Source organism: Globicephala melas, chromosome 2 (genome assembly GCF_963455315.2).
Source record: "Globicephala melas chromosome 2, mGloMel1.2, whole genome shotgun sequence".
NCBI classification, from domain to species: domain Eukaryota; kingdom Metazoa; phylum Chordata; class Mammalia; order Artiodactyla; family Delphinidae; genus Globicephala; species Globicephala melas.
The window spans coordinates 122,255,913-122,400,091 of record NC_083315.2 but is presented as its reverse complement, the minus strand read 5'-3'; the positions used below and the strand labels follow the sequence as shown (position 1 = coordinate 122,400,091).

The window sequence follows — 144,179 nt, the reverse complement described above, 5'->3', positions numbered from 1 at the left end:
TGGACTCTGCAGCCGCTCACCTAATGTATAATGTTGTACAAATTGCATTTTCCCTAGAAATTATGCTTGCAAAGTGGGGGGTATGCTCAGCATGTGGTGGCATTAATCACAGAAAATGGACTGATGAAAATGAGTCTTATGGAGGGCATTAATTAGAGAAACAGCGTTAGAAAGACATTCTGGAAAGAGGAAATAACATAAGTGAAGCAATAGACATGGGAATGAATTTTTTTTTCTTTTTTTAAAGGCTGGGAAATGATAGGGAGGTAATTCTACTGGAGTTGGCCTCCATGCATTGTGAGATGAGAGGGTAAGTAACTATATGACTCATTTTCTAGAAATGATTTGATTTGTAGCTTTTGTTACTTACCTGTCCTTTTGACATTATTGCATTTTAAGAAAAATTGGAAATAATCATTTCTATTCTTTTCAATTTAGGCCAATCCAGCGGGGGCCTATGCAGTTATGTGGCCTTTCTTTTCCTGCGAATCACTAACACTGAACAGAATACTTGTGCACAGCAAAATTTGTACATTAATACCTTTTTATGGATTGCCACATAAATACCAGCTATATTTCATCTGAATGGTTTTTGATTCTAGGGTTTCCTAACTGGTTTCTTCATTTCCATCTTGGCCCCTCTGTAGTAAAGGCTTTTCCCACAGTCATGCTGATCCTTGGAAAATCTAAGTCCAATTATGTTACTGCTCAAAATTTCTAATGACTTTTCTATTTTCTCACAATAAAATCCAATGTTCTTACTCTCACCTATACAGTCCTGTAGATCTTGTCCCGCGCTGGCAACCTCTCTGATGTATCTGCTGTGTTTCTTTCTCTATCCACATTGCCTTGTCCATCATTTCCTTCAACTCTCTGCTCAAATGCCATCTAATCATTGGGGTCTTTCCTGACCACTTTCTCCAAAATTGTCCTGTTCTTTTCACCTCTCCCCACATCTGCCCCAGCAACCTTTATTCTTCTTTACCTTAATTTTTTTCATATCACTCATCACCACCTGACATATTACATATTTATATGTTTATTGTCTGTCTCTTCCCACTTGATATAAGCCCCATGAGAATGGGAACTTTGTTTTGTTCTTTGTTCTTGGTATAATAGCAAGAGCATTGGCATGTAGTAAGTTCTAAACAAATACTTATTGAAGAAATGGAAATGAGTGAATAAAACTATTTTTACTAATGCTAATATATTTAACATTTTAAATTTTTTTTTTCTTTTTTTTTTTTTTTGCAGTACGTGGGCCTCTCACTGTTGTGGCCTCTCCCGTTGCAGAGCACAGGCTCCGGACACGCAGGCTCAGCGGCCATGGCTCACGGGCCCAGCCGCTCCGCAGCATGTGGGATCTTCCCGGACCGGGGCACGAACCCGTGTCCCTTGCATCGGCAGGTGGACTCTCAACCACTGCGCCACCAGGGAAGCCCAACATTTTAAATTTATATTGTAATATAAATAGTATAGAATAGTACCTCTAATATGGGAGCTATGCTGTGCTAAAGTATTTCACAAAATAATTGACCAAAACTTGTCATGCAGTGCCAGAACCCATGCTTATTTTCCTTATCCAAATAAGGGCTATTTTCATTATCCAAATACTATTCAGCACAGTGAAAGCATTTCCTAAAACAGACATGAATACCTTTTTTAAAAATTGAAAGTCATTAATGTACAGTGGATGGGGTTAACAATCCAGGGATTTGATTTGTTGTGAACAAATCAACAACAACAACAAAATTTGCATTTTTCTTTTGGTGAAGTGGTGACATTGTTGTGGAAAATCTGGGAGGGGTTATGAATGACAAATCTAACATGAAAATGAATTGTACTTCAAGCCCCTGCTTGAGAGAGTGTAAGAAAGGCTAGAGTGGTTTATCTATTTTTGAGATACAGTAGGAGACAGAGAGAGTTATTAATTCCTCCTCAACCATCAACACACTTCATGAGCTTGGATAGGTTCCCACACAAGCAATCAAACTCTGCCATTCCCCTTTGGGAATGAGCCAGACTGTCTGTCCTTTTTCAGTAAGGAGTCAGGAATTGCTCTTTTGTCATCATAGTGATCTCTCAGGGTAGAACAGGATGACTATAGAACCACCTGAGGCCAAATCAACATCCAAGTTTGTGTCTATCTGGGTGTCCTCAATCTAATCAGTTCAACCTGTTTGTCCATCTGCTAAGGTCGAATGAAAACTGGCAAACAAGAGAGTATTGTACTATTCAACCTCAAGTTTGTATCATTTGATGTCTTCATGTTCTACTTCTTTGATTTACAGATGCCTAGTAGCCTGGTCAAGGCTGAGAAAAATACAATAGTGTGCTAACTGTAAATTATCAAAGACAACCAGACCAGCTAGCCCTCTAGAGGTTTGTGTTGAAGAGATTGGCAAAGTGGCAAATCAGTAAACAGTACAGGCTTGTGGGTTATCGTTGGCTTTTATGTGTGCCCCCAGATTTCTTGTTCTGACATGACAGTCTTTAATAACGATTATATTACTAGTGAAGCTTTCAAATGACGATCAAGTAGATTATAGTAGAAATTATATCTGCATATGTTTGGTTGTCTACTAGACAAAAACACTGTTAGAAGTTCTTTCCTGACACCCAGGTTCTCATAAAAACATGCAAACAGTGTGCTGCCTCAAGAGACTACAATTACAGTAGTGATATACCTTTTTATATTTATGTTCTGAGAGATATCTCCCTGATGGTGGAATATATAACAAATTCTAGCAAACATCCAGTTTGAGAATGGGAGAGGAATTTCTGGCCCAGCACTATTGGTCAACACATAGAATTCACTATGTTAAATGGTGTCAGACATATTGCCTCCAATGCTTGCCAACTTTTTTTCACTTAATAATGCCAACATTTCCACTTCATCATGCAAACAAACAATCCAAGCCTGAAATACTCTTCTGCAGATGCTAATGACAGCAATCTCAGAGGAAGCCTAGTTCTTGTTTTGGTACTGTTGTACCTCAGACCATCATGTAGCATTCTGCCAATAACAGGTTTTAAATTAAAAGTATTCAGCTGTCTCAATGACTACAATAGAAGTATTGGTGGCTGGCCTCTCTGTGTCACCCCTAGGGTATCCAAAGTCACCAGAACACTGTATACTTGGAGAGGAACCCTGCCTGTTTCCATCTATTTCCTCATCCCATGTCATCCTCTTTTTTCTGTGGAGCTCAAAAGACTTTCTTCCCAATAAGGCGAAACTATTATCTTGGTTAGTCATTCACTCACAGGTATTTACATTTTCTGGGGCTCCCTTTGTCTGTGGCACAGTTCCTGCATCTTTGGCATCATTGGCCATTATAACTCAGCCAGGAGACTTGCTACTGCTATCAGAGGAAATGTCTGCCGCCCCTTGAGTGACTCAGTTAAACTTGTTCTCTGCCTTTAGAAGCTTTTACTCTGGGACAAGCAACATGGGCATGTCACATGGATGTGGGTGTGTAGTGGTAGGTATATCATTGTTTTAATTTGCAGTTATCTGATGATTAATGATGATAGCATCTTTTCATGTGCTTATTTTCTATCTGTATATCTTCTTTGGTGAGATACCTATTCAGATCTTTTGCTCATTTAAAAAAATTGGGATGTTCGGTTTTTTTATGCTTGAGTTTTAACTGCTTTTTGTATATTTTGGAGAGCAGTGCTTTATCAGAATATGCATTTTGAGAAATTTTCTCTAAATTTGTGGCTTGTCTTTTGATACTATTAACAATGTATTTTGGAAAGCAGAGGTTATTAATTTTAATAGAGTATAACATCAATTTTTCTTTAAAGTTCATGGATGATGCTTTTGAAGTTGTATCCATAATCTCATTACTAAACTCAGGCTTCTCTAGAGTTTCTTCTTTTTCCTTCTAGACATTTTGTAGTATTGAATTTTTTTTTAACATCTTTATTGGAGTATAATTGCTTTACAATGGTGTGTTAGTTTCTGCTTTATAACAAAGTGAATCAGCTATACATATACATATGTCCCCATATCTCCTTCCTCTTGCGTCTCCCTCCCACTCTCCCTATCCCACTCCTCTAGGTGGTCGCAAAGCACCGAGGTAATCTCCCTGTGCTAGTGGCTGCTTCTCACTAGCTATCTATTTTACATTTGGTAGTGTATATATGTCCATGCCACTCTCTCACTTTGTCCCAGGTTAACCTTCCCCCTCCCTGTGTCCTCAAGACCATTCTCTAACTCTGCATCTTTATTCCTGTCCTACCCCTAGGTTCTTCAGAACCATTTTTTTTATTAGATTCCATATATATGTGTTAGCATACGGTATTTATTTTTCTCTTTCTGACTTACTTCATTCTGTATGACATTCTCTAGGTACATCCACCTCACTACAAGTAACTCAATTTCGTTTCTTTTTATGGCTGACTAATACTCCATTGTATATATGTGCCACATCTTCTTTATCCATTCATCTGTCGATGGACACTTCGGTTGCTTCCATGTCCTGGTTATTGTAAATAGAGCTGCAATGAAAATTGTGGTACATGACTCTTTTTGAATTATGGTTTTCTCAGGGTATATGCCCAGTAGTGGGATTGCTGGGTCATATGGTAGTTCTATTTGTAGTTTTTTAAGGAACCTCCATACTGTTCTCCATAGTGGCTGTATCAATTTACATTCCCACCAACAGTGCAAGAGGGTTCCCTTTTCTCCACACCCTCTCCAGCATTTATTGTTTGTAGATTTTGCGATGATGGCCATTCTGACTGGTGTGAGGTGATACCTCATTGTAGTTTTGATTTGAAATTCTCTAATGATTAGTGATGTTGAGCATCCTTTCATTGTTTGTTGGCAATCTGTATATCTTCTTTGGAGAAATGTCTATTTAGGTCTTCTGCCCATTTTTGGATTGGGTTGTTTGTTATTTTGATATTGAGCTTCATGAGCTGCTTGTAAATTTTGGAGATTAATCCTTTCTCAGTTGCTTCATTTGCAAATATTTTCTCCCATTCTAAGGGTTGTCTTTTCATCTTGTTTATGATTTCCTTTGCTGTGCAAAAGCTTTTAAGTTTCATTAGGTCCCATTTGTTTATTTTTGTTTTTATTTCCATTTCTCTAGGAGGTGGGTCAAAAAGGATCTTGCTGTGATTTATGGCATAGAGTGTTCTGCCTGTATTTTCCTCTAAGAGTTTTATAGATGTCTGGCCTTACATTTAGGTCTTTAATACATTTTGAGTTTATTTTTGTTATGGTGTTGGGGAGTGTTCTAATTTCATTCTTTTACATGTAGCTGTCCAGTTTTCCCAGCACCACCTATTGAAGAGGCTGTCTTTTCTCCATTGTATATTCTTGCCTCCTTTGTCCAAAATAAGGTGACCATATGTGCGTGGGTTTAACTCTGGGCTTTGTATCCTGTTCCACTGATGTATATTTCTGTTTTTGTGCCAGTACCATACTGTCTTGATTACTGTAGCTTTGTATTATAGTCTGAAGTCTGGGAGCCTGATTCTTCCAGCTCCGTTTTCCTTTCTGAGGATTGCTTTGGCTATTCAGGGTATTTTGTGTTTCTATACAAACTGTGAAATTTTTTGTTCTAGTTCTGTGAAAAATGCCATTGGTAGCTTGATAGAGATTGCATTGAAGCTGTGGATTGTTGTGGGTAGTATAGTCATTTTCACAGTGTTGATTCTTCCAATCCAAGAACATGGTATATCTCTCTATCTGTTTGTATCATCTTTAATTTCTTTCATCAGTGTCTTATACTTTTCTGCTTACAGGTCTTTTGTCTCCTTAGGTAGGTTTATTCCTAGGTATTTTATTATTTTTGTTGCAATGGTAAATGGGTATGTTTCCTTAATTTTTCTTTCAGATATTTCATCATTAGTGTATACGAATGCAGGAGATTTCTGTTCATTAATTTTGTATCCTGTTACTTTACCAAATTCATTGATTAGCTCTAGTAGTTTTCTGGTAGCATCTTTAGGATTCTCTATGTATAGTATCATTTCATCTACAAACAGTGACAGCTTTACTTCTTCTTTTCCAATTTGGATTCCTTTTATTTCTTCTTCTTCTCTGATTGCTGTGGCTAAAATTTCCAAAACTATGTTGACTAATAGTGGTGAGAGTGGACAACCTTGTCTTGTTTCTGGTTTTAGAGAAGATGGTTTTAGTTTTTCACCACTGAGAACGATGTTGACTGTGGGATATATGGCCTTTATTATGTTGAGATAAGTTCCCTGTATGCCTACTTTCTGGAGGGTTTTTATCATAAGTTAGTGTTGAATCTTTTCAAAAGCTTTTTCTGCATCTATTGAAATGATCATATGGTTTTCCTCTTTCAGTTTGTTAATATGGTGTATCACATTGATTGATTTGTGTGTATTGAAGAATCCTTTCATTCCTGTGATAAACCCCACTTGATCTGGGTGTATGATCCTTTTAATGTGCTGTTGGATTCTTTTTGCTAGTATTTTGTTGAGGATTTTTGCATCTATGTTCATCAGTGATATTGGCCTGTAGTTTTCTTTTTTTGTGACATTTTTGTCTGGTTTTGGTATCAGGGTGATGGTGGCCTCATGGAATGAGTTTGGGAGTGTTCCTCCCTCTGCTGTATTTTGGAAGAATTTGAGAAGGATAGGTGTTAGCTCTTCTCTAAATGTTTGATAGAATTCGCCTTTGAACCCATCTGGTCCTGGGATTTTGTTTGTTGGAAGAGTTTTTTTTTTTTTTTTTTTTTGCGGTACGTGGGCCTCTCACTGTTGTGGCCTCTCTTGTTGCGGAGCACAGGCTCCGGACGTGCAGGCTCAGTGGCCATGGCTCACGGGCCTAGCTGCTCTGTGGCATGTGGGATCCTCCCGGACCGGGGCACGACCCTGCGTCCCCTGCATCAGCAGGCAGACTCTCAACCACTGTGCCCCCAGGGAAGCCCTGTTGGAAGATTTTTAGTCACAGTTTCCATTTCAGTGCTTGTGATTGGTCTGTTTATATTTTCTATTTCTTCCTGCTTTCATCTTGGGAAGTTGTGCTTTTATAAGAATTTGTCCATTTCTTCCAGGTTGTTCATTTTATTGGCATGTAGTTGCTTGTAGTAATCTCTCATGATCCTTTGTATTTCTGCAGTGTCAGTTATTACTTCTCCTTTTTCATTTCTAATTCTATTGATTTGAGTCTTCTCCTTTTTTTTCTTGATGAGTCTGGCTAATGCTTTGTCAATTTTGTTTATCTTCTCAAATAACCAGCTTTTAGTTTTATTGATTATTCTATTGTTTCCTTCATTTCTTTGTCATTTATTTCTCATCTGATCTTTATAATTTCTTTCCTTCTGCTAACTTTGGGGATGTTTTGTTCTTCTTTCTCTAACTGCTTTAGGTGTAAAGTTAGGTTGTTTATTTGAGATGTTTCTTGTGTCTTGATGTAGGATTGTATTGCTATAATCTTCCCTCTTAGAACTGCTTTTGCTGCATACCATAGGTTTTGTGTCATTGTGTTTTCATTGTCATTTGTTTCTAGGTATTTTTTGATTTCCTCTTTGATTTCCTCATTGATCTCTTGGTTAGTAAGTATTGTATTGTTTAGCTTCCATGTGTTTGTATTTTTTTACAGGTTTCTTTCCTGTTATTGATATCTAGTCTCATACCATTGTGGTCAGAAAAGATACTTGATACAATTTCAATTTTCTTAAATTTACCAAGGCTTGATTGGTGACCCAGGATATGATCTATCCTGGAGAATGTTCCATGAGCACTTGAGAAGAAAGTGTATTCTATTGTTTTTGGATGGAAAGTCCTATAAATATCTATTAAGTCCATCTTGTTTAATGTGTCATTTAAAGCTTGTGTTTCTTTATTTATTTTCATTTTGGATGATATGTCCTTTTGTGAAAATGGGGTGTTAAAGTCCCCTGCTATGATTGTGTTACTGTTGATTTCCCCTTTATGGCTGTTGGCATTTGTCTTATGTATTGAGGTGCTCCTATGTTGGGTGCATAAATATTTACAATTGTTATATCTTCTTCTTGGATTGATTCTTTGATCATTATTTAGTGTCCTTCTTTGTCCCTTGTAACAGTCTTTATTTTAAGGTCTATTTTGTCTGATATGAGAATTACTACTCCAGCTTTCTTTTGATTTCCATTTGCATGGAATATCTTTTTCCATCCCCTCACTTTCAGTCTGTATGTTTCCCTAGGTCTGACCTGGTTCTCTTGTAGGCAGCATATATATGGGTCTTGTTTTTGTATCCATTCAGCCAGTCTATATCTTTTGGTGGGAACATTTAATCCATTTACGTTTAAGGTAATTATCGATATGTATGTTCCTATTACCATTATCTTAATTGTTTTGGGTTTGTTGTTGTAGGTGTTTTCCTTCTCTTATATTTGTAGTATTGGATTTAATATTTAAATCTATGACCCATTTGGAGTTAATTTTTGTGAAAATGATAACTTGTATATCTATGTTTAGACATTTATTGCATATGGATATCCAATTTTTCCAGCACCGTTTGTTGAAAAGACCATCCTTTCTATATTGTATTGTCTTTGGTCCTTTGTTAAAGATCAGTTGACTATATTTGCATGTGTCTGTTTCTGGCTTTCTATTTTGTTTCACTGATCTATTTGTGTTTTCTTTTGCCAATGTCATGCTGTCTTGATATAGTGAGTCTTGAAGTTAGGTACTATATGTCTTCCAGTTTTAGTCTTCTTAGTATTGTGCTAACTACTTCACCTTTCCATATAAAAACCTTAAGATTAGATTGCTGATAGCCACAAAATAACTTGCTGGGAATTTGTGTGAGGATAGTGTTGAATCTATAGATCAAGTTGGGAATAAATGCATCTGAACACTGTTGAGTCTTCCTGTATGAACGTCAAATATCTCTTCATTTATTTAGCTCTTGTTTGATTTCTTTTATCAGAGTTTTGTAGTTTTCCTAAGGTAGAACTTATAATATTTTGTTAGATTTTTACGTGATTTTCCTGATGCTAATATAAATGGTATTATGTTTTTAATTTAAAATTTCAATTGTTTATTGCTGCTATGTAGGAATCAATTGGCTTTTTCTAAACTTTGTATCCTGAAACCTTGCTATTGTCACTTATATGTTCCAGGAGATTTTGATATAGATAGTCATACCATCTGTGAGCTAAATCCATTTTTTTCCTTCCATTTCAATGTGTATACCCTTTCTTATTGCACTAGATAAGACTTTCAGTTGCTGTCTCTTGTTTCCTATTTTAGGGAGAAAACATTCAGTTTCTTTCCATTAAGTATAATGTTAGCTGTACATTTTTGTGAATGTTCTTATCAAGTTGAGGAAGGTCCCCTCTATTCCTAATTTGCTGAGCATTTTTTATCATGAATGGATTTTATTAAATATGTTTTCTTCTTTAGCCTGTTAATGTGGTGGATTATATTAGTTGATTTTCAAATGTTGAACCAGCTGTGAATACCTGTAATAAATCCTTTTTGATCATGGTGCATAGGTCTTTTTATACATTATTGGACTCAGTTTATTAATATTTTATTGAGGATTTTTGTCAGTAGGCAAATATCTTTGATTCCCTTTCCTATGTGAATGATGTCTTGGCTGAATATTTGATTTTTGAGTGGTAGTCTTTGCCCCTTTGGAGAGTAGGGGTAAGAGATGGCAGGTTGTCAGGCCCCTTTGAAACCACTCAGTTCCCAGTTCTCCTTAGCTGCAAAGTCTAGAGTTCTTCTAAACTTTGAGGTAGGAAGGGTGGGAAAGAAACAGTCCATTTTTACAGGGGTAAATTTCTCCAGCCAAGCTTTCACCATTAGTGCAGAGCTTTGATATTTTTCTTAAGAGCCTCTACTTTTGGTCCTCAGGCTGTGGTCAAAAACAATGCACAAGAGAGCTGAGTAAGGACTTCTCTCTCTCTCATTCTCTCTCCCTCTCTTAGGAGAGCCTAAAGCCTGAATCCTTATTCATACCCTCTAGTCTCCCTCTGCCTGCTAAATCTAACAGCTGCAAAACACAAAACTAAGGAAAATTAATTGGCAGTTAGCTTCCAGTGAAAGGGAAAGAGAGCAAGACTCATGGTTAGAGCAATAACTTCCCAGAATCCCTGTGTCACATTGAAATCTATGTAGCTCGTGTTTTTCCACTTCCCAGCATATAATACATTTCATTTCATGCCTTTTAAATGAAATGGTAAAATGCATCAGACGAGCCGTCATTTTTGGTGTCAGCTATACACAAACTTTACACTTACAAAAGTATTTTACATATGGTAGGGGATTCAATTTAAGCCTGAACTTTACTGACATGGACACTACAGACAGAACTGAAGCAATTTCACGCAGCTTAGTTAGCAGCAGAGGCCTTGGCAGAAGTGCGTGGAAGTGAGCTGTCATTGAAGTGGACAAGTGGAAAAGGAGGAAAATGACAGAGTCATTGTGATGACAGACAGGACGAGTTCAGTATCACAGGTGAGACCACTCTCAATATCTCCAAAATAATTCAAGGATTTTTACACGGAACTGGAGATCTTATGGGGATGGTGATTCAATAGCAAAGCCAGGGAAATCCAGTCATTACTCTTAATATGACCCCTTTTAAACACCCAAGTGTGGCTTAGGCAACTCAAGTCACACAGTAGAAGAATGTAGAGAGGAATTCACTTAACAATTGTATTTAACCAGAAAGTAGGTCTGCTGTATCTTTTGACATAGGTCTTTTGTCTTTGTTCTAGTATCTTTTCTGTGTGTGATTTAAAGAGGAAAATTAATTAACACATTTTAATAAACATCTCATTATTTTCTTGAAGAATATGACTTTATAAATTTTGCAGGATCACGGGAAAAGAATCTTTAGATGGTCAACAACTGCCCATGTTCATTTATAAGGAGGGACAAGCCTTTTCTCTGTTACTGCTACTGTCTTCCTGACATATCCAGCAGACCTTGACAAGTACAGCACATAAGGCTTATCTCTGTAGTGATAGGAGTCGTGCTCTGCTCCTGACTAAGAAACCTTTATAAGCAAGGCTTCAGTTCCACAAAAAAGAGCTGAGACAATCTTACAGCTTGTTCAAAACGTAACTCAGTGTCCTTGCTTCATTTCACTTGGTTTCTGGAAGCAGCCCTGAACCACTTGTTGCTCCAAGTCATCTCTTCAATTCGTCCATCAGTATGGGGTACCATTCTTTTATGGAACACCAGATTGCTTAGGGACCAAGATAGAAGAATTTGAAATCTGGGTCTTTCGTGCTTGGAAAGGAGTTTTTGTGCTTTTCCTACCCATAAACTCTCAACTTATATTCATTTGGAGTGTTTTAGTTTCTTATATACAAAAAATGGATTTTCCACAGTTGATGAGGAAAGTGAAGAGGAGTGTGAATTTTTGCTGAGCTTAGAGCTAACCTGCTTGAGTGACTAGGAGCATCTTAGAAACACACACTGTCAGTTTAAGAATGTGATGTAATCTTCAGGGGAATAGAGTATTATTTGGTCCAGGAAAGATGGGATTTGTTTCATTTGATTTGGTAGATGGTATTATATCTGACAGACAGTAGAGTTGGGAAAAATATAGTTTCTTCTCTTCTCTTTTGACTTGCATAAAGAAAGGATTAAAATAACAATAAAATAAGAAATTTTAAATAATATCCTTTTCTTCAGTTATGTAGAAATAGAACTGAGAATGTGTGTCATTTGTGTGTCATTTGACATTTGACAACTGAGTTGGAAAATCATTATAACTTTACTAAGATTGATGCAAAGCAGTGTTTCTCAATGTGTTCCGATCGGCATCACCTGGGAAATTGTTAGAAATGCAAATTCTCAGGCTTCACCCCAGATCTACTCAATCAGAAACTCTGGGGTAGATGCCCAACATTCTGTGTTTTAATAAGTCCTCCAGATGATTATGGTGCATCGCTTACTCCCTCAGCCCCTTGAAGTCTTTGTTCAAATGTCATTTCTCAGTGAGGCTTCCACGTCCACTTTATTATATATTGGAACAGCCCAGCCCCTGCCCTTGGCATTCCCTATTTTTCTTACCTTGTTCTGCCCTTGTTTAAATCCATGCATCTAATCACCTTCTAATATAATATCTAATTTATCTATTATGTTTATTGTTTGTGATCTGTCTTCCCTCATCAGAAGGCAAGCCCCTCGAAAGCAGGGGTTTTGTCTGTTTCATTCACTGTTTCTTCCCAAACACTTAGAATAGTGCATGGCATGTAAATAGGTGCTCGATAAACATTTATTGAATGGGTTATTTTGTGAAGTCAGAATTCATAACAAATCCATGTCTCTCCCAAAGCTCTGAAATATTTCACACCAGGAGAGCTGGGATTCCATAGTGACAAGCTCCCCAAGAGTTTCCTCCTGCGCTCTTCTCCTCCCATCTCCCCATATGCCCCCTGACACATCCCCACAGCGTCCTACACCTGAGTCATGCTCAGTTGGGTATGCATGTGTCCCCACGCACACACACACACACACACACATACACACACACACTCCTCCACCATATGCTATAGCACCAGCACCCCAACCTCTAAATGGTCACTAGAGACCATAACCCTTTCAGGAAAAAAGGTAGATGGTTCACCCCATCCCACAACCCCCTTTAAATTAGTTCTAGTCTCCATTTCTGGTTCTTAATGCCTTTGCTGCTGATTTATTGCTAGGAGCCTGGAAGAAGGTGTTATCGTTCTATTTCACACATGATATGCTAATGAAATGTGTATTTTAAGGATCAGTTTTAGAGATAACGCTGTATCTAATTAATTACTGTTTTAAAGGTAGACCCTAAGTGCTAAAATACTCTGCTTTTCTGGAAGGGTAGATTGGAGTCAAATCTTTCGTGTTGAAAGGGGAAATGCATTCATTTTGTTAATGGAGAACATACATAGTGAATCAAGGTGTAATATTGTAACAGTGGAGATGAGGTTAAACATAGGAGATGTTTTATGCCAGTGTCACATTCTCAGTGAAACCTAATCCGACCACTGTAGGTGAGGTAGCAAGTGCTTTCTTCCCTGTTCTGTCCATTCTTCCTCCCCCTTATCATCTCTGCTTTTTTTCTCTTCCAGAACAAGTAATATAACATTACTTCTATTATATTATACTTTTCTCATTTATTATTTTTGATATTTATTGTCTCTTCTCCCTCCCCACCAAAGAATGTAAGCTTCTCAAGGGATGGTATATTTTTTACTCTCTTGATCAATGCATTGATATTAGTGATAATGAGATAAGGATAACTAAAACTGTGCCTGACTCATAGTAGGTACCCAATAAATACTTGTGAATGAATAGAATATACAGTGTTCATATTCTTGCCACTATAAGAGTGAAGAGTTGTGGGAATATAACCAAATGGAGAAGATAATTCACTTAAGGTTGATGTAGAGAAGCACTTATGCTGTTTGCCCAAGTTATGGGGTTTCCTTATCATACTAATGATTTTTTTTTGGCTGCACCTCGCGGCAAGCTCAATCTTAGTTCCCCGACCAGGGATCGAACCCGTGCCCCCTGCAGTGGAAGCGCAGAGTCTTAACCACTGGACCACCAGGGAAGTCCCACTAATGATGTTATAATGAACCACATTACAGGCAAGTAATGTAATTGTAATTAAGAGTGTAGAAACAAGTGTTCCAGCGGGCTCATACACTGGAGGATAGTTAAAGGGGGAGGTTTGGGAGGATCTTTTTTTTTTTTTTTTTTTGCGGTACGCGGGCCTCTCACTGTTGTGGCCTCTCCCATTGCGGAGCACAGGCTCCGGACGCGCAGGCTCAGCGGCCGTGTCTCACGGACCCAGCCGCTCCACGGCATGTAGGATCTTCCCGGACTGGGGCACGAACCCGTGTCCCCTGCATTGACAGGCGGACTCTCAACCACTACACCACCAGGGAAGCCCCGTTTTCTTCTTCTTAAATTCCCATCACCTCTACGTGTACCTGAAAGTTACACTCCTGTCCCATCAGTAACCCTGATAAGGAACATATTTTTTTCCCAAGTTATCATTTCTTTTGCTAAAGAGAGTGCTAATTGTTGAAAGGACACGTTTAACTTCAGTCATCACATTTGCAGCCTGAGACTAGCTTATGTTCAGGAGAAGTTGCTTCAGTAACTAAAGATAACACTGTTAAAGATAGACAGTGTTTAACACTTAAAATTCACCGTGGTAGATTCTGAAAAAATTAAATGAACAGCGAGCCACCATTTTTTTGAAACTGTTTTATGTTTTATCCCTGGGCTTTTCCTGATCATAGCCCAGAAACAAGAAACATAACCATTTTCCCTAAGCTGTGGCTGTTCATCTCAGCTGTCATTGTCCCCCACTCTGGTAAACAAGAATGCACATGAAAGGAGCCATGTTGGCTTCTGTTCTTTGTGAGACTCTAGACACAACTTAGCATCTGGCAGATGGAAAAAAAAATAGTGGGTGTGTGCTTTACTAATTATAGATTTCTAAAACAATAGCTATATCAGGAAAACACGTGTTAAAAAAAAAGAACAGCAAAGCATAGCTATCCACAAGTTCCTTCAGAGAATCATTCTCAGGTTTTAGCTGTTATACTTGAGTGCTTGCTAAAAAAAATCATTTTTAGCAGAAGAAAAGAAAACTGCATCCATAAACATGTCTGTGTGTGTGCCCATGTGAATGAGTGAGGTGAGAGGGGAAGAGGGAGGAGACAGGGAGAAGGAGGCAGGCAGAGAAGTAGAGGAGAGAGACTTTGATGGATGTCCTTTCCAGGAAGTTTGGTTTAAACTTGTTTTCTGGAAAGCAGAAGCCCACCTAGGGGCAGCAAAGGTTTAGGACTCACAGATCTTGAGTGACAATTTCAAAGTCAGAAGGGGACACTCCAGTTTTCTTTGCTGAAAGAGTAGAAGTGGGAAGCTTGCGCATGGGTTCAACTGTTCGCTTTGGATATCTATTTGCTTTGGATATCTATGTCTCCTAGAACTTAGGAAATGGCTGGATGAGGAATATACACGGAGATGAAAGAGATGTCCAGAATTTTATAGCACTTTTGTAAAATATAAGGGGTTTTCTGTTTCCATATAACATTGAACTTGATCCATATCAATAAGTTGTCTGAATCTTCAAGGAAGATACTTGAGGATATAAACAGGAAAATCCATTTCACAGTTGCATATTTTTCTGGTCGAAGCTAACTCAGTGTTAAGTAAAGCAAATTAACAGTGTAAAATATAGCTATTTTCCAGAAATTTATATTTTAAAATGTGATGTCATTAATGTTATTTATTCTTTTAATTCTTCTGTGGTATAATTTTAGGGCTTGATACGTTTCATTAAAATATAACAGCGACCATCAGTGGGCAGTAGACATTGTATCTAGTTAATGGCTCTGGCAAATTTAACCTTTGGGGGTAAGGGAAAGGAGGTCATTAACAAAATTTGTAACAATTACTGTTATAGACAAAGGCCTCTGAGCACAGGGTGTGGGAGTGGTCTGCTCTAGGGGGCAAACAACAGTGATGTGACTTATCTGTAGAATTTAAAAACAATTATCAAATTAAGTGAAAGTCAGTCTCCTGTTTATTATCACCAAAACACTTGGACAACTCTAAATGTCAGTTAATTTAACAGGTCAATTTTCCTAAATAATAGAATCAGTCAAGTGGTGCATGAGGACTGCACTCATAATCAATATACCCAATTGCTTTCCTAAAACACTTTGAATGTTAAACTGCATCAACCTCCCCTTTGCCCCACCATACTTTTTTTCTACTAAGCCAGGTAGAAGAAAATCTGATCAGTTCATAAATTAATTTCTTTCAGATAACTCTGTTCTAGAATTTTTTCTATCCTCTGTAAAGCCTTGTAGCAGCACTTGTGAACGGAAATCAAGGTTCAGATTTTCACTCTCAGAAAGAAAAGTCACTCATACATCTTTGATTTTATTAGATCCTTGTCAGATGTGGTCTTGAATCAAAAGCAGGCATTATAAAGAAAATACAATATGCTGCAATTCTTCTCCAGAATTAGGTTGGGTAGTTAGAGATTGTACTGGTCAACCACCAATGAGAAAAAGGAAGTATGTGTATCTTGCACATAAGGGTAAGTATGACCTTATCAAATGTTAAGGACATTTGGGGATATTTAGCATCCTTAGAATTATGATGGTCAGAGATTTTTCCAGTAGACATTTTTCACAGCCCTGACTGTAAGAATAGTGATAGATATCTAGGAGATATCTAAGTGGAGAGTTTTGAGGACACGCAAGTGTGTGTGTATGTGTGTGAACGCACGCATGTCAATAGAGATACACAATTGATTAAGCATGAAATAATGAGAATATATGAGAAGCAAGTTCCATGGAGTATAATAAACTCTGAGTTAGCTTCAGGTCTGTGCTAATAACCTGGGAGCCCAGGCCCAAGGAATAGGATGTGAAAGAAGGGCCCCAGTATTCAGAACAGGGAATGTAGGGTGAAATCCATCCAGAACGCCAGGACCTGGTGGAGTTCTACCTTGACAAAAGGAAGACAGGATTCCTGCTAGTGTGGAAGGGGGCCAGGACTCAGACCACTGTCACAATGGTCTCTTCCAGCATAAAAAAAACAGTCCAGAGATCAAATACATATGGACATTTTTTTACCGTTTTGTTAACTAAATATCTTTTCGATTTCCCATAAATTTCTTTTCCATGCTTTTGAAACATTATGTCTTATTGCCTTTCCCCTCAGAATAGAAATGTAATTCCTAATTTCTAATGATCATAAAGGCCGCAGGTGGGAACTCCAACTTTCTACCAATAAACACAGATTTGGCTCAGTCTGCACTCATTTTTAGAAATTTGTTTCTTCCTGTTAGAATAAAATATATCTAGGAATCTCCTAAAATAATCTTCCCAGTTTTGCTCTAGATCTCATCTCCTCCCTCCTCAGGGAGATTAATGTACTGATCATTTCCTCTTTCCTGTGTCTTCAATTTCTCCCTACCTCCTTCTTTCCAAAAGAATTTAAACAGCCTGAAGTCTCTTACATCATAGAAACACAACATAGCTAACTCTGCTTTCCTTACCGCCAAATACTCTTAGCCTGCTGTAATATAGCTTTTGTGTCCACTAAGTTACTAAAATTGTTTTCACCAAGATCACCAAATACATCTTCATTGTTATTTCTAGTGGATACTTTTCAACTCTTTCTAAACCGAACCACTGTCGTTCACTCTCTCCTTTAAATACTCCTTGTTCCGTCTTCTAGATTATACATTGTCCTGGTTTTTCACAGATTTTTCTCATAGCCACTAAACATCTGCTTTGCAGGGTCTTCTATCAGGAATTCCAGCCCCTCCTCCTTTCTTTGCCTTCTTACCTGCACTCCTCCCTTTATCCTCAACACACCTACTCTTCTGAAAATCAGTTTTGTTCTTACATACTCCAAGAAGTTTTTCCTGAATTTTGAAATATGCATTCTGTCCAAGTTTATATGTTTTCATAGCACATTTTCCTGAAGTAGTGCTCACCACTGTAGTGTTGTAATCACCTATATACACACCTGTGTTCCTCATGTTCTTGCTTATCAAATTATGGCTCACAAACCCTCAGCATCAGCATCGCCTGAGAACTCCTTAGAAATGCAGAATCTTAGGTCCCACCGCAGACCTACTAAATCAGAATCCGCGGTTTAATGACATCCCAGGGTGATTCGTATCCACATTAAAATTGGGAATCTTGGTGTGGTCATATTAGGCACTTGATAAATATTTGTTCAATGAAATGGAAAAATCCCTGTCTACCCAAGAAATCTGTACAGAAGAAAGCAAATGGGGGGACTTCCCTGGCCATCCAGTGGTTAAGACTTCGCCTTCCAATGCAGGGAGTGCAGGTTTGATCCCTGGTCGCGCAGCTAAGATCCCGCATGCCTCAGGGCCATAAAACCAAAACATAAAACAGAAACAATATTGTAACAAATTCAATAAAGACTTTAAAAATGCTCCACATCAAAAAAAAAATCTTTAAAAAAAAAGAGAAAGTAAATGGGATGGATTGCCTTAAGGCTAGAATGATGTATTTAAGATGCAGCTTAAAGGTACTGCTGAATTGAGAAGGCTCTTTTGCTCAGGTGTAGAAGACAATTGCACACAGCTGCTCTGTTTCTATTTAATGAAAAGATGCGGGGGTGGGGGTGTGTGAGTGAGTGTGTGCCGGAGAGAGAGACAGAAAGAGACAAAAAGAAACAGAAAGAAGAGAGAAAGTAAATACAGTTTAGCTAGAGAGCTTTGGAAATCTCCATCGGTTAAACTTCCATTGATCGCAGAGCCCCATGGTGCAGCTCATAAGTGATTGGGTAACTCCTGTCTCAAGTGAAGCTCATGGAAGAAGCAGAATTCAGAAGCTCCTCCTAAGGCAACACCAGGTCTGCTGATTTTTTTTATTCCATTTAAAAATCATAAGAACAGAGGTTTTGTATTTGGTAAACGTTTGCTGCTACCTACTCTTTTAACTTGCAACATGTTCCACAGCCTAATGATAATTCAAAGGGGTCAAACTAGGCCCCGAGGAGAAAATTCAGCCTGTAACCCATTATTGAATAGCCAAAAAGCTAAGAATGGTTTTCACATTTTAAAAGGTTTTTAAGAAAACAAAGAATGTGTAACAGAGACCATAAGTGGCTCTCAAATCCTAAAATATTTACTCTCTCCGTCTTTACAGAAAATATGTACTTGTCCTAACTCAAAAATTTACACCAACGTCCATAACAGCGTCAGAAGAACCATTTTAGGGCAAAATCGTGCAATGTGGAAACTGTTCAGTAACAGGAAAAGATTTTAAGTCACCACATGCCATCGCTCTGGTGTGAACGTGTACACACACACACACACACACACTCTCTCTCTCTTTCTCTCTCTCTCTCTCTCTCTAATTTATTATCTACCAGAAACTCCTGGATGTGCTTTTTGGCATGATCATTATCACAGAAAATAAGGAAAATAGAACTTTCCTTAACAATTCCTTGCTTCTGTTTAATGGGTAGTAAAATCTATTTGGTTTGAAAAATAGATTTCACTTAAAGTTTTAGAAAGAGATCATTGTTATGCCAGAATAAAATAACTTTTCAATAAATAAGTGCAGTCATTTCACAATCTTGCCATTTTTTTGGTGTAGGTTAGTTTAAAACAATGGGTTCTGGCTTCACTTCATCTGGAACAAAGTGGTAGCTGTGCTTAGGAAAATACTTTATTCCTACCAAGAGAGTAGATTCCTATTACGATCTGATAATCTGATGTAAACATAGTGGCAGTTTGAGCAAAAGATCCCAAGATTTGACTTTGAGTACATTCAAATTATAGGGTGGAAAGGCCTCTTTATAGCCCTGTTTGGGGTATGTAAAGAACTTTGTTTTAAAAGTTCTCAATAGTTTGATCATGGGGTACGTGCGCATATGTGTGTAATTTTTGACACATGACCTATTTGATTAATGAAGTGAAAAATACTTTTCTCAAAAGGTTAGTTATTTTATGCTATTTTTATCTTTCTGTTTAGTCTGGAAACTGTGGCCTTATATACATGTAAAATTATCTCTCATCGCATTTGGTAGGTAATTTTTTGGAAGCACCTATTGGTATTCATAATTTCTTTGGCCTTCACAAACTAGATAATTCAACATTAAGTAACAGTGATGTTCAGGGGACTTTCTGGAATAAATCCCTTGTATATGATCATATGCAAATTATGGAGGGAGGGAATACTCATGAACAATTGAAATTATCCCCTAATTTAAATTTCCCAGATATTTTGTCTTTATTTCAACTTCAATGCTGTGTGCTTATGCATGAAAAAATAACTTTATAAAGTACATGTATCTGTGAATTATTTGAAAAGAGTTTTAATTGCTGGGGTTTCTATGATTAGACTGCAATTGAGTTTATTCCCCTTCTGGTTTATACAACAACATATAATGTGACACAGAGGTGCTTTTTAAAATTTAAGGAATCATTAATGATGTTAAAAGTTTGATCTTGCCTGTAGGATAGAATAGTCTTGTAAAAAAAAAATTTTTTTTTAAATTAGCCTGTGTAACATTCCAGGCTAATTTATTCTATATTAGGTAGCATCCCCAAAGTTAAGATTACTAAGTACTTTTACCATATCCATTTTAGAGAGGAGCATTGACTTCACATCAGGTATTAATGGTTTTTACATAACATACAAAATGGTCAACTACATTTCTTATTTTTTGTATGTTATCAACACTTAAGTTGTAATGACTTAAATTATACAGTATCTGTTGTATGACTAAAATATGCACAATACTGTGCAAAACCTGAAAGGTAAAGAAAATGAGCGGGTCATGTCTTCAAGGTAAATTTCATGAGGCCAGGATAATGTCATATTCGTCTTTATTGAGTCAAATCATAATACACAGTCTATACATAGAGAATACTCATTTGATATTGTACATGTTGAATATGAGTGAATTTGTAATGAGTATAATGGGGAGTGGATCTAAGAAAAATGCACAGTTAACCATAATACAATAGAAGCATGAGACTGTAAGTACCTTAGAAAGGTTCAAAATGACGTGAGGGTTTCAAGGAGACAGTAATCATATCAGGTTACAATTGGAGAGAAGAAATCTAGGACGGCTGCATGTCAAAGGAATTTTTGAGATGGCACTGGAGTATAGAATAGTGAGAAATGGGTTAAGGAGCTGTCCAGACAGAGAGAACTCACATGAAAAAGGCACAGATGTGGGAACACATGGCAAATGTTAGGGGACTGGTAACTGCTTTGGATGGGTTGTAATGTGAGGTACAGATAGGGAGGGCATGGGGAGATTGGGATTTAACATGCTGCTCTAGAATAAGAGAAAAAGGAGTAATTTATATCATCTATCCTTCTGTAGGATTGCCAAAAGTCTCTGCAACCAAGTATTTAAACAAATCTCCTCAAACAAGTTGACAGTGAAAATTATGTAGCAGCTTTAGGTAAATTGTTCCAGTTTTTAAAAGGCAAGGTTATCAGGTGCTTTAAGTTAAGCCCAAATTTGCTTCAGAGGTAGAAGACAAAACTTTGATAATCCTTTTAGCAAACACATTGTAAAATTCTCTCTTGTATACGTTTTACCTTTTGTGAATGGAATAAGCTTAGATATTCTTACATGCTCTTAAAGTTAAAATTATTTTACTAATTGTTTGCTTTCTTCTTAAACCATCAAAATACTGGGCAATAAATTTGGTTCTAAGAAATCATGTATTTAGTATACATTTAAATCTTGGTTCGTCATATTTATTTATTCTTTGTTTTTCATATATCATTTGAAAAATTATTTCCTGACCGTACTTTTATAGGGAGTATTGGAGAATATTTCTTGAACACTTGCATTTCCAATATATGGCAATGCTGTCTTATGGCCATTTGAAATTGTAACACAATCATAGTGAAAGGAAGCAGATGTTCATTGCCGAGGAGGAACTCTATGTGATGCTACTTCCAAAATATACATCTTCCATATCAAAAAGATATTTTTCATTTCTGCCTTTCTCTATGTGCATTGGAATTTCCTATGTATATTATTCACTGCAGGAAGTATAATGTGAGAGGGAATATCATAATAAGATTTAAGTGTCATACCAACGGAATAGTTTTGGGAAATTAACTCAGGAGATTTGAACAGCTGCTGATTTCCTCTTTTTATTATTTCTAGGAAGTGAAATTTATAAACTAGATTTTCCCAAGATGGTTTACAGGTAGCTATTATACTAGGAAAAAATAATAAGGTGCAGGAATCCAGGGAGAAGAAAATACTTGTGTCTAAAAAATATGTTTAAAAATTACTTCGAGTGAAATATTACCTTCACATCTTAATGAACTTTATTAAGAGATATTTTGATATAATGTAACTTTATTAAGAGACATTATTTTTCTAAAACTCACTTGAATAGGAATAGTTTCCTAGAAAGTCCATGGCATTTATCTGGAGTCAGTGTCTGGTCTTTTTGATTCTCATTTAATGAGGCAAGGTTGAGGATCTTCTCAGGACCGTCTCCTGGAGGCTTGCATGTGGATTTCTGTGCATCATAATACTTGGGCAAAAAGCTACAATAATGTAGTAATCCTAAAAACATTGATTGTAAGTCAAGATTAAAAATTTTCTCATATTTGATTCTCCAATCAAAGGTCAGTTGGTCTGACCTTAGCCTAGCAGAGATAATAATTAAATAATGATAATACCTTAGATTTAGACTAATATTTACAGGTAACATAATTTACATTAATAGTGTAAGAACAAAAAGTAACAAGTCACAGAAAATAAAAATAATTCCTTGATATTACAGATAACAATATTATAGGTAACAATTCTTTTATTTGAATTTGTGAATTAAGAAGAGAGTGATTAAGTCCCTTAATCTCAGTGAGACTCAGTTTTTTCACCTATAAAACAGACTCTAGTAACCATTCTCTCTTGCTTGAGTTTACACAGCTAATGAGTATGAGAGCTAGGACTCTAACCCAGGACTCTTGAATCCCAAATGATAACAGTTTCTCTTTAGTAAAATGTCAGTTATCCTAGGAAATGACCTTATATGATCTATTCAAAGACTGTTGACTCCAAACCTTCACTTTTCTTTTATTTTCTCATATATTTGAGCTAATTGCATGACAGAAAACATTTGAAAACTAAAACATTCAGTTAGGAATTCAGATGTTTTTGTCTCTGTGATATTCACCACATGGTAGATGTAGAAACGCAGAATCAAGAAAGTTCTGAACTAACAATTTTGAGAATATATGATCCAATATCCTCCTTCTACTGAAGACAACACTGGATTGATGGCTCTCTTTACAAAACACAGCAGGGCTCTCCATGAACCCAATAAAAAATAGAAATGATATTATAGTAATGATATTTTTGGAGGAAATGGTTTTGCTCTTTTGGATTTTTCATTTAAATAGTCCTTTTTATATTTGGAGACCATTTGTGCAAACCAGAAGGCATGTAATTCCAGGGAGTTAACAATCTTGAAGGAAATTACCATTTGAATTCTTTGGCTTATTTTTATTACCAGATCGGTTTAAGAAATTTAATAGACATGACAATGCTGATGTTATGGCCCAACAGGAAACAAGAATATGCTATAGAAACCAGACAGTAAAAAAATAATTGACCTTATTCTTTGTAATGTATGAGTTCTCCACGATCTGCTGGGACTAAAGCACCATTGCCTTAGCTCATGGGCTATGCCACAGCCTGAGTCACTGCTCACAAAGAACTAAGAAATGTTGTGAAATGAGATCAACAGAGCCTGGACTCCAGGCCACTAAAAGAATGTGGGGGGTTTCATTTTGTCATATTAAAGTTTTTCCCTTTAATTTACTATATTTCATTGAATCTAAGATGCTACAATGATGCATATTACAGTTTAATGGTGTTAGCTGAAACCTAGATTGCATTCTCTCAACTTAAATCTGTATTATTCTGAGCTGAGTGAATTCTCTCCGTAATAATAAAATAAAAATAATCTAGGACAGCAAAATTATTTTTCCAGTTTCTGTCAGTTTATCAATCCTCAAAATATAATTGAGCACCTATTGCTGCTTGGGAAAATGACAACCTGGAGCCTGCCCTCAGAGAGCTTACAGTTATATGTGCATTTGTAATACAAAGTGATAAGAGCAATAAATAGTCAAATAGAGAAGAAATTACAGCACCTGTAAGAGCATAGGTGGGGCATGTGGGCCAATAGCAGGGCTTAGGGGATCAGTAAAGGGATAGTTTCAATAATCAATTTTTTATGACATTTAAACTTGTATAACTAGCAACACTTCTGTTTCTCTCTTCTTTGAATACATTTGTTAAAGTTTATAACATTCTCAGTATACAATAATTATTAATAATTGCTAATGATAACGATGCAACATATACTCTTGCTATTATATAATGAATGGTTTCCTGCCTCTTTAGTTGGCATCAGCAGTCAAGAATCCTCTCTTTAAGAATAATATTTACTAGTATTTCAGGTTGAATAATATGAAATTGTTGTTTCTATAGGTTAAAAACAGCTGAATATTGGCAATTTTATGTGACTCAACCTATTCATCTTGCTAAATGGAAGAAATTTCCAACGTGACTCTTTCATGCTATCATTTTTTGCCTCCTTTTTTGTTGTTGTTGCCTAGATCTTACGAGAAGTTAAAAATCAATAATTTTCAGTTTTAATGAATCTATCCCTCTTACCAAATATCAGAATTTATATACAAATTTTTTTTTACATGTGATTGGGAACCAGAGGAAAGAGATTTTGAACTGAGGTAGTAGAATTCTTTTCTTAACTTAATCGCCTCAAAGACAATTCCTAAATTCCCAAGATGACATAAGATACTACCAGATTCCATAAATGAACAGTAATCTTGCCCAAGTTAAGTAATTGTTCTTGGACAAGAAAAACAGTTGACTTGTTTGACATACAGTCAAAAGGAAGGTTCATACCCTCTTCTGAAAGTGGCCAGCTCCCATCTTAACACTAAGCTCTTTATTGCCATCTTCTTTTATTGAGTTCCACTTGGTACTGAGACATGCATCAGTAAGAAGCACCTCTACATACTCAGCTAGAATGTTCAGAAACTTTCTTTAAGAGATGGGATAATGGAAGTACTATACATATGGATCATTAGCGATTTGACTCTTAGAATCACTTCTACTCCAGTTTCTACTGTAAATTGCACAATCAATAATCAAGCAGTCTTCTGCTGGAAAGAAATGAAACAAATGATTATTTAAAAATTAAAAAAAAGTTTGAATCTTTGAGAGTTGTTTTGCCTTTTGAGAGTGGTTTAGAAAACCACTAGGTCTTCTGAAGCTAAAGTAGAACGATGAGTATTTTCTAAAAAGTGAAGAAAATAGAAATTTACAAAATATATATATTTTATTTCTATCAATTTAGCAAAAATTTAAAATGTCATTATAGTCTATGAATTTCCGTGTGTGATAAGATTTCTTTCATTTCTCCCTGGTGGGAATGTAAATTGCTACCATATTTTACAAAGGGCCATAAGATAATTAGGTATAACATCATGTAAAAAGTCAAGGTATAAAATTATATAGAAAGCCTCAATTATGAAAAAATAGGAAAATAAAAAATTTCAAGAAGGAAATACATCAAAATATAAATAGTGATTATTCTTGGGAAGTAGCATAATGGGTTATTGACTGGAAAAATAAAAAACCTCACAATGTGAGAGCTTTGAATTTCAGTTTTATTTGGGGACTTACCGAGGACTAGACTATAGTCCAGGAGACAGCCTCTCAGATAGCTTCTGAGGAACTGCTCCAAAGAGGCAGGTGAGGAGCCAGTATGTATATGAATTTCTTTTCTTTTTTGGTCTGGGAAATACATGTAGTCAAACACACATCTTGGTAAAAGGATACTGTTAGTCATGAGGATCAGATATCTCAGTTAATGATTTCAGTGTTTATCTAAGTATGGGAAGATGCAAGAATCTGGGGCCATTGAAATTCTTCCTTAGATAGGCATTTTAACTATGTAGGGGCTCATATATCCAAAACACAGAATGCTTTATCCTGAACTCCTTTCAGGGTGTACTTGTACATCAGCTATTTCAGTGGCTAATGACTTGATTCTTGTAGAACTGAACGGTGGGCAACCTTCTTTTGTTTACAGGGTGTAGATGAGGAAAAATAATTTTCCCTCTATCCCTCTACGTTCTTGTCTGAGACCTCCTGTAATAAAATGATAGATTAACATGGGAAAAACAAACAGAAGTTTAATAACATGTATACCTCCTGTATATAAAGGAGACACCCAGGAAAACTGAGTAACTCCCTGAAGTGGCCCAAACTACCACCTTAAATACCATCTTCAGGCAAAAGTAAAAGAAAGATGTTGGGGGTAGGGAGAGGCCAGTTATGGGAAATTACCAGAAAAAGCAAAGTGAAAAAGAGTATGATTATTATAACAGATTTAAGTGTCTTCTCCACTAATAAGAGTTTCTAGATATTATTCATCCTCCTCCTCCTGGTACAGAGAGGGAGACACCCTTACAAATGGGGATTTCCCTTATAACTATAAATTTCTCTGTAAAAGGGTAAGCTCCTACTACATTTTCAGAGCTTCTCCTATTCTGCTATTTCTTAAAAATAACAAGCTAAAGATAATCCTTATGCCAAAGAGGCATATTTTGGGGTAGTAAATTCTGCTCCGCATTCATGGATAAGCTTATACTGTTTCATATTTTCTTTGAATATATATTTAAAATAGGTTTTTTACATTTTCCAAGTGCTAAGCATGCATAAGTTTTATATTTAAAAAAATGTCCAAACGTTTTATTTTTTAAAAATGAAGTAATGGTGATTCCAATAAATGATACTTTTAGCAATAATGACATGAAGGACAGAGACTACAACATAATACTAAATATTCCCTAGAGCTACATATTGGCTCAGGTATGCTAAATTTTAAATAATTTTAAATAAATTCATATTTATGGCTAAATTAAAAAAGTTCAATTTAATTTTTAGAATTCTCAAACAGAACAGGTGTAAAGTTCAGGGAATTGCACTATCCAGTTATTATCTCACTGTGGAAAATCTCCCTTTTCCTTTCCTCTCTCTTCCTGCTCTTTCCTTACCTTACATATTTGATGAGCACTGACTATGTGGGTGGCACTGTGTTAGGTGCAGAGGATATAAAAAGATTAAACAGCTCCTGTCTTTAAGGAGTTTTCAATTAAGGGTATAAACATTCTTGAAAATTTAACTTCATTTGAAGAAAGTAAACTCAAAGAGATTTAAAAGGAGAAAAGTCTTTGTGACAACACACATTCAAGTTTAATTATTAAGAATCCCAGAAGCAAGATATACAACTGTATTCTTTGTCTAATGTGCTTAAGAGTGACTTTACAATCTATTAGCTCAACTACGAGAGCTGTCAAGTTGCTGGAATGAAACAGGTAGCCTTGTTTCTTCCTGAATTATAGAGACAGCAAGTGGGAGTGGAAGACCACAGGGGACAGATCTTTGAAACTGTCTCTGATGTCACATTAACAACCACTTTCCTTTTCCTTCTGAAGTGAAAATAAAGCTAAAGGGGTAAAAAAGGGGGAAATAATAGAAACATTTTTATAGTTGCTCTATATAGCACAAGTCAATAATTTCAGGAAGATATTTGAAGAATTTCTTTGTCTTGTGGTTATTTATCTTTTCCAAGTCAAAAGAGTTTAGCAACATGACAACATAATGAACAGTTCAAAAACACTCATAGGTGACCATTTTGCAATCAAAACATACTTTATAAATCCCTATTATTATTCCCCCTTGCTCTTTTTTTTTTTTTAATTTTCTGTCTTATTCCGTTTAAAGGATTTCCTTACTCAACAACACGTCCTTTCAGTAGCTCATGTCTATAAAATCAACTGCCAATGCTAATTGCAGAGGCATTGTACATAGACATTGAGGGGAGACCTCAGGGATAACATCTCTATCTTAAGTTTTGTAGAACCTAAGACTGCTTTTATCTTTTAATTCTCTCTGCAGCAGCTGCATTTATCTTTCAGGAACAGATTTGAAATGTGAGGAAAATGCTAACAAATTTGCCAGTATGTAACCTTTCCTTTCCAATATCATTAAGGATTAGGATGAGTGACTCATTTCTTTATATTATCCATATGCAATTATGGTCATTACTGACCCCTTAATTATAGCTATTAGATGCCATAAAATTTCAAAACACTTTGCAACCTTCCTATTATTTGCAAACCAAGTCTTTTATTTCAGGGGTGCCAATATTACTGCTCCAATGTTCAAGCATATTTCCTTAATAGTTAAATTTTGTATCCTTCTACTCATGGAGGAAGATAATATTAATGAGAAGTATCTCAAATGATCTCCCCACTGCCATGATCCCCACAAAATATTCATTTTTAATGAATAATAAAGGTAAAGAAATGGACATTTTAAAAATAAATGCCTAGAAGTCAAAGTCTGCTTTAGTTACAGACAAAATCATTGATATGCCTGATTGAAAATTACCATTTTTTAATTCATTTGGATAAGGGTTATGTTGTCAAACTCAAATTCATGTGCCCAATGCACAGTGAGGCCAAACAAACTGAAACATTGGAGTGTGGAGCAGACAAAGGTTTATTGCAAGGGTCAAGCAAGTAGTATGGGTGGCTCATGCTCAAAAGACCCTGATAAATTTCAGGGAAGGGTTTTTAAAGGCTAGATGAGGGAGAGAGTCACAGGGTGTGTGATCATCTGGTGCACAATGCTCTGGTTGGTTGATGGCGAGGTAACAGGGTGGTGTCACAAGAGTTAACATCAATGCTTAGGCTCCAGCCAGTCTGAAGGCTATGTGTTCATGGTCATCATGCAGTTAATTGCTACCATTTGGTGGGAGTTTTAGTATCTGCAAAACAACTCAGGAATGTGTATCAGACACTGTTATATATGTCCTTCAGGGAGGAACTAAAGATTCTGTGACTCTGCTATATGGCTGATCTATTGTTTAAATTGTTACCAGTTCTCCTGGCTCAACTGCTATTTTTTGTTACTACATTTCTTCTGTCATTAATTCTTGAGCCAGCTTTTTTGACTCAGGTGAGGCCTGGGAGACTAAAGTTTTTCTACAGTCATGAGGCAGGCAGAGGACATGGGGAGGTAGGGTCTGTCATGGGAAGACCCCATAGGGTCCTACTCAGTTACAGTAATAATAATAATAATAATGGCAGCTAACATTCAATTTGTACTTACTATGTGACAGCCATTGTGCTGCCTTACTTGGAATATTTCATTCATTCACACAATAATTGTAATATCTACATTTTATAGATGAGGTTAAACACAGGTGGAAACTGACATAACTAGGATTCGAACCATTGTCTTCTAGAACCTGCTGCTCCCTCCTCCATACTCACATTAATCACTATAATATAATTTGTTCTTTGTTTACCTTTCTATCCAGGTGCCTCTGAAGAAGAATGTAAACTAATTGGGGATGCTTAGAGCTATATTTTGCATGATAATGATTTTCTTTCTATCCTTCAAATTGCCACTTTATTTTCTATCCATAAGGTCTATGCATTTTTATGTAATTGTTTTTTTTTTCTGAGAACATGGTTGCTTATCTCTGTATTCCCTGTTCATAGCACAGTTAGCTCCTGGCAAACAGAAGACACTTAGTAAATATTTACTGAATGAGTAGATCTGCATATAATTTTTATTTAAAAAATTGATCAATCTATGCATGTAATTTTGCTAAAACTTATTATCCAATAACGGTTTCAGAACACCAATAAGGAACATCATTCTAAGTCAATAAGTCCACTTTTGATGCACTAAGGAACTCTGACTAATTTTTTAAGAAATAACACTACTAGGTCAAAGGGTTTAAACATTTTCAAGTTTTGGTAGATATTGGCAAAATTCCAAAAAGCTACACCAATTTACATTCTCATCAAAGAAGTAGAGGTAGAAAAAAAGCATGATTAGATAAAACATGACTTGATTTACTGCTACAATAGATTACTACAATATTCTGAGCAAGCCACCTGAACTATGTGTAAGAGTTTCTTGATAAGATCCTGGATGGAGATTTCATTGCCTCTTGTAATTACAATTCAAGAGTAGTCACAAGATGTATAAAAAGCACTCAAAATTCAAAAATAAGAAAAGAAACCACCCAATTCAAAAGTAGACAAAATATTTGAATAGACTTTTTACCACAGAAGATATGAGGATGGTAAACAAGCACATGAAAAGATGCTCAACATAATATGTCATTAGGGAAACAAAAATTAAAATTACAGTACCAGTACACATGTTAAAATTAAAAGTACAGTACCAGTACACATGTTACAATAGTTAAAACAAGACAAAACAAAACAACAAAAAGCTGACATTAGCCATTCCTGGTGAGGATGTGAAACAGTTGGAATGATTGTTCATTGTTGAGGCAAAATGGTACAACTACTTTGGAAAACAATTGAGCAGTTTATTATAAAGTTAAATGTATTTGTGCCATATGATTCAGCAGTCTCACTACTAGGTATTTACCCAAGAGACACAAAAGTTTATGTGTACATCAAAACCTATAGTGCATGTTTATAGCAGCTTTATTTATAAGTGCCCAAAACAGAGACAATCAGTATCCTTCACCATGTGAGTGGATGAACCAACTATGGTATATCCATACAATGAATCATTAATCAAATGGAATAAACTATTGATACAAACCAATAACATAGATAAATGTCAAATGAATCATGCTAAGTGAAAGAAGTCAGACACAAAAGGCTATTGTATAATTCATTCTCTTTCTTCTCTCTCTCCCTGTATAAAGATATGAGATAAAGTTATTTTTAAGGCAGGATAAGAAAATTTTTGAATATAAAATTCTCTCTGCCCATTTGGGCCACTATCTCTCTTTAGTGTGCATTGTGCATCTCCATTATACATTAACTAGACCTCCTTAGAAGACACAGGAATGCCTGCTCAACTGAAAAGAGCAGTTCTGGTGCCAGCAAGGTAACTCCTTAAGAGATAACATTCCTTTCTAAATCCTGTAAGGGGTCACGATGACCCACTACTCACCTTGTATATGCAGATCTGGACTATGTAAACTGTCAATCTGTTACTTTGATGTGTGACCCTTTGTTTTGAAAACGCGTATAACTGTGCTTTGACCTCTAACCAGTGGAACAATCCTCAGGGCTTTCTGAAAGACTGCCAGGTTATAACCCTCAGGTTGGCTCGAATAAAATTCCCTACTTCTTTCTTAGACTGACTATTAATTAATTTTTCATCGGCAGTATAAACATTCTGGAAAAGGCAAAACTATAAGCACAGAAAAGAAATCAGTAGGTAGCAGGTTCTAGGGATTGGGAGTGTGTGAGATGTTGACCACAAAGGGGCAACATGGGAAAATTTTCTTTGATAGAATTGTTCTGTTTCTCGATTGTGGTGGTTGTTCTAAGACTTTATGCATTCATTAAAACTCATAGACTTCTACACCAAAAAAGAGCAAATTTATTGTATGTAAATTAAAAGACATAAAAATTCAAATGAATAAAAAATAGAGGAATTACAGAAGCTCACTTTGACACCTGCAAGGCATTGAGAAGGCATTGTGTAGCCTGGTGTGTGCAGGTGTCTGTGAGTGTGTGTATTTTTGTTGTTGTTGTTGTTATTATTATTATCACTACCATTGCCTTGTAGTACCCAGATTTAGTTAGGTAACAAGAGATGATTAGGCTTGTTTTCTTCTCTATCGTTTCCAATTTGGACCCAGAGAGAAAATTATTGCTAGATTTGCATTTTGTTGCTGTGAGAGTTTGTCTTGATTTACCCCTCTCATTTTATAAAGAGATGCTCATTTAGATTGATCAAGGGGGCTGATATAAAATCATCCAACTTACTTTGGAATCAGAATCTGAAACAGATCTAGCTTATTTGTTTATATTCCTATTTAATCAATTTCCCCGTTTTAGCAAGGTTATATACTAATATAACTCCTCATGTATTAATGTTGCTCGTAGCTTCAGTCTTTGGAAATCTTGGGTATTTTGTATTGCTGTCATATACTTTTGGAAGTTAAAATTGTCCTTCGGTTAAGTAAAGACAAGATTACCTAACTGAAGCATTAATAAAATTGCAACTAGAAATTCATTTAAGTTCCTCTGAAGAAAATACACTTTTAAATTAAGGTCATATAATTACCATTTTACTCGCCTTAAATTAAACTAGATCAATCCATGTACAAAAAACATTAGAAGTAAAACCATGAATCACTCTTTACTTTAGATGTTTCTTACTTAGATTTTGATTTTTGATTTGACTTTATATTTTGAAGTGTTATAATATTACACATTTAGATTGTGGAGTTTTGTCAAAGTTGGCTGAAAGGTATACCAAAATCAGATTTTTTAGAAGGTGAATGTCTGCTCATCATATAAAAGGATTAGAATCCTGTTTTTGTGTTCAAATTGAGAAAACATTCTTGAGATATAGACTCAGTTCAGGTGTTATCACAGCTGGACAATCTACTTCCCTGGGCATTTATTAAAAGTAAAATACTATGGAGAGGGCAAACCTCCATAAAGGAGTAGAAAAATGGGAAGAAGCTTAGTCAGTGTCATTAATGTTTATGATAATACTAAGGTGACAGTGAAGGAAGAGAGGTGAGAATAGCATCACCCAAAGTGATATTTTTTCCCCTTAGAAAATGTTTTCCCTGTAGAAACTTTTTAGTAATTATTATTCCATTACAATTTTGCTTTTTGCCTTTATTTCCAATTAAAAGGATAAAATGTAATCATATAGCTTTTTAAAAAAATGAACAATCTGAACAAGTTTTAAGCTATGGCATTGAGTCAGTTACTAAATCTAAAGTATTATTGAAAAATAAAGGGATTTATCCCTCAAATTATACTTATTGCAATTATAGTTATTCCAACAGCAGAGGTTATTTTACTTAATATTAGTGAGTTTTAACTTTATTAGACAAAGTAGCTTTAGCTGTGCTGAGGGGAAAAAAAAAATCAAACTCTTACCTCAGTGGCTTTAAATAACAAAGGTGTACTTCCTGCTAAGGCTATAGCAAGTTGCAGTTTGAGCTGCTGTCCTGCACAGCTCCTTTCCAGGTAGGGGCTAAGAGGCCCAAACCCTTCCATCTTGCAACTTTGTTATCTTGGAGTCTATTCCAACAGCATGGAAGGAGAACACAGAGCACAGAAAAGGCGCACCTGATCTTTACTTCCTCAGGCTACAAGTGATGCAACCCAGCTGCTCACATTCTGTCAGAATTGTCCATATTATGGTCTCTAGATGCAGGGAGGCTGGGAAGTGAAGCTTAGCTGTGCTTGTGAGAATATGAAATAATTGGATGAATAAATAGCATTTTCTCTGCCACGTATTAAAAAAAAATGTTCATGGCATTTTCTAGTTTCTATTAACATAAACAGATCCATTTACTTTGAAAAATGAAGTAAATAAAGTGGCTTGATTTTTTTGGATGCCCAACCACCATTTTGTAAGAATAGTTTCAGAGCTAAAATTTGGTCAAAGAATTTCAGACACCTTTGTTTTAGATCCAGTACCTTTTTACCACGGATAATTTAGGAGCTGAGTCATGCACTTGATTCGGAAGGAAGAAATGAGTTCTGATTAACAGTATCTCTGAGGTAGTTAATTATTAACATATATATCATATATATCTATATATCTATATTATATCTGAAAAGAAAATAAATCCTGAAAAACAATGTGCTTATATGAAAGAGATGTGAATGTTGGATTTCTATGAAGCCATAGGATATCTTTATTTGTATTAAATCTATTTATTATTTTGTTTATTTATCCTCTAATTCATTCATGGACTCAGTAGAAAGTTATTGAGTCTCTAAACATAGGCCAGACACCCTGCAGAGCATAAGGATAAAGATGAAAATAAACATGTTTCCTCCCTTTAAAGAGGTTCTGATCTAGTTGGGGAGAGTTATTTCTCACTACTTAAAAACAAAAACAAAACATAAACTATAGAGTCAAGCAAGCACTTTTGAAATAGAAAGAATTTGTTCTGCAAGGGAGGAAAATTTGCCACCCTAAAATATATCTCTTTAGCATATTAATAGTTTTTAGCTGGTTACATTCTGAGAAGTGGCACTCTGAAAGGCTCTGAACACCAAGTAGGAGTTGCCCCTTTGTAAGAAACATTTACATTTGTAAGGGAAATTCCCATTTGTAAGGGTGTCTCCCTCTTTGTCCTGGAAGAGGAAGATGACCAAGTCTGTTAAAAGTCTTATCAATGGAGAAGGCAAGACTTAAATCTGCATCACAGTCACCCAGTTGCCAATACTGGTAACCTCCCAAAGCTGACTCTCCCCACCCTAGCATTCTCTTTAGGTGAGGAAAGTATTTAAGGTAAGGACTTTGGCCATTTTTGTGATTTACTCAGTTTTCCTGGATTTCTTAGGTATATATGTTATTAAACTTTGTTTGGTTTTCTCCTGTTAATCTGTCCTATGTCAAGTTAATTCTTAGACCAGCCAGAAGAACCTAGAAGAGTAGAGGAAAACTTTTTCCTCCCTGACAGTTCAAAGTGCCACTGGGGACAGAGATGAGGGTGCTACTAACTCTGCTTGGGAAAGAAATCAGATTATATTCTTACTGAGGGATGGGCCTATGTTTAAGATTGTTGTATATTTTCTATAAAAGTTTTGGAAAGCTGTCACTGAATTTGTTTAGAACTGAGTAGGATGATAAGTGTCCTCACAGTATATTTGAATGAATAGTTCACCAACTTCAAAGACCATTTTGGGAATAAACAGATTTTTCTTTCTGGCTTTGGATATATGCTCCTAAATTGTAATTAGGCATACATGACTAGGTAAATATAGATTTATATAATCTAATTGGGGTATTATTTATTTTCAAAAAATATTTTATTTAAAAAATCTTTGAGATAAAACATGGATATATTTCCATTAAGAATAGAGCAATATGGCAGCACTTATGTAAAATCTCATATTTTTCAAAGTCAGTATTCCTTCAGAGAATATGAATCATGAACATGAACATGAACTTGCTGTTCTTTTGAATTTACTAGCATCACATAACTTTTCTACAAAAAGTTTGACATTAAAAATCATGTTAGTAATGGTACTTATGATGCCGAAAACTCAGCCTCTGTGCACTGGTGCTGAATTGAATATTGAAGACAGAGTTTTGGGTGAAGTAGAAAAGAATAGCTTTATTGTTTTGGCAGGCAAAGGGGGACACAGCAGGCTCCTGCCTCAAAAATTGTGTGTTCCAATGAGGGAGGAGTTTTATGGCAATGGTTCAAGGGTGGGGTTGCTGATAAGATTAGGGTGTGTGTAGGACCTGCACTCCTTTAATCCGGCCTCAGGTGGTCTTCTCTGGAATGAAGAATGCTGACATCATCCATTTGTTGGGGGTTTTAGTTCTGCAAAGAGCTCAGAGATATTGTTATGTGTATCCCTTGAGGTGGAACCAGGATGATGTCCCAAGCCTGCACTATTGTTTTTTGGCTACTCCTCCCTTGTCTCTGCATCCCCTCCCTTCCTTGTAGCAACTGTTCAAATCTGCCCTTTGGGACTTAGGGAAGGTCATAGAGGCTGGAGCCTTTTCCCTAAAGATAAGGAACAGGGGACACAGAAAGGCTTCCATGCCCAGGAGCCCCAAAGGATCCTACTCGGTTTCACTTACAAAGGATAAAAAGTTACGTTAAATTATATTGTCATTAGTTGAAAAACACTATTTCTGCATTTTTGCCCTTGCAGTTGTCTTCTCGTATACTCTCTTTCTGCCCCCCTAAATTGTATATGTGTTATTTCTCAGAATTAAAAGTTTTCTTAATATCATTATATTTTATAGATATTATCAAAATTCTTGCAGTCAGGATAGGCATATTTAGGTCAGGTTATGGGGCAAATGGCATAAGACATATTGAGAAAACAGTGGTTCTGGGAAATGACAGACCTAAAGGGTATGACATGTTGTTGGCTTAAACAATAGAGTGACGAATACCTATTAATATGTGTTCTGAGGGCATATGAAAAGTGAGGTAACAGAATATGTTATAGTTTGAATTGGACAGGGCAGGTAAGATACAGAGGTCCAGGAGTAATAGAAGTTAGCATTATAGCATTAAGCTGAATGAGAATAAAAGACATTACATGGTGAGAATAGTTAGATTTTGTTCATTTACTTGTGTGTGTGTGTGTGTGTGTGTGTGTGTGTGTATACATGCACGTATGTGAATGTGTTGAGTGAGTGTGAATTTATTTCCTGACTTTATCAAAAAAGGATTCAAATCAATTATAAAACACACATGCTAAGACCTCTGCTTCTGGTCAAGATGGATTAACAGGGACAGAGTAGGATGCCTGAAACAAACGCAAGACAGGATAAAATGATGTAACCAAAAGCTGGTTCTTTGAGAAGACTAATAATATTGATAAACATCTAACTAGATTAACCAAGAAAAAAGAGAGAAAACACAAATTAGGAATAAAGAGAGATGACATCACTACAGATTCACTAGATATATTTAGGGAATATTATAAATAACTCTATGCCAATATATGTGACTACTGAGAGAAAATAGATTCCTTGAATAACATAAACTATTAAAGGCTCACTCAAGAAAAACTAGATAATCTTAAAAGCCTTATATCTATTAAAGAATTGAATTTGCATTTCTTAACACAAAGAAAACACCAGGAAATTTTACCAGACATTGGGAGAAATAATATTAATTCTACATAAACTCCCCTAGAAAACTGAAGAGGACTGAATACTACCCAATTCATTTGATGGCACCAACATTTAAAAAAAACAAAAAAACAAAAAAGAATAAAACAACTACACAATATCCTTTAAGAATATAGATGAAAAATGAATCCTTAATAAAATGTTAGCAAACCAAATCCAATAATACATAAGTTGAATATATCATAAACAAGTGGATTTTATCTGAGAGGGAAAGGTTGTTTGCACATTTGATAACTAACCAACATTCAGAAAAAAAATACACGATCATCCCAATAGACACACAGAAATGCAATTGACAAAATCCAAACTCCATTGCTGATAAAACTGCCAGCAAACTGGGAATTGAAAGAAACTTACTTAAACTTGATAAAGACATCTACAAAACTCCTGTTGCTATAGTCATTTTCACAATATTGATTCTTCTAATCCAAGAACATGGTATATCTCTCCATCTGTTTGTGTCATTTTTTATTTCTTTCATCAGTGTCTTATGGTTTTCTGAGTGCAGGTCTTTTACCTCCTTATTCCTAGGTATTTTATTCTTTTTTTGCAATGGTAAATGGCATTGTTACCTTACTTTCTCTTTCTGATCTTCCCTTGTTAGTGTATAGGAATGCAAGAGACTTCTGTGCATTAATTTTGTATCCTGCAACTTTACCAAATTCATAGATTAGCTCTAGTAGTTTTCTGTGGCATCTTTAGGATTTTCTATGTATAGTGTCATGTCATCTGCTAACAGTGACAGTTTTACTTCTTCTTTTCCAATTTGGATTCCTTTTATTTCTTTTTCTTCTCTGATTGCTGTGGTTAGGACTTCCAAGACTATGTTGAATAAGAGGTACAAGAGTGGACATCCTTTCTTGTTCCTGATCTTACTGGAAATGCTTTCAGTTTTACACCATTGAGAATGATGTTTGCTGTGGGTTTGTCATATATGGCCTTTATTATGTTGAAGTAGGTTCTCTCTGTGCCCACTTTCTGGAGAATTTTTATCATAAATGGGTGTTGAATTTTGTCAAAAGCTTTTTCTGCATCTATTGTGATGATCATATGGTTTTTATCCTTCAATTTGTTAATATGATGTATCACATTGATTGATTTGCATATAGTGAAGAATCCTTGCATCCCTGGGATGTCCCACTTGATCGTGGTGTATGATCATTTTAATGTGTTGTTGGATTCTGTTTGCTAGTATCTTATTGAGGATTTTTGCATCTATGTTTATCAGTGATATTGGCCTGTAATATTCTTTTTCTGTGATATCTTTGTCTGGTTTTGATATCAGCGTGATGGTGGCCTTGTAGAATGAACTTGGGAGTGTTCCTTCTGCAATTTTTTGGAAGAGTTTGAGGAGGATGGGTGTTAGTATTTCTCTAACTGTTTGATAGAATTTGCCTGTGAAGCCATCCAATCCTGGACTTTTGCTTGTTGGAAGATTTTTAATTGCAGTTTCAACTTTATTACTTGTGATTGGTCTGTTCATATTTTCTGTTTCTTCCTGGTTCAGTCTGGGAGGCTTGTACCTTTCTAAGAATTTCTCCATTTCTTCTAGGTTGTCCATTTTATTGGCATATAGTTGCCTGTAGTAGTCTCTTATGGTCCTCTGTATTTCTGCGGTGTCAGTTGTAATTTCTCCTTTTTCATTTCTAATTTTATTGATTTGAATCCTCTCCTTTTTTTTCTTGGTGAGTCTGGCTAAAAGGTTTATTAATTTTATTTATCTTCTCAAAGAACCAGCTTTTAGTTTTATTGATTATTGCTATTGTTTTTTTCATTTCTATTTCATTTATTTCTGCTCTGATTTTTATGATTTCTTTCCTTCTAGTAACTTTGGGTTTTGTTTGTTCTTCTTTCTCTAGTTGCTTTAGGTGTAAAGTTAGGTTGTTTATTTGAGATTTTTCTTGTTTCTTGAGGTAGGATTGAATTGGTATAAACTTCCCTCATAGGACTGCTTTTGCTGCATCCCATAGGTTTTGGGTCATTGTGTTTTTGTTATCATATATTTGTTTGTATTTTTTGTTTTCCTCTTTGATTTCTTCAGTGATCTCTTGCTTATTTAGTAGCATATTGTTTAGCCTCCCTGTGTGTGTGTTTTTTATACAGTTTCTTTTCCTGTTATTTATTTCTAATCTCATAGTGTTGTGGTCAGAAGAGATGCTTGATACTATTTCATTTTTTTAAAATTTACCAAGGTTTGATTGGTGACCCAAGATGTGATCTATCCTGGAGAATGTTCCATGTGCACTTGAGAAGAAAGTGTATTCTGCTGTTTTCGGGTGGAATGTCCTATAAATATCAATTAAGTCTGTCTGGTCTAGTGTCATTTAAAACTTGTGCTTCCTTATTTATTTTCTGTCTGGATGACCTGTCCATTGGTGTAAGTGGGGTGTTAACGTTCCCACTCTTATTGTGTTACTGTCGATTTCTCCTTTTATGGCTGTTAGCATTTGCGTTATGGATTGAGGTGCTCCTATTTTGGGTGCATAAATATTTACAATTGTTATGTTTTCTTATTGGATTGATCCCTTGATCCTTATGTAATGTCCTTCCTTGTCTCTTGTAACAGTCTTGCCATCCCTATCAAATACCAATGGCATTTTTCACAGAATTAGGACAAAAAAAATTTACAATTTATATGGAAACACAAAAGACCCTGAATAGCCAAAGAAATCTTGAGAAAGAAAAACAGAGCTGGAGGAATCAGGCTCCCAGACTTCAGACTATACTACAAAGCTACAGTAATCAAGACAATATGGTCCTGGCACAAAACCAGAAATATAGATTAATGGAACAGGATAGAAAGACAATAGATTATCCCACATACCTATGGTTACCTAATCTATGACAAAGGAGGCAAAAATATACAGGGAGAAAAGACAGCCTCTTCAGTAAGTGTTGCTGGGAAAAATGGACAGTTACATGTAAAACAATGAAATTAGAACACTTCCTGTCACCATATACTAAAATAAACTCAAAATGGAATAAAGACCTAAATGTAAGCCTAGACACTATAAAAATCTTAGAGGAAAACGTAGGCAGAACAATCTTTGACATAAATCACAGTAAGATCTTTTTTTGACCCACTTCCTAGAGTAATGAAAATAAAAACAAAAATAAATGGTACCTAATTAAACTTAAAAGCTTTTTCATAGCAAAGAAAAACATAAACAAGATGAAAAGACAACCCCCAGAATGGGAGAAAATATTTGCAAATGAAGGAACTGACAAGAGATTAATCTCTAAAAATATACAAACAGCTCATGCAGATCAATATCCAAAAAACAAACAGCCCAATCAAAAAATGGGCAGAAGACCTAAACAGACATTTCTCCAAAGAAGATATACAGATTGCCAACAAACACATGAAAGGATGTTCAACATCACTAATCATTAGAGCAAGGCAACTCAAAACTACAATGAGGTATCACCTCACACCAGTCAGAATAGCCATCATCAAAAAATCTACAAACAATAAATGCTGAAGAGGGTGTGGAGAAAAGGGAACCTCTGGCACTGTTGGTGGGAATGTAAATTGATACAGCCACTTTGTTGAAAAGTATGGAGATTCCTTAAAAAATTGAAAATAGAATTACCTTATGACCCAGCAATCCCTGTACTGGGCATATACCCTGAGAAAACCATAATTCAAAAGACACATGCACCCCAATGTTCATTGCAGCACTATTTACAATAGCCAGAACATGGAAGCAACCTAAATGTCCACCAACAGAGGAATGGATAAAGAAGATGTGGTTCATATATACAATGGAATATTACTCAGCCATTAAAAGGAATGAAATTGGGTCATTTGTAGAGATGTGGATGGACCTAGAGTCTGTCATACAGAATGAATTAAGTCAGAAAGAGAAAAACAAATATTGTATATTAATGCATATATGTGGAATCTAGAAAAATTGGTACAGATGAACCTATTTGCAGGGCAGGAATAGATACACTGATGTAGAGGACAGACAAGTGGACACGGCGGGGGGTGTGTGTGTGAAGGGGGATGTGGGATGAACTGAGAGATTAGCATTGACATATATACACTATATGTTTAAAACAGATAGCTAGTGGGTACCTGCTGTATAGGGCAGGGAGCTCAGCTCAGTGCTCTGTGGTGACCTAGATGGGTGGGATAGGGTGTTGGTTGGGAGTTCCAAGATGGAGGGGATATATGTATACATATAGCTGATTCATCTTTTTGTACAGCAGAAACTAACAGAACATTGTAAAGCAACTATACCCCAATTAAAATAAAAAATCCCACTGCTAACATAATACATCATGATGAAAGAAGGAATGCTTTTCCCCTATGATCAGGAGAGAATGCATTCCCCTATGACAAAAATCAAGGATGTCTTTCACTATGTCTATTCAGCTTTATATTAAAGCTAGTAAATAAGTTTATCAGGCATGTAGAAACAAGATCAATACATAAGAATAATTGTATTTTGAAATTACTAGCAATAAATATTCACACATTGAAATGAAAAACTATGCCACTTATAGGATCAAAGTTATTAAATACTTAGAGGTAAATCTGACAATATGTAAGATATATACATTAAAATTATAAAATGTTACAGAAAGAAATTAAAGAAAGCCTAAATAAATGGAGAGATATACCATACTCATGGTCTGAAAGATCAATACTGTGATCAGCAAATTTACAATCAAAATCCTAGCAGGATATTTGTTTTGGTAAAAATTACTAAGTTGACTTTAAAATTCTTATAGAAATGCTATGGAATGGTTATCACAAAATTGGGTTTGCCTCTTTGTGGGGGTCGAGCCAAAAGACACAGCCAAATGAAAGATCAAGAGAAGGAAGGAATTATTACTTGCAGCAAGTAAGGAGAGCACCAGGGATCTTTCCCAAAGCAACATCTCTCTGAACAGCAAAGTTGGGGAAGTTTTAAGCTAAGGGTACATGTATATTCACGAAGGGACTCATATTCAGTGTCTAAGCTTTAGTTGATTGAAGTCAGGAGGGTCAGAAAAGGTCAACATCCTCCTCCCTTAATTTCCAGTTGATCTGGTGGTTGAGCACTTCATGCTAATCTTTAACATTGAAATAGAACTGGGAGTCTTTACAACTGATATATTATCTTTACTATTGTTACTGTTGTTGCCTGATAACAGTCCTTTGTTCCTACATTCTTTTGTTCCCTTAATGTTATTAATTGCTGGGACCTGTTCAAGGACAAGCATTGTGACCAGGCTTAGATCACAAAATGTCTTAGGCCAAAAATATCTTCTCTTATGTCAAGAAAGCTATGCTTGGTTCTCTTTCTCTGAGGACCCTCTACCCTATCTGTGTACAGAACTACATGTAGCCCCCAAATTTAAAGATGCTTAACAAAGAAAAAAAATGAATGGCTAATACTACCTGATATCGAGGTTTATTATAAAGCTACAATAATCAAGACAGAGTGGTATTGGCATCAAGCTAAACAAATAAAGCAACGGAATAGGAGGAGTCCAGAAATAGACTCATACATATGAAAAACATATTTGACAAAAACACAAAGGCAATTAACTGGAGAAAGGGTCATTGCTTTCAAGAAATAGACTGGGATAATTGGATACCTATATGTCAAAAACAAAACAAAGCAAAGAACATGAACTCTGATCTTTAGCTTGCATTGTATAAAATATTAGCACAAAATGGATTATAGACCTAAATATAAAACGTAAAACCATAAGACTTCTAAGAAAATAAGTCAGTTTGGCTAGAGGATTTGGATTTTTTTTTTTTTTCATTCTGCAACTCCATGTGTTCTTCTGAAGTGCCTGCATGTAGTGAAAACACACTCCTTTTCGCTAGAGAAGGTAATAACAAAGAACCTAAAAACACTGGAGACAAACTTGTTCTAAATTATAGTCTTGATTAGGACACTCTATATTTACATTCAAATGTAATCTCTAAGGGGGAGCATTCATTTTGATAGTGCCTAAGATAGAACCTTGCAAAAAATTGGCAATTAATGGGTACATTTCTTGGATAAGGTGAAAAATTCTATAAACGGTGTCAAAGAAAAATTGTACTGGACAGAGTTAAGCAGGAAAGAAAGACATTATTCGAGGCTATTGCAACAAGGTAGAGAGATTAAACCGAATTCTGGGGAACAAAAGGCCAGAGGATTTTTAAGCCCTGGGGCAAGCTGATGGAAAAGTACTGGAAGACTTCAGAGGAGGTTGGTCAATGTGTTAGGCCATCTGTGTTTGCTAATTGTGGAAGATAGGCTTCTATCCTCCCACAAAGACTGGGAGATAGTGTCCCTATCTTTCTTGATGATTACATTTCAAAGGAATGGCTCCCAGGTCCCTGAGAAAGACATTCTTGAATTGTAAAATGGACAAAAGGCTAGGAGAAAATTTATATCTCAAAGGGACAGAGAAATAATTTATGATTGAAAGCTTTCTAAAGTACTTGATCTAAGAAAAGGGAGGTCAGACGTTTATAGTCTTAAAAAAAAACCTGTTTACAATTTAGTCAAACTGAGGGGAACTTTAAAGGCCTCAGGCCATCTTGGTCAACAGATTACTGGGAATATCACTCAGAAGTCTAGCCTACTTAACCTTTGCTGTTTTTGACAATTGTAGATTTAACTACTCAAAAGAGGATGAAACTGATTAACATAAATCCATCATCGTGATGGAAAGCAATAACTTAGAGGACGGGTATATGGTATCTTTTTATATTAAAATACATGCAATTTTACTTATTTTAAGGACCTGAAATACTGCAGCATAATACAATGTAATAGTTCTACTTGAGGCTCATTACTGTGATTTATGATGATTTGGGTTTTGTAATAATGATTCTTTTTTCTGACAGCTAAATGGATTCTAATTTTTTATCCTTTTAATATATCTGACTTTATTCAACACAGTTGGCTTTACTATGAATATATTCAAAAATTATAAAATATTTTATTTTGGATTTTTTAATGTATAAAATTAGAAATTATGTGTTAATCTCAAAAATTTATGCCACATTTTGCTAAATTATGTTGAAATAATATATTCTTAAATATATTTAAGAGTAACTTAAAGTTTTGTTCATTCTTCTAACATAGGGTAGAAGAATAAAAAGTACATACTGCATGTTACTTTCTTTTTTTAATTAATTTTTATTGGAGTATAGGTGCTTTACAATGTTGTGTTAGTTTCTACTGTACAGCAAAATGAATCAGCTATGCATAAACATGTATCCCCTCTTTTTTGGGTTTCCTTCCCATTTAGGTCACCACAGTGCATTAAGTAGAGTTCCCTGTGCTATACATTATGTTCTCATTAGTTGTCTAATAGTACTAATAGTGTATATGTGTTAATCCCAATCTCCCAGTTCCTCCCACCCCCCTCCCCTTTCTCCCTTGGTATCCATACATTTGTTCTCTCCATCTGTGTCTCTATTTCTGCTTTGAAAATAAGATCATCTATACCACTTTTCTAGATTCCACATATATGCGTTAATATACAATATTTGTTTTTCTCTTTCTGACTTATTTCACTCTATATGACACTCTCTAGGTACATCCATGTCTCTAAAAATGACCCAGTTTTGTTCCTTTCAGTGACTGAGTAAAGTGCATGTTACTTTCAAGAAAAACATTCATTTTTTGAAATATTTGCATTAATTAGGTATTGACTGAAAAAAAATGCACAGCCTAAAAGTTGAGAATTATGTTTTATTTGGCAGACATACTGAGGACTTAAGCTGGGGAGATAGGCTCTCAGATAGCCCTGAGGGACTATTCTGAAGAGGTAAGGGAGGAGCAAGAATATACAGAAGTTTTTGCCAAAAAAACAAACAAACAAACAAAAACCAGGTAGTTAGAACATGAAAAGATTACTATTAATTAAAGAAACACCAGAAGTCTTGTGTTCATGAATTTAGTGCTTTTCTATGTATGGGAAGATGCAAGAGAGTCTGAGCTCATTGAAATCCTTCCTTTGATAGGCACCTTAATTATCTAGGTCCAGTATTCTGCTTTCTCCAACCTGAATCCCCTCAGGGTGTGGGCCCTGCTGCAGTGGCCAGTGGCTCGATGGCTGCAAAGTCTATTGTTTTTGATATCACAGGCAACATTCTTTGTCCACAGAGGTGAATTTAAGAATTAAGTGATACCATCAATTATAGGAAATGCTGATTATGTACAACTTTTGTTGTATTATATACAACTTTGTTGTAACTATGGAGGTTACAGTACTTGTGGTAAAAGTGATTTAAAAGGAAACAGAGTGACCCAAGGCAGTCAAACCCAGGCGATCACCTGAATAAGTGAGAATTATTCCCAAACCCTGTAAAAGACAGGAGAAAAATTTACTAAAGAGGTTGGTGATGGGATAAACATTTATCATTTCCTGAGCTGAAATTTCTGCAAGAGTTCATAGGATCAGTTTGGAATCCTCCACAAGGAAAAAGAAGCTATTATAATGAATTTAAGGATCAAGGCGTAACACAATTATTACTTCTTTCATATTCACTTTGCCACAAATTGCAGACAGAAACACAGAGCCTGTGAGCAGCGAGGTCCAGGAACAGTTTCAGCCTCCCCACTGCCATTGCTCAGAGCCAGCAGGACTCCTCTCCATCCACCACCATCCACTTCTGGCACAAGCTTCCAGTCACGGATGAAAACATGCTGGTGCAGAGGCCAAACCGAGCAAGCAAGCTGAGTGATATGTTGACATGGCAGCCTGCATGAAGTCTGTAACTGAGCAAGAAGCCAAATTAATCTTCTCTCAGTAGCTTATGAAAATGTTCTGGAGCCCATAGATCATCTTGGAGGGTTATCTCAAGTACTGAGAAAATGATGGAAGGTTCCAATGGCTTGAAAATACAGAGAGAAAATTGAAGGTGATCTCCGAGATATCTGAAAATGATTTACTGTCTCTTTTGGAAAAAATTCTTCATCCCCAGTGTTTCACAAACCCAGAGCAAAGTCTTCTACTTGAAAATGAAAGGAGACTACTACTGTTACTTGGTCAGTTTACTGCTGGTGATGACAAGAAAGGATTATGGGTCAGTCACAGCAAGCCTACCAAGAAGCTTTCCAAGTCAGAAACAGAAAATGCAACCAAAAACATCCTATCGTATTGGGTCTGGGCTGTAAGTTCTCTGTGTTCTATTGTGCGATTCTAAACTTCCTGGAAAAAGGCTGCTCTCTTGCAAAGAGACCTCTTTTCCCCTCCAGTTTTATTTAAATATAATTCACATATAACACTATATGTGTTAAGGTGTACAACATAAAGCTTTAAAAAATGTATATGTTGTAAAATGATTATCATAGTAAGTTGAGCTAACATCCATCACCTCACATAATTATAATTTTTTTTTCCTTGTGATAAGAACTTTAAGATTTACTGTCTTAGCAACTTTTAAATACACAGTACTGTTAACTATAGTCATCGTGTTGTACATTATACCCCAGAACTTATTTATCTTACAACTGGAAGTTTATACCATTTGACCGTCTTCACCCAATTATGCCCCCACCCCCAGCAACCACAATTCTGACTCTGTTTCTATGAGTTTATTTTAGATTTCACATATAAGTGAGGTCATATGATATTTTTCTTTCTCAGTCTGACTTATTTCAGTTAGCATAATGCTCTCAAGGTCCATCCATGTTTTTGCAAATGGTAGAATATCCTTCTTTTTAATGGCTAAATAGTATTCCATTGTATGTGTATAGTACATTTTCTTTACATATTCATCTGTCAATAGACTTAAGATTGTTAAGTCAGCTTTTGATGAAGCCATTGCTGAACTTGATATGTTAAGTAAAGAATCACACAAAGACAGCATGCTAACAATGCAGTGACTGAGAGGCAGCTTGACATTGTGAACGTTGGATGCCCAAGTGCACAAGGCTGAAGCAGGAGAAGGAGGGGAAAATTAACCAGCCTTCCAACTTTTGTCTATCTCATTCTGAAATTTACACATTTGTTATCCATACTTTCCCACAAATAGATTTTTTATGACAAATATATGTTAATTTTATTTTAATTTCTATTTTTTCCCATAAGATTTTTATGATTAATGATAGGGGAATAGAGTCAGTTAACATTTAGAAATTTACCTGCTTTTTCCCTTTTCTTTCTTTTTCTTTTTTTAAAATTTTACATTCAGACTTGCTTTGTTTTTTTCATTTATTCAGCTCTTGTTTTAACAAGATATTTTATCTTGCTGAAATAAATTTTGTTGTTTCTTCATATAGGTTTTGAACTTTTGTTACCTTTTCCTAGCTATTTTATCATTTGGCTATTGCCAATTAGATTTTTTTTTAATTGAGATATAATTGACATATGACATTAGTTTCAAGGTGTAAAACATAGTGATTTGATATGTATATATATTGTAAGATAATTACCACAGTGTCTAGTTGACATTCATCACCACATATAATTTTTTTTTCCTGTGATGAATAAGTTTTAAGGTCTACTCTCTCAGTAACTTTGAAATATACAATACAGGCATATCTCAGAGATATTGTGGGTTCAGTTCCAGACCACAGCAGTAAAGTGAACATTACAATAAAGTGGGTCACATAAATTTTTTGGTTTCCCAGGGCATATAAAAGTTATGTTTATATGATACTGTAGTCTATTAAGTGTGCAATAACATTATGTCTAAGAAAATAATGTACATACCTTAATTAAAACATACTTTATTGCTGAAAATGCTAACCATTATCTGACAATGCAAGATTGCAACAAACCTGCATTTTTGTAAAAAATGTAATATCTGTGAAGTGCAATAAATTCAAGTGCAATAGAACAAGGTATGCTTATACCATATTATTAACTATAGTTGCCATGCTATATATTATATCCCATGACTTATTTATTTTATAACTGGAAGTTTGTACCTTTTGGTGCCCTTCATCCATTTCACCTGTCCCCCACACCCTGTTTCCCCTTTGGAAACCACCAACCTCTTCTCTGTATTTATGCATTCATTTTTGTTGTTGTTTTTTGTTTTTTAGATTCTACATATAAGTGAGATTGTATGGTATATCTTTCTCTGACTTATTTCACTTAGCATAATGCCCTCAGGTTCCATCCAGGTTGTTGCAAATGGCAAGATTTCCTTCTTTTTAATAGCTAAATAATATTCCATTGTATATATACATACCATATTTTCTTTGTCCATTCATCCATTGATGGACACTTAGTTTGCTTCCATGTCTTGACTATTGTAAATAATGCTGCAGTGAACGTGGGGGAGCAGATAACTTTTCAAGTTAGTGTTTTGTTTCCTTTGGATAAATATCCAGAAGTGGAATTTCTAGATCATATGGTAGTTCTATTTCTAATTTTTTAACGAACGCCATACTGTTTTCCCTAATAGCTGCACCAATTTATATTCCCACTAACAGAGCACAGGGATTCCCTTTTCTTTATATCCTCATGAACACTTGTTATTTCTTACCTTTTTGATAATAACCATTTTTTTGTGTGTATGTGTATGTTGGCTGCTTTATTTAAGGGCCGGTGACTGACAGCTATCCCCAACCCAGCCCCTCCCTCCTCTACAAAAGTGGCCAAACCTGAAAACAGGCCGCTCTGCCAGGGGGCCTGTGGGGCTGTGGCTTGAATCCCAGGCCACAGGCCTTGGAAGGCAGGGAAGGAGGATGGGCAGTCAGTCCAGTTCAAATGGACAAATGCTGGTGAGGTGGGGGAAGATGCTAGAGAGTCCTGAGGCAGCCTCTGCTGGGCTTGCCCTCACCTAGGATGTCAGGACACTGGTCCCTGGAAGAGCCAACACCCCAAAGCCAGGGGGCCAGGTGCCAGAGGAGGGAGCAAGTCAAAGGCTTTTGGAGCCAAGGGAGGCAGTTCAGGACCCTGGAGCCCAGCAACCCTTCAACACTACCCCATGCTCACGAGGACACTGCCAGAGTCACACCTGCAGCCACACCCACACTCACACCCACACCCACATCCATGCCAATTCCACATACACACAGGGCTGCAAAGGCCCTGGACCCACACCCTGGACCCACACCCTGGACCCTGGAATGTCTCTGGATTGGTACCCAGCAGGTGAGGCTGCCAAGGGGGTGGGTCCTCTGCGTTGCTAGTGATTGGCTGCCTCGCAGGCCTCTATCCAATCGCTGTACACGTCCACTGGTTCTGACAGATAAGTGATGGGCGTCTGGAATTATTCTAGGCACATGGTACAAGAGATGACTCCAGTGTTGTGGGCCTGGTCCATTTTCATGTCACAAGACTTCTCGTGGTTGCAGAAGGGGCAGGTGAACTGGGCATCTAGGGAGACTGTCATCTTCTTCTTGGGGGGTGACTTCTGTTTTGACTTTCTGCGCACCACGTCTGCAGGAGGGCAAACCTGCACTTGCCGACCCTTGTTGCAACAGCCTCGTTCACCCGGGAGACAGTGACTTCCAGCTCCCGGCAGAAGCCGATAACAACCATTTTGACAGGTGTGAGGTGATACCTCATTTTGGTTTTAATTTGCATTTCCCTAATGATCAGTGATGTCGATCACAATTTCATGTATCTGTTGGCCATCTGTATGTCTTCTTTCGAAAAATGTCTATTCAGATTCCCTGCCCATTCCTTAATCAGATTATTTGTCTTTTTTGCTATTGAGTTGTATGAATTCTTTATATATTTTGGATATTAACCCTTTATTGGATATGTGATTTGCAAATATTTTTTTTCCATTCCATTGTTTGCCTTTTCATTTTGTTGGTGTTTTCCTTTGCTATGCAGATGCCTTTTAGTTTGATGTAGTACCACTTGTTTATTCCTGCTTTTGGTATCAAATCAAAAAAATTGTCACCAAGACCTATGTCAAGGAGCTTAAAGCCTGTTTTCTTATAGGAGTTTTATGATTCCAGATCTTATATTCAATTCTTTAATCCATTTTGAGTTGATTCTTATGTATGGCCTAAAATAGTGGTCCAGTTTCATTCTTTTGCATTTGGCTGTCCAGTTTTCCAAACACCATTTACTGAAGAGACTGTCCTTTCCCTATTACCTATTTTTGGTTCCCTTGCCATAAATTAATTGACTCTATATGTGTTGGTTTATTTCTGGGCTTTCTACTCTGTTCCATGGATTTATGTGTCTGTTTTTATGCCAGTACCATACTGTTTTGAGTAATATAGCTTTGTCATGTAGTTTGAAATTGCAGCACATAATGCCTTTAGCTTTGTTCTTTCTCAAGGTTGCTTTGGCTATTTGGGGTCTTTTGTGGTTCCATAAAAATTTTCAGATTGTTTCTTCTATTTTTGTGAAAAATGCCATTGGAATTTTCATAAAGATTGCATTGAATCTGTAAATTGCTTTGTGTAGTATGGGCATTTTAACAATATTAATTCCTATAGTCCATGAGCATTGAATAGCTTTCCATTTTTTTGTGTTGTCCTCAATTTCTTTCATCAATGCCTTATAGTTTTTCAAGTATAAGTCTTTTACCTCCTTGGTTAAATTTTCTAGGAATTTTATTCTTTTTGATGCAGTTGTAAATGGGATTGTTTTCTTAATTTCTCTTTCTGATAACTTGTTATTAGTGTAGAGAAATGCAACTGATCATGTATATTGATTTTGCATCCTGCAACTTTACTGAATTTATTTATTAGTTCTCAAGAGTTTTTTGGTGGAGTCTTTTGGGTTTTCTATATATAATATCATGTCATCTGCAAATAGTTACAGTTTTGTTTTTTTTTTAAAGAAGATGTTGGGAGTAGGAGTTTATTAATTAATTTATTTTTGCTGTGTTGGGTTTTCGTTTCTGTGTGAGGGCTTTCTCTAGTTGTGGCAAGTGGGGGCCACTCTTCATCGCGGTGCATGGGCCTCTCACTATCGCAGCCTCTCTTGTTGTGGAGCACAGGCGCCAGATGCGCAGGCTCAGTAGTTGTGGCTCATGGGCCTGGTTGCTCCGCGGCATGTGGAATCCTCCCAGACCAGGGCTCGAACCCGTGTCCCCTGCATTAGCAGGCAGATTCTCAACCACTGCGCCACCAGGGAAGCCCCAAATAGTTACAGTTTTACTTCTTCCTTTCTAATTTGGATGTCTTATACTTCTTTTTCTTGTTTGAATATTGGGTCTAGGGCTTCCAATACTGTGTTGAATAAGAATAGTGAGAGTGGGCATCTTTGTCTTGTTCCTAATCTTAGAGGAAAAGCTTTGATGTTAGCTGTGGGCTTGTCATATATGGCTTTTATTATGTTGAAGTATGTTCCTTCTATAACCACTTTGTTGAGAGTTATTTTCATCTTGAGGTGATCAATATGGAGATGTGAAATTTTTATGCATAGTACTTTTGCTATGTTGTAGCTTTGTAAGGACTTGTGTTAAAACTGCTTCTATGTCTAAGGAAAGAAAACTGCCTGCCTATTGGTTTGTCCTGGTGTGGGATAGGAGATAAAATCGGTTCCTATCAAAGATTTGGTTGTTGTGGGTATTTTAAGATTTGGAGAAATTATAGGACTATAGTAAAAATAGATTCCCAATGGATGTTATTACCAAACATGTTTGTTTTGCCTGATGCACAGCAAGCCAAAAGGCTGAGACACTGAGGTTTGTAGCAAAGAGAGAGTTAATTGGCAAGGCATCCAAGTGAGGAGATAGGAGAGCAAGCCTCAAATCTGCCTCCCCTAAGGTAAGGGGGTTGTTGTATTTGTGTATAAAGAATAAAGCAGGGTGGTCTGAGTCACGGGGAGTGTGGGGAGCTTGGGGAAATGTGATTGGAAAAAAGTGCAATAATCATTGTTCTGCACAGGCGTAACTCAGCTACAGGCCTCTGCACATTCAAAAGGTCACTGAGTGGACACTCCTGCACGTCCAGCTGGAGGGTCAGTGGGCCTATTCAGTCTTAACCAGCTCAGCTGGAACTTGACACAGCTGACTCTCAGCTCAGCTTGTGCTAGACATAGGTGACTGCACATTCCTGGAAAATAACTCAAGCAAACATCTTATTGTTTGGGCTATGTGCAGCTTGGAGGACATATAAGTCTTAAAATGACCTTAATTGGTAAGGGCAGATGAAATGGATTTAACCCAAGACATCATTACATTTTGAACCATGTGTATCTGTGGAGTACAAAATCTCATCATGCATACCTTTGACTACAGCTGCAGAAGTGTTCCTTTAGACAAAGTTGTGATCCAATTTTGTCTGGAGAAGGGCAGAAATTATTCATATTCCATTGTTTGTAAAGTTACCTGTTGTTTTCTTTCATTAGTTTGGTAACACTCATTTTATTTGCATTTAAATATTTTAAGCAACCTAAGCACAAATGTACAAGTAAAGATGTGTTAAAATGAATTTCTTGATATCCATTATTTCATGGATATCAAGCAGAAAAGTAGAACAAAAGCCCCCAAAAAGCAAAAAATGATTTTTGCTTTTGTGATTTCTTTGAAACTTATCTAACATGCATGTTCTGTAAAAACAGTGAACAGTGGAATAACTTGATATGGTGGCTAGATTTATTTAATATTTTATGAAATCTTTATGAACAATCCAAGTATAATTGTTCAGAACATGTGTATTATGTTGATGTAAGTGGAATAAAAGTTTTGTGAATTAAAAAAAACTAGAAACATGAACTCTCAATTTTTCTTTTATTCCTCAGTTTAATATTAAGGAAGTACATTTTATGTTTTTTTGTGTCAACATTTATCTTAGAAGATGCTTTCATCGTTTTTCTCATGCTTTCAGGTTCTTTTGAAACATGACTGATTTTAATATATACTTTCCACCACTCTTTGCATTTGTTGTATTTATCGATTTACAATGCTTTATAAATTTTAGTTGTTTGTTCTAACAAAAATAACTTTAGTATTACTCATATAGGATCCAAAAATTGTCTTATTCGTTGGTGAGGAAATGAACATGTGAATATCCTAGAATATCTTTTTTGTTTGTTTGTTTGTTTGCGATACGCGGGCCTCTCACTGCCGTGGCCTCTCCCGTTGCGGAGCACAGGCTCCGGACGCGCAGGCTCAGTGGCCATGTCTCACGGGCCCAGCCGCTCCGCGGCATGTGGGATCTTCCCGGACCGGGGCACGAACCTGTGTCCCCTGCATCGGTAGGCGGACTCTCAACCCCTGCGCCACCAGGGAAGCCCTAGGCATAAGTTTTTTAATTGCACTTTGCTTTATTGTGCTTCACAGATACTGCATTTTTGACAAATTGAAAGTTTGTGTCAATTCTGCATTGTCAGACAATAGCATTTTTTAGCAATAAAGTATTTTAAAATTAAGGTATGTACACTGCTTTTTAGAGAAATTACTATTGCACACTTACTAGACTACAGTATAGTGTAAACATAAGTTTTATATGCACTGGGAAACCAAAAAATTCATGTGACTTGCTTTATTCCAATATTAGCTTTATTGTGGTGGTCTGGAACTGAATTTGCAATGTCTCTGAAGTATGCCTGTATTTACTGACTGATTAACAACCTTAGCTTTTTATTTTATGAGATGTTGGGGGAAAATCTCTGAGTTGTATTTGAAGAATTTGATCTACTTTAAGAGAAAATTCATACCTTACAGTACATTTTAGTTGGTAGGTAAGATATAAATAAATATCAGAGGGTTTTAATAAATTAAAGGAAAGCTTTTACTATAGATTAATATTTGACCTTATAGTAGAAATAATTTTATAATGAAACACATATATATCTGTGAGAGGCTGAATATACAAATGGAATATGGCCAGGCCATAACTAAAACATAGAACTCTGATCCACATCCTTACTAGCACCCAGGCAGGGAAGCCAAACCACAACCTCTGTAGCAATCAGCCCCCAAAGGCAAAACTTGATCAATAACTGCCAACTTCTCTAATTTTTGCCCTGCTTCTAACTTCAGACCAACCAGAGGAAATGAAACATGCTTCCCTAGCCAATCACATAGGGTGCCCTTCTACGTTAGCCTGTCTCCAGATTCCTCATGCTGACAGCTTCCATTCAGGGTGTACCTGAAGCCTTTTCTTTTTTCCACTTTAAAGCTTTACACTTCCGTTACTGCCTTTAAATCCCTATGAAATGCAAGTGATGGTAATGGACTCTAGTTCTGAATAAAAAGCCTTTGCTTGTTCACATACAGGTGGTCTTCACTTATTTACACAACTGGAAATGTAAATGTATGGAATACTGAGAATTATAAAATCCAAACTATATCATCTAAGATTTTAAAATAACAATTTCAGGGTATAAATTACTTCGAGTTAAGTAATCTCATGATGGTAAAAATTTGCTGACTCTCAGCTAGAAATTGAGAAGCAGTCAATTCTAATTTACACACTAGCTTTCCAACAATTTCTTGATTTTGAAATATGGATTTTCATATCCACACTTATGAAATTAACTGAGATCATCTGAAAGTTATTTTAATACATAATTTATAGTGATCCTTTGATTCATTAACCCAGAATAATACCTGGTGATTTAAAGTTTTATCCAGAAAAGAATTTTGACTTTCAGTTAGTTGGTAAGGAATATCCAATATTTAGATAAGAAATTCAATTTTCTTTTCATAGAAGCCAAGATGATTAGAGTCAGAGAGCCAGAGGCACTATGCTGTTTCATTTCAACGTATACCTAAACCAATTCTGTTTTTAAGTATATATTTTACTTCAAGAAATTTCATCTGCCTTGAGATCCATAAACTCACACTATTGCATTCATATTTATTGCTTTTAAAGTAATTATTGTGCTAACTAATACATTAAATTTGTTCTGTTAAATATAAGAAGACTTAACTTTATAAAAATCTCCCTGGAGTTTTCTCCTGGACTATTATTTAGTTATGTTCAAACACAAATTATAATAGCCAATAACATAAGAATGTTTCTGGAGGGCTTTTAAAGAAGAAAGAAAAATGAAAAAACACCTGGTAATGTGTATTTCAGTCAGGAAATCCAAGGATTCACTAGTGGTTTTCAACCTTTCCTAGCCTTTGTAATAGTGATAAATACAAACACATATAGTGTTTATTATGTGCCAATTATTGTTCTAAGCACATTATAGGTATGAACTCACTAATCCTTATACCAATTCTAGGAGGTTAGTGTAATAATTCCTTACCACTTCCTTTAGATTTATAATTTTTGTGACCTAAATCAATGGCACTTATATTTTAGATATGAATGTAATTTAAAATTAAAAAGAATGGGAAAGAGTCACAGAGTGTTTTCACCAAGTAAAGTTATAAGAACTACCCACCACCATCAACACAACTGCTATCTACTGTCATCACTTTTTCATGGAAAACAAATATTTAACATCAAAACAGTGAGCCTAGAGTGCTTCCCTGGTGGTGCAGCCTGCACTTCGCTTCCGGAGCCTGTGGTCTGCAACGGGAGAGGCCGCAACAGTGAGAGGCCCGCGTACCGCAAAAAACACAAAACAAAACAAAAAACACAGTGAGCCTAAACTCAGAGTAAAGAGCACTCTTACTGAAAAAAAAAAATGCTTTATAGAAAGCTCATTTTATTCCTCATTTTTGTCAGATGTTTACATGGATCAATAAAAGCTTTATTGACAACCAAAGACAATCTGTGGTTTTACTTGAAAAATATATTAGAAATTTTAAAGGGTCTGACTAGTTGAAGCCAAAAACAGTCAATCCTTTGTGAATTATACTAAAAACATTCAAATTTCCCAAGTTTTGTGTGAATAAATTATAAATTAATTGGCTGGTTGAATTCTTTACTTTTTACTTTATTTATTTTTTTTTGGTCTAATAACTGAGCAGTGTGAACAGTAATAGAAAAAAATAAAGCCACACAAAGAAATGAATGCTCATCCATGCTCATTTGTCTGTAATATTGTGAAATAAATGTGTTTTGCATATTGAGCAGTCAGTTTATTTTCCTCATGCCTGCCATTAAGTTATATGGTTTCTTGATCTGTGAGTTAGCACTTGGTTTTCCAGGGTCCTCTACTTTGACTTTAATGTCACTACATCCTTGGGAATAGCAAGCATCACATTTGAAGCTCCAGGGATTTGGTGCCTGTCTGTAGAGCATACAAAGCATAACTCAATGTTTTTTTTTTTTCAAGGGTTTAGCTTTCAAGCTGTGTTAATTTGTTATTTGGTTGCCACACTGATTTTTTTTCTTTTATTAGTTATATCTTCGGCTCTTTGGTTGGTCTATAATAGGGATATATTGATTATTCTTGTGGATGAGTAATTGAGGTATAATAGTTCCAAATTCTATATCCAGAAATCAGGAAATAGCTAATAACTTGAATCAGTGTCAAACTGTACATTATTGGTTGAAGAGAGTTGGATGATAATTCAGCTCTGCAAAGGGATAAATGATCACTTGAGAATAACATTAGTACTGGATTAATGTCTTATTGATTTCTGAGAAAGAATGGAAATGTGGTCATGTTTTCTGCTTTTAAAGAGGATATTTCTTTTGGAGAGGTTATTTTTATCACATTAACACCTTAATCAAAATAATCAGAAAGTGACATGATTATGTGGCTATCAACTAGCAAACTGTTACTCAAAAATAACTGAAACAATATTGTGAGTGTGACTATGGAAATACCAATTAGGACAAGTGGATTTGGTTGGTGATTCATATATAGAGTTCATAGAGGAAAACATCCTAGTAAAAATAGTTTTATACCACATAGCAATATGTTTGATCCCAGATATTTCATTTTATTTGAAAAATTAGTTTAAAATAATTTGTAATAAAACATACTGTAATGGGCTGAATTGTGCCCCCCCCAACAAAAAAAAGATATGTCCTAACCCTAATGCCCAGTACCTGTGACTGTGAATTAATTTGGAGAAAGGATCTTCACAGATACAATTAAGTTAAGGGTCCCAAGATGAGAGCATCCTGAATAACCCAGGTGGACCCTAAGTCCAATGAAACATGTCTTTCTTAGAGACACAGGGGATAAAGCCATGTGAAAATGGAGGCAGAGATTGGAATGATGTGTCCACAAACCAAGAAATGCCAAGGAATCCTGCAGCAACCAGAAGCTAGGAGAAAATCATGGACAGATTCTCCCCCAGAACTTCAAGAGTCAGCCAATCCTACCAGCACTGATTTTGGGCTTCTGGCCTCTAGAACTGTGAGAGGATATTTTTTGTTTTTTTAAGCCATCAAAATTGCTGTAATTGGTTGCAGCAGCTCTAATAAACCAATACATACACTTATGCAGAGACTAAAATGTCAGAAAATTGAAAAACTAAAATAGGAAAGTAGTTATATCATATTGATTCAACAAGAGCTAAGTAGAGAATTAACTCTGAGTCATCCCAACTTTTATCTCATATCTATATTAACAAGCTTAAATAGAATTAATTGAATTTGCAACAACTCATGATTTCATGTTACATTCCAAAATCATTAAAGATAGAGGAGGAATACAAATGAATACAGTGAAGTCCAAATTTATAAGCAGAAACTGATTAAAAATGAAAATTAATTTGGAATCCAACCATTTAAAATATCTAGGGAAAATACTTCCTGAAACAAATATTTAGGGGGAAAGTCATTTGGGAGACCTTTAAATGCTTAAGCAGAACATGAAAAATATTAACCAAATGTGATATTAATTGCTGTGAGGTTAAATAGCTAACAGCAGAACAACGATCTTTATGCACAAAGTCTTTCTAGTTTTCAGTCAATTATTGTTTGTATAATTAGTAAGCAATTTCATCATCTATGTTATAGTTATTTAAAATCAAGTCAAAAATAATTCCATTATAGTTTGGGGAGATGTTCTTATGCCTTAAGTTAGACTGACTCATAAAAAAATGCTCCAAAATTTATCTATTTAGACTTAACCAAATATGTTTTTAAAAGAACAACTAACTGACATAATTTAGATCATAATCCTCTTAAAAATATTTTAGAAAAGGGTTACGTTGTATTTAAAAAAACTATCCAAATTATATAGAATCTGGATGGTTACTGTCATTGCCAAGTATTATCAAAATAATTGTATTCATATAAATGCCCGAATTTTAAATCCTTCATAAGCTTCACAGAACATAGAGTTCTCACTAAACAAACAAAATATGGCATCAAGCCAAGGGAATGAAGAGAATTGAAATCTCACTTTGGATAAATGTGTAGTAAATTACTGTTGACTGATTAATTCAACCCTTTTATTTCTATTCTAAGCTTTTCTTATTTGATATTAGAATATATAACAAATGGAGTTTCAAGAATATATTTTGAAAGACACTGTGTCAAAGTAAAGGTTATCTCCTGATGAGATTTGTAATTAATTAAAGTTCAATAGAAGTTTAATATGAAAAAAAGTTACTGTAAATATGTTTGGTAATGCTACAATTTGTTCTGATGTGCTACTGAGTAAAATAAGTTTGTAAGGCGATATGAAAATATGTTTTAATAACTGAAGTTTTCTTCATCACCTTGTATTAAGCATATTCTGTAAAAGTTTTTAAGTTTTATAAATTTTTATTGCAGATGAAAGTAGGTATTTAGAAAGGGTATTGGAGAGATATGTTTTAATGGTTTATCAGTTTTAGATTTGATTCCTTGTCCTACAACCTACAATACTGAATAAGCTAATCAATGTAATCACATACTAAATGAAGCAGATTAGGTACTCAATAAATGCTATTTATTATTTATTTTTTAAAATTTATTTTATTGAAGTATAGTTGATTTACAATGTATTAGTTTCTGCTATACAGCAAAGTGATTCAGTTTTATGTATATATATATATATATATATATATATATATATTCTCTTCTACATTCATTTTCATTACAGTTTATTACAGGATATTGAATATAGTTCCCCATGCTATACAGTAGGACCTTGTTGTTTATCCATTCTATATATAATAGCTTGCATCTGCTAATCCCCAAATCCCAATCCATCCCTTCCCCACTCCCCCTCCCCTTTGGCAACTGCAAGTCTGTTTTCTATGTTTGTGTATCTGTTTCTGTTTCATAGATAAGTTCACTTGTGTCATATTTTAGATTTCACATATAAGTGATATCATATGGTATTTGTCTTTCTCTTTTTGATTTACTTCACTTAGTGTGATAATCTCTAGGTCCATCCATGTTGCTGCAAATGACATTATTTCATTCTTTTTCAATGGCTTAGTAGTATTCCATTGTATATATGTAGCACATCTTCTTTACCCGTTAATCTGTCAATGGACATTTAGGTTTTTTCCATGTCTTGGCTATTGAGAATAGTGCTGCCATGAGCATAAGGGTGCATGTATCTTTTTGAATTATAGTTTTGTATGATTATATGCCCAGGAGTTGGATTGCAGAATCATATGGAACTCCATTTTTAATTTTTGTGAAGAACCTCCATACTGTTCTCCATAGTGGCTGACCAATTTACATTCCCACCAACAGTGTAGGAAGGTTCCCTTTTCTCCACACCCTCTGCAGCATTTATTATTTATAGACCTTTTAATGATGGTCATTCTGACTGGTGTGAAGTGATACCTTATTGAAGTAGTTTTGATTTGAATAAATGCTATTTCATTTTTTCTTTATTCATCTTTCCTAGATGTTCTAAGTTTTTTGGAGTTGTACCCATTCTCTCCTTTTAATGTCTGAAAAAAATTGAAGATATTAGTGGATTTTAATAAACCTATTGATTATTAAAAATATATATCATATCTTTTTAACTTTATTTATTAAGTAGAAAATTGGCATGGATTAGAGTTCATGTGTTCTCTTAAGTAGTAGGATAAATAGCTGGGTATTTCTGATATTTTCCTGACTGATGTCAACATCAGGGTGGAGACATTTATAAATATCTTTGCCTTAACATTCCTGACTTCTTGAACTCCATTAACCTTCACCTTCATGCAATTTCAACAACCCAGTCCCATGAACACACATTGAATTTTGTTATCTTTTAGAATTGCTATTTTTCAAAATTTTTAGAAACATAGTGTTTTTTGCCTACCACTTTCACTACTGTTGCCCCACTTAATGGAATCTTTGACCTCATGGAGACTCCTAAGTCCTTAATCACCTGACTACTTATTTATAATTATTTTTACTAATTTTGGGCCTTTCCTGCCTTCACTTTCTTCTCATATTAAAGCATATCATATGCTCAATATGAGCCGACGCTGTTTTTATTACAATCAGTAGAAAAACAGTTAAGTCTTTTTAAGGCAAAAACATTAATAACTACAGGAAAGGCAAGGTTTAGCTGGTGCTCATGGAGCACTGGAAATGGATGGTTTATTCAATAAATGGTTCTAAAACAATTGGCTAACCAGGTGGGAAAACAAACTAAAATATTAATTTAATTTATATTTTATTTTTTACATGGAAAAACAAATTTATAACTCTAAAAGGAATTACAGAAACATTTTAAAAAATAAAATCAGGGTAGAGAAGAATTTCTTAAAGGACAAAAAGGGAAATATTTCACAACCTTAAATTTTTTAATTTATATATATCTGTACCACAAGAAACATTATAAACTTAGTTCAAAGCAAGCTGTAGATTAAACATTTGTAATGCATACAAGTGATAAAAAGTTGATAACTAGAGTATGAAAGTAATTTCTACAAATCAATAAGAGAAAACAAAAAGAATGGAAAATGGGCTAAAGAACATTGTTTCAGTCAGGGTTCAATAGGAGTCATATGGTACATTCAAAAGGGGCTTTGACGAGAGTTCAATACAAGGACTGTTTACAAAGGTAAGGGCATGATTTTGTAAACCAACTAGGAATAGACTAATTCTGTAGGGCCAGCAGAAGAAGAAAGAAAAATGAAGGGGGAAAGAGAGAAGTTATCAGAACACAAAAAGAATAAGAGGGTCACCTGACAGGAGCTGTAGCCCTTGGCAAAGGAACACAACCAACCCACGGCAGTCTGCAGGGGAAAGGCCAATGGGACAAATATCCAATATCACTCCCTTCCTAATCTCTGAGATTTTTGCTAATGGCTCCGACGGGCAAAGCCACCTGGAAGCCAGAGGGCATGGAAGCCAGCACCTAACTTGCACAATTAAATCTCCAATTAAGGATGTCAAATCTAAGTTTCCAACAGCCTAAATTTTTGCCCAGATGGGTGATAAGAGGGATTCTGTTACAAATAAGTTTTAAATCAAAGGGACTGATTTGGGTGTATGTCGTTAATAGGGTGTCAGGTTGTTTGCCAATTAAAATATCCATGGCTGAGGATATTACAGAGTTCCAGAATTTGCCTATAGGCAGGCCCTCCAATTGGACCAGTTACTATGGGCGCTTTGCTCCAGTACTTAGTTTGTTTGGTGATGGGCAAGCCAGCAAGATCTCTGAGTGTTAGAGATTATATTAACCAAACTGAATGAAATGGAGAGAGAGAGAGAGAAGAGAGAATTTACCATAAGCTAGTTAGGTTGAGAAATGAAAGGCTATAGAGTGGTGAAAAAGAAAGACATTTTTTCTCATTGACATAGGACACATTTAAGATGTAATAGAGAATGTGTATCCCATATGTAAGCCTTATGAATTTGGTTCATGACACAGATATTGGCTATTCTGAAAAGCCTTACATTATATTCTATGTTTATAAGCCACATCCAGTCTTGCTGCAAATAATGGTGTCAACCAACAGATAAATTAGTGAAACTCTTGGATGCACTGCTGATACCGTGTTGCCATAGTATCACCATGATATGTGATCTAAGTTATTTTTTCCTACTCATCTACCATGGGATCTATCATATGCATTACACACAGTGTTTTGATGTCTGAGAATGTTTCTGAACTTATGGGACTTTGAATGACCTGAACCACTATCAACCTCTGTGGTGAAGACTGAGTCTTGTGTAGAAGCACCCAGTTTCAGTAGGGAACAATAATGAAGTAGTACCTCATTGGCCAGGTAGTAGTAACTGCCATTGTTTAAAGAAAGCTGCATTATGGTGGAGGTAACCCTACGGCTTCTTAGTTACCTGATTGATATGCATGCCTGTGAACAGTGCACTTAAAACACTTGGAAGACACTTTAGCATCTTAGTGCAAAATCGTTCCATAACATATTTTTTAAATTAAATCTTAACATGATACTCTATAGAGACTATTCCTGTGGCTGATTAATTATATAATCTGGGGGACAGAGGAGCACTTTCTTTGAATAGTGGTAAGCATGTAAAAATATTAGCTGTGCCTTAGACTTTTCTTTAATTGCTTAGAGTACTATCAGTTTATGTGACACAGAGGGAAACAAAGCTAGAGATTTGCTTTAAAACAAACAACAAAAACAAATCTTATTCCTCCATGTAAAAAGCATAATATGAGCCAGAATTAGCATAAAACTTGCCAACTGCCCTAAGAAGAGAACTTCTCCAGACTATAGTAAAATCAGATTAGAGTAAGTCATTCCATCTGCAGGACTTGCTAAAAATATCAGTGGAGATTTCATCTGTTTTGAGAGAGAAAGGGTAGGCTTCTTTCACAGCGTTTCTTATGAGAACCTTATGAGTGTTCTTCAGCCTCTGTTTAAAGTTGGAGGTACAATAAAAGAAGAAAAATTAATAATTATGCTACTTAGTGATATGCTAGTTAGTGTTGACACTCGTTAGTGACGATACTAGGGGGTAATATTATCTATTAGTAACCTCAATCTCCTCCATGCTATTACAGATATAGAGTGTTTCAATTATTGGACTTGTTACAGAATCTTAAGATTGGAAAGGGCCTTAAATGATCATCTAATCACACCAACAAGTTGGTGTTTGAATAATTTCTATAAAATTCCTGATGGGCACAGCCCAACCTTTGCTAGAATACCTACTATGAAAGGGCATTTATCTATTACCTTCCAAAATTGCCCACTCTCATCTATGAATAGGTTTGATTTTAGATGCTCTCTCTTGTGCATATGTCTCCTTATGACTTCTATTTATTGTTCTTGGTTTGACCTGTATGAACCATAATAAAAAATGTCAACTCTATCTTCCACAGGAAAGCCTGTCTCTATTTAAGGTATCATGATTTTTGAGATTTCTTTTCATCTTGGGCTGAATCTTCTGTACCACATAAGAAGTGAAGCTTATGGGTAGGGTGTGCCTTTAAAAAGTTGTTTATCAGGTAGTATTTGTCTTTAATAACACCTTTCTAGAGCATTTACACTGATACATCTTCTTCATCCCAATAAGTGCCATGTTCCACTTAAGGTACAGCCTTATTGCCACTTCTCATCAACATCTCCATCCATCCCAGCATTCACTGAGCAGTGAGATGGTAACATCCTTTTGATACTAGTTCTCCTATCATCAATTATTATTATTTATTTTATAACTGTGCTCGTGTTTCTATTTTATATTGAAAGGTCTTAAGAGTGGGGAAAAGCTGTATTTTTATCTGTATCATCCTCAATAATCATCTTCATCTTTGCAATAGCTAACATTTATTACCTGCTTACTGTGTGACAGACCATTTTCTAAGTCTTTACATGTATTAACATTTCAAAATAACCTCATGAAGTAGGTACTAGTGTTACCCACATTTTACATATGAGAAAACTGAGGAATAAGAAGGTCAAGCAATTTTCTCAAGATTACATGCATCATAAGTGTTGGAAACATTATTCGAACCTGTGTGGTCTGGCTTCAGTGTTCAGCATCATAACCACTCTGTTACACTGTCTTCTACAATCTAAAACCTTCATTGGCTCTCAACAGACTTTCCTTGGATGAGTTCATCTGTGCCCCGGTGTTTAACTATCACTTAGATACCAGATCTATTATCTTTTGTGCTTCAGATCTTTATTTTGAACTGTAAAGTGTGCGACTCTATATGGAAGCACTATGTCCAACTTGATCTATCCTAAAATGTGTTCATTATTTTGCATTCAAAACCCTGCCTTCTCTTGTGTCCCCTCCTTTCATTAAATGGAATCATCATATATCAGTTTGCCCAAGCTAGAGATCTAGGCTTCCTCATAGATTCCTCCTATTCTCATGCTCTACCACTTCCAATTAATCTCAGAGTCCTGTAAATTCTAGTTCTTCAATATCTGTCTGATCAGCCCTCTCCTCTCAATTTTTACTGTGATTACTTTTGTTCACAATTTTTCACTTGGAGTATTGTAACTTTAGCCTCAGAAAAGTCCTCTACTCAAATGTTGCTCCCTTCTAGTGGATTTACCACAGCACAGCCAGGGAATTTCATAGCATAAAACTGATACTCTCATGTATCTGTTTAAGATGCTTAAATGCCTCCACCTCCCCCTTTCAGAATAAAAGACAGATTCTAGCAAGTCAAAGAAACCCTTCATAATCTGGCTTTGTTCACCTTTCCAGTCTTACACGTTGTCATATATTCTTAAGCAACCTGCTATACACTGTTTTCTTTGCCTAGGATGACCTGACCCTCATGGCCTGTCCTGGACCAGTTCCTGTCTATTTTCTGAAGATTAGTTCAAATGTCACCCTCCCTTGGAATTGTTCCCTACAGACATCTCCACTCCAATATCTGATTAATTTCCCTCGTCGCTCTGTTATGTACATCTATGCTTTTTCTATGTGATTTCAGCAGCATAGTAATGGTTGATTTTTACATTTTCATTCCGTTTACCTCATAGCCTGTGAGTTCCTTGAGGGCAAGTATTACATTTGCTGTTGTTGTGGTCCTAGTATTTAGTGCCTGGGAAATAGCAGACCTACAACAAAACTTAGCTGGATGAAGGTCAATAATGCCTCCCAGTCTATTAACAGAAATGAGAGGGCCTACGTCCAGGATGGGAAAAGGTTCATCCGTGTGCTAGTTCTCACTGTTTGAGGAGCTGCCTGGAGCATAATGCTGACATGGATTCTAAGGCGACGTTTAGGCTCAGTGGAAGTGTATTAGAATTTATTACTGGTATTTATTATGAGGGATACAGAGAAGTGGCATTTGCCTATCTTGATACTGATCTAACAATATTTTTCATTAGGATTTGCCTTCAGATAGGAAATACTCAAAGCCTATGAAGACATTAATATTCCCTGGAGTTAATTTTTAAAAATAATGACATCTTTGGGACTTGTTCCAAGGGCTGGAAACTTGCCTTTGTCCTTCAAATTATACCAATTCTTCCAAAACTAGGAAGCAGCATAGTATGGTATTTAATTCCCAGGGTTGGGACTTAACTTGAAGCTTGAAGCTCTATTTTAAGCTCATTAGCTTGAAGCTCATCTAGAAAATGGGAGTAATAGTGCTAATATCTACTGTTATTATAATTCTACCAAACTCTACCAGAATAGTTCTAAACAACTGTGTCCTATATAGAGACTTAAACCAAATACAGAGCATTACAGTTTAAATCTAATTACATGTGCCATTGGTAAGTATACTCAAGTTATATAGTGTAGGACTTCACCAGTGCCTTTATGTAATGCAGAGTGTAATTGATTCACAGTAGAGCTAAGTAATTCTAAGCAAGTCAGTTTATACTCTGAAATAGGCAAATAATGGTAAGTATCACTATTGAGTTCCTTCTGAATGCTGGGCATTATTTAGGTCCTTTATACATCTGCCGAAATATGTGTAAAAGTCTTAGAAGAGTGTTTGACACATTAATAAATGTGCTACTAATAGTATTATTTATAATCTTCACAAAAACTAAACAGAGAAGGTGAATTTACTTGATGTTGAGATATATGTTAAACTATTCACTATAGTTAGCAAAGGTAGAGTCAATCCTTGTATTTACTGAGCAATTCATATGTGACAGATACTGATTCTAACTTCAATAATCTCTAGATAATATCTTACCCCATGTAATCATTATGGGACCATGTGATAGTTCCAAACATTGGTGAATGACCACAGTAATAGTGCTCGGGTTAAGTTGAATATAATGACATGTTACTAAGAAGAGTTAATAATGCAAATGCTTTTCCAAGGAGGAACTTGGGGATACAAGCTTATTGTGGAAATCTCATCCTGTGGCCACTATCCTAATACTGGGTTATATAATATTATACTATTACTAATTTCTCACAAAGATCAGGATTTTAAGGGAGTGTGAAATTATTAGAAGGAATGTATTTCTTACCAAAGTAGATAAGATGATAATTTCTTGATTTTACCTGGAGAGGGGAAAAAGACAGCTTTAGGAAATCTGAACCTATCCTTTAAAGCCAAATTTCTACATAACTGAAAGTTACCCTTGAAAGGGTTTGGCCTTAAGAAAAGCTGAACATTTGATCATGCAGACACCAAGCCCGTGATGCCTCACAACGCAAGTGTTTAAACCAGGCTTCTCAAAACAATAATGAAGTGTGTTTAACAGCTCTTTCATTTCATTTTGGAGTTGTTAAAAGAATATTAAAGTCAAATCATGGAAATGAGATTCATCTGTATAAGTACATTTAAGTCGGGATTACATAGAGATGAGTTTTCTAAAAGTATCTCCACTTCTAAGCGTTTGAAGGTGGTTCTTAGTCACTTACCCCAAGTTAAACTTCATTGCATTGGGATCAGGCTTTTGTCCTTTATTTTTAATAACAAAAATCACACCCAGCAGTGTGACAGCCAAGGCAGCCCTGGAAATTAAACATTTTGCTGAGGAGAAGGAAAACCTTGTAAGTAGCTTGGTTAAGGTTTTTTTTAAGCTTATTTTTTTTGGTAGCTTTTCGTGGTTTTAGGACTACTGGGCCGTGCAGCTGAATGTGCTGCAGTGGCTAATTTAAAGTTCTAATGGAGTTTAAAGCAGCATGCATTTTTCATCACAGATAGGTTAAAAGGTTTTTAAAGTATTCTACTTACTCATAGGCAGCTGGAATCCAGTAGGATTGCATATCTACTACGACTTCAGCAAATATCATTCCCAATTTGGCCCTTAAAGGACAGCACTAGAAATTCTTTACACTTTTCCTACCTAGAAATAGACGGCAAATTTTGCGGCAACTTTAGCTGTGAACTCTTCATTTCAGGGCTCTACATCTTTATTTTAATATGTATTGCTGTTCTTTATTTGTGTGCCCAAGAAATACTAAATTCGTGGTGGCTGTGAATGATACGGATCATTGTAGCTCCCTTTAAACTGGGACTACTTACAGCATGTAAGAACTCGTGACCACAAATTACGTTAGTGTAGTTTTCACTACTTTCAGTTCTCCATATAGGCCGCAGTAGATTGATTTCTACAAAAAAAAAAAAAAAATGTACTTTTGGTGGTCTCGCTGCCATATATGAATATGCATCCTATAAGTATATTGTCTAGGCAGTGCACTGTATTGATATCAATACTGCCTCTTTATTCAAAATGAGAATGGTTTAACAAATGTAGGCATGTGTAAGAGGGAAAAAAAGATGTCACAACAGAGGGGTCCTTCATATAGCAGAGACGTTGCTGTCCCCTGACGTCTTATATAAATCCTGCAGCCTCAGACCTACGGTAGATATATAATGACATGTTATCAAAACCACACCATTGAGTTAAAATGGTCGATGTCAAACTAATTCTGCCTCACCAGGTATTTCTTCCCATTTATAATACCCTTTTTAAAATAAAAAAGGGTCCAACAATTCAGATGTGTATATAATAGGGATGATATACAATTGTACTTCAAGCTGACTGCAAGCAACCTGTCAAAAAAACAAAGCTAAATTCTGAGTAATAAAATCCATCACATGATTGATATCTTGCATTAAGTGTAAGTTGAAGAAAGCAATTTTGTTTATGGGGAAAGTCTTGGCTTGGCACGTTTTTCATGTCACATAAAGATGGAAATCTTACCTTATGGTTGTAGATTACAGTTATATTTCAGCTTCTGTCATTGTAAAAGGACACACATCTCTTTTAAAATAAGAACCATTTTCTTCTGATAAAAATGAGCTCATTTTAATATAGTTCTTTCTTCCAGTACATATCATGTTCTCCTTTGCTTTCATTCGCATGTTAACTCTTTTATGATATTGATTTTACTGTGGTTTAGTAAACGAATGCATCGTCTAAGAATTTTCAGAGTTTCCAATTGCTGTGTGTTTGTGGGCACTTCATGGCAGAAACAATGAGTTACAGATAAAGAATTTACCTAATATTTAAGAATACTGCGAATTGAAGAAAACTGGGTCAATGTGTTCTCATTTTTCTGTGTAGAAGAGAAATGAGTGGTAATATTAAAAACCTTGTATAATTTTGGAAATTTATCAATTCTGATTTCTTTGTATTTAATACTTTAAAATAAAACTTTCTAAAAATGCACAGTATTTTATAGTTTACAAAATGCTAACACATATATCATTGATCTTCATCTGTCCTTTGAAATAAGAATTAATATTGTTATGATTTTTATCTTCTTGTTTTATATACCAGAAAACTAAGGCTCTATGAGGTTAAATAATCTGCGCAAAGCTGACCCTCTAGAATTTAGCAAACTCTAGTATTTTGATGTAGTAGAATTCTAAATGATTTAAGCTCACTTGACTTCTGACTAAAATATGGGTACACCAACTCTAGCATTGGTGTTAACCTACTTTGGCTAAATTAGAGCTAATCAAAAAAGTTTTAAATCAAAAGTTTTGTTTTTGTCTTTTTTTTTTTAGAGGTATAAGAGAATGGGAATCGCTATTGAAAGGGATGAGGAAGAGAATTCTTACTTCTGAAGTAGTAAATGTTTTCAATATATAGTTAATTAATGCTTAATAAATATTGAGGAAAATAGAAGTATCAATGCTACATCACACCTGTGTAAAATTTGTGAAAGCTGAGCTGTGTATTCTCTCTTTGGACTATCTTTGTATATCATGCAAAAGTTACTTTGTTAGGAGACAGAGATTAGCTAAATCTGGATTCACACCAGTATTATTCAGGTCTGCATTTCTCTTTCTGATAGTATCACAGCTGCATGTTCTTTTCTGCCTTTCTGATTCCCTATGGGGTAGGCTGGTTCTAACATAGTTCCCAATGATCAAATCCAGACTTCTGGTATTCACATTCTTGTGTAATGCCCTCCACTTCTGTGTGGGCTGCTCCTAGGGACTTGCTTCTAATAAATAGAATATGACAAAGTGACAGATGTCATTTCTGAGATAAGGCTGTAAAAGATTGACTTCTGTCTCTCCCTTTCTCTTGGTACTCCTCCCAGTTTGGCTGACTTCGATGAAGCCAGCTGCCATGTGAGCTGCCCAGTGGAGAGAGCCATGTGGCAAAGGACTGAGATCCTCAGTCTACTAACCCACAGAGAACTAAATCCTACTCACAACCACCAAGTAAGCCTGGAAGCAGATTCCACACCAGTCGAACTTTGAGATTACTGCTGCTTTGGTAGACTCTTGGCTTGCAGCCTAGTGAGAGACCCTAAATTGGAGGACCCAGCTAATCTGGGTCCAGATTCTTGACCCACAGAATATATGTGTATTGTTTTAAGTAGCTACACTTTGTTGTAATTTATTACCCTCCTAGATATTCTATGTCACATCATCTTATATTATTTCCGTGAAAACTCATCATTATTTGAAATTATCTTTATTTATTTGTTATTTATTCTCTCTCTTCCTCCAATTAAACTATAAATCTTATAAGACTTGGGACTTTGTCTATCTTGTTCATCTTTAGTTCCCCGCAGTGTCTAGAAGAGCACCTGGCACATAGTTACTGGTACTCTGTAATTATAGGTTGAATGAATGAATAAACAAATTTTACTTAGAGTTTTATTTCTAGGCCCTCATTTTTGCCTCCCTCTAAAATAGTGAAATAGCTTAAGACAAGAACATTTGATTTTTCTTTTTATCTGTACCTACAGAAGGATTATTTCTCAAATATTTTTTAACCTGCTGCTAATCTTCCTTCTAACAGCTGTCTCACTATTCTCCATGTCCAAAGGTCTTCAAGAACAATATTCTCATCATTTTTAATTTGCATAAAATTAGATAAAAACAAAAAAATTGATCCTTTGATATACAGTACATTTTCAGATTTGCTTTTCTTTGGATTCTGAGCTTGTGTTCACTAGAATTTTGATGGAACAATATATTATCTGCAGTATTAAAATTGTTTCATTTTCCATGTGAAAGGTGTTGGCTTCCTGAGTAAAATTCATAAAAGTGAAAATAAATACCGTCTCTCTCTCTCCGTCTCTCTCTCTGTCTCCTTGTAGCTCTTTCGCTCTTCTTGTTTGTTTTTCCTAGAATATTGTTGGTTTCATAAAATAAATTTCTGGCTTTTGGACCAAAATTCGGTCCTTGGTTTCATTTCATCCAGTTCTCAAAGCAATTTTGCTGTTGTCACTGCTGTAGAAACTTGTAAAATAAAGGACTTCCTTATTCTTTCATTTATTGTAAAACCTCTTAGGATTTAAAATTACAATAGTAAAATAGTTATAAACAGTAGTTCAAGGTTCAGAAAGTGTTGGTGGTTGTGTTCTAAAGTTGGACCAAAAATAAATATCACATGTATTGTTACCTATCTTTTGCCCATGGTTCCAGGAGCATGATAAGGGGTACATAACTAATCCCATGCTCCTCCCTGTTTAACAGTGATTTCTACTGATGATGATTTTAGCCTAAAAAACCAAAGTATTCAGCTGTCAGTGAGGTAAAAGCAATTAAAGTTTACAGTCATCAGTTGCCTAATATTATATTTAACTACTTTGAAATTTAAAGTAATTAAAAATTCCAGTCAATAAATTTAACACATGTAGTCCTGTGTTAGGTCAATGTGTGTTTGGCCAGTTAAGGGAGAGTGTAAGAGGGGAAGCAAGTTGGGAGAAGAAGACTGATAGAAAGACATAGTCCTAAAAGTCTTTTTAATCATTTTCAATAGACTAATGTCCTAATAGTCTTCTAGTGAGTTAGGAGTTGAAGAATTCACTTTACAGAGGAAAAAGACAAAGTATGGGAGAAAGTGATAAAACTTACAGGGTATCTATGATATGCTGGATACTAGATTAGCCACATCATGTACTTTATCTTATTAAACACTTACAAGAGTCTTACAAGGTACTTTCACCATCCCTAAGTGAATCCAACTCTCTGTCTTCCAACACAGTCAGAGCCGAAGTAAACGACACATGATCTTTCTATAACTTCAACCTCAACCAGGCCCTTAGCCAACTCTGAGTTATTTTACTTTCCTACTTACCCAAATAAGATTTCACACATTCTGTACTTTCTTTAAATCTCTCACTCTACCCTTTCCACAGCACTCTCAGTTAGTGATTTTGTATCTTCAGAGAGGAAATAGAAGCCATCAGACATTGCCTACTTCATTTTCCTATCCCTCTTCCTTGCTACTAATTTACTGTCACTTATTCTCTCCTCCTTCTCCCCTGTTAACATGGGAGAATTATGTTTCTTTCCATGATGTGGATTAGATACTCTCTTGCCTTTTCAGAAATTAAGTTATTAAGTACTCCCTTTCTCTCCTTTATCTTTAATATATTCCTCTCATCTGAACCCTTCCTATTAGCAATTAAATATTCTACATGTGAGTATATTTTCAATTTTAAATGTAATATTTAAATATGTATTATACAAATTTTTATACATTGTATTATATGTTAATTTTATTAAATATGAGTCAATAGAAAAATTAATAACTATTTTCTTCTCTACTGAGGAAAATAATCATTCCCCTCCTCATATGAGCATACTGTTATTTTTTTAATCTAAAACCACCTTCTCTTTGCCCATTTCTACATCCAACTGTTACTCTATTTCTGTCCTCCTTCCAGAGTAAAACATTTGGAAAGAGTATTGTATACACCTGTTTCTAATTTTTTTTCTCTTCTTTTCTCTTATCAAGTTTCTTGTATCAAGATCACCAATAGATGTTATTAAATTCAGTAGTCAGTTGTGATATTTCTTAAAATTTTAGCAACATTTTCCATGGTTGATAATTCTTTTCCTTGAGCCACTTTCATCTTTCGGCTTCCAAGATGCTGTCTGGTTTTCCCACCAATTCTCTGGCTTTTCCTTCTCATTGCTCTTTGCTGAGTCCTTCTCATCTTCTTGACTACTAACATGGGATTGCTCAAGGCTTACTACTTGGACTTCTGCTCTTCTCTATTTAATCTCGCTTCTTTGGAATTCTCATCAAGGTTCAGAACTTTAAATATAAGCTGCCAACTCCCAAATGAATACCTTCAGCACAGATCGCTTCCCTGACTTCCAGCATCACATAGCCACCTGACTACTTGTTCCCTCAACTTAAATATGTAACATGCATCATAAACTGAACATGTCCCAAACTGAGCTCTCACAGTGTTCTCTAATGCAGTAAATGGCAAATTCACTGTTCTAATTTTTCAGGACAAAAATCTTAGAATCATCTTTAATGTCTCTTTTCCTCCTCACACTTGGTACCTTAGGCTCTTATCTAGGACACAAATTCTTATGCCTCCAGTGTCATTCTACCCTGATCAAAATCATAAAGTCTCTTAATTTGTCTCCCAACATCTACCTTCAATCTATGAAGTCAGAGTAAACATGGTGAAACCCAAGGTGGATCATGCTCAAAATCTTCCAAAAGTTTCCCATTCTAATCTGAATAAAAGTCCAAATCCTCATAGTAATCCACAGGACCCTACATTATTTGTTCTAATTTCAAATTACCTCTATTTCATCATCTCTAACTTCTACTTCAACCATAATAGCTCTTTAGCTCTTCAGCTCATCCTTAAACATGTCAGCATATTTGGAACTGAGACTTTTCCACCTGGTATTGCTTCAGCCTGCAATGGTCTTTCCCCAGATATGTTTACCTTACTACTTTGATCTTTTCCTTACAGAAGATATGCTTTATTTATTTTGTTTTTGTCTGTCTCCCCCAATAAAATATACGGCCCATGTATTGGCTAGTGTAACACTAGCTGTTGCAACAAATAAACCCCCCAATTTCAGTAGGTGAACATAATACAGTTTATTTTGGGCTCATACAGGTGTTCAAATATTTTTAAAGTGAGTAATTTGAGAGGGTGCTTTGCCCCACTTAGTCATTCAGTGACCCAGGCTTGCAAAAACCCTGTCATTTCTAATGTCATCATCTAAGGCCATTCTCAGGTCACTCCTGTTTCTTAAAGGCCATAGCACAGAAATGACCAACTTTATTTGCATTCCAATTTCAATGAAGATACCAAGTAAGATAGCCATATCTGGAGGAAAGCATGCAGGGAATGTAGACCTTGATTGGGCAGCTACGCTCCTATGGTAACAAAGAGCCTGAATATTTGGTAAATGCCTAGCTGTCTATGCCACATTCCATAAGAGCAGTGATTTTTGATTATTTTATTTACTGCTATATGCCCAACACCTAGAAGAGTTAAATGAATAACTGAAATATAAGCAAATAAATAAAACAAATAAACAAACCATTTATGGATCTATAACCCCTGTCCTTTCCCTTCTCAGGATTATCAAAATGGCAGTCCAGACGTCCTGCTTCACTCTAACTTTCTAGTCACTCATCCTACTCCAATCTGAGTCCCAGCAAACCTGAACTTCCTCCTTGTAGATAGATTCACTAGAAAATGTGGCAGGATGATATTTTTGAGATATATATATATATATATATATATATATACATACATATATATATATATATGTATGTATATATTTTACATAGCAGAAAAGCATACTTGGAAATATGTCTTTTGCATTTTAATCTAAACTATAGAGTAGACACAGTGTGACATGGAAATGGTTTCATTTCACTCTGGAAGGGGGTGACAAATTGTCCCTTTGTTGCAGTGAGAGTGTAATCTGGAGTGGGGGGCATCTCATCTTGGGTTTTCCAAGAACTGAGGCTGTGATAAGGGTTTAACATGTAACTTGTTTATTTGGAGAGGTAATCGTCAGGAACAGAAAGAGGAATTGGTGTGAGTGCGATAGAGAAGCTGACAAAGCCAAAGTAAGTGTATTATTGAAGTTCTTATTGTGAGCAATAGAGATTTTATTTTGCTGGAACCTCCTGAGAAATCCAGAGACTGCCTTCTAAGACTATCTTTCCAAGGATGGGAGACAGAAGCATTTTATTCATTAGCTCCCATCCCAAACTGGTTAAGATTTACTTCTGAGAGTGTTAACTTTCTTGTTCTTCTGAGCTATATATAACATTCAGGCTATCACAACACTAGAAAACGTCCTGGGGGAGAAAGCGTAAAATGTGACAGTGTGTCTTAGTAGTGGGATGCCAAAGGCATGATGGGACTTAAAGCCATTATGGAACTTTCTACTCCTGTTATGACTGAAGTGAGATGAGGCCTTAGGGATATGCACTGGACACCAGAGCATCTCGTATAGAGAGATTCTGAGGTGATATGACAGACATTTAAAATTAGTAAAGGACCTTACTAATTTTTGCCCTTCCCAGATTTTTGGACTAGAAGAAACTGGAGTTTGAAGTTGGATGGTCATACTGTACAAATATTGTGCAAGTTAGGCATGGAAGGGACTGTGTATATCAGAAAGTGCATGCCATCCCAAGCAACAAAAATCAGGCAGGACAAGCTATACAATAGCTGGAGGACATTGAAGGTCTGAGGGCTATACAATTACTAGACCCTTGACATTAGACTGCCCCAAGCATGGATAAAGGAGAGGAGGGCACAGGGTGTGAATTTGACTGAGTACTTGACTAAAATAATGTTTGTAAAAGGGAATTCACTTCATACTTCCAAAATTTATTCACCACCTCTGAAACAAAAAAGAATCAGGAGAAATAGGAGCTTATGAATAAGCTAAATTCTATTACGGAGAAATAAAGGTGTATTTACATTTTGATCACCTGAGTTATACTTTCAGAACTAAAATCTAGAACTCACTAGAATTCTTTTGTCTCCATCAGCATTAAACTAACTTGGCCACTGTTGCTTGCAACCAAGGAAGCCTAACTAATGCAAAAATTGCTTCCATAGAATGAATTAGCTGTCTATACAATTCTCCTGGAAATGGAACTTGGTATTCTGATACTATGAGATTCCACTTCACATTCTGGGAAGGGGAACTAATAGCCCATGAAACAGAAAGGAACCATGAGAGTGAAGCTCTGGGATCCAAGCAGCTGTCACCATAGAATAATTTTAAGAAGAGTGTGAATTCCAGAATCACTGTATATGGTGAGTGCTTCTGACAACACTGGCTAACTTAAAGCCAATGAGAAGCTCAGATCACTAAATTGTCACCTTGTATCATGGAATGAAACCTATGAGCTTTCTGACTCTGCTGAAAGACATTTTTTCTTTTTATAGCAGAAATGCTGAAGTCACTAATGGATTATTGATTCTGAAGATTCAGTTGAATTTATAACCTCATCAGGTCTCTTGTATGAAAGTTAGGGAACTAATCAATAACTGATCAAGATTTGACTATGTGAAAAAAATATCTTCTTAAAGGATCCGGATATGGAGCTTGCCAATTTGGAAGTCATCTGAAACTCCCTAATGGCCTGCTATTCACTAGGAAAAAACCCTCCTCTGCTAACTGGAGGAAGTAACAGTTCCTTTTATGCCCATGCCGTTACTTATGAGTAGCCCGAATCCAAATTCTTCATTGCCAGGACACTGAAATGCAGAGTCAGAGGAGGGAATGAAAGGTACACAGAGACAATCTTGAAAAATTTGCCAATTTGGTGAATCAAAATCTGAAAAAATTGAGGGAGTTAGTTTAGAGGGTAGATCAACTGAGGCAGGTGTAGCCAAATTGTAATTATGCCTTATTTATTGAGATGGCTATCCTTTTCTAGATTATAAATTTAATGGATTAGCCAGAGTTACAGCCGTGATTCTAATGATTTCTGGGCTGAATAGTAAAAACCTGAACTCAAAATTGGCCCATGCTAAAAGACATGAATTGGCCAGGAATCCCTGTGCATCCTTCTGAACAGAGGTTGCAATCTGGGAGACTGGCCTGTTGACATGCTTTGTTTATAGACCTCATAGTTTTGGCCCACACAGTGTTTTTAAAACAGTTAATTTAAATGCCAAGAAACCTACATAAAAACTTTGATTTCTACCCTCCTTTTAAAAGATCTGGCAACATTGAGCTCATATTTCTATGTGGCAACAATTTGCTGCCGTCTACTTAAGATGGGGCAGGTATACATTTTTCTATAGGTTCATCACTTTCTACAGCAACTCTCTTCCAGTTGACTGCACTAGTTTAAATTTGATTTTGTGATGCCTATTAATAAGGAAGGAATAAAAAGACTGTGAATAATAGAACTCTGATTAAATTTGCCCTATATCCTACCTGCCCACCCAGAGAGGCCTGGAAAAATGGGTTGATGAAGAAGAATCTATTTAAAAAATATGTTTAATGACTCTCTAGGCCTGGAATACTGGTGAAAGTGTTACTGAACCAAACTTGGGTCCACTCACCCATGCACAATAAAGCCAATTTCCTGACACGGGTTGTGATGAAGGAAAGTGCAGTATTTATTGTAAGGCACCAGGCAAGGAGTCTAGAGCAGCTAGTGCTCAAAAAACCAGAACTCTCCGGTAGGTTTCAGCAAAGCATTTTTAAAGGCAAAGTAAAGGAGGGGAGTCCCAGGGTATGTGAATAGCTCTTGCACAATTCTCTGATTGGTTGATGGTGAGGTAACAGGGCGGTTACCTTATCAATCCTTAGATGCTAGTACGTCTGGGGTCTACTGTGCTCATGGTCATCAAGTAGTTAATTTCTTCTGTTTGGTAGAGGTTTTAGCATCTGTAAAACAACTCAGGAAATATGCATCAGATACTACTATCTAGGTACTTCGGAATGGAACTAAAGCAGAGGATATGGGGGAAGGTTCTGTGCTGGGAATGCCACATAGGGTCCTGCTCCCTTAAAAAAGGGCCTGCAATTGAAAGGGGCTCAGATTTTAGCAAGAATGGGGAATCTCACAGTGGCAGAGCCCAGGGTGTAGCAGTAAAGTAACGGAAGAAAAAACAGAATATACCTAAGAATATGACCTAATTCAGAAAAAGGGTATTTGCAGATGTATTTAGTTAAGATGAGGTCATATGGGAGTAGGGTAGACCCCTACTCCAGTATCACTAGTGTCCTCATAAAAAGGGGGAATTTGGACACAGACACATACACAAAGAGACATCATGTGAAGATGAAGTCGAAGATTGGGGTGTTGCAGCAGAAGCCAAAAAACACCAATGATTGCCAGCAAACCACCAGAAGCTAGAAAGGAGACATGGAACAGATTCTCCTTCATAGCCCTCAGAGGGAACCAACCGTGCCGAAACCTTGATCCCTAACTTCTAGCCCCCAGAACCATGAGACAATACATTTCTGTTGTTTAAGCCACTCAGTTTGTGGTACTTTCATTTCAGCCTTAGAAAACTAGTACAGTTCTAATACTTGGTGAGAACAAGATCTTCAGCTTTTCCTTCCATTTGTTATCCAATATTCTTTGAATTATTTCCTTTTTTAAGGGGAGGAGGCTTAAGATAAAATCTGTTTTGTCTTCTTTTTATTTTTTTTTCAAGGACAGTAACACACACACATACATATATCCCATAATGCTATGAATAGGTCACTGTGGACCTATTCAATATCACTACCCCTTACTCATACTTACAATCCCAGCTAAATCAAAGAAAGGGGGGAAGAGAAATCATCACACACACACTAGCTTAGCACTCTGTGTTTTTCTTCTCTAGAAAGATTTTAATTTTAATGAAAAACAATTATATAAATATATCAATGTATATCTCCCCACTTGACTGAGATCTGTTACAGCAAGCAAGAATTGTGTTTTATGTCTACTTACTAGTATCTGGAATATGGTAGGCACTCAAATATTTGGGAATGAATTAAATATTGTTTGTCTTATTCTTAAAGTCAATAATAGTCACTAAGTATAATTAACAATGAAAAATCTCTAATAATTAATTAAACTAAAAAGTTTAGTATTTGTGTTAGAGTTCTTAAAATATCTGCCATTATTGCTTTTGTGCTAGAATGTAATTGTTCAGAATTAATTTTAAAAAGGTTATTTCTCCTCTGGTCCTCTATTCCTTTCATGTGTGACTGTGGCTATGCAATAATATAGAATATATTTACATATTATCAAGTTTAGTTGTCTGGAATTAAATGGAAGCTCCTTTTTGAGATTTAAAAGTAGAAAATAGCATTAATTATAACTGAGATGAAAAAGCTATAAACCATTTGTTTCCTGATTGGAGATCACTCAAATTTAAATTGATTTATCCATCTGAAAATTACTGTAAAGGAAATTGTCAAGATTACCCTTGCCTTGTCAAAACCATGTCAATGGAGAGTTGAACATAATTGAAGGAATCATTTTCAAATATAATATTAAATGCTAGTAAAAAATGTTCAAATGCTGGTTTCACACCAAAGGAAAAAAAAAAAAACCCAGCAACAAACTTATAAAACAGCTCTCTTTTATAATGATATTTCTACATATGTATTTATCCAAGTGTCCACCTGACACCGCCACTTCAATGTGTAATAGACATTCCAAATTTACATGTCTAAATAGAACTCTTGATTTCCCCTGCCTTTCAAAGGTGTTCGTATCTTTTTTGTTTGTTTGTTTCATAATTTACCCAGTGTCTCAAGACAAAAATCTAGAAGTCAACCTTGTTACCATGCTTTCCTTGATCTTCACATTCAAACCAATAACAAATCCTATTGATTTTAGTTTCAAAATGTGTATTTAATATGAATACTACTCTTGATCTCTTTTACCACAACCTAAGCCTATACTATTATTTTGTCAGGCCACATCAATAGCCCCCTAAGTGGTCTTCTGCTTGTACTCTTTCCCTCTTAAAATCCATTCTTCACACAAGAAATCGTCTCACCATTAATGGCTTCCCATTGTATTTAGATTAAAATATAAACCAATTACTACAGTCTTTGTATCAGTTGGGTCCTTGCTGAAATAGTTAAGAATGCTAAGGTTTTGGGGGAGAAACATTTTTGAAAGAAAAAGGGACAGAGCAGGATTTGGTAGAGATAGCAATGAAAGGCAATGCAGATCTAAGATGTCTCTGCATGCCAAACAGCTTTCTGTGGAGCAACAATTGTTCCCTAAATGAGTCCTGCAATGGGTGGACATGGCTATGGCCAGGGCTTATACTAGATTCTTGCTCAGTCACTGGCTGAGACCACCCCAAGAAAATAATGCCATTAGCTTAAGAGGTGAAGTGGATCTGAGGGTGCTTGCTGACAGCTTGAAACTGTCAGTTAACCACATTCCTTTGCAACTGGGCAGGGAGTCATCTCTCTATCTCTATCTCTCTCTTTTTTTTTTTTTAATTTTTATTGGAGTATAGCTGATCTACAATGCTGTGTTAGTTTCAGGTTTACAGCAAGGGGTTAGTTTAGGTTTTAATTTTTATTGGAGTGTAGCTGATCTACAATGCTGTGTTAGTTTCAGGTTTCTACAGTTATACATATACATACATCCACTCTTTTTTAGATTCTTTTCCCAAATAAGCCATTTCAGAGCACTGAGTAGAATTCCCTGTGCTATGCAATAGGTTCTTATTAGTTATCTATTTTATATGTAGTAGCGTGTATATGTCAATCCCAATCTTATCCCAAATTTATCCCTCCCCCTCTTTACCCCCTGGTAACCATAAATTTGTTTTCTACATCTGTGACTCTATTTGTGTTTTGTAGATAAGTTCATTTGTACCCTTTTTTTAGATTCCACATATAAGCTATATCATAAGATATTTGTCTCCTATAGATGAATTATCTAGTGAGTTTCTGTTCCTGCTTTGTCTTAAGGCCCTAGGTGCTTTGGGTCCTCATTCAAATCTTGAAACTCATCTCATGGCACCCTACTTTGCAGTCACTGCCTTCTAATTTTCTTGTACACACGAAACCCTTTCCTGCGTCAGAATCTTTGAACATTCCATTTCCTCTGGAGTATTTCTGATATGTATTAAGTTACTTAATTCTAACAACAAGCCTATCAGGTGGGTATGATGATTATTACAATTTTACAGACTAGGAAACTGGCACAAAGAGGTTAAGTAACTTCCCCAGGGTTCCTCACCTAGGATATTATAGAGCAAGGCTTCTAACCCAAGAGTCTGTCTCCAGAAGCCTTGCTGTTAATGATTATACTTCACTGTCTTTACAAATATTACAAATATTCTTATGGCTCAGGTTTCAGCTCAATGGTTACTTTCTCAAGGAAGCATCCACTGACAACCCTAACTTTAGTAATACCCACCCCGGTTCCTATCTGTAATTCCTACTATATTTTCCTAGACTTAACACAATATAAAATTATCTTTTTGTTGTTGTCTTTCATATTTAGTTTGTCTCACCATATGAGTATGTACACTCCTTGAGGTCTGGAACCATGTCTGTCTTCAATTCATTGTGTTCTCCCTAGTACCCATAAAAGAGCCCTGACCATCAGAGAAGCTCTTTAATTTTTTTTTTTTATGAATGAATTACCAAAGCTTTCATTCTCTAGAAAAAGGAATATTAGGCTGTATTCATCTTGGAAATGAATTTAGCCATTATATTGAATAAGTAGATATTGAAATCTATTATATTTCCTTTTTCCTCTTCCCTAAGAAGGGTTTCATGTTAATTCATCTCTGAAAAACATATTAAAAGGGAAACCTAGAAAATATTTGGGCTGTTGAAGGTAATATACGTATCTCTCTGTTTCTTTTTCTAATTATCTATCATCTATCACCTCTCTCTCTCTCTCTCTCTTACCTATTTACAGACACATGCACACACACACACACACACACACACACACACAAACACACACACACACAGCCTACAAAGGAGCTGCTTCACTAAAATAGAAAAGTCTTGGTCAGTGAGCATTAACATAACTTGAGGTGCTTTACTGGAGATTCATAACTTCTTATCCATTTCTCAATAAGCCAGTTTGCATTGTAGGGGTCTCTGATTGAGAGTGGTGCCAGGTCCATGAGAAAGGACCATGTACCATGGTCCAGAGGTATACACACCATTGATATTCCCTCAAGCTTATGCCAAAGGGGCCTGTGGCTTTTAGCCACATTGGAAAAAAGAAAAAACAGACATTTCAGGGATTATTAGATTAGATTAAATTAGATCTGAACTAACACTAATCTTTATTGGAAATAAGTTCTGTGTGGTTCACCAGCCAGAATGGTGACCTATAGATCAGATGGTGACCTATAGATCAGACAAAATCCAGCCCACATTGGGTTTAATGCTGTCACAGAACCATCCTCAGAATGTATAATAATAATTGATATACTAAGTAATTGGAAGAACTCCAAAATTAGTTACATGATTCATGGAGTGAAGGCCATTAAGGTAGGAAATGTCAAATAAGCCCTAGGATTTCCCTTCTATTTTTCTCCCACCCCTCAAACCCCAAGATAGTGAATTAATACTGAATCCTTGGGGAAACTGAGAGTTTAAATGCACCAACAAAGACTTGAAAAATGCAGGTTTAACTTTTTTGTTGGGTGAAAAACTAGGTAAGTCTTAGAGAATGATTGTGGATTATCACAGATGGAGATACCAGACACAGCTGTAGTTCCAAATTTGAATTCTTTATTGGAGGAAATAAAAATATTCCCTGCACCTAATATACAGTTATTACAAATCTTTTCCCCCAACCTTATCAGTAAAATAATCAGAAACATGGTAGAGACAGCAGATTATCTTTACTGATTTCCCATAAAGCTATGCCAATTCTCCTGCTCTCTATCATATCTTTTTCCTTTAAACTTTCTAGAGTATTCATACCCATGTTAGTGTCTTAAATAAAATGTGTGTGTTCTTTCCTTACTATAGTTATCTTCAGTAGAACATTGATATTCATCTGAACATCTTTAAATGACGCATGTCTTCTAAAATTTTATATTTCTTAAATAATTAGGAATAGTTATATCTAGTTGAGGTGTTACTAATTAAAATATTAATTGTAATTTAAAAACACATAATTCAGATTATTAGGAGTCTTGACAATTTTTTACCATCCCATTAATTGAAGGGCTCAAAAAATTTAGAGAAGATAAATTTTATGGTACAAACTGTAATTATAATATCCTTAGTATTTCTCCCTGTGCAGTTCATGCCCTTTAACCCTAGGACCCTAAGGTAGATCAGTTCCTAGGCTGTATGTATACTCTGTTGTCTCTGGAGATGTAACTCATCAATTCTGGTGCCTCCACCTTTTTCTAGATATCATGGTACAGTTTTCTTTAATTTTTAACTAAATGGGATACTGCACAATGGGGTTGCAAGCGAGGAAGATATTCCGTGTTTGTGTTTTTAAAAAACAAAAATTAAAAAAATATTATACCGAAGAGAATTTTGGGAAAATGTAGTAGCAGTGGCAGCATATGTTTTGGATCTTCCCAAATCCTGTTGCGTAAAAACAGAGCAACCAGAAAGCAAAACCAAAAATCCATGGATAATATTTTCAACCAAACTACATATCTTTTCAGTTCCCAAAATGAGTTGGAAGAAAGTACCAATAGCTACCAGACATGCCTGTTATCAACATGTGTGCAAGGAAAAGCAGAGGGAGTTACCCTTTTGGTGGGAGAAAGTTGTTTTGTTTTGTCTCTTGTCTTTTTGTGTCTCATTTCATCTTTTCCTAGGCTGGGCTTTCATATGTGTGTGCAATTAGGGAGCAGAGAGCTGAGAGCTGTAATGGAGTAGGAGGTAGTTCAACATCTGCTTGGCCAGTGGTGTGCTTTCAAGTCTGATGGTGGCTGAGGCCCACCCCTTGGGTTTAGGTGGATAGAGCCCAGGGCACCAATACTAGATTAAACTGGGGGCTTTAATTCCTACAACACAAGCCCTGTTGGCCCAGGGGCATCCAAGCCTTAGGGAGCTGCAGGGAAAAATGAAAACAGAAATGTCCTGGGTCTGGTCTGAGGCTGGCTGCCCCCAGGCATGCATCTGTGTGGTGTGCAGTTCTGGGAGTCTGGTACCTCTGCCCAGAGCAGGAAAACTCCAACATAGTCAACTTGAAAGTGAAGTGGGAAAACATTAGGACAGCAACTGCAACTGGGGGTGGGTGTTACGCTCTTTAAAGTGAGTGTAAGGGGTTTGTGTTCAGATCCATAGGGTATGGAGCAGTATAGCCCCAGGAACTTTCCAAACTGATGTTCTAGGGCTCTTTTTCAAGGTAGGTCTCTACCATGAGGGGAAAATACTGACATCGGGATGTAAATTGACAGAGACAGGAGTAAAAAAGGAAATATAATTAGAGGATAGGGCAAAGGCATCAGAGAATCTCAGAAAACAAGGTGCCATGTTTTTAACACTATATGAAAGCAAGAGAAGAGAGGGCTTTTTTTTTTTTTTCGGTACGCGGGCCTCTCACTGTTGTGGCCTCTCCCATTGTGGAGCACAGGCTCCGGACGCACAGGCTCAGCGGCCATGGCTCACGGGCCTAGCTGCTACGCGGCACGTGGGATCTTCCCGGACCGGGGCACGAACCCATGTCCCCTGCCTCGGCGGGCGGACTATCAACCACTGCACCACCAGGGAAGCCTGAGAGGGCTTTTTGACATTAGAAAATACCTGAATAAAAGTCTACTAAGAGTGAAGAAAAATGAAATTTACACAAAAATGAAATACATAAAAATGATCAAATCTCACATACAGTTGCCATAGGAAAAATGAGTATAAGGAGAAAAGAATATTCCTACAGAGATTAAAGTCTGTCAGTAAGGTTTGTTCAAAATGCAGATCAAAACTGTAATATATTATCTTAAAATAAGCCCAAAGACATTAAGAAAATGATTAAAAACTTTAAAGAACAACATAAATCTGAATTAGAAAGCCTCAGAAAGGGAAAAAGAATTCAAGTAAAATTAGAAACAAAAGAAAAAACATTTTAGAAATGAAGACTAAACTAGAAGAAATATAAAAAGAAACAAATATTGAAGACAGGCATGGTAGGTGAATAGTGTCCTTGCTTCTCTCCCCTCATTGCCCCCCTCCCCCAAAGGTATCAGGTCTTAATCCCTGGAACCTATAAATGTTTCCTTATATGGAAACAGGGTCTTTGCAAATGTGATTAAGTTAAGGGTCTTGAGAAATCAGGAGATTATCCAGGATTATCAGGGTAAATCCTAAATTCAACCACATGTCTCCTAAGAGGGTTAGAAGGGAAGATTTGATGATACATAAAAAAGAAGGCAATGTGGTGAAAATGAAGGTAGAGATTAGAGTGATGTGGACACAAGCCAAGGAATGCTGGCAGCCATTAGAAGTTGAAAGGGTCAAGGAAAGGATTCTCCCACAGAGCTTCTAGAGGGATGGTGGGTGCCCCGGCTAATACCTTGATTTTGATCCAGTGATACAGATTTTGGACTTCTGGTCTTCAAAATTGTGAGAGAATAAATTTCTGCTGTTTTAAGGTACTAAGTTTGTGGTAATATGTTACAGCAGCCATATGAAACTAATATAACATACAACTAACACCACATGTGGAAAATAGTAGTCTAAAAAAGAAACTCAGAGCAAGGAGAATATAGCAAATACTAAAAACTATAATTCAAGAGAAACTTACTGAAATAAAAAAAAAATGAAAGTACATATTGAAAATATTAAAAGAACACACCATATATCTGATAGTATTAACCTAAAATGACTAACACAAAGATATATTTCAGTAAATTTACTGGACTTTTAAGAAAAGGAAAAGAAATCATTTGGGCATCCACCCACAAAAGGTACCTGTAACTTAGAAGAAAAATAAAATGGAATCATCATCAGTCTTTCTGATAAAAATTTTTTGTGCCAAAGAAAATATAGTAATATATTTGAGATATTTAGGGAAAGCATATGTGAGCCAAGGATTTTTAGCCAGAAAAGCTGCCCTTCAGATAAAAAGGAAACACACACATTGTTATCATTATTCAAGAAATCATGGAATATTATTTCCATAAGTTATTTCTAAGGAATCTACTACAAAATTAATTTCAGAGTATCAAAATTAATTGAGATATTGATATAAGACTGGAGATAATCATGTATGGTTTTTGGTAAAACTAAGATTAAATGAGAATATGAAGAGAAGGATATTATAATATGCAATATATAGTGGTTACATGATTCAACAATATAAACATAATATAATCATAAAAATGGAGAAAATGTGGAGATGATATATGCAAAAAAAGTAACTGCTTCTATTATTTTATAATCAGTGGTTGTCCTGTTAATATTCTTATTTCTGAAACATTTGTATTTTTAATATGGGATAAAAAATAATTATGAGATAACCTAATTTCATCATCTGTGTTCTTGAGAACCATAATCCTCAGTATGGAAGAAAGGAGATAGAGTAATGTAGATGAATTTAGGCAAGAACCCTGTAGTACTGTTTTTGAATTGGAAATATTATTCGCTCATAAGGTATTTTATCTATCAATATCTATCTATATTTATCTATATCCCATTCTGTCCACTGAAAAGGAAACAATGACCAAATCAGCAGGAATGAGCATGCTTTGTACAGATTGCCAAACTGAAATATTACTTCTCATTAAAAGGAGCCAGGGCTTCTTGGATAGATGGCTGATTTTAGAGTAAGAATTGTAACAAATGAACCTGGAACATGTTGACATATAACTATCAAACATACTATGGTCATATCAAAAAGACTTAGGAGCTGTTTTAAAGAATCTTTCACTAGGTGTAGATTTCGCAATTTGAGGTTAAAAAAACATAAGCGTAAGACTGGATTTAAACTCATAAACTTTTTCATCCATGAGTTTATAATATTTTTAAAAAACCCTAATTTTTTTACATTTTGAAAACTAGAGCGAACCAATTCTTTATCTTGAAAACAGGTTAAATAAAAGTAAGAACTGAGCATTTACATAAGAACCATTCCACTATATAACCACATAGAAGTGTCTTATTATAAAATTATTGCAGATAATACATGAAAAAAATGATAGAATTAGAATATCACATTTTTACAACCTCACTGAATTGATGGAGCCAGTCCTGAGCATCAACCTATGCTAGCATCAGAAAGGAAGCCACCTGATATAATATGCATCCTGATGACAGAAACCCCTTTTCCTTGTCAAAGGGTTAGAATCTGAGTTTGGTCAAGCATCTTAATCCAGATGCCAATTTGCAGGAAATTCAGAGAATAGGTCGAACTGCACTGTGGGTATACAATTAGCAAAACAAATACTGTGGAAAATCTACCTGTCAAATGGCCCAGGTTCTTCAACATATAAACTAACAAAATAATGAAATAGAGGAGAGACAATTGTTGCCTTAGGCTTTCCTTTCACACCATCATCCCATCTCTTTACTGTCATATTTGATTAAATGTTTAACTGGATATAAAATCCTAGGTTGACAATAATTTTCCTTCAGTATTTTGAAGATATTGATCCATTGTCTTTTATCTTGCCATGTGACTATTGAAAAGTCAGAAGCCATTCTGATTCCTGTTCATTTGCTTTTGAGTCTTTTAACTTCTCTCTCTGAAAGTCTTTTGGATATTTACTTTGTTTTCAATATTCTTAAATTTCACAGTGATGAATTTCAGTGTGACTTACTTATTCCTTATGTTGGAAATTCTGTGGAATTTTTAACTTGAAAAATCATATCCTTCAGTTCCATAAAACATTTAAATATAATATTTGATGTTTTCTTCTGAGAAAATCCTATTACTTTAATGTGGAAGTTCCTGGATCAATCAAGACATTAACAAGTTAAGTCCAGTGATATATAAAACAAATGTATCATGACTAGATGGGATTTATTCTAGGAAGGCATGTTGGTGTAAATTTGATTAATTTGCCACATTAACAATGCAAGAAGAAAGCCATGGGATGGTCTAAATAGATACAGGAAAGGCATTTAATAATTTCAATATCCATGCATGATAAAAATCTTTCAGCAATCTAGAAAAACAAGGCAATTCCACAAACTAATATATCCCCAAACTTGCTGGTGACCTCAGACCCCTAGTTCCTCTGCATGCACAGATTCAACCAACCAAAGACTGTGTAGTACAGTAGTATTTAATATTGAAAAACGTTTGCATATAAGTTGACTGGTGCAGTTCAAACCCACACTTTTCTGAGTCAAATGTATAAAACACTGAATACTTTAGACTTTTGGAAAAAGACAAGTTATGTAGACCCACTCCATTCCCAATTCTTTTTCCTTTCTCATATTCTAGACACAGATTAGCTTTCTCCTAGGATTTATCCAATTTGGGAGAAATTTCTCCAATTCTCTTAGGAAGCCTAAGTGTCTGCTTCCTCACATGGGTTCAAACTTCCAAAAGTTTCTGTTTCTTGTCAATTATTTTCTTTTTTCCTGTGTTGGTTTTATTTATCCTTATAGTATTTTTCCCTCCCTGTACTTAAAAATAATCTTTTTTCTGTTGTTGTAATGGGGTTTCAGGTGAGGCTCCAATGTGCCATGATTAGTGGAAAATCCAATAAGCAGTCTTTTAACTTTGTTTATGGTATCTTTTGTAGTAGATAAGTTTAAAATTTTTGAGGTTTAAAATGTCAGTCTTTTCATACAGATTATTGAAGTTTTTGTGTTTTCTTAGAAAGTTCATTTCCAACTCAATATAATTAAAATATTTGGAGTCTAATGCTTTACTAATTACTTTAATGTTTAACCCTTTAATCAATTTGATGTGTGTATGTGTCTCTGTGTGTGTGTGTGTGTGTGTGTGTGTGTGTGTAGAGGGATAAATAGAATGGGTCAGGGGTCTGATATGATTTTTGCATGGATAGCAGATTGCCCAGTGTAATTTCTTAAATGATCTATTCTTTCCCCACTAGTGTCAATGCCACTTTTATTTAGACTAAAGTTCTATACATGTGATTTTATATGACACCTATATTGTGCTCCCTTTATATCTTCATCAATTCCAGTGCCAGTTCATACTGTTTCATTTACAATTTTTTTAAACATTTTTATTGGAGTATAATTACTTTACAATGGTGTGTTAGTTTCTGCTTTATAACAAAGTGAATCAGCTATACATATACGTATATCCCCATATATCCTCCCTCTTGCGTCTCCCTCACGTCCTCCCTATCCCACCCCTCTAGGTGGTCACAAAGCACTGAGCTGATCTCCCTGTGCTATGTGCCTGCTTCCCACTAGCTATCTATTTTACATTTGGTAGTGTATATATGTCCATGCCACTCTCTCACTTAGTCCCAGTTTACCCTTTCCCCTCCCCATGTTCTCAAGTCCATTCTCTACCTCTACGTCTTTATTACTGTCCTGCCCCTAGGTTCTTCAGAAACATTATATTTTTTAGATTCCATATATATTTGTTAGCATATGGTGTTTGTTTTTCTCTTTCTGACTTACTTCACTCAGTATGACAGACTCTAGGTCCATTCACCTCATTACAAATAACTCAATTTCGTTTCTTTTTATGGCTGAGTAATATTCCATTGTATATACGTGCCACATCTTCTTTATCCATACATCTGTCGATGTGCACTTAGGTTGCTTCCATGTCCTGGCTATTGTAGATGGAGCTGCAATGAACATTGTGGTACATGACTTTTTTTGAATTATGGTTTTCTCAAGGTATATGCCCAGTAGTGGGATTGCTGGGTTGTATGGTAGTTATATTTTTAGTTTTTTAAGGAATCTTCATGCTGTTCTCCATAGTGGCTGTACCAATTTACATTCCCACCAACAGTGGAAGAAGGTTCCCTTTTCTCCACCCCCTCTCCAGCATTTATTGTTTGCATATATTTTGATGATGGCCATTCTGACTAGTGTGAGGTGATACCTCATTGTAGTTTTGATTTGCATTTGTCTAATATTAGTGATGTTGAGCATCCTTTCATGTGTTTGTTGGCAATCTGTATATCTTCTTTGGAGAAATATCTATTTAGGTCTTCTGCCCTTTCTTGGATTGGGTTGTTTCTGTTTTTGATATTGAGCTGCATGTGTTGCTTGTAAATTTTGGAGATTAATTCTTTGTCAAATTTTTCATTTGCAAATATTTTCTCCCATTGTGAGGGTTGTCTTTTCGTCTTGTTTCTGTTTTCCTTTGCTGTACAAAAGCTTTTAAGTTTAATTAGGTCCTATTTGTTTATTTTTGTTTTTATCTTCATTCCTCTAGGAGGTAGGTGAAAAAGGATCTTGCTGTGATTAATGTCATAGAGTGTTCTGCCTATGTTTTCCTCTAAGAGTTTTATAGATGTCTGATCTTACATTAAGGTCGTTAATCCATTTTAAGTTTATTTTTGTGTATGGTGTTGGGAAGTGTTCTAATTTCACTCTTTTACATTTAGCTGTCTGGTTTTCACAGCACCATTTATTGAAGAGGCTATCTTTTCTCCATTGTATATTGTTTCCTCCTTTATCAAAAATAAGGTGACCATATGTGTGTGGGTTTATCTCTGGGCTTTGTATCCTGTTTCATTGATCTATATTTCCGTTTTTGTGCCAGTACCATACTGTCTTGATTACTGTAGCTTTGTAGTATAGTCTGAAGTCTGGGAGCCTGATTCCTCCAACTCTGTTCTTTTTTCTCGAGATTGTTTTGGCTATTCAGGGTCTTTTGTGTTTCCATATGAATTGTGAAATTTTTTGTTCTAGTTCTGTGAAAAATGCCATTGGTAGTTTGATAGGGATTGCACTGAATTTGTAGATTGCTTTGGGTAGTATAGTCATTTTCACAATATTGATTCTTCCAATCCAAGAACATGGTGTATCTCTCCATCTGTTTGTATCATCTTTAATTTCTTTTATCAGTGTCTTATACTTTTCTGCATACAGGTCTTTTGTCTCTTTGGTAGGTTTATTCCCAGGTATTTTATTCTTTTTGTTGCAGTGGTAAATGGGAGTGTTTCCTTAATTTATCTTTCAGGTTTTTCATCATTAGTGTATAGGAACAGAAGGGATTTCTGTGCATTAATTTTGTATCCTGCAACTTTACCAAATTCATTGGTTAGCTCTAGTAGTTTTCTGGTAGCAACTTTAGGATTCTCTATGTATAGTATCATGTCATCTGCAAACAGTGACAGCTTTACTTCTTCTTTTCTGATTTGGATTCCTTTTATTTGTTTTTCTTCTCTGATTGCTGTGGCTAAAACTTCCAAAACTATGTTGAATAATAGTGGTGAAAGTGAGCAACCTTGTCTTGTTGCTGATCTTAATGGAAATGGTTTCAGTTTTTCACCATTGAGGATGATGTTGGCTGTGGGTTTGTCATGTATGGCCTCTATTATGTTGAGGAAAGTTACCTGTATGCCTACTTTCTGGAGGGTTTTTATCATAAACGGGTGTTGAATTTTGTCGAAAGCTTTCTCTGCATCTATTGAGATGATCATATGGTTTTTCTCCTTCAATTTGTTAATATGGTGTATCACGTTGATTGATTTGCAAATATTGAATAATCTTTGCATTCATGGGATAAACCCCACTTGATCTGGGTGTATGATCCTTTTAATGTGTTGTTGGATTCTGTTTGCTAGTATTTTGTTGAGGATATTTGCATCTATGCTCACCAGTGATATTGGCCTGTAGTTTTCTTTCTTTGTGACATCTTTGTCTGGTTTTGGTATCACGGTGATGGTGGCCTCATAGAATGAGTATGGGAGTATTCCTCCCTCTGCTATATTTTGGAAGAGTTTGAGAAGGATTGGTGTTAGCTCTTCTCTAAATGTTTGATAAAATTCACCTCTGAAGCCATCTGGCCCTGGGCTTTTGTTTGTTGGAAGATTTTTAATCACAGTGTCAATTTCAGTGCTTGTGATTGGTCTGTTTGTATTTTCTATTTCTTCCTGGTTCAGTCTCAGAAGGTTGTGCTTTTCTAAGACTTTTTCCATTTCTTCCAGGTTGTCCATTTTATTGGCATAGAGTAGCTTTTAGTAATCTCTCATGATCCTTTGAATTTCTGCAGTGTCAGTTGTTACCTCTCCTTTTTCATTTCTAATTCTATTGATTTGAGTCTTCTCCCTTTTTTTCTTGATGAATCTGGCTAATGGTTTATCAATTTTTTCTTCTCAGAGAACAAGCTTTTAGTTTTATTGATCTTTGCTATTGTTTCCTTCATTTGTTTTTCATTTATTACTGCTCTGATCTTTATGATTTCTTTCCTTCTGCTAACTTTGGGGTTTTTTTTGTTCTTCTTTCTCTACTTGCTTTAGGTGTAAGTTTTGGTTGTTTATTTGAGATGTTTGTTGTTTCTTGAGGTAGGATTGTATTGCTATAAACTTCCCTCTTAGAACTGCTTTTGCTGCATCCCATAGGTTTTGGGTCATCGTGTTTTCATTGTCTTTTGTTTCTATGTATTTTTGGATTTCCTCTGATTTCTTCAGTGATCTCTTGGTTATTTAGTGGCGTATAGTTTAGCTTCCATGTGTTTGTATTTTTTACAGTTTTTTTTCCTGTAATTTATATCTAGTCTCATAGCGTTGTGGTCAGAAAGGATACTTTATATGATTTCAATTTTCCTAAATTTACCAAGACTTGATTTGTCACCCAGGATATGATCTATACTGGAAAGTATTCCATGCGCTTTTGAGGAGAAAGTGTACTCTGTTGTTTTTGGATAGAATGTCTTATAAATATCAGTTAAATCCATCTTGTTTAATGTCTCATTTAAAGGGTGTGTTTATCTGTTTATTTTCATTTTGGATGATCTGCCCATTAGCGAAAGTGAGGTGTTAAAGTTCTGTACTATTATTGTGTTACTGTCGATTTCTCCTTTTATGACTGTTAGCATTTGCCTTATGTTTTGTGGTGCTCCTCTGTTGGTTGCATAAATATTTACAATTGTTATATCTTCTTGGATTGATCCCTTGATCATTATCTAGTGTCCTTCTTCATCTCTTGTAATAGTCTTTAAAGTCTGTTTTTTCTGATATGAAAATTAATACTACAGCTTTCTTTTGATTTCTATTTGCTTGGAATATCTTTTTCCATTCCCTCACTTTCAGTCTGTATATGTCACTAATTCTGAACTGGGTCTCTTGTAGACAGCATATATACGGGTCTTGTTTATGTATCCATTCAGCCAGGCTATGTCTTTTGGTTGGAGCATTTAATCCATGTAGTTATTGATATGTATTTTCCTATTACCGTTTTCTAAATTGTTTTGGGTTTGTTATTGTAGGTCTTTTCCTTCTCTTGTGTTTCCTGCCTAGAGAAGCTCCTTTAGCATTTGTTGTAAAGCTGGTTTGGTGGTGCTGAATTCTCTCAGTTTTTGCTTGTCTGTAAAGGTTTTGATTTCTGCATCGAATCTGAATGAGACCCTTGGTGGGTAAAGTAATCTTCGTTGTAGGTTTTCCCCTTTCATCACTTTGAATTTGTCCTGTCACTCCCTTCTGGCTTGCAGAGTTTCTGCTGAAAGATCAGCTGTTAACGTTATGGGGATTCCCTTGTATGTTATTTGTTGCTTTTCCCTTGCTGCTTTTAATATTTTTTCTCTGTATTTAATTTTTGATAGTTTGATTAATGTGGGTCTTGGCATGTTTCCCTATGGATTTATCCTGTATGGGACTCTCTGTGCTTCCTGGACTTTATTGACTATTTCCTTTCCCATATTAGGGAAGTTTTCAAATGTTTTCTCAGTTCCTTTTTCTCTTCTTCTTCTGAGACCTCTATAATTCAAATGTTGGTGAATTTATTGTGGACCCAGAGGTCTCTGAGACTGTCCTCAATTCTTTTCATTCTTTTTTCTTTATTCTGCTCTGCTGGAGTTATTTCCACTATTTTATCTTCCAGGTCACTTATCCGTTCTTCTGCCTCAGTTATTCTGCTATTGATCCCATCTAGAGTATTTTTAATTTCATTTATTGTGTTGTTCATCCTTGCTTGTTTCATCTTTAGTTCTTCTAGGTCCTTGTTAAATGTTTCTTGCATTTTCTCCATTCTATTTCCAAGATTTTGGATCATCTTTACTATCATTACACTGAATTCTTTTTCAGGTACACTGCCTATTTCCTCTTCATTTGTTTGTTCTGTTGGGTTTTTACCTTGCTCCTTTATCTGCTGTGTGTTTCTTTGTCTTCTCATTTTGCTTAACTTACTGTGTTTGGGGTCTCCTTTCCGCAGGCTGCAGGTTCTTGGTTCCCGTTGTTTTTGGTGTCTTCCCACAGTGAGTAAGGTTGGTTCAGTGTGTTGTGTAGGCTTCCTGTGGAGGGGACTGGTGCCTGTGTTCTGGTAAATGAGACTGAATCTTGTCTTTCTGGTGGCAGGACCATGTCTGGTGGTGTGTTTTGGGGTGTCTGTGGCCTTATTATGATTTTAGGCAGCCTCTCTGCTAATGGGTGGGGTTGTGTTCCTGTCTTGCTAGTTGTTTGGCATAGGGTGTCCAGCACTGTAGTTTCCTGGTCGTTGAATGGAACTGGGTCTTAGCATTGAGATGGAGATCTTTGGGAGAGCTTTCACCATTTGATATTATGTGGAGCCAGGAGGTCTCTGGTGGACCAATGACCTGAACTTGGCTCTCCCACCTCAGAAGCACAGGCTTGACACCTTGACAGAGTACCAAGACCCTGTCAGCCACACAGCCCAGAAGAAAAGGTAAAAAAAGAAAGAAAGAAAATAAAATAGTTATTAAAGTGAAAAATTTTAAGATTAAAAATTAAAAAAAATTGAAAAGTAATTTAAAAAAAAAGAAAGAAGGAAAGAAAGAAGAGAGTAACCAAACCAAAAAAAAAAAATCCACCAATGATAACAAGCGCTTAAAAACTCTACTAAGAAAAAAAAACCAGACAAAAAAAACAAAAAAAATAACCAGACAGAACCCTAGGACAAATGGTAAAACAAAGCCGTACAGAGAAAATCACACAAAGTCCATCACCTCAATTTTGTGATGATTCATTGTCTATTCAGGTATTCCAGAGATGCAGGGTACATCAAGTTGATTGTGGAGTTTTAATCCACTGCTCATGTGGCTGCTTGGAGAAATTTCCCTTTCTCTTGTTTGCACAGCTCCTGGGGTTTAGCTTTGGATTTGGCCCCCTGTGCATGTAGGTCGCCTTAGGGCACCTGTTCTTTGCTCAGACAGGATGGGGTTAAAGTAGCAAATAATTAGGGGCTCTGGCTCACTCAGGCGGGGGGAGGGAGGGGTACGGAATGCAGGGCGAGCCTGTGGTGACAGAGGCCGGCTTGACGATGCAACAGTCTGAGGGCTCCTGATGAAGTTGTCCCTGGGTCACAGGACCCTGGCAGTAGTGGGCTGCACAGCCTCCCAGGAGGGGAGGTGTGGACAGTGACCTGTGTTTGCACACAGGCTTCTTGGTGGCTGCAGAAGCAGCCTTAGCGTTTCATGCCTGGTTTTGGGGTCCGTGCTGATAGCCGCGGCTCATGCCCTTCTCTGGAATTTGTTTAGGCAGTGCTCTGAATCCCCTCTCCTCGCGCACCCTGAAACAGTGGTCTCTCGCCTCTTAGGTACTTCCAGACTGCTTTCCCAGACTCCCTCCCGGCTTGCTGTGGTGCACTAGTCCCCTTCAGGCTGTGTTCATGCAGCCAACCCCAGTCCTCTCCCTGGGATCTGAACTCTGAAGCTGGAGCCTCAGCTCCCAGCCCCCACCCGCCCCAGCAGGTGAGCAGACAAGCCTCTCAGGCTGATGAGTGCTGGTCAGCACTGACCCTCTGTGCGGGAATCTCTCCTCTTTGCCCTCTGCACCACTATTGCTGTGCTCTCCTCCGTGGCTCCAAAGCTTCCCGCCCCCCCCCAGCCGCCCCCCCCACCCCCCGTCTCTGCCAGTGAAGGGGCTCCTAGTGTGTGGAAACTTTTCGTCCTTCACAGCTCCCTCCCAGAGGTGCAGGTCCTGTCCCTATTCTTTTGTCTCCCCTTTTTCTTTTTTCTTTTGCCCTACCCAGGTACGTGGGCAGTTTCTTGCCTTTAGGGAAGTCTGAGGTCTTCTGCCAGCGTCCAGTAGGTGTTCTTTAGGAGTTGTTCCACATGTAGATGTATTTCTGATGTCTTTGTGGGGAGGAAGGTGATCTCCACGTCTTACACTTCCACCATCTTGAAGGTCTCTCTCATTTACAATTACTACATATTTTATTTTAATAGCTGGTGAGGCAATGTTTTCTTGACTGTATTTGCTAATTTTTTTTCCATATGCACTTTACAATTAGATTTTAATGTTCCATAAGTATTCTGTTGAGATCTTATTTGAGAATACTTTGAATTTCTAGATGTATTGTGAGATAGTTAATTTTCATTCTCAGTCCGGTCAGTTTAAGACTATCAGCTCTCTGAAGGTTGTGATCATGTGTGTTTGGCTCATGACTTAATCCTCATTGCCTAACCTGGTGTAGGGTCCCAATAATATATTTATATGTGATACACTATGTGTAATAAATAAATAAATAAATTTTAAAAATGTGTAAACTTTCTTTACAACTGATATACTATTCACTGCAATAAAAATGAGATATCGTTAGCTAGCACCAGGCCCACTGAGGCAAAAATATCTCCCATCATTAAAGCATTATCTCACTGAATTCGGAAAATCTCAGGTAAGCAAGAAAAAATAACTTGCTTTGTGTATGTTTATGAACATACATTTATGGTGATTTGTGCACAACATAATAAAAAAGCACGTTTGGTTTTATTTAAGAATTACTGCTAATTACATGGTTTGGACTAATGCCAGTAATAAAAGTATTTAAAATGTTAGCTGTATGCTGCTTTGTGACTTTAACATTTAAGTAATTAGGCTTTAAAAAGAATCTGTTATAAATTTGACTTTGTTAACTTTGTTAAGGCAAATATCTGTCATATATTTCATATTATTACTTAGGTAGGGTTGTGTGTTTGTTTAAAAATTTTAGCCTTGGCTCTTAAAATGAATATTCCTTTATTTCACCCAAAACACTAGAGGATACTTTTTCTTTCTCCTCGTTTCACTTTGTTGACAGATTGCTGTATGTACTCCAATCTTACTATAGATTTTTCTGTATTCTCTGTACATCTATCTCTCTAAGAGTTGGGAACACAGAACTACCTGGCTTTGGCATTGTGCCTCTGGCTGCTGACTATGAAAACAAAAGTACCTCATGTGGTACTTTTGACAGGGCCCTGATTTAACAAATGGAGGATTCCAAGTTTACAATTCATTCAGACTCTCATTATGTAAGACAGGGACCCTAAAGCTGCAAAGATAATAAAATAAAAAAATTAGAAACCTTTAGGGACAGATGAATTGCCTTCCTTATGTTATCTGAATTGCTGTCTGTTAATCTTTGGGAGACGTTTATTAACTTCATATATTTTCGAAGTGAAAGGGATGTTGGTACATTTCCTTTTTCTGATCTAGATGTTGCACATGAAGTAAATGCTTTGATAAAAAGCCATGAGGGAGAGTATGTTTTACTATAGTGTCAATTCTCTGATGTAAATATTATTTGAATTTATTGATATGTTAAGCTCCTAGCTCTTGGGTTCATATCAGATTAATGCAGGGAGGTATTGAGAGGCTGACCTATGTAAATTTCTTTCTGTTGTATTGTTTGACAGCATGCCAACTTAAATCTTTTCCACTATTTATTTTAAATTTTGAAAATATTTTTGTTCATGTATTTTAGGCTGCAAAAGAACTTAAACAGTACTTTGCTCTTTAGCAGCTATTTGCACACACATTAAGGACAATGAAATAAAAATAAAGCAAAATCCTTTCCAACTGATTAAGAAACAATTTAATAGAGCTGTTTCAAATATATGTTACATTAGGTTTTTAAAAATATTATGAGTTTCTTTAAACTAACTTGAGATTATTATGTTTTTTAAATGAATTTTTTTCACTAGTCATAATTGTTAAAATTTACTAGGTTACTAAGTCTTCTTAGAAAATGTAAGCCCTTGTTTAGAGCTGCATAATATTTCATATTGTGATTGTATAGTCGTTTATTTAGTCATTCTCTTATGGACTGAATTGTATCCTCCCATAATTCTTATGTTAAAGCCCTAACGCCCAATGTGACTGTGTTTTGAGATAGAGCCTTTAAGGAGGAATTTAAGGTTAAATGAGGTTATAAGGGTGGAGGTCCTAATTCAGTAGGACTGGCGAGCTTATAAGACAAGCAAGAGTTGCCAGAGCTCATTCTCTCTCTCTCTCCACAGAGGAAAGACCATGTGAGGACCCAAAAATGGAGGCACCATGAAGGGTAAGGAGAGAAGCCTCACCGAAAATCAACCCTGGTTGTGCCTTGATCTCAGACTTCCAGCCTCCAGAACCATGAGTATAAAATTTCTGTTGTTTCAGTCACCCAGTCTGTGATATTTTGTTATGGCAGCACAAGCAGAATAATATATCCTGTTAGTGAACATTTACTATTACATTTTGTTTTGTTTGTTTTACTATTACTATTTTGCTATTATATATTACTATTATATTTTATTTTACTAATATATTTACTATTATATTTTATAATATAGTGACTAAATAGTAATTTTATATTTTTTACTGCAATGTTTTACTATTATATTGATGCAATGGGAATTTTTGTCATAAATATTTATGTATATCTAGTAAAATTTTTTCTAGTAAAATTCAATGTGTGGCAATGCTCAGCCAAAAACTATACATTGTCAAAGCTAGGGGAAATTTTTATCAAAAATTTTTGTCCAAATGTGTTTTATACAAGTTTATATGGCCATCAGTTGCATATGAGAGCTCCTTTCATCACAGGCTTGCCCAAACTGCATTTTAACAAAAAAAATGTTTCCTGAAGTAAAATGTAAAGAGCTTTTTTTCTCCTTTGAATATATATTTCTTTGATTATTTTTGAATTTGATATTCTTTACATATTTATGCGTTAATTTTTATTTCTTCTATACTAGATTGCCATTCATGTTCTTTGCCCATTTTTCTGGGTGAGTATCCTTTGGATACTAATGATAAAACTGATGAAGCTATGCTCAAGAAAGAGGTCTCCCGTTTTCATTTCTTAGTACAGAATTGATGTACGGCATAAGGAAAAAAATAACTACCTATGTTGCATCTCCAATAGACATTTAAAATATTCATTTATTCACCTATCATTTGATGAATATTGAATGTCTTCTATGTGCCTGGCAATTCTCTATGCCCTAGTATTAGAGAACTGAGAAAAATACTGTCTTTACTTTCTGAAATTTATGTTCTCATGAAGAAGTGACAGGAAGAAAGCAATGTGTTGGATGGTGTTAAGAGCATAGAACAGAGTAAAGGGTATAAGAAGGGCTGGGAGTGGGGAGGGTAGTTGCTATTTTACAAAGGTGTGTCAGGGATGGTCTCTAACAAAGTGACTTTTAAGATCTGAAGAAAGTTCAAGAGTGAGCCAAGTAGCTGTCTGGAGGAAAAGCTTTCCCTGAAGTGGGAATTGCAAATGCAGAGGTCTTGAAGCCAATGTGTCCTTGTATGATATCAGTTTTTAAAAATTGTATATTGTTGTTAATGTTGGAGAGGGGAAATTTCCTGCTCTTGAGTTCTTGTGGCTGGACTGATAATAACATTGACATAAGGCAGATTAATAGGAGAAAAAGAAAAAAAAAATTGTGCACATGGAAGTCTCATAGGAATGGGACCTAAGAAGTGGCCAAAGCTGGCACCTTTTATACTTTTCCACAAAGACAATGAATTTGTGAGGAATTGACAGGACAAAGAAACTTAGGTTTGGGTGCTTAATTAATACAGAATCTAAACAGAATTTGGACTTGGAGTACTAAATTAAAGAAGTAACAAAATTTGTTTATATAGTCTTCTCAGTCCAAATTCCCTAACTCTGGTGATAAGGGTGTCCTTCCACTCCAAATACAGAGAGTGCACCTTTCACATGAGAGATTCATTTCCTGCTTTCCGGGAGACAGAGAGGAGGATCAAAGTGTCCCTCTTGCATTAGCTGGTTCTTAAGTAAGTTTAATTCAAAATAATCAATATGCCACTGAGGGAGAAAAGACAGTCTTTTCGGCAAGTGGTGTTGGGACAGCTGGACAGTGCATGTAAGTCAATGAAGTTAGAACACACATTCATACCAAACACAAAAATAAACTCAAAATGGTTTAAAGACTTAAGTATAAGACATGACACCATAAAACTCCTAGAAGAGAACATAGGCAAAACATTCTCTGACATAAATTGTACCAATGTTTTCTTACGTCTCCTAAGGCAATAGAAATAAAACAAAAAATAAACAAATGAGACCTAATCAAGCTTATAAGCTTTTGCACAACAAAGGAAACTATAAATAAAATGAAAAGATAACCTACAGACTGGGAGAAAATATTTGCAAATGATGAGACTGACAGGGCTTAACTTCCAAAATATACAAACAGCTCATACAACTCAATAACAAAAAAACAAACAACCCAATCAAAAAATGGGCAAAAGACCTAAATAGACATTTCTTCAAAGAAGACATACATATGGCCAGCAGGCACATGTAAAGATGCTCAAAATCGCTAGTTATTAGAGAAATGCAAATCAAAACTACAGTGTGGTACCACCTCACACTAGTTCAAATGGCCATCATTTAAAAAGTCTACAGATAACAAATACTGGAGAGGGTGTGGAGAAAAGGGAACCCTTCTACACTGTTTGTGGGAATGTAAATTGGTGCAGCCACTATGGACAACATTATGGGAGTTCCTTAAAAAACTAAAAATAGAGTTACCATATGATCCAGTGATCTCACTCCTAGGCATATATCTGGAGAAAATGATAGTTCAAAAAGATACATGCACCCCAATGTTCATAAGAGTACTATTTACAATAGCCAAGACATGGAAGCAACCTAAGTGTCCATTGACAGATGAATGGATAAAGAAGATATGGTATATATATATACAGTGGAATATTACTCAGTCATAAAAAAGAATGAAATAATGCCATTTGAAGCAACATGGATGGACCTAGAGATTATCATACTAAATGAAGTAAGTCAGAGAAAGACAAATACCATACAATATCACTTACATGTGGAATCTAAAATATGACACAAATAGACTTATTTACAATACAGAAACAGAGTATTTTCATAGGCATAGAAAATAAACTTATGGTTACCAAAGGGGAAAGTGGGTGTGAGAGGGATAAATTAGGAGTTTGGGATTAGCAGACACAAACTACTATATATAAAATAAACAACAAGTTCCTGTTACATAGCACAGGAAACTATATTCAGTATGCTGTGATAAACCATAATGGAAAAGAATATGAAAAAGAATATATAACTGAATCATTTTGCTGTACACCAGAAACTAACACAACATTGTAAATCAACTATACTTCAATTTAAAAAAATGCCATTGAGGCATATTTTAGGGTGGCCTGCCCTTGGCCCCAACACTCTTATTGTATTTTTAAGAGCCTTCATTCTCTATGAATTTAGTATTAAATAGATGATTCCTCATTTAAGTACTAAAGATAGTTAGGATTAGACTTACTAGTATGTATTCTCTCTGGTTAATTGTTCAACCATTATTTTTGAACTGGGCCATTTCTCAGGTACTTGGGCACATCACTGAACTAACAGGTACAACATTCAATACTTTTTGATTAGGACTGTATGTTATTGCTGTGTTGAAATGATGGTGGAAACTATTGCTTGAGTTCGTATAATACTTGAGATATATATGGCAGCATTTCTAAGCATGGGTTCCATGGAATGCTATTTGAGAAATTTTAATATCTTTCCAAGAAAATATTCTTTGTCAAATAGATTTTGGAAATGCTACATATCCTTCCCTTTTCTGAAGAGCTTTCCACTAATGAATTGCAAATGCAAGGGCCTTGAAGACTCTGTGCTTGTATTAGCTTACTAACAGCTGTGTAAAATCCAAAAGAACCACATGTTTCTGATGAATATTTATTGACATGATATGGGAAAACATCTTGTGAAACACTAGCTTTAATTATTAGATAAGTACATTGAACTTCATTTTTTTCCTCCTGGAAACCAGACGAGTATTATATCAGAAGATAAACTACCTTCCCAAACCATAGTTTATTATTATAAAATTATCTTTCTTTTAGTAGTTCTGAGTTAAACCCAGTTATAAAATAATTTGGAGTAATATAACATCAAGACCCTATATTTAAGAAGATACTTTATTAGACTGTCTTTCGTGACCCAAAATCTCTGACTTCTATCTGAAGATAAGCCACCAATGGAAAATCCTTACTTTGTGTAGGCAGATACACCCTCTTGAGTGGCTTCACTTCTTGGTAAATGTCCTTTTTCTTCCAGTGCCTTGTAAAGCTTTTCAATTTACTCTAAAACAAGGAATCACATACTTCACCTTTCAGTGAGCTAATTGATATTTGTTTCACATTGAATTTTCACTCAGTGGATTACAAAACTAGAGATATTTCAGTCTTAGATTTCTAACAGCCCAGCTCATTGGAAAGGGGAGGAGAAAAAGGTGATACCTCTTTCCTGGACCAGGAGGTTAGATGTCCTTTCTGATGGAAAATATTCAAAAGGCCCAATCTGGTCTGTCTTATTACAGAAGTTAATAACTTGGAACTAAAGCATTCATATACTAAAGCCTTGACCACCTATCATCTTGTGCATATGATTGTTATTTCACTAGATACCTAGTAATAACCTCATATTTTAAAAGGCCACTCTAAATATGAAGGTGTCATTATTCAATGCAACAATATATTTATCAAATATTTTTACTATTCATAAAATATTTTGATTAGTTTTGGTTTAGTTAGATACATCTATGATTTTTTTTTCAGAAAGTATATGTAAGGAGTATACTTTCTATACTTCCACAAGTACTTATGTGCCTGAGAGTTTCATTCATTTACTTTCAAATGAGAATAGTAGCTTGGATGGGTTGATTTTTGAATTGAAAGGTTTTCTCTTTGAAGCTCAAATTTAGGATTTTTCCTTATTTTTGAAATTAGAATAAAAAAGGGATATATTTAGTGTGCTTCCTTTTCATTAATAATACTTGGTACCAGGAAATGTCTTTTCTTTTTCTTTTTTTTTTTTTTCCGATACGCGGGCCTCTCACTGTTGTGGCCTCTCCCGTTGTGGAGCACAGGCTCCGGACGCGCAGGCTCAGTGACCATGGCTCACGGGCCCAGCCGCTCCACGGCATGTGGGGTCTTCCCGCACCGGGGCACGAACCCGTGTCCCCTGCATCGGCAGGCGGACTCTCAACCACTGCGCCACCAGGGAAGCCCAGGAAATGTCTTTTCATCTGAAAAACTGAACTTCTTCAGGTCATTAAAAATTTATTGTATTATTTCTTTATTTTTTGCATATTTTCACCTCATTTTAAAAAATCCCTTTTTGTATTGGTATAACTATATCTTTTGGATACAGTTTTCTGTATCAGTTATCTATTAAATTATAGCAAACCACTTCAAAACATATTTTTATGAATTTAGTTTTATTAAGATACCACAAAAAGGTTTTAATTTTGTTAGTATGTTCATTCAGTTTAGCTAAACACAGCTGAATTCATTGTTAAAAAAGAAAACATGTGATTTGCCATTATAAATACTTTTTTGTTATGCCATACAGTTTAATTTGTTGTCTTTTTTATATATCTTTAGAATCAACCCTAACTTGGCTAGCATTTTCACCTTTTGTTGTTGTACGTAAGCTAAGTTAGCTCTCAGGAATCACCCTAGGATTGTCATCAATATTCCCTGGTCACGTCTTGATTCTTGCTGCATTGGTGACCAGTTGTGTGAACACTGACATTGCCTTCCAGTGGGCTTGTGTTTATCAACACTGTGATTATATGGTTTGTCCTGCTACCTATGAAACTATTTTCAAGCTAGGGCGAAGTATAAAGAACTTGAATAGAAAAAGCTACCAGTAGCTTACTTACATAGTGAGCTTCAATGAAACCTGTTGCTTTCCTTTCAGAGTTACTTAAATAAAAGTAACCATTATGAGACATTGTATATGGTAGGAGCTCAATAGATATTTCCTTCCCTTTCCACTTCCTCCTTGTGTTTTTCCTAATCCACTCTTTTGCTAGACTGTGCAGATCATCTCATTATTAAGGGGTACGTTTACTAAGTGAGTATGAGAATGGTCCTCATATGAAGAAAAGAGTGTCTTTTTCACATATATGTAGGAGAGTTGAAGGAAATAGGACTAGACTGAATACCCAAAGCCATTTCTTTTAGATATATACATATATTTACTGTGTGTGGATATTTACAAACCTTTTACACTAGCATGTATTTATAGTTTGTAGAGCAGGGCTGATATTACAAATAGATGAATAGTTGATTACTACTCAGTGTGATTTGGGGGCAGTGATTTCTTTCAAGTATCTTTACTGGCTTGTACTATAAGGAGTATAGCCTTGAACTGTCTTCTCTTGTATTTTTCATGCTGAACTTGGCTGACTCTTCATTGAGTTTAGTCTTGGGGGGGTCTTCATATTTCCCCCCAAATGATCTTTTTAAAATTTTGTTGATAATCTTAAAAATTATATAAACATATTCTGAATCACCTGAGGCAGAAAGAGTCAGAGCAAATATGTGACTTAAAGTTGTTTATCATTCTGTTCTGAAAAATAAGTTTTTGATATAGAATGCTATTTTATCAGTAGGTAAAAAATTTTGACTTAAACCAGACATTATGATATATAATAATTCAATCAATCATGTATTTATTCAGTCATTCAACACTAACCAGTGAGTGCTCAGGGGTAATAAAGGCAAGCATTTCTCTTATAGTCTAGTAGGCAGACATTAAACAAATGATTATTACATATTTAATTATATCTGCCCTAGTGTATTTATAGAAATTCAAGCTCATTGAAATTCACTAACAGATATTAATATTTCAGAAGACAGTTACATGATAAATGCTCATTATACAATTGTAATTAAGAACTGAATTAATACATTTATCTGTATTTCCTTCTGGGGTATTCATACTTTGTCTTAAAATGATAAAACAAGTTGCACGTTTACTTTTGTTTGGTTGAGTATAAGTTTTGCTTATATTCAGCTGCAATTGTACTAAACTTTTGAGGCTGTAAGCTTCTGAATAGGTGTGCGTGCTGCTTCATAGCTGTATATAGTAATTGGTAATGTAAGGCAAGACCTTAGATGAAAGTGATAATGGTAATGTTTTATTTCTCTAAAGAAATGTGAATGCTAAGGAATGTAATTAATTTAGAAGATGATGTTTTAGTTGGAAAATTGATGACTACATTATAATAAATTGTTAAAAGGAGATATGAATAATCTTGCCATAATGGAAGCATAGGTAAAAATATTCCTTTTTTATGGATAAAAATAATTTTACCCCATAATATATATATTTAAATATCCACAGGAAATGAACCATTTAAATAGAAGATAGGAGAAACTTAGATAATGGTGTTTTCCAGTTGTAAACATGTATGTCAGTGGGCAAAATGGGTTGCTTCAATAAAAATATTTATATCACGTCATCACCATTCATAGTCAATGTGTATGTGACTTCAAAAATTACAAAAAAACCCTTAATATATATATATATATTTTTGCCAGAATGATGTCAAATTATCAGCTTGACATTTTAAATAACTAAATCAATAGGGTTTTTGAATGGGTCCAGTAAACTGCTCTTACAGATTCAGATATATACAAACCAGGTTTAAGATGATATTTCTAAGAGGGGTGGGATGGGGAGGGTGGAAGGAAGATGCAAGAGGGAGGGGATATGGAGATATAAGTATACGTATAGCTGATTCACTTTGTTACACAGCAGAAACTAACACAACAATGTAAAGCAATTATACTCCAATAAAGATGTTAAAAAATATTTAACCCCCACCCCCAAAAATGATATCTTTAGGGATTAGTGAATATCTCTCTTCCACCCTAGCAGTTTTAATATAGAAAATTATCCCAAAGAGTGGGTCTAATTCTACCTCCTGCATGTGTCTGGAGGCTAGCAGTACATCCTTCAGGAACTGCAGGAAACCTACTTGCTTTCTTCTGAAATGATTCCCTTGACACACATTCAAATAGGACTTGAGAAAATAATCTCCAACATTAGTGGAGGTCAATTATTTAACCACTGCTAAGACAATTACATCATATTCTTCAAGAGAGTTGCAAGAAGCTGCAGTTGAAAGAAGTGTGTGTGTTTGTGTGTGTGTGAGGGAGAGAGAGACAGAGACAGAGAGACAGAGAGAGAGATTCTGCTGCTGCTGATATTTTGCTGTTTATCTTTGGTAATAAAAGAGTAAATCTTATTGCTGAGCTGCTTGCCACGTGGTGTCTACTTTAGGTGCTCCCTTCCGTACTCCTTGCCATGACCCTTCTCCAATTATGGGTCAGGAAAAAGAACTGCTTCCTGTCATTGTTTAAAATGGATTCAGCCACAGAAATTCTGTCTGAAAGTTTACTCTATTCCCTCATTGGGAAAGCAGTTTTTAAAGCACAAGATTTTTTTAAACGGAGTTTTTAATGTTAAAACAAAGGGAAACACAACTTTGGAAATGTTGTGGTCCTAATGAATTATTATTCCTTAAGGGGGAAAGGTTTTCAAAATGAGTTTTATATTTTTAAGAGGAAATTATGTTTTTTCCTCTAGTGTATTTATAAAATAAATGAATAAACCCAAAGGGCTTCATTTTGATTGTTGTTCTTCTATTAATGTTGCAGCTTTTGTTGTACATTTTTAGCAAGTTTCATAAAAAAAATTTTTGGAAAATTTGGTTATTTATGTAAGGCTTAACATATCACGCTTTTCTAACAGATAGAATATTTAACTTTTTGCCAAATGCACACTTCACAAATTACTAATTTGTTTTGGGTTAAGTACAAGTAATAAGTTTGGGGTAGCATATCTGTTACATAGCTTCTAGAGCTGGAGACAAGTTTAACTGTTAATGTATGTCTCTCTTTCCTTCATTTCACAGTATAATTGCCTTCCATGGTGGATTATTTTCTATAGAAACCTGTCAAAAGAATTGTTTCCCTTTTCTCCCATGCCACAATGTTTTTTCTTGGCAATGAATTTTTAACTTATTTTCGTTTTTTATTGTGAGGTATTTATTACATATGAAAGTAATACTATATACTAAAACAAATAATAAAGTGATTACTACTGTAAACTATTCAGGTTATGAAACCAAACATCACCAATATCATTAAAGCTACTCCTCCTCATTCTGTAATCTCATTACTCCCCACCAGAGGTAAGTGTTTCATGAAACACTCTGTCACTTGGCTTAGGGCCTTTTCACTTGATTTTGTCTTACCCTTTCTTTTTCTAAATCTTTGCTGGTTTCTTCTCCATTTCCAGCTGTTGTATCTTTACTGGCATAAACAAGCATAGCCACTAGTACCTTATATGAAACTGTTTCTCTAGCAAATACTTATTCATCCATCTATATCGTTAAAGAAAATCAAAATCATTTTACTCTCGTATGACAGTGACAAAAGTATATATTTCTTGACTCAGGGCCCCATCAACTCTGTTGCTTTCTATCATAATATAATCTGGGAATAACTTGATAGTGATGACATCCCAGAGAATATCTGATGATGTTATGCTAATTAGACCTTTCTTTGGTTATCCTCTTACTGCATAACAAATTACCCATTACGTAGCAGCTTAAAACAATCATTTTAATTTTGTTCACAGCTTTGGAGATAAGGAATTTGGGAAGGGCTAGAACACATGATGGTTGCATTCATATTTTGGTTGGGGATTTAGTCATTTGAAAGCCTGTCTAGGCTGGACATCCAAGATGGTTCATTCACATGGCTGGCCTTGATATTGGCTATCAGCTGGGAACTCAGCTGGAGCTATAGACCAAACACCTCACATGACTTTTTCATGTGACCTGGACTTCTTACAGCATGGCTACTGGGTTTTGAGAGGGAGTGTCCAAGAGGCAGTGACAAAGAATGAACATTTCAAAGGTTCAAGGCGGTGAGTCTCCAAGTCTTTTGACTTAGCCCTGCAAGTCCTGTGGCATTACGTCTATTGTCAGTCAGTCACTAAGGCCAGCCAGATTCAAGGGGAAGGGAATTCAATTTTACATATCGAGGAATGTCAAAGCATTTGTAGTTGTCTTTATCCCACCACAGACCTGGTGAGTTTAAAGAACTAAGGACCCTATTTGCCTTAATAAGAAACATGAATTCTAGACGGTAGATTTTATATCTTTTTTTTTTAATTTTTTAAAAATTTATTTATTTTTGGCTGTGTTGGGTCTTCGTTTCTGTGCTAGGGCTTTCTCTATTTGCGGCAAGCGGGGGCCACTCTTCATCGCGGTGCGCGGGCCTCTCACTATCGCAGCCTCTGTTGTTGCTGAGCATGGGCTCCAGACGCGCAGGCTCAGTAGTTGTGCCTCACGGGCCTAGTTGCTCCGCGGCATGTGGGATCTTCCCAGACCAGGGCTCAAACCCGTGTCCCCTGCATTGGCAGGCAGATTCTCAACCACTGCGCCACCAGGGAAGCCCCTCGATTTTATATCTTATTAAAGCTCAGGGGCCTGTCACATGGGTGAAATTTCTAATGTTCATTTATTTGGGTCATGTTAAGACATCCCTTCTAAAGTGAGAGAAAATTATTGCACTTTACCTTGCCTGCTATAAAGCCAGAGACACAGTAGTGGTCTCATAACATCTGGAAGACAACATATAACAACTCGTGGTGAGCTGCACTGACCCAACTTCTAGATCTACCATACAGCTCCTAGCCTAAAGTGAGAATAGAGCAAGATCACCTGTAGCACAAGTCCCCCTGCTATTTGGGTCTAGGACCTAGTATTGGGAGGATCTATGGCAGACAGAGATGTATCTGTCAAGTGACTTAGAGAAAGCACAATACAACCTCTAAGGTTTTTAGAGAAAGGCCATGCCCTTCTTCACTGACAAGTATTCTCCATGGGCCATGGAAGACAACTCAACAGCTGACTGTGGTACTCTAAGCCTGGACTGCCTGAACTGGTTATTATGTGATTTAATGAAATATGTAATTGGAGGGGCACAGTAGAATTAGATTGTGAAATGGAAATAATATGTATAAGGCTGAGGCTAAGTAGATATTAATAAACACAAGGCATTAGTAAACAATATAAGCTGCTGGCTCAGAATCCAATCATAACTGCTTCTAAAACCTCTCCCTCGACTCCTGTTTCTTTTCTACCTACCTGCCTGTTGTTACTATATATAAAAAAATAACTTTTACTTTATAACAAACTAACTTTTTAAAAATAATATTAAAATAAATTCAATCTTATTAATTCTAATCATTTCTCTCAACAGTTATGCAGACATATACATAATAATGACAGTTTCTTAAAGTACTTTTCAAAACCATATTATTTGTTTCTTTTACTTTCTTATGGTACTAATATTTAAGTTAGATTTAACCAAAATGGTATTAGTAAGTATGTAATATAATCTATTTCTTCTGATATCAATAGAGCTATGCAAGTTTCCATGTTTTCCTTTTGTGTCTAATTTGTATTGTACATCTTTAAAAATCCTTTTTTTCTTATAATACAATTTTTGGATGCAAAGTTCTATGTGTGTTCATTAAGTCAAAGTTATTAATGATAATGTTTTAGCATTCTATATCTTTACTCATTTTTATCTGCTTGATATCGCTGATAAAATATTTATTTGAAAATTTATAAAATTTTATACTATAAAATTTGAATGTACATGCCCTGTTTTATCAAATTCTCTTGAACATGGACAGGAACAGTGAATATGATGGGCTAATACTCCTGTGATTAAGTTACTAATCAGTTAACTTTGAATTAATCAAAGAGGAGATTGTTCTGTGTGGGCCTGATTTAATCAGATGAGCCCTTTAAAAGAAGTCGAAGCATCAGAGAGATGCTATTCTGATGGTCTTGAAGGTACAGTTTATGACTTCTACAACTGCAGGGAAATGACTCCTGCCAATAACCACATTAGTTTGGAAGAGGGCTCTGAGCCTCAGATGAGACCCTTGCTCCAGCTGTCACTTAGGTTTCAGTCTTATGAGACCTGGAACAGATAATCCACTTGAGCCCTGTCTGTACTTCTGACATACAGGAACTGTGAAGTAATGAATTTGAATTATTTTAAATTGCTAAGTTTGTGGTAATATTTTATGTAGCAATAGAAATGTAAAACAGCCCCCCAGTTTTTTAAACATATTTATGAAGTCTCATATCTTTATCTCTTATCATGTTGTCTACTCTACCACTAGCCTAAAAAGGTAATCATTCTAATATATTTATTTTCTATCCTTTTATTATATGTGTATTCTTGAAAAATACATGCTATTTTTATAGGTATGTATTTTTATTTTATAAGCTGTTATGTTATAGGTCTCATTTTTATCTTATAATTTTTACATAGCCATGCTTCTAGGAACTATTTAAATTCCATTTACATTTAGCCTATTGCTTCTTATAGCCTTCCAGTATTCCATGGTTTGCATCCACCATGTTTTTATGTCCATTCCCCAGGAATTGTCCTCCAAATTGCCTCCAGTTTCCCACCATGATAAACAATGCTGTAGTAATCTTCCCTTTTGGACCTGGGGGCAATTTCTCTAGGATATATGCTCAGGAAAAGGAATGCTACTTCTTAGAGTATTTATATATGTAATCTGACTGAGTACTGTCAGATTGCTCTCCATAATAGTTGCACATTCTAAATTACCATCTGTACAACATGAACATTCCCATATTCCCATGATCTATCCAACAATTTATGCTACCTAGCATTTTAATACTTGTTAATATTATGGGTATGAAGTTATATCACATTGTTTTAATTTGGTTTTCTTTTTTAAAAATGAGTTTAAGCATTTCTTCATATCTTTATTAGTTATTCATGTTATTTCTTCTGTGATTGTAATTTTAATTTTTGAAGTTAATCAATATTTATGTTTTCTCCTTTACAGAAGAGTTATTTATCATGCATTCACATCATGTTGGTGTTTATCTTACTCTTCCAGCATGCTGATATTATCGTAACTTTGGGACTGGGTGGTTGTGAATGCTTTTACTTTTTCCATTATTATTTTTTTTAAGTATGCCTATGAGAATTAATCATGAATATGTTGACATTTACAAGAAAAGCATACGTCTCTTTTTAGTGCTGGACTTATTTATTATACTCATAGAACCTCCAATTTCCACACAGATTTTTGCTCACCCAGGTATCCAAAGTTTATTTTATTTTTTAAATTCACTGTGAATAGTTAGTGCAATGAATTAATGGCCTTATGCAATACCAGGAAGAATACTCCCATGTCAGAACAGAGTTTACCAAACATGGGGGGACAGTTTTTTTTGTGTGTGTAGGAATATAGGATTTTACATGAAGAGATACCAAAAGGGGAAATGTAATAGACTGAAAATATCACTGATTCCTGTATGTCATTGACCTTAGAATAATACTAATGAGAAAATGTTAAATGTTCTTACAAATATAAAAATTTCACTTGCTTTTTATGTATCATTATACACTGTTTACCACCCAGTGCCAATTTAATGAAAAGGCAAAAAGAAATAATAATATTCATAGCTAACCTTTATGTATTTTTGCTCCTTTACTTTATTCAGTGCTTTACTTGCAATATCTCATATAATCCTCAGAAAACTCCTGAGATTTATACTCCTTTTATCACTGTTTTACGTATGAGAATCTGGAGGCTTATTGTAATCAAGGGGTCAAAATCTTAAGTGTTTTACTGTGTAAGTTCTATTATGCTAAGCTGCCTCATCTTAAATTAATGTTCTTGTCATAATGTAAAATATGTAGGGCTGGTTCGAATCTGAGTATGGCTTATTAGAGAGTATCTGTGTGAATGATGCTGATATCTTAGCACTGTTGCTGACACTAGTTCTTTGCTAAGCAGGCTCAAAGTTGGAGTGGCAGTACATGTAGAACTCAATAATATCCAATCAAAATGCATTTTTAAGATTTAGTGGTTCTTTGTCTTTTCAGTATTGGTAGCTCTTATTTCCTTCAACCCTTTGACTTTTGGGCAGAGCTATACTTCATATTATAAGGAAAATAGCACTAAAAAAGCAAGTATGCTGCACTATTTTTAGTTCCTGGAGAAACAAAATGCTGACATGGTTAAAAAAAAAAAAGGCTATATACACACTATTGCTGTTATAACACAGTTTCAAGATTACTAGATGAGAGTGGTCATTAAGGCATTGCTTAGAGATTTCTGCTTATGTGACATTAAACATTTGTGTTTTAAGTAATGTGGTGGTTCTGAGTACAAAGAAACCTGAATACTGGAAAACGTATGGTTATTGATATATATATATATATATATATATATCAGACATATATTGAAGTTCTATTTATAAGTACTTAAACTTGGGATCCTCTATTTGACTCTTCTTTTGGATATGGTTTTCTACCCTAAGGAAAAAAAAAGAAGCTTAAGTCGTATCATGTTATAGGTCAGACAGTCAATATGATAGACAAAGAAGTTGAGTCAGTAATATCCAAATCCTTCTCCTTCTGACCGAGTTTTGAGAGCAAAAACAAACGAGAAATATGCCCCCACATTCAAAAGGGAGAGTATTAGGAAGAGAGGAGAGACACTATAAAAGTCCAAAGCCCAGAGCATGGACTAGTGCTGCTAGAGATAAAATTACATTCATCTTGCCTGGTATTCACACTTTAGTTTTAATTGAGACAGCAAAAGAGGGATGCATGAAGCTGTAGTATGTCCAGAGGAGCCATGGAAAACATGTAAGTGCATTGATTCTGAGTGGGAGACCTGTGTAAATCTTCCAGTCGGGGGAGGCATGAAATATTGGGAAGTTTTTGATACTTAACATTACTTCTACTTTCCCCTTTTGTTCATGTGCTCTCTAAATAGACTTATTTTCCTTTCAAGTGCCTGCTGTTAAGAAGTGCTTATTTGGTTTGAACTATGTGGGTGGGCTAGAACAAAGTGGACCAGATTGAAAGAAAATTATTGAAGTTAACCCAGAGAAACCATTCTGAGGTGGTTGGAAAAATTTCAGTTGCTCGCCATATGATATACTCCTTTTTGCTTTTAATCCAGATGTTTTGGATACTTGTTGACCTAGGATGCATTTATAAACATTCTGCTTTTACTCAGTGGACCTCTTACCACAAATAATTATGTATACTTAGTATTTGAAATTAGCTTTAGGCAGTTTTGTCACAATGTAGCAGCAGTCATCTACTTTCTCTGCCAAAAATTTATACACAGCTGGCCTTCCCTATCAGACTGCCAACTTTCAATGCTTAGATAATAGTATAAATAAATGGCCATGGCAAACAAAATATGGATGCCTTCTAGATGAATGTTAAAATAATCATTGTGGTTGGATGATTCTTTTGTTTAAGAAAGCGGCCACCATCACACTGATACCAAAACCAGATAAAGATATGACAAAAAAGGAAAATTACAGACCAATATCACTGATGAACATAGATGCAAAAATCCTCAACACAATACTAGCAGACTGACTCTAGCCATACATTAAAAGGATCTTACACCATGATCAAGTGGGATTTATTCCAGGAATGCAAGGATTTTTCAATATCTGTAAATCAATCAATGTGATACACCACATTAACAAACTGAAGAATAAAACCCATATGATCACCTCAATAGATGCAGAAAAATCTTTTGATAAAATTCAACAACGATCTACGATAAAAACTCTCCAGAAAGTGGGCATAGGGGGAACATACCTCAACATAATAAAGGCTGTATATGACAAATCCACAGCCAACTCAATGGTGAAAAGCTGAAGGCATTTCTTCTAAGATCAGGAACAAGACACGGATGCCCACTCTTGTCAATTTTATTCAACATAGTTTTGGAAGTCCTAGTCACAGCAATCAGAGAAGAAAAAGAAATAAAAGGAATCAAAACTGGAAAAGAAGTAAAACTGTCACTGTTTGCAGATTACATAATGCTATACATAGAAAATACTAAAGACCCTACCAGAAAACTACTAGAGCTCATCATGAATTTGGTAAAGTTGCTGGATACAAAATTAATATATAGAAATCTGTTGCATTTCTAGACACTAACAACAAAATATCAGAAAGAGAAATTAAGAAAACAATCCCAATTACCATTGCATCAAATACTTAGGAATAAACCTACCTAAGGAGGCAAAAGACTTATACCTGTACTCTGAAAACTATAAGACATTGATGAAAGAAATTGAAGATGAGACAAACAGATGGAAAGACATACCATGTTCTTGGACTGGAAGAATCAATATTGTTAAAATGAACATACTATCCAAGGCAAGCTATAGATTCAATGCAATCCCTATCAAATTACCAATGGCATTTTTCAAAAAAAATTACCATTTGTATGGAAACACAAAAGACTCTGAATAGCCAAAGCAATCTTTAGAAAGAAGAATGGAGCTGGAACAATCAGGCTCCCTGACTTCAGACTATACTACAAAGCTACAGTAATCAAGACAGTATGGTACTGGCACAAAAACAGAAATATAGATCAATGGAACAGGATAGAAAGCCCAGAGATAAACCCATCCACTTACAGTCAGTTAATCTGTGACAAAGGAGGCAAGAATATACAATGGAGAAAAGACAGTCTCTTCAATAAGTGGTGCTGGGAAAACTAAACAGCTACATGTAAAAGATTGAAATTAGAACATTCTCTAACACCATATACAAAAATAAACTCAAAATGGATTAAAGACCTAAATGTAACACCAGATACTATAAAACTGCTAGAGGAAAACATAGGCAGAACACTCTTTGACATAAATCACAGCAATATTTTTTGAATCTGTCTCCTGGCGTAATGGAAATAAAAACAAAAATAAACTAATGGGACCTAATTAAACTCAAAAGCTTTTGCACAGCAAAGGAAACCATAAACAAAATGCAAAGGCAACCTACAGACTGGGAGAAAATATTTGCAAGTGATGCAACTGACAAGGGATTAATTTCCAAAATATACAAACAGCTCATATAGCTTAAAATCGAAAAGAAAAACAACCCAATAAAAAATGGGCAGAATATCTAAATAGACATTTCTCCAAAGAAGACATACAAATGGCCAATAGGCACATGAAAAGATGCTCAATATCGTTACTAATTAGAGAAATGCAAATCAAACTACAATGAGGTATCACCTCACACTGGTCAGAATGACCATCATCTGAAATGTCTACCAATAATGAAAGCTGGAGAGAGTGTGGAAGAAAGGAACCCTTCTACGCTATTGGTGGGAATATAACTTGGTGCAGCCACTATGGAGAACAGTATGGAAGTTCCTTAAAAAAATAAAAATAGAGTTACCATATGATCCAGTGATCTCATTCCTGGGCATATATCTGGGGAAAACTATAATTGAAAAAGATACATGCACCCCAATGTTCATAACAGCATTATTTACAATAGCCAAGACATGGAAGCAACTTAATTGTCCATCAACAGATGAATGGATACAGAAGATGTGGTATATATATATACAATTGAATATTACTCAGTCAAAAAAAAATGAAATAATACCATTTGCAGCAACATGGATGGACCTAGAGATTATCACCTTAAGTGAAGTAAGTCAGATAGAGAAAGACAAATATCATGTGACATCAATTACATGTGAAATCTAAAAAAAAAATGATTCAAATGAACTTATTTATAATACAGACCCACAGACATAGAAAAACTTATGGATACCAAAGAGGATAGTGAGGAGGTGGGGGATGAAGAGATAAATTAGGAGTTTGGGATTAACATATACACACTACTATATATAAACTAGTTAAACAGCAAGGACCTACTCTATAGCACAGGGAACTATATTCACTATCTTCTAATAACCTGTAATGGAAAAGAATCTGAATGTGTATATATTTATATATATACACATATATATGTATATATATGTACATATATGTACATATATGTATATATGTACATATATATGTATATATGTATACATATATATGTATATACATGTATATATGTGTGTGTGTGTAACTGAATCACTTTGCTGTACACCTGATACTTACACAACATTGTAAATTAACTATACTTCAATAAGAAAAAGTTTAAAAAAAAAGAAGCACTTTGATGGATTTTTTTCCCACCTCAACCACAGCTCCTAGTCCAGATAAAAGAGGGTAAATCAAAGGTTGACCACAATTGTTTTGCATAATCAAAAAAGAAGAATTTGAGTTTCTCCCTAGAGGGATATGATGATGACGAGAAATGTAGGGATGGAAGAAAGAGGAAAATATAAGACCTAGCAAGGAGGTAATATTAGCCTGGTAGGATATGTCAGTTGATAAATTTCTTGGTAGTGAAAGTCTCATATGGAAACCATTCTTTGCTTAGTGGGTTTTTTTTGGAAACAAAAGAAGAAAATAGTGTTTATTATGTGACAAAGAGTTGTAGAAACAGGATGTCATCAAAGGAATCAAGACCAACAATAGAGCGAGGTGAACACAAAGAAACATAGAACACATACATAAGTCTAAGATGAGAGGTGTTTGAGAGTTCAAGAGGGCTTTAAAATTCCAAAATCTACCTACATTTTTATGTACATATGTATGTATCTTTTAGTGAGCTTGTGACTCCAGGGATCAGGAGATTATGTAAACCTTCAGACTGATGACATCCTGAAACTATTAGATGAAAGATTAATTTCCTTATTTTTATAGAAAGAATCATTTTATGAACCTCGAAAACTTGCTTTACCTACTCATCACTGCCTTAAGATGAGAAACCAAAATGAGAAAGATGGGTCCTATTTCCAAGTGGTTTTAACAAAAGAGCTAATGGTAGACAAGGCTATAGCTGAAATGAGCTCATTAGATGAATTCTTTTTAGTAATACACTTTGCATACCAATTAATAAAAAATAATTAACCTTTCAATATATCAGGATATTTTCCAGATTTTAAAATGTGGACTCCATTTGTTTTTATCCTTGTGTATTTTAAGACCCATGGTAATAGAAAAGAGTCATCCCGAGACCTCCAAGACTAAAGATGGATATTAGGACTGGGTTTAAATAGATTTCTGTGGTTCCTTAGGTCTTTTTTTAACCTCTTCCCCTTGCCCTTTCAAAAGAGCTTCACCACAGATTGAACAATTTTAGACTGAAATTGGGGAAACATTATGTTCATGGAGGTGGAAAACTCATATTATTTCAAAAGAATGGAAGATGATAGAAGGTTACTTTGAACCTCAAAATTTCTTTTCTTGGCAAATGGGCTATAAAATGACTTTCTCAAAATGAGCCCAATATAGCACAGTCCTAAGTTTCAATGACTTCTTCTAGATTTTTGAGGTTAAGAAGAATGGAAAAGTGGGTTCTCTGTGATTATCACCTATAGAGATTCCATGCCTGTGATCCAAAAATAATATGAGGATGTCAGCATGTTTGCTTTTAATCTTGGCAGTGTGCCAAGAAAAATATGTGTGATAAAATCAGTTACAGCAAACATACTAAGTTGCTTTTTATTTTGTTTCTGGTCTGTTACTCACTTTTTCATCACAGTTAGAATTGAAACAAGCTAATCTATTTCTCATCAGGAAAACTTATACTGTGTTTGGAAGAAATGAAAATCAATAGTAATAGTTTTAAAAGCACTCTAGTTGGTTTGGAATTCTTTTTTAGTAAGTTTTTAAAATTGACATGAGCTTAGTTGATTTTACACAATAGCTGAGTAAGGAGCTGCCTGGAGTGACATAGAGGGGGAGCTTCTGAATGGATCTCATATACTACCCTACATAAAAGTTGGAAATCTCAGTAGGAACTCAGTTCTTTAAATTAAGCTATTTTTGTCTATTTAAATGTCCTATAGCCACAATTTCTTATAACCCACTTTTGTTTAATTACTTCAACTACATTCTTCACTGAACTCAGAGGATGCCCATTCCTTGTTACATTTTCTTTTTATCTATTATTAGCATCTTTATTCCTCACTTTCTCCCTCAGTTTTAAATACCATTTTCATCACTTTAATAGTTTTCTCACTGATATCCTCTGAGATCTTGTATCATGATTCCATTGCACTAGCTTAGAAAACACCAGCCCTAGATGGATTTTAGTTTTTCTGGGTAGTTCTTAGACATCTAAACACTCCTCAGAAGTGCGGCAGATTTTTAAATCATTGTCTCCAAATTCATTTGGTCTCTCAATGTGTCCCGAAAGTTTTCTATGTATTATCTAAGCACATCTCTATTTTTTTTTTTTTTTACTATCTTAGTACTTCTCAACTTTCCTCAAACTGGGATCTCTTCCCATCTTGCCTTTTCACAGCCTCAGCTATCCTCATCTCTTCACTGAAAAAAAATCCCTCAACTCCTGTTTCCCTGCTGTGAAATGATAGAAAAAATATGTGTTAATCTCTGCTTCCAAGTTCCTGGCACAGAGCTCCTAAAATCCTTGTAATTTCCTAAGTGATGAGAGCACTAAGAATATCTTTTGTTCTAATATTTGGTCTTTGACCCTGGTTGCTGACACAAAGCTCCTAAATCCCTTGAAATTTCTTGGGGGTATAGGAATATCTTTTGTTCTAAAGACGTGACTCTTTATGGGCTCCTAGGTAGCTTCAGGATGGGGGCTAATCACCAGAAAGAACAAACCATGATTAGAACTTTTAGCCCCACTCTGCATCCTCTGGGAAGGGAAGAGAGGCTGAAGATTGTGTTCATGATTGATCATGCCTGTGATGAAACCTCCATAAACATCCCAGAATTGTGGGGTTTGGAGAGTTTCCAGGTTGGTGAGCACATCTATGTGTTGGGAGGGTGGCACACCCTAACTCCACAGAAGCTTCTTTGCCTAGGACCTTTCCAGACCTCATCCCATGTATGTCTTCATCTGGATGTTCATTTGTATCCTTTATCATGTAATCAATTAGCACGTGTTTTCCTGAGTTCTGTGACATGTTCTAGCAAATGATTGAATTCAAGGAGAGGGTCTTAGCAACCTCTGATTTGTAGCCAAGTTGGATAGAAGTTTTGGGTAACCTGGGACCTACTAATTGTGGTGGATGTCTAGAGATGGGGGCAGGCTTGTGGGACTGAACCTTTAACCTGTATGGTCTGCACTAACTCTAGGCAGATAGTGTCAGAATTTCTTGGTATGGAAAACCTGTAGGTCTGGTGTTGTGAGTGTGGTAGTGTTGTGAGTGTGGTAGTAGTGTGATAGTTAAGGTAAATAGTGAGTTTTAATTTTTAACCCACTTATTTACTTACCTGCACCTGTACCCAGTGTTTCCTCTTGACCATCAATTATAAAGAAAAATGTGTTCCTTTACACTGAAAGAGAACTCTTCCATCTCTACTCTGAACTCCATCTCATCTCAATTTTTTAGGGACCTCATTCTCTGGATTATTCCTTCTGTGTGTTCAATATGCTCTCCTTAACAGGACTTTCACATTAGATTAGTATTTTAACATACTCAGTTCTCTACTCTCTCAAAACAATAATTTTCTTCTCTCCCAAATTTCCTTAAAGTTGACAGTTTCTTTTCACCCTCAGGATTCTTTAAAGGGTACTCACTGTCTTTATTTCTTTGTCATTCCCTCTTTGCCTTCATTCCTTTCTAATTTTATTAGTCAGCTTTGCTGCAGTAAAAAATTACCCCCAAATCTCAGTAGATTATAAAAATAAACACTTATTTTTACAAGTCAGCTACTGGTGGTTTGCTGTTTTGGCTCTTCTCCCTGTGTCTTATTCTGGGACCCATTCTGAAGGAGAAGCCCTTTGGCAGTTGCTGTTTTCATGGCAGAAAGCAAAAAGTAAGAGCTGGTGAAAACATTTGCTGCCCCTTTAGCTGTTATTTGGAGCTGGTTAAGCTCTAATCCACAACCTTTTATGATATTTGGACACATTCACCTTTTGTATAATTGGTATAAACTAAGAGATGCAGAAAACCATTTCCCTGGAGCATAAGTCAAGTTAGTAACGAGAACAAAAATTTAGGGGTACAGTTTGTGTTGTCAGTGCTGAGCAACAGATCCCAAGAGATGGAATTGTGCTTTAACACATTTATTTTTTGTGTGTTCCTGATATGTGAAGCCCAGAGTGGGACTCTTTCGTCTGAGCCTAAAGGTGGTTTTCACTTGGATGTTCCATATTAACATTTAATGAATGAATTTTTGGTTTCAGATCAGATCCTTCTCTTGCGCTATGAGGGCAGAGATCATGTTCTTTTTATTCAGCATTAATCCTAATGCTCCAATTTGCCTCATACTGTTACTGATCCTTTTTCTAAACCAGAAATGAGGAGATAAGCCTCAGTTCAAAGCTCAGAATCTTCCCACTCTCACAATATAAAAATCCCAAAATCTTGTTTAGCCACAGCTTGTGCTCCTTTCTCCTTCCATCCCCTATGCTATCCATTTTGGCAGTTTGAACTAGTAAAATGTGGACTCTTGCCTCTGCTGTTTTTTCCAACATGTGTCTATCACTAACTTATTTACACATCAGCCTCCTATTCATCAACTAGGTCTCCACTTAGACATTACCTTCTCTATTGAACCTATGTGATTGTCACACACAGATTTTTGTATGCCTTTCTTTGTGTTTCTACTGCAATCCTATTACATAATTATGACAATGAATACATTTAATTATGCTGTCTTATATAATTTGTGGCACATGGCCTGAGTAATATATATACACATAAGGGTAATATATGTATATTACATATATTGCATATTATACATTGTATACAATTATTATCCATTTATTATACAATTGTATACATTCTATACAATTATATATATTACATATATGGATCTATATCCATATATATGTATATGTATATAACATATGTTTCATATGTTAAGTATCTATATATGGAAAATAGGGGAGCAATACACATTTACTAAATAAATAAAGTGTTCTTGTCAAACACATTTTTCCTAAACATTAAGAGATAATCTTTGTTAACTTTGAAATTTTTCTGAAGTAGCCAATCATGGTCCAAAATAAGGAATTCTGCTTTTTTAATGTATCTTTCCTGGCAAAGTAATTAGTTTCAAGTGGGAAAACTGATATATAAAGCATACACATGCCTGAAAATTTCAGATTCTTCTCCAACTATTCAAAGTTACTAGAGATATATTCCTAGGCTATGTCTGACTCTGCCATTTATTTCTATGTGAATTACCTGATCTGCTGAACAATTTAGGAGGATTGGTGAGTCTTAGCAAAATGTTTATCATATGTTGCTTTTATTCATTTATAGTACTTTGGTTTCCCAACAAGTTTTATCTGAAACATTGCATTTATCTCTTAAACTGTTTCCTTACCTCCAATCTCCCCACTTTCCCAAATACAGTCTTCAGGATGATATTTTAAAAATACAAATCTAGTCCTTTTACTCTTTAGTTAAAAACAATCAATAATTTTCTATTTCTTATATTCATTATAGACACCTCCATATCCTTCACTCTTTACCCCCATTCAATCATCAAGTTTTATAGATTCAGCTTCTGTATCATCTATCATACCTAGCCTTTCTTTTCTATCCCTAGAGCTACTGATAATTAAAGCATCTATCATATTGTACATGAATTACTAGAATAGTTTCAAAAGTAGTCTCTCTTCTTTGGGTTTTGTATTTCTCTTAACAAATTCTCTGCTGCCAGATTGATTTTTTTGGAAATTAAAATCAGATCATATTAGACACAGGTTAAACTCCATCATAATATTAGCACACAAAAGCTCTGCTTTTATCTTCTGATTTTTTTTTTTATGCTAATAACGCTGGTCTTTCCATATGGAAAACCCTTTTGTACTATCCTTCTGTAAAACAATTTCAACACTGAGTTCGATCAACATTGTCTGTAAAGTCTTTGCTGTACATTTCTGTAAAACAATTTCAACACTGGGTTCGATCAACCTTGTCTGTAAAGTCTTTGCTGTACACCTCCCTAGCAGAGAACCCACCATTCCATTCCATTCTTGGTGCCCCTTTTTTATTTTGTTAATAAATATCTTTCATTTCTTTCTTTCTTTTTTTTTTTTTTTTGCCAATCTGATGGTTGTGATATGCCATCAAATTGGTAAAAATATAATTTGCATTTTTAGGATGATTAATGTGGTTGAACAATTATCCTTATATTTATGTAATTTGTATTGTCATTTCTACCAATATTTTTCATGCTATGTCTTCATTTTTCTTTTAGGTTGTTTGCTTTTCTCTTATTTATTAAAAAAATTTTCATATATTCTAGTTACAAATATTTACTTCGATAGTATATATGGCAAGTATTTTCTCCAAGTTGCTGTTTTGTCCTTTCACTGTCTTTATATAATTTTTAATTGACAACAGTAATTTTTAACCCAGTAAAAATCTTCTCTGCTCTCATTATACTTTAAATTTGTTCAAGTATTATGATTTTAAGATCATAAAGATATTGTTATATATTGTCTTCTAAAAGTTTTGTATTTTTGTTTTCCACATTTAATTCTTTAATTCACTTGGGCCTGGTTTTTGAACTTGGTGTGATATAAGGAAATCCTTTTTTTCTCTTAAGGATAGTAAATATCCTCACTCTTTTAATGAAAAGTCAATCTTTTCTCCATTAATCTACAATGGAATAAATCAAGTGTCCAGCTATGTATGGATCTATTTCTGCACTCTCTATTTGATTCCATAATAAATTTTGATATCTAGTAGTACAGCTTCTTATTATTTTCTCCTTTAAAAATATGTTTTGGCTATTATTGCAATTTTACAGTTAATTGTGAATTTTAAAATCAGCTTCACAATTGCACAATAAAATGCTTTTGTGTGAAATTGGTTAAATTATAGATCAACTTGACATCTTTACAAAATTGAGTCCTCTATTCTACAGGAATAGAAATTTCCATTTATTCATGCCAGCTGTAATGTATTTCAGCATACTTTTATGGTTTTTCCACAGAATATTTATATTTACACTTTTTAGATTTAAGTACTTTTTTTTTTTTTTTTATGGTATGCGGACCTCTCACTGTTGTGGCCTCTCCCGTTGCAGAGCACAGGCTCCGGACGCGCAGGCTCAGCGGCCATGGCTCACGGGCCCAGCCGCTCCGCGGCATGTGGGATCCTCCCAGACCGGGGCACAAACCCGTGTCCCCTGCGTCGGCAGGTGGACTCTCAACCACTGCGCCACCAGGGAAGCCCAGATTTAAGTAGTTTTAAATTTGATTATATATGTTGATATGTGTAGAGAGAAATACTTTGATTATATTAAAAATCTTTTATTTTTATTGTGAAAAATGCCATACAACCGAAATTATGAAAGTATAAGTCTCTTAAAGAATAATTTGAAATGAAGTATTCCTACTGTAGCCACCACAATAAGAAAGAGAATGTGGCCTGTCCCTTAAAAAACTCCCTTTGTTTCCCTTCCTGATCATAGGCTTTCTCTCCCTCCAGAGGTAATCACTATTCTGAACTATGTGATAATTATTCTCTTGCTTTTCCTTATAGTTCATTATCTATGTAAGTATCTCTAAACTACGTAAAATAATTTGGAAATTACATAAAGGGTCATACTACATGTATAATTCTTTGACTTTCTTCTTTCACTATAAGTTACGCTATTGAGATTTATCCATGTCAAACCAGATTATTCTATTGCAGGAAAATACCATAATTTATATGACAGTTCTACTGTTAAGAGACATTTGGACTGTTTCCAGTTTTTGACTATTGTTAACAATTGTGTTATATACATTCCTGTGAATGCTTCATGATTTAGCCATGTACTGAGTATCTCTGGATCCAAGGACTAGAATACTGTGTTGCAAGATATGTAAAGAATTACTGTACCAGATAATACCAAACCATTTTTTTAAAATAGATCATTACTGGAGTATAATTGCTTCACAATACTGTGCATATCCCCTCCCTCTTGAGCCTCCCTCTCACCCTCCCCATCCCACCCCTCTAGTTCATCACAAAGCACTGAGCCGATCTCCCTGTGCTATGCTGCTGCTTCCCACTAGCTAACTATTTTACATTCGGTAGTGTATATATGTTGATGCTATTCTCACTTCGCCCCAGCTTCCCCCTCCCATCCCATGTCCTCAAGTCCATTCTCTATGTCTACATCTTTATTCCTGCCCTGCAACTAGGTTCATCAGTACCATTTTTTTTTTTTTTTTAGATTCCATATATATGCATTAGCATATGGTATTTGTTTTTCTCTTTCTGGCTTACTTCACTCTGTATGACAGACTCTAGGTCCATCCACCTCACTACAAATAACTCAATTTCATTTCTTTTTATGGCTGAGTAATATTCCATTGTACATATGTGCCACATCTTCTTTATCCATTCATCTGTCAGTGGACATTTAGGTTGCTTCCATGTCCTGGCTATTGTAAATAGTGCTGCAATGAACATTGTGGTATATGTCTCTTCTTGAATTACGTTTTTTTCAGAGTATATGCCCAGTAGTGGGATTGCTGGGTCATATGGTAGTTCTATTTTTAGTTTTTTAAGGAGCTTCCATACTGTTTTCCATAGTGACTGTATCAATTTACATTCCCACCAACAGTGCAGGAGGGTTCCCTTTTCACTACACCCTTTCCAGCATTTATTGTTTCTAGATTTTTTTTTTTTGCGCTATGCAGGCCTCTCACTGTTGTGGGCTCTCCCGTTGCAGAGCACAGGCTCCGGACGCGCAGGCTCAGCGGCCATGGCCCACGGACCCAGCTGCTCCGTGGCATGTGGGATCTTCCTGGACCAGGGCACGAACCCGCGTCCCCTGCATTGGCAGGCGGACTCTCAACCACTGCGCCACCAGGGAAGCCCTGTTTCTAGATTTTTTGATAATGGCCATTCTGACCGGCGTGAGGTGATACCTCATTGTAGTTTTGATTTACATTTCTCTAATAATTAGTGATGTTGAGCATCTTTTATGTGCCTCTTGGCCATCTGTATGTCTTCTCTGGAGAAATGCCTATTTAGGTCTTCACCCCAATTTTTAATTGGATTGTTTGTTTTTTTGATATTGAACTCCATGAGCTGTTTGTATATTTTGTAGATTAATCCTTTGTCTGTTGTTTCATTTGCAAATATTTTCTCCCATTCTGAGGGTTGTCTTTTCAACAAGGAAGATTTTTTTTTGTCTTAATCAAAGTGAGGAAATAAATTAGGGACATAGTTAATTGGCTTCTTCCATTTTGAATCTTGGGGAATCTTTCTCTTCTTTCATAAGCTGCAGACATTCTGCTCTCTTTCTGTATCTCTCTGTCTCTGTTTTTGTCTCTATCCCTCTCTCCTAAGTCCCATTTTCCAGCTTATTTTGTTTCTTACTTTTTCTCCTTCTATCCCTTCTCCTCTCTCTTCTTTCTCCTTTTTCCTTCCTTGATTTCTTTCCTTTCCTCCTCATCTTTTCCCCTCTTCCATTATTCACACATTCAACCCTTCTTTGTGGTATTCAGATTTATGTTTTTAATATCATTTCATGAGCGTGCCATTATTCCTTAATTTTTGCCTCAGGATTTTTTTCATTATCTCCAGTTTGCTGTCCTGCTTTTTGTCTCTCATCCTTTAGTCAGTGCTGGCATTTGCTTAATGGGCAAAGGACTTGAGTAGACATTTCTTCAAAGAAGACATACAAATGGCCACCAGATATACAAAAAATGCTCAATATCACTAAGCATCAGGGAAATACAAATGAAAATCACAATGAGATATCACCTCACACCTGTTAGGATGGCTTTTATCAAAAACCAAAATAATGAAAGATAACAAGTGTTCGTGAAGATATGGAGAAATTGGAATCCTTGTATATTATTGGTATGAATGCCAAATGGTATAGACACTATTGAAAGCAGTATGAAAATTCCTCAAAAATTTAAAACTAGAACTATCATATGATCCACTTCTCGGTATATATCCAAAATAATTAAAATCAGATTTTGAAGACATATCTGCACTTCCATGTTCATTGCAGCATTATTCACAATAGTGAAGAGGTGGAAACAACCTAAATGTCTATTGATAGATGAATAGATAAAGAAAATGTAGTAAGTACATACAATGGAATATTATACAACTTTAAAATAGAAGGAAATCCTGCCATGTGCAACAACATGGATGAACCTGTAGCGTATTATGCTAAGAGTAATAAGTCAGTCACAGAAGGACAAATACTATGTGATTCCACCTATATGAGGTATCTAAAATAGTCACACTCATAGAAACAGAGAGTAGAATAATGGTTGCCAGAGGCTGGGGCAAATTGCTGTTTAATGGGAGCGCAGTTTCATGTATGCAAGGTGAATAAGTTTTAGAGGTCTTCTGTACTACATTACATCTATAGTTAACAAAACTGTATTGTACACTTAATGATGTATTAATAGGATAGATCTCATGTTAGGTATTCTTACCACAACAAAACAAAACAAAACAACACAAAGGAACAGGAGGAAATTTTGGGAAGTGAAAGATATATTTACTACCTTGATTGACATGGATATATACATGTCAATACTCATCAAATTATACTTATATGTACATTTTTTGTGTACATACACATGTATGTATATTTATGCAATGCCTTGTATATCACTTATACTTCAATAAAGCTGTTAAAAAACTAGCATGGGTAGTTTTATCTTGGGTCCTATTCCATTTATCCAAATTATTTCCTTAGTACTTAGGAGGGACATCTGGATAGTAAATATTTATATTAAACTAATGTCCATCAAGAGGTCTGAGGGAAGAAACTGAGATTCTGGGCAGTCCCAGATTTGGAACTTGATCCCTGCTCAGTTTTTCTTTGTATTCCCTGATACCCTGGTAACCCGTATTCTTTAGCCACAGTTCTTCTCATTCATATCTCTACTCCAGGTACGTAGTGTGCTTCTATTCAATGCTTATTTACAGCTCTGTCCTCTCCAGTTCTGGAGGTGTATGCTCTGTCACACCTCTTGAAAGTTCTCTCTTACTTCTGAGTGAAATGAAAAGAAGAGCACTGCCTTCTTTGGGTTTTTGTTTGGGAAGGTCACTTGAATTTTCCTATTACCAGAGCCTTCTCTGCCTTTTTTAGTTCTTAGTAAGAAAAATAACTATAGGTACACTGGGCCCATCTTTCTCAGGGCCTAATAAAGTTCCAGAATTCAACTCTACTTTATCATCCACAATAGAGTAATTCCCTACCCCACTTATTTGTGGATCCCCATTCTTTTAAAGAAACAGTGCTAGAGCAAAGCACTCAGAGTGGTTTCAAATTTCCATCTCTTTATCTGGTTCGTGAAAAAGTGTATTAAATGTGAATGACTGTCATTCTTTCCTTGGCTTGCTGTAGTTTCTAGATTTCACTTCCCTAAATAAGGGAGTATATAATAGAGATGGCCAGAATTCCTTCTACCTAGATTTCCAGTGAATCTTTGGATTGTCTTCGATTTATAACTGTGTATTCTATACCTGGACGAAGTCTCTCAATATTTGTGATATGAGGTAATAACATTACCTAGGGTTCAGCTTTGGGTTTCCATATTCTTTTTCCACCTGTTCATTCTCTTCTCTGTTCACTCAGGGTGATTTTAGAGGCCTAAAACATGTTTAGAGGCCTAAAACATGTTTAGAGGTCTAAAACATGATTTTAGACTTATTAGAGGCATGCATTTAAAACTGCTGCCTTTACCAGAATTCCTGTCAATATACTTAAAAAAAAATCACTATTATTTTTTGGAACAACTAAATCTTATTTATAAATAATTAAAAATTCCAGAAACAAGGAAAACATTGAGGCCATTCATAAATTTATCCTATTATTTATCCTTTATTTCTAACATTTCTAGCTAAGTCACTCTTTATGCGTTGATTACAATCACTATGAATATGTTCACTGAAATTGGTTCCCTGATGTGAAATTCAGTATAATTCTACTGATGGTTCTACCTGTGGTAAGAACAGAAGATAATGTATTCATTTTCCAATTGTTAGTGCCTGTTTCAGATTTTCCTATGGTAAACATTATTCGTTTTCAGCGTGCCCTTTCCCCCACATCCAGAAAAGGGCCAGCTCAACTCTGATGGCTACTTTCCACATTTTTCTGTGTACTTCCTTAGCATATTCAGAGAAAAATCAAAGTCACTATCTCAAATATCCTTTTATTCAGCAGTAAAGTTACTCTCTAAAACTCAGGTATATGCTCAGAGAACAATCTATAACTTCGGTAAGCCATCTGGGATCCATCTAAAACATTCTATAGCAGAAAGTAAGGTATAAATATTACTGTTGTTCTGTAGTGTCGATTGTGGATTTGTAAACGTAAGAGAAAATTCAGATCTGTATGAGGGTATTGACTATAACTGTGGATCCTTATGTAAGGAAGGGAAAATTCCATTGATTTACTTGTATAATAAAAGTTGGGAAGTATAAGAATTATATTTTCAAATCTCCAACATGATTCAATTTTATATGTCCTTTCATGACATTATGATGCTACTGTAAGCTTAATGTATGTGTTTCTAGTCTCCACAGGATAGTTTCATACACATATTTTATTTCTTTAAAATCATTCAATTGCACTGAAAGTAGTGCACAGTATTTTCTGAAATGACTATTATATGTGTGTACATAAGGCTTAGCTATATGGTAATAAACTAAATTTTAAAATCTTTATACATAATGTTTTTAATTGTAGAAGAGGTAGGAAAGATGTAAAAAGATGCTATTTAGCTAAAAAAATTTTGAAACCCAATCATTCAGCAATTTGATGTATTTACTTTCATATACTTTTGCATTTATACATTTAAGCTGTATTACATTATTTGCAATATTTTTTGGCCTACTTACTTAGCTTTATAATATATTATAAAAATTCTGTATATATATTATATGTATATATGTATACTATAATTGCTGCAAGTTCAAATATTTGATTATAGTATTATTTACCTAATAATCAGCCATTGTTAAACACATTTTTTCCCCTTTTTCTTATCACAATCTACACAGTGGTTAAATTCAGCATTATAGTTATTTTACATCTGTTGAGTGCCTACTACTTCTAGGGCATTAGATGAGGTATCACAGGTAATGATCAGATATTATTTTGGCCCTCAAATCACTTATAATCTAGTGGGGAAGCAGCCTTCAATCAAATGATCACCCAAACAAATGTTAATTGGTGAATATCTCAAGTGTTTATAAAGAAAAAAATACCCAGGGCCTTAGGATCTCATAATTAGGGCATTTAACTAGGGAGGTTAGGGAAAGGTTGTCAAGGATGAACTAAAATATGGAGGGGTCAGTTAGGTGAGTAAGGAATGGTAAACGCCCAGACTCTGTGGGAAGTAAGTGTGTGGGAGATAGAAAGACCTGAGAAGGTCAGTGTGGAAGTAGTAGTGAGAGCAAAGAGGGTTTTATGTGACCAGGTTGGAGGGAGATTGGAAGGGCAATAACTGCAGGGCCTTGTTGCCTACATTAATAGTTTTAATTTTTTCTAAAGCTAATGGGGTAGAAGGATATGAAATGGCCAGACTCCTATTATGAAAAAGATTGTGCTCCTTCAACATGGATGCATGTTTCACCAGTTGTGTGGTTAATGCTGAGGTACAAGAGAACACTGAAGTAACTAGGCATTAGTGGTAAAAATGGGAGAAAAATGAGAGATTTAAAATATACTTGGGGGATAAAATCTTTACTATTTAGCTCAGGGGATATCAAGGATGATTATAAAATATTTACACAACTGAATGGATGATGGCACCCCAGTAGTTCAACATGAGTAAACAGTAATTATATAAGAGAGGAGGGAGAAGTCAAACAGTATCATACATTTGTCTCTGGGTATCATTCATTCAAAAGAATAGTGTTGGGAGACAATTACCCATAGGTCTCTCACATTTCTTCATGTTTGTCAAATGAGACACTGGCTACGCTTTTTTCAGTCTATCTTTTCAAGGATATTTGTACAGTAAAGAGCTTTGAAAAACATGTTTAGCTCTGAAGCAAAGTACAGGTTTTTTTTACAGCTTTGTAAAATAGTGATAGTGTCCCCTTCCAGGGAAAGGGCAAGCCTACATACTGACCACTATAAAATATTCAAGTTCCTGAAGCTCAGGGATCCTTTCCTGTAATGCAATCCATAATGTGTGCAGGTGTCATTTGGCCTCTTTATGTCACATTGTGGGAGCTGGGATACAGGGAAATAGCATAAGAATGTTGACATTCTGTCTACTATTATTGCTGTGATAATAAATCATTCTTCATCTCTGATTCCAGAGTGTTCCCTCAGCATCAGTAAACCTGTGACAGGCTAACTTGTATGGTAAAATATCAGACCCTTCACAGTCCATGACATTAGGTTCCATTTGACACATAAAAGCAAAGAGCTATATATTAATTTCAACTATAGTACAATTGCTTACCATTAAAAACAAATCAACTCTTCTTTTAGATTTGAGAATTTTAAACTATACGTTTTGGTTCTTTCCTTCAGGCATTGATATGCTTATTAATGTAAATGTTCTTCAAATCTGTCTTCACATCATCCTATTCTAAGTTGTTCATAGCACAGACTATTCTTTTTTTTTTTTTTTTTTTTGTGCTACGCGGGCCTCTCACTGTTGTGGCCTCTCCCGTTGCGGAGCACAGGCTCCGGACGCGCAGGCTCAGCGGCCATGGCTCACGGGCCCAGCCGCTCCGCGGTATGTGGTATCTTCCCGGACCGGGGCACGAACCCGTGTCTCCTGCATCGGCAGGCAGACTCTCAACCACTGTGCCACCAGGGAAGCCCCACAGACTATTCTTAATATTTATAATCTTAACATTTTTTGATAAATTTAAAACACACATGTATGTGTACATATATATAATTATAATAATTATTATTTAGAAACATTTTCCAGTTGATTGTTCTCTTTGGGAAATGTACATCATAAACTTTTTCTATTTCCCTTTTGTTCATTGTTATACCATTATAATATTCATATCCACATCTGCATATTTTGGAGGCATATATATTATGAAACAAAATCTTAACTTTCTTGTTTTTCTTTGTTAGTCTCAACCAATGAGAAGATGCACCAAGCAGTCAGATTTAGAGGCATAAGTGCTGGTTCCTAATTTTTATTCTAATATGACTGATTATCAATAAAATATGTATGGTATCTTTGATTAGATTTTAAAATTATAAAATTCAATATTCTGAACTTTAAAACTAGTCTTCCTTTTGATCTCGACCAGGTGTTTTAAATATTGTATGCTATATTTTAAAAGTTCAGAAATGTTATTTTGGAAGTTGCTTCCTGGTTGATCTGTGCCAGGCCCTTGTTAATAGGATTTTCATTTTACTGCTTTAAAAAGCTAGTCTTAAGCTTAGCAAATATACTTATTTTTCCATCACAAATTATAGTGGCATCTTATGTTGCCAACCAGAAAGGTGATCTGGTTCATGTTATTTGCTAGAATTATCAGTATTCTTTTTAGTTCATTGCTTTGAATATTTTTCAGTCTTATATTTACAATGTTTAACAGTATTCCAATCTAATCAATCAAAACATGCAATTTTATTAATGGTGTTTTGTTTAGGAAAACCATTAATATATTGAAAAATATATTTTTCAGAATATATTATTTTCAGAATATATATATTTTCAGGATCTGTCAGTACAAAGATTTTTCTAATCATTTTAATCAAACCAGAATTTTTAAGTAAAGATAGATTTTTTTCATCTTAATTTACAGAGAGGTTTATTCTAGTTACCTTTCAGGTACTCCAAATGCTGCATGGAGAAATGTTTAAAAGTCTTTTTTTTAGTACAGAAGGAACTCAATTCTGGTTTTCCCTTATCTTTGTGAGAGGAAAGAATAACATTTAATCTTTCTGTTTTTATTTCTTTGTTGTTACTGAACTTTAGTGAATGACTAGAGCTTTCATGAATTTGTAGTAGGAATAAGAAAGAAGGTTTACATATAAAATTTATTGCAATGTATTGTTTTTTCTTGCATGAGAAGTGATGTGAGAATACCAAGTGATATAACTATAATTCAAAATTTATTCTCTCAAAAGTGTAAAAGAGATATTTGGAAATACAATTTATGATGAGTGAAAATGCGTTACTTATGTCCTTAGAAACATATATGAATGAACACCGGTCTTAAACCGGCAAACTTACTTTTAAGCATCAACTTATATATTAGGTTACTTGATGACTCCATCAAAAATAATAAAAGATTCAGACTGCGTCTACACTCATGACTTTCTTCAGACATATTGCTAACTCTCTATCCCATCTGTTGGCACATTGGAAAATTAATTTTCATCTCCTCTAATCATTTGAATAGAGATAGAAAAAAAAAGGTCTAAGTATTTTTTTCAGTGGAGCAAAGACACTGAGGAGAAAAATAGAACACAACATTAATTTGGACCAGGACAAGTGGTAAAAGAGAATGGCATTTCAGGCACCTGCGTTCACAAGTTTTTCTGGTTTTAAAATACGTTCATATACTTCAATGTGGGAGGCAGATGGGAACATTCTGGTAGTGTTTTAGGTGTGGTGTGAAAGAGACTGCGCCTTAACCCCAGCATCTATCTTTTGTAAGAGAAAACTGGGCAATATGACCAGCTAGAAGAAAGTATTTCTAGTTTTCTTTGCTGGTAGGTATGTGCATATCTCTGACTTCTCACCTACATGATGAAAGGTTTAACGTTAGGTGGGACTTCAGGGAAGCCTCCATAAATGGAAGGGGCTCAAACCCATTTTTCCTCTTACTTCCTCCTATTGCCTGCCAGAAGCAAGGGTGTAATCACTAGAGATTTAGTAGATATCTTTTACAACGAGGTGACTTTGAAGATAGAAGCTAGGCTCTTAAGGATAGAACTGTGGAAAAGTAGGAGGCTGCATCCCCGATGACCCTGTAAAACTGTATTTAAGCTCTAAATGGCTTTTTTACTGGTGGGAGAATTACCTTTCATCTTTTTTAAGCCACTGACTCTTAACTTGGCTGCAAATTGGAAATACTTGGAGAGTTTTAAATACTTGAGATGTCTGGATTCTATTCCAAGAGATACTGATTTAATTTATGTAGGATGCAGCCTGGGTACTGGGAATTTTCAAAGCTCCCCAAATGATTCTAACATGCAGCAAAGATTGATAACTATGAGTTTAAAATAGTTCTTTTTTTTCTTTGTGTGATAGACTAGGCATTCTGTTTCAGCTGAAGACAATTACTAACTGATGCATCTGTGGTACACAGTTGGATTTAGGTATTATTCTTTTGGTTTACCATAATCTATTTGGTAAGTTTGAATGAACCCACAGGGTGCAAAATACTATGTCAAATTTGCTAAAGCTAAGTTAGTTTCTGTCTACTACTACAGTTAGGAATCTTTGCATAGTTTAGCCTAAGTTACTTATAAAAACAAAAATAACTATAAATATATTTAAAGATTTATGAATATTGTATTAATATATCTGGCAAAATATTTCTATGGTAAAAGTGGGTAGCAAATAAAATCAAAGTATTTTTGGTGTTTGTTATAAGAAACATTATTGGTAATAAATAATAGGGAGTTTAAATTTAATAATTTGATTATTTTAACTGAATTTAAATAATGGGGAATTTAAATAAGAATTATGATCTTTTGAAAATATTAGCATTTTGAAAAATCATTAGGACAGAAACTCTCATAATAAAACCAAGTGCTTGTATTTTATCTTAATACTAGAACATTGCTTCATCATTGCCCCAATTTCCTTTTTCTGTAAAATTTTCATTTTGTTTTTGAAATTGTTAAGAATATGAGAGGATAGACTAGGTTCTCTGGATGAGACAGAGTCAAACAACTTTATAAAAGCTGAGTATGGACTAGTGGGCCATTTCAGAATCCTGAAAACTCCAGACAGGAGAGAGCCTAAATCTATTTCCTTGTTAGCTTTTTCCTACTGATCTCTGCCAGACACTCAAAAGAGACTGACAACAAAACAAGGAGACATGGAAAGGCACAAGTGAGCAAGACCTGCCAATGTTCAAGGTTTGAGCAGCAGTAGTCAGAGAAGCTCATCCACCTATTCCCCTCTGGACCCTGCGTGAACACAAAGAGGTGATTGACCACCTTTGGGGGACATGCCCCAAACCCACCTGTACCCCAGATGCTTCTCTGAAGTGAAACAAATGTAATCTGTCATTGGCAGGAGGGTGATGGTGGTGGCAAACAACTTGCTGGTGGCCTAGACCAGACTCTGACACAAGGCAAAAGCCTTGCACCAAAGAATAAGCAAGAGAAATCTACTGGCTGGGGAGGAGCAGTAATGTTGCATAGGCAGGCCAGGCCTACTTAAAGCTTATGGTGAGCAGGTATACTGAGAAAAATTTTTTGGAGCTACAGGCCTCCCACAAAACAAAAGGTAGTAGCAGTCCACTGAGGAGGAATGAAGCCTCTGATGCACCTAAATTAATTCTTGCAACAATGAAACACAAACTCCACTCAATTCCTGACTAAAATGACTCACCTGCCATCCTCTCCACCTGTCTCCCAGGATTCATCTCACAAATGTAGTGTTTCTATACATAATATTATTTACATCAGACTCTACTGTTATTTTATGACCAATGTTTGGTGCCTAATGAAAAATGATGAGAAACAATAAATTATTATCCAGAGAAAAATGCAGACCTGGAGCTGGCCTAGAATGAGATCCAGAAATGGCCCAGAATTTTTTTAAAAAATTAATAAATTTAGTTATTTACTTGACTTTCTAATAAGAAAGTCTCAAGTTTTTTATTTATAATGATTATATTTACAGGATTGTAATAGGTACTGAGATGTAAACGCAGAGTCCCATTGGCCCTAGGGAAATTGGGAAATTACTTGGTGTGAAACTTTTGTGCATTAAACAGTGATTAAGTGAAAATTAGCACAGAGAATGCAGAGACCTACCTTCTCCACTTACCTCCTCAAGTTCCTTTCCTAATTTGGCTCAACAACTACATCCTCCAGGAAGAAAATCAGAAGATGCCACTCTTTTGTTTTCTGCATACTTCTTCCTTTAAGAGTATCCTATTATTTCATGCATGCTTGATCTCTTTTTTCCTCTATGATTATATCAGTTTTAAATATATATATATAATCGTATATAATATTATATAACATATGTATATAACATATGTACATATAAAGTTTTCATTGATTCCTTTTATTGTCTTTGTTTTTCTATTTTCCTTTTTCCCCTTTGCTCTGATTTCTAATTTCCATGATAACATCATGTGGAATAATTTGATTTTCTATTTATATTTAACGATTAAGCAATACTGGCTGTTTAAAAAGAAATCTGAGACTTTTCAGCTGATGGGCTATTTTCATTGGGGGACATGATGCCAGTTATTTCTCCACTTTGGGGGGGTATTATTTTATTTTAAGTGAGTTTTATGCAAGTACCTTGAATGTGTGTGTGAGTGGGTGTATATCAAGGTGGAGAATCCTCAATCTTAGAGAACCTGCCTTAAAATAGGAGGTTTAACTCATTCTCATTTTTAATGATTATTATGCTTTTGGATTTATTTCTGCAATCTCATTTTATGTTTTTCAATTGATTATTTTTTCTTTTTCTTTTGTTAGTATTTCCTTCCTACTATTGGACTGTTTGAGATATTTTATTTATTTTTTTTTCCCTCTAGCTGTATGCAGTTGCACATTCTATTACTGTGTTTATGTAGGTTACACTTAAAATTTTAAAAGACATATTTTAGCTTTTATATTTCTATCATTGTTCAGAGTTATTTTATATTTATATCCTGCTGTTAAATAATACAAAATCCTTCTTGCATTCTGCATCTTTCCCTTTAAAATTATCTCTGATTTTCCTTCCAGAGTTTTGTATATTTTTATGTTATAAATCAATAATTATGTTGAACCTAACTTCAATTGATGTATTTCTCAATGTTGTTTCTTATATTCTATATTTCTATTTTGATTTATCTTTTTAAAATTTTCTAATTTATTTGACTATGTATACTATACTGAAGATGGTAACATGTCTGAGGATATCACTTTCTAAATTTCTAATTTTTTCCTTATATTTGAATGCTAATGGGGGCAGAAACTATAAGTAAATAAGTATAGTAACTTGTTCATCAACCCAAGGTCCCATTCTGCATACCTCCCTTTTCAGATATCCTTTCTCAGAGAAATCAGACCTTTAGCTTGTCAGCAAATCATGAATCATGGTATCAGCAACTCCTAATTTTTTTCCCTTCCTTCCTCTCCCTCTACCTTTCCTTCTTCCTTTCTTCCTTCTTCCCAATTATTTTCTTTATGATGGTTTGTGGAGAAGCAGTTACTTTAGGCTCTAGTCTGATTCTCTAGCCTCAAACTGATTCTTAAAATCTTTTCCAGAGAAATCTTTCAATTTTTCAGAACAGTAGTTCTCAATTGTCAGATCATAATACTTACCTGGAACAATAATTAAAATACATATTACAAGGAAGAAACTCCAGAAAAGGAACTTGAAAATGTGAAGTTGTAACAAATACCTGAATATTTTTATGTACTAGAAAGTAGTTTTTAGGATTTTAGCCTGAGAGTAAAAACCACTGTTTCCAGTTATCTAATATATAGGTGGGGGTAGTGAGAGCTTCATTGGACCAGTTACTCTTAAGCAATTGTAATTACTTACACTGAAAATTACTCCAGGAGCCCTTTATAGTTAAGATAGTTGTTGATTGCTAGTTTCAAGTTTATCTGGGCTTTGAAAGGAAGGACTGCTTCTGGTTTTGGAGAAGGGCTGTTCTTTCCTCTGCTTTGAATGCTCCAACTGAGTCAGTGCAACATTTTATGGAAAGAGTGCTGAGAACTGATGAGAAACAAAACCAGTGGTGTCCATGGCAGAGCTAAGAGCAGTGGAAAGTACACTTGAAGTGAAGATGAAGCTGTCAATTAGGAGAGCTCAGGGATGATCAAATGTCTCTATTCTCAAATAGTAGAGAGGAATTTGTCTTAGAAGAGACTAGAGGCTTTGAAAAATTGGATTACTGGTGCAAAATTTATTACCAGTTTATTTCCTAAATAACTAGATACCATATTAGAAAATTTACTCTAGGAATAAAGAAAAAAATAGCAGAGGGAGCATTATTGAATGAGACAACTATCATGCCCCCTCCTCATCTACATCTATAATATCTAGATTAGTAGTCTAAGATTGATTAGTAAAGATAGGTTTCATTACTACTGAGTGAAGAGTAGTAGTACTTTCATTGCCTCTGAGTAGAGAAACAGCTAAAACTAATAACATAATATTATAAAATTAAGCAATAACAGTCTCTTTATTGATTTCCTGATTTAAGATTGAACACATCATCTTAACCTTGGATATTTCTTTACAATATGCTTGCACTTAAGTATTTGTTAGAAAGTAAAATTAAGCAAATATGTTACACTTCAGAGAGGCTGTATTTCTCTTATGAAACATGTAGGATAAACTAGGACCTAGTCTTTATAAAAATAAACTCTTTATTAAAACAATATCAATGTTACTCAACATATGTAGGGACCAAAAACAGTTAGTAGCTATTTTAAAATAATTTAAAAATATTTGTTTTAAACACCGTAGGGTAGTTTATTCTGGCTTTAGTTATCTCTCAGTACAGGTAGTTGGTTTCCTTTAATGTCAAATTTGTTTTGAAACTCAGCTTGTAACTTTCAAACAGTCAACAGTTCCAGCTCTAGGCCTGAGCTTAGCTAACCTTGCACATGGCTGGCCACTTCATGTTGGTCAGCTCTTAGCTGATTTGAAACATCCATGTGTCTCTGTGTCTTCACCAAGGTTCTTTTTTTGGTGCCTCTATTCTGTACCAGAGATAAAATAAACTCATGTTCTCAAGTTTTTCTCTTTCTCTATTCTTACTCTCCAGACCTTTCAGATTTTCTTGCTTAATTTAAGACTCTGACTTCCAGCTGAAGTGTATAGAAAAATATTCTTTTCACCATGGAGCACCATTCTTGATAAATGAACATCTTAGTATATTTCTGATTCTGTTTTCATATATCTTCTTAGCAAGGAAGACCTAGCACATATATGCTGCATAATGGAAGCATAAGTCCCTCTCTTCCCACATGACTATCATCTAGCTTGCTCTAATAACTTTCTTCCCTAAAAAGACCTTTCCTATATATGAACTATTTATTCTTATTAACATAATCCCCTAATTTAGGGGCAATGATTTTATCTGACCAATTAAAAAAGATTAGAATTTTAAAGACATCCTTAAAACTTATTGAACATATAGACCTATGTTTTTCTACAAACATGCTTCTCCCACAGTAATAATAACAATCTTTGAAATTTCTTTATGATTAAGTAAAAAGATACAGTCATCATTAAGAATTTTTAAGACATAAAATAGTCTTAATGACTCTACCAAGTCGTTTTGGTTTAGTATAGAGGCATGAGAGGTAGGACCCTCAAATGAAGCAAATTCATTTTGAAACATAAATACCAGATTGTAAGGTCCAACTTAGAATCTTATTAACAGTCTCTCTGGGTGAGACAGTTGGAATACAGGATATTTAGCCACCAGAGCGGTTGTAATTAAAATGAATATAAATATAGTGATACAACATTGTAATTAGCTGGTATATAGCGTTTGAATTTTCAAATTGCAAGTGCAAATAAAAACCAAATCAACACTGCAAATTCTAATTAGTTATCAGACAGGGACATAAGATGAAAGAGTTCAAACCAAAGAATTCTAAATCTCAGCGAATTTAATTATCTTCTTATTTTGATCCTGTACTGGAGGTTACTTTGTGCCATTGTATCTCCTTCCTCCCTTAGTGTTTTTCAATTATTCAATGTTCAGTTCTATCTGCTTTCATAAACCTATGCTTATTTCTTAAGTGACTTATAATGTTTCCTCAGAAAATTACATAAGTGCTCATATATACGTAGTTAATACTCCAGTTGTGAAAAACCTCAACATTGGAACCCATTTCCATTTATGATTGTGTAGGGAGGTTATAACTAGGTGTAACGATAAAAATACTGTTCAAATAATATGATTTTATAATGATAGTGTCTGCCATAAACATTATGGCACATATGTGTCACAACACTGGCTGTGGAAGAGTCTTCTGGGAAATTACTCATCTATCGTTCTCATCTCTTTCTGGGAACATAGGAGACCTTTGCTTACTTGAATTCTTACAGTTAGTTCGATCCATAACCTGTGATTGCAAGTGACATTGTCATACTCTGATTGGGGCATTTAATTTCTAGTATGAGACCCTTTAGTGCTCTCTTCCCTGACCAGAGTGAAAAGAAAGTCACAAATACAGGATAGTGTGGCTACGCAATGGTGGCGTCTTGCATCCCCTGTGTGACTGTGGATTAGCCCCCCACCTCTACAACTCACCAACCACAAACTGCACATGTATAGAGAAATAAACATGTGCAATTTGCCTTAACTGATGCCTTAACTGTATTGCCTTAAACTGATGAGAATTGGAGGTTGTTTGTTGACAGAGCATAACCTAGCCTATTCTGATCAATACATTATCTCATTTTTAATTGCCTTAATTTATGCAGCCCAACAAATCTGTGAGATGTTATTCTCCTTTTGCAGATGGAGACACAAACTCCAAAAGCTGACCACTTTCTCAGGGATTTTGAGCCTGTAAGAATAATAAATGAGAGCTAATTCTAAGCCTGGTACTCTTCCTACTATTCCAACTGTATTGTAAAGTCAATTGTAAAACAACTGCAGTGTGTTTTCTATCAGAACTGTATTGGTTTGCTGCATTATACAGGGTTACACAAAGAGCAATTGAGGAAAGGCAGGGAACAGAGCTGCAGTGATTTTTAGTATTCAATTTTAGTCTAGCCAAAGAGAACACATCTGCCGTCTTCATTGCTGCTATAGCTGTTAGAAGTGCTCTCCTTAGGTTGATGCTTAGCCTGAGGGGAGAAAACCAGCTGAACGTGCTTGGAAATATTTGTTTTTCTTTTACGTTTAGAAGGTTACATTGGTATATCCTCCATCACAGGGATGGAAACAGAAAGGTAAATGAAAATAATATTGCTTGTTGCTTCATGTTACTCAGATTGGGAGACAGTGTTATTTTTAAGATTCTCTTTTATCACAGAATTTGTGGTCAGACAATGTTCTGATATTTGATCTAGAGAGAGGATCACTGTAAGCATATTTCAAATGATATGTTAATTTCACTGCTATTGGCAGAGTCTAAGAATTAGAGAGTTTTGAAGGCGAAGTTTATCCTGAGTATTTGAGAATAGTGGCTAGCTATGCAGGATCAGGAATCAGCACACTTACAATGCAGGCAACCTTGGAAAAATTATTTAACTTCTATTCAAATATCTGTTGAACAAGGAACAATAGAGCTTGGTGAGTTTTAATGAGATAATATATGTGAAACACTTAGCAGAATGTCTGGGATAAAGAAAGCAATTAAATAATGTTGGAATTAGAAGTTTTTCCAAGTTTTCAACCAACTGAGATATAGACTTTTGTGTTAGATTGGAAATAAATTTATTATCTTTTTTAATACTGGCATTTGAATTGAAGAACTCAACTTAGACAAGAGGCCACCATTGGTATTTTATTTTGTTTTTTTTTGTTTGTTTTGTTTTATTGCGGTACGCGGGCCTCTCACTGTTGTGGCCTCTCCCGTTGCGGAGCACAGGCTCCGGACGCGCAGGCTCAGCGGCCATGGCTCACCGGCCCAGCCGCTCCACGGCATGTGGGATCTTCCTGGACCGGGGCACAAACCCGCGTCCCCTGCATCGGCAGGCGGACTCTCAACCACTGCACCACCAGGGAAGCCCCACCATTGGTATTTTAGTTTAATTGAACCAACTCATTGTATTAGTAAGCTTTTGTTAGGTAATATTGTGGTAACAAATTATTCCAAATATCTGTGGCTTACAAAAGCAAAGATTTATTTCCTGTTTCTGTTATTTGTTGGCTGTAGGTCATCTTAGGCTCTGCTGTATGTCTTCTTTATTCCAGAATCTACAATGAAGATACAGACACGATTTAGGACATATTAGACTGGTAGCACAAAGAAATAAAGAAATGGCTGAGCCATGCAATACCATTGCTTGGAGTTAGCACATGTCACTTCCACAGATATTTCACTGGCCAAAACAAATCATATGACAAACCTGATATCAGTGTGGCAGAGATGTATAATCTATCTCTTAGGAAGAAGCCATCAACATTTTTTTTTAACATCTTTATTGGAGTATAATTGCTTTACAATGGTGTGTTAGTTTCTGCTTTATAACAAAGTGAATCAGTTATACATATACATATGTCCCCATATCTCTTCCCTCTTGCATCTCCCTCCCTCCCACACTCCCTATCCCACCCCTCTAGGTGGTCACGAAGCACCGAGCTAATCTCCCTGTGCTATGCGGCTGCTTCCCCCTAGCTAGCTATTTTACGTTTGGTAGTGTATATATGTACATGACACTCTGTCACTTTGTCCCAGCTTACCCTTCCCCCTCCCCATATCCTCAGGTCCATTCTTTAGTAGGCCTGTGTCTTTATTCCTGTCTTGCCCCTAGGCATTCTAACCATATTTTTCTTTATTTTTTTTAGATTCCATATATATGTGTTAGCATACGGTATTTGTTTTTATCTTTCTGACTTACTTCACTCTGTATGACAGTCTCTAGGTCCATCCACCTCACTACAAATAACTCGGTTTCATTCCTTTTTATGGCTGAGTAATATTCCGTTGTATATATGTGCCACATCTTCTTTGTCCACTCTTCTGTCAATGGACACTTAGGTTGCTTCCATGTCCTGGCGATTGTAAATAGAGCTGCAGTGAACATTGTGGTACATGACTCTTTTGAATTATGGTTTTCTCAGGGTAAATGCCCAGTAGTGGCATTGCTGGGTCGTATGGTAGTTGTATTTTTAGTTTTTTAAGGAACCTCCCTACTGTTCTCCATAGTGGATGTATCAATTTACATTCCCACCAACAGTGCAAGAGTGTTCCCTTTTCTTCACACCCTCTCCAGCATGTATTGTTTGTAGATTTTGTGATGATGGCCATTCTGACTGGTGTGAGATGATATCTCATTGTAGTTTTGATTTGCATTTCTCTAATGATGAATGATGTCGAACATTCTTTCATGTGTTTGTTGGCAATCTGTATATCTTCTTTGGAGAAAGGTCTATTGAGGTCTTCTGCCCATTTTTGGATTGGGTTGTTTGTTTTTCTGATATTGAGCTGCATGAGTTGCTTGTATATTTTGGAGGTTAATCCTTTGTCAGTTGCTTCATTTGCAAATATTTTCTCCCATTCTGAGGTTTGTCTTTTCGTCTTGTCTATGGTTTCCTTTGCTGTGCAAAAGCTTTGAAGTTTCATTAGGTCTCATTTGTTTATTTTTGTTTTTATTTCCATTTCTCTAGGAGGTGGGTCAAAAAGGATCTTGCTGTGATTTATGTCAGTGTTCTGTCTATGTTTTCCTCTAAGAGTTTTATGGTGTCTGGCCTTACATTTAGGTCTTTAATCTATTTTCAGTTTATTTTTGTGTGTCGTGTTAGGGAGTGTTCTAATTTCATTCTTTTACATGTACCTGTCCAGTTTTCCCAGAACCACATATTGAAGAGGCTGTCTTTTCTCCACTGTATATTCTTGCCTCATTTTTCAAAGATAAGGTGACCATATGTGCACAGGTTTATCTCTGGGCTTTCTATCCTGTTCCATTGATCTATATTTCTGTTTTTGTGCCAGTACCCTACTGTCTTGATTACTGTAGCTTTGTAGTATAGTCTGAAGTCCAGGAGCCTGATTCCTCCAGCTCTGTTTTTCTTTCACAAGATTGCTTTGGCTATTCAGGGTGTTTTGTGTTTCCATACAAATTGTGAAATTTTTTGTTCTAGTTCTGTGAAAAATGCCAGCAGTAGTTTTATAGGGATTACATTGAATCTGTAGATTGCTTTGGATAGTATAGTCATTTTTACAATGTTAATGTTGATTCTTCCAATCCAAGAACATGGTATATCTCTCCATCTGTTTGTATCATCTTTAATTTCTTTCATCAATGTCTTATAGTTTTCTGCATACAGGTCTTTTGTCTCCTTAGGTAGGTTTATTCCTAGATATTTTATTCTTTTTGTTGCAATGGTAAATGGGAGTGTTTTCTTAATTTCACTTTCAGATTTTTCATCATTAGTGTATAGGTATAGAAGGGATTTCTGTGCATTAATTTTGTATCCTGCAACTTTACCAAATTCATTGGTTAGCTCTAGTAGTTTTCTGGTAGCAACTTTAGGATACCCTATGTATAGTATCATGTCATCTGCAAACAGTGACAGCTTTACTTCTTCTTTTCTGATTTGGATTCCTTTTATTTGTTTTTCTTCTCTGATTGCTGTGGCTAAAACTTCCAAAACTATGTTGAATAATAATGGTGAAAGTGAGCAACCTTGTCTTGTTGCTGATCTTAGTGGAAATGGTTTCAGTTTTTCACCATTGAGGACGATGTTGGCTGTGGGTTTGTCATGTATGGCCTCTATTATGTTGAGGAAAGTTACCTCTATGCCTACTTTCTGGAGGGTTTTTATCATAAACGGGTGTTGAATTTTGTCGAAAGCTTTCTCTGCATCTATTGAGATGATCATATGGTTTTTCTCCTTCAATTTGTTAATATGGTGTATCACGTTGATTGATTTGCAAATATTGAATAATCTTTGCATTCATGGGATAAACCCCACTTGATCTGGGTGTATGATCCTTTTAATGTGCTGTTGGATTCTGTTTGCTAGTATTTTGTTGAGGATTTTTGCATCTATGTTCATCAGTGATATTGGCCTGTAGTTTTCTTTCTTTGTGACATCTTTGTCTGGTTTTGGTATTAGGCTGATGGTGGCCTCATAGAATAAGTTTGGGAGTTTCCCTCCCTCTGCTATATTTTGGAAGTTTTTGAGAAGGATAGGTGTTATCTCTTCTCTAAATGTCCATCAATATTTTCAGAATAATATAGTCTCTTTGGGTGTAAATATTTATTACCTTTCCTTCCACAAAGGAAGTATACTCACCTTTTTCCCAAGTGCAACAAAAATCATGGATGGAATCATGTTCAGGGTCTCTGAATGATCATCTTTGTATCAGCTCTAGCTGTGGCTTTGCTGATCTGGAGTACTGTGGACTATAAAGGGAATGTATCTGCCTCCCATAAAATCTGTTTATACAGTGGAATGGGGAAGGGTCACCCCAATAAACACTGCAATTCAGAAAAAGAAGAGTGTGAAGTGTTCAGCTATCACTGCTCCATAGTAATTTTGAAGTTCTTCTGTGTAGGTGTCATAAGGGCACCCCGTACCCAGGACATGTGGAACACACTTGATTAGGCCCCTACTCCCTAAAAGTCTCTTTGTTTTTCAACCTGACTCATAGCTCTTTTGGAGGTACAACTCTCTCAAAAACATTATCAGCTTCTTGTATATTTGATACCATTTAGCTTTTGCCATAGCTACGCACATAGTCCTTTATAACAAACACCTGTTTCTTTAGATTTAATTAAGGGCTACTTGAATCTCCTGTGGGAGAGCCAAACCTTTGGTCTCTTTTCTCAATCATTTTTTCCAACTAAAATTATTTAATAGGCACTACATTAACCAGTTCTGAGCATTTAAAATGAATTTCATAACTTCTCTTTGACTTGGTCTTGCCACTAAGCTGAGGTTTTGTAGACCTTGTATTTTTCAGTTTCACCTGTTTTATGGTTGGATGAGAAAACCAGTTGCACTTTCCAACTGTGAAGGTCATAGAATTTCTAGATTTTCTAATCTCCTTTTTAATCTGTTGCAAAATAGCCAATTCTTTCCTGAACTCATCTCTTTCTTACAGAGTTTTAAAATACATATCAAATTATCACAGAAACTAATCACACCACCAAATTCTGTTTTCCTACTTTACCTAAAGCCACAGGATCTTTAGGTACAATTATTAATAGAAAGCAGTTTCCCCAGATGTTTGCCACTGCAGAGCATGAGTTTTCACCTTTCTTGACTCTAATAATAGTTGGTCAGATGTCCACTGTCTAGTCCCAGATTCAATGCCACACATTTTAGAATTTTTACTTCAGTGCCCTAATTATAGTTATCACTTGCTGTGTTAGTCACCTTTCTCTAGGGGTAAAGTCCAAAATCTCTTATTAAATCCAACACAATTTAAGTATAAAGTCCTGCCTTTTACAAATTCATATTCTATTCATTTGCTGTCAAATGTATTTCATACAGATGCCTGGGTGGAGATGAAGGTCTATCAGCAGCAGCAGCTTGGGTTGTATTCCTTCATTTGAAATGGATGAAGTTTGTTTGTATTTATAAAGTTAAATCAACCCAACCTCAAGTCTCTCCTCGGACTCAGTTTTCCAAAGAGTTAGTCAAGGGGACACAACAGAGTATCAGTACACTAGTTCTATTTCCATATGAAAATTTGAAAATAAAAAAGACAGTCCATCGACTCATAATACCACCCACATTATGCCAGTACACTTTAGAGCCATATTACTCTGGCCAGTCAAAAATTATAGCAGAGGCTTAGTTATCCAGAGGAAAGAAGTAGGGGAAGGGAGAGGACATAGGCAAAAAGAGAGGCAAGGAAAGGAAGAGATTGTGATTTTATTCTTGCCAAAATGGCTCTCAATCTATGTCATTTTTCTTGAATCTACTACTGAAATCCTATATTAATAGTAATTGGAAGAAATATCCCAATGAAAGGGTACTTATGATTTTATAGTTATGATAAATCATACTTTGGGGAAAACTCCAAGATAGTCTTATGGCCTCCTCTTTTAAAGTGTGGTATTTGAATACACCTGTTGTCTTGCCAAATTTTGAAATATGCAGCAGTGACACCTGCAGTACCAGGATTTACTTTAGATTCCCATTTTGCCCTTAGGTTTGATCCTTCATACTTCATATCCCTCTTGATTTTTATTTCTCCTTTGAACCTTGAAGTCCTGATACCCAAACTTAGGATGGGCTTCCTGTTCCCTTTGTGAACAAAGTACCCATATTTTTAATAGCCCACCAGGCTTACAAACCTGGGTTCATAGCCTTGCATTGTTCTTTGTCCCATTCTCTTGAACTCCAACAATATATTCTTTTGGCAGAGTCTCTGAATTTCTCCATCCTGGAGATGACCATGCTGT

The 144,179-nt window shown here is 35.6% G+C and overlaps 2 pseudogenes; one reads left to right on the top strand and one right to left on the bottom strand.

Moving 5' to 3' along the window:
* The first annotated feature begins 44,879 nt into the window (after positions 1-44,879).
* LOC115852009 (14-3-3 protein zeta/delta-like) lies at positions 44,880-46,154 on the top strand (annotated as a pseudogene).
* A 2,104-nt stretch (positions 46,155-48,258) lies between these two features.
* LOC115852082 (transcription elongation factor 1 homolog) lies at positions 48,259-105,385 on the bottom strand (annotated as a pseudogene).
* Between the last annotated feature and the right edge of the window lie 38,794 nt (positions 105,386-144,179).